The sequence below is a fragment of the Tursiops truncatus genome, chromosome 13 (genome assembly GCF_011762595.2).
Source record: "Tursiops truncatus isolate mTurTru1 chromosome 13, mTurTru1.mat.Y, whole genome shotgun sequence".
NCBI classification, from domain to species: Eukaryota; Metazoa; Chordata; class Mammalia; order Artiodactyla; family Delphinidae; genus Tursiops; species Tursiops truncatus.
In genome coordinates, this window is record NC_047046.1 from 46,533,679 (window position 1) to 46,675,499 (window position 141,821).

Below are 141,821 nucleotides of genomic sequence, written 5' to 3' on the forward strand. Positions count from 1 at the left end.
GCAGTTGCATTTTAATGGAGTCTTCTGGAACTCAGCCCTAAGGGTATGAAGCTTTAATGGAACAATTTCACTTGATTCGGGGTGCACAAACCTCAAAATACTCAACACTCTAAGTAGCCGACTTATAAGGTAATTCCTATTAGGATGTATTTCCTTAGCCGTGTGATAAATGGACCCCGTTCCTTTCTGCTCCTACAAGACCCCACTGCAAGGTCTCAAGTGCCTTGCCTGTCACCAGGGCTCTGATCTACCAGATGTCTTGTACTTTTACAGTCAGGATGACTTTCTTTGTTTAGAGTGATTGCAGCTCACCCTTAAGCCCTGTCCTCTTATTTCCTTTCCACAGGGTCTTTCTGGATTCCGGTCTTCCCCACCTGCATCCACTCTGTACAAAGGCTTGACATAGATGCTTGACATAGCCAGCTGGAATTTAAGGCTAAATTTTCCATGTGCAGATAATTTGAAGTTAATATTGTCTAGTTATGCTAAACACACGAGCTAGGTGTGGTTTCACTTGCTCTTGTTGATTTGTATACTTATTTGGAGAATGAGTGGAAAGATTTAGATTTAGGCAGATTATCCTAGAGTCACCTGAAGTAAACTCTCTGGTTTTATTTGTCTGAAAATGTCTTTCACTTTCATTCTGAAAGGTATCCTTGCCATTTAGAATTTGGGCTTAGCAGTTAGTAGGGCATCTTCAAAGGGTTGAAAGAAACTATCTTCTGGCTTCCATTATTTTTGTTGAGAAGTCTGCCATCAGTTGAATTACTGCTACCACTCAAGTAAGTTTTGCCTTCTGTACTCAAGACTGTTTCTCCCTTTGTCTCTGATTTCTAGCAGTTCCACTATGATGCATCTGTATATAGGTTCCTTTACATTTACGTTGTTTGGAATTTACTGAACTACTTGAATCTGTAACTTGTTGTCCATCTTGGAAAATTCTCAGATTCTATACTGCTTCTGCCCTATCCTCTCCCCTTTCTAGGACTCCAAATAAATACGTAAGACTTTCTCACTGAATCCAGGTTTCTTACCTTTATTTGGCCTATTTTCCATCCTTTTCTTCTCTTTGCTTCAGTTTTAATTATTTCTCCTAACCTATACTTCTTGTCTCAAAATAAGTCAAACATACGCTCTGCCTCCCAGCTGCTTCTTCCTAAGTGGGCAAACCTCCCAAGGCAAAGTAGGCCCAAATATCCTCTCTCTAGACTTTCTTCTACTGGATTTTGGTCCTCTAATAACGGACTATATTGATAACACTTTGTTGTTAGTAAAACATTTTCTTCTATTTTGTTCTGACTTTTTACTTTTCTCCAGCAGGAGGGCTAAATTACCTAGTCTGCCATAACCAGCATAAGAGTCTGCAATGTGGTTATTTACAGTAGGGTCAATAAGCATAGATCTTCCTTTCTCCCAGGATATAAAAAGGTTATCCAAAATTGTAACTGGGTATCAGACATGAAACATTTAAAGACAAAATTCATTTGTTCATGTATAACACGGCCACCAAGGACTATAGGAACAAAGATTGTCATTCACTTTTAGAAACAAAGATAACGCTTTCTCAGGAAATTGATCTGGCACCTGCTATAATAATATGGTTGGCATTCTTTTTTTTTAAAATATCCACCTACCCATCTATTTATTCGACTGCATTGGGTCCTAGTTGTGACGTGCGGGATCCTTAGCTGCAGTGTGTGGGATCCCCAGCTGCGGCACGCGGGACCTTCTAGTTGCAGCATGCAGGAACTTTAGCTGCGGCAGGTGAACTCCTAGTTGTCGCACGTGAGATTCAGCTTCTGACCTGGGATCGAACCCAGGCCCCCTGTGCTGGGTGCACGGAGCCCCAGCCACTGGACCACCAGGGAAGTCTTGGATGACATTCATTTTCAATAATATGTTAAGTTCTCAGAATTTTTTAAAAAAGGCATCTAATAAATCTATACAGTGAATAGCATGTCTTTATTCTATTTACAGTACATTTGTTATAAATATAATACATTTTTGAAAAGCTGATTTTTAATTAACTTGAGTAGATTTATATTTTAAACAGATCATCTCAATTGTTAAAGTTACATAATAAAGAATATGATAATTTAAATGACAAAAATCTCATATTGTGAAATAGTGCACTGTATGCTGAGATGAATGGGGGGGAGTCAAACTCTTTCCAAAACTATAATCAAAGCATCAGAAAAAAAAGTTCTTCTTTTTACAAAGTTATGTATAAGCCATAGGAACAACCAGATACTGAAGTATGAAGACCCTATAACCAACGTTCAAAACTGATTTTAGAGAACTGTGTGAAGCAAGACAGCAAAGTCTGTATTTAACACTCTATAGAACTTCACAGTAAAGCTGGAATTTATAGACTAATGGCTTAACAGGAATATTGCCAACAAGGCCTTTTCTTCCTCAAAATCTTCTCCTAATGTTCATATACCATTGATAAGTTGTAACAGCAGACTTAGACACCGGTTTTAAGTGGGGCTTAATAAGGTGCATGGATATGCTGAAATTCTGTATTATGAGCATGTAAATTATTACCAGGGGTTAAAGAAATACAAAAAAAGAATTTAAGTACTCTCAGTCCAACGTGCTTTGCATCATCAACAAATTGACAAATCAAAAGTATTTTACAATGATCTAACACCAACCTCCCAAACAAGTTAGGTATTTCAAATACTGCTGTAAAAACCATTCAGTAAAATAAAACTGATTCCTGTGGATTTCAGTACAAATTTGTAAGTTATCACACATTATTGATGATGATCAGGGCAGGCATGGAGCTCTGCTGACTTGTTTCAAACACTGTAACTTGGTCCGATAACTTGGCAAATACCCTAGGAGTTCCAAGGTTATAAACACCTGTATGGACAAAGCATGCTTTCAGCTGCAAACTGTGAAGCTCCTGGCTTTTAAGATGAAGTTTATATTGTGTTTGTCCAAGCCATGTAAATGATCCATGGATTTCCAATGCTTCTGGGCTAAGGGAGGAGGCAAGTAGTAAGTTGGAGAATTTTTTTCTTCATAAATTTTTTCCCAAAGTCCCAATAACACATCCCTTTCATCTAGCAATTCTATTTCTAGAAATTATTTTATGACACCAACTGTATTAATAACAATAACGGCAATAGCTAACATTACAATTTCTATAATAGCTAAAATTTATTAACACTTACTATGTTCCAGGCACAATGTTAAGAATGAATTATCTCACTTAACACTCGCAACAGCAGCTAGTAAATAATGGAACCTGATTTCAAACCTGAGCTTTTAACCACTTGGTTATCCATACATAAAAATAAATGTGCATATAAGAATGCTTATAATATTGAAATTGTTTATAATACTGAAAAATGGAAAGCAACCAAGGGTCTACCAATAAGGCATTAGCAAATTAATTTATGATACACATAATCATACACAAAATGTTTAGATTTCACACAGCTAACCCAGATCCTGTTTGGAGTGTTATACAATAATAATCAGTATACGCTTCACACTGCTTTTCTAAAAACCCCAAAATTTCTGAATTCTGAAAAGCATCTAGATCTTGGAGTGCCAGTATGGACCAGCATTTTCGTTGTTGTTGTTGTTGTTAAGCATTATTTTATAAATCAGAAAACAAGACAAAAAAAACTTCTATTCTGAACTTGCTGATTTTCAATTTTAGAGTTCTTTATCACCAACAAACTTTTATAAAAATTGTTGTCTTTGGTCAAAATAATTTGCTGCTTTTGGAAATTGCTTTCCATTTGCCACTATTGAAATTCTAAGACAATCTTCGTTAAGTCTTCTCTAACACTTCTTAATACTAAACAAAAAAATAAAGGCATGCCTGAGTAAACTTTCTCTATGTTAGGTAATTATTTGCATAATTTCAAAATATTAAATTGCTTTCAAATCAATCTTTAACTGCAAAATAAACTTGCCCTGAATAAATCTTTACCTTGTTGTTTTATGCCTAAGATCAACTATTACATCGACGTCGGCCTTTGAACAATTGGAAAGTAAAAGAGTCACTGGTACTAAACAAAGGCTGTGGAAAAAAAATAAATAAAAAAGGTTAGCGGGATATTAAAAAACAACAACAAAAAAAACCCACTTTCTTGAAAATAAAACTTAAGAGTACCTAATAGCATAAGCTCCTCAAAAACAATTAGATTCAAGTTAGGAAAAAAACTGAATTCTAAAATCACTCAAGCCAAATTATTTGCATAAACAAGAAGTAAAACATATTAATACAATGCCTGAATACTAAATACCAGAATATATACATCTACAAAACCATTTTATTTATATTTATTAAAGCTAATCTGAAAAAATAACCAAAATGTTTCTAGGTGGTTATTTCCCAAAATGCAAAACAGAATAATCGCAACTAAGAAAGATCAATGGAGATAAAAAATCATGAAAATGCCAACAACTAATCCTGTTCTCTATGCTTCGTGAAAATTACTTAATTTTGAGAACTGACATTTGCTCTTCTATCAAATTTGCATAAAAGCCATCACGTTCGGGAGAATATGATAATTATTTCTGTACAGCAAGTTATGAGGAGAGCCCTTTCAAGTAGACACATTTGGTCAGTTAACCTAATTTCTGATCTCACTTTATAATTAGTAAATCACTAAAGCATAGGAGAAAGGACATGGAGTGATAGAAGAGGACCTAATGAACAGACTGGTGCAGATTTAAAATCAAGAACATAATAAATGAACGTATCTATGCACAAATGGTTACATACTATTATTGAAAATAGTTTACTCTATTAACACAAAGAACAAAGGGATAGTAAAAAAGAAAAAAGTAATTCTATAAGCTCCCACAAAATTAACTTTAAAATTCTGCTCAGATAATATATTTTATGCTTTCAGAAATTTTATATCCTCTTACTAAGAAATACTTTCTGAACCATACTGCAAATAACAGATTTCCCTAAACAAAAACTAAGATAATTTCAAAGACTTATTCTTAGATTGTACCGGTGCTATGCCCTTACCTCCTCCACAAACTTCTAACAAGGAAAAGAGGACAGCAAAGACTACCGAATAGGTTTCCAGTCTAGAGCACCCCATTAAGTTAAATTCCAATCGCATAATTTGTAACCCAAAGCAAAACCTCAGAAACTTTGCTATTCTGTTACCATTTGGGCCTCAAATTCTCCATGCTTTATCTAAATGCTTCTAGTAAAAGAAGAAATCAGAACATCTGGATGTTTCTTAGCCCCAAAATCATTACCTTCATTCCTCTTCTTCCTCCATTCACTGCTTCAGTGAATAGCACCCCCATCTCCCCAGCAAACCTTAGGCATCATACTAAGTGTTAATAAGTGGGAATGGGGGCTACTGCCTCACTAGCCCCCATTCCCAATTTTCTACTATTCTTCACAAATTCCTGTCAATTTATTTGATTCATATCTTTGTTATCTCTGGTCACCTGCTGTTTCTCATATTCTCATTCCTCTGCTGCCCTGTGTTCCACTGCTATGACCAAACCTCTTCCCTGTCCCATCCCTCCCACATTTCTATATCATGAACAACACTCCTCTAGATCCTCAGTCTCCTCTCTTTATATGTCTACATCTTACTTTAACTGAAATTTGGCTGAGTACACAGCTTCCTCTGCAGTCCTCTCAATAACACATGCTGTTCTTCTTCCAATATCTTCCATATCTCTAGCCAGAATGTCTCATTAATATAGTTAATACCACTTCTTGAGTTCTTCCTCCTACCTCTCCTATAAAAACACCTCATTTTTTTGGTCATAAACTACTCCAAGGTTTTTATTCTTTTTTTTCTGTCCCCATACTGACAAACTAATACCAGTGACAGTAACTCAGTACAGCAGAGATTCTTTGGGGGAGGGGGATGGGATGAGTCTTTCGAAATATCTGCTTCACCCTCTTCCCCCCACCCCAAATTCATCTAGTATATCTGTCAAGCAGAGGCCTACCATCTAGACAGGAAACATTGCTCAAGATTTTTCTTCCATATCATCTTATTGGCTTCATTTATTAAAAGCTTCTGGATGAGTTTGCTTTCTTCTTTTCAATCCTGAATTTTGTCATCTTTTTGGAGAACTTTACTGTCAAGGTAGACAACTCACTCAACTCCTTCTCAAACCCTTGATCTGTCACCTCCATGACCACCAATACTATTCAAAACTCAGCCATCTAACTTCCATGACCATACTGTGAATTTGTTTTAGTCACCTAAAATAACTGCCTCTGAAATACTACTGAGATTCTCCACTCTCTGACCACTATCTCCAGCTCTCTCACTCAATTACACTTCTGATCTTTAGTTTCACAAGGATGCCCAATCACTTGACCCTCTACTTCACTGATTCGCAATCCTGGTTACTGTGATAATAATGGTAATTATTGTTTAGCAGTTATTCATTCCCCTCACCTCCCACTGTGCAACAGTGGAGCATCCTTGTTGATTGTGAAGGAGAGGCTATTTGGCAATGGAAGATTAATGACTCTGATGCAAACAGAAGCCTTAAACATGCTACTGCAATGTGGCTCACTTTTTGTACTCCAGAGATATGCCATGAGAAGAACATAACCCAGCTGGCTGCTGCCCATTTGGACTGACCCCAAATGTATGTGACACAAACATGAACCCAACCAACCCGCAGCCTGAAGCAGAGCTTCAGCCAAACTGTCATTGGCCTGCAGACCCATGAGCGTGGGAATAAATGCCTTGTAAACTACTGAATTCTGTAGTGGGTTCTTACGAAGCATTATTTAGCAATAGAAACTGATACAGATTCACTCTGGTATCATCTGAGGATTTATTTAAAATATATAGACACATAGGTCCTACTCCCAGAGATTGTGATTTAACTGGCCTAAGTATCAAGATTTTCAAAAATTCTTCAGGTGATTCTAATGTGGAGCCAAAGTTGGAAGAAACTGCCATATCTTATCCTTCTCAAATCTGCCTTGTTTTCACATACTTCCGTGCACAGTTTTAATTCTATGATGCTTTATTTTAGCCCACTGCTCTCCTTTTAGTTTGATCAAAACTGTCCTGTTTCACACACTTCCCTGAACTGCCTAGAGTCTATGATGCTTTTTACCCTAATAGAAGCACATGGAGAAGTCCTACATATCCCAGCCTCTAAGGCATTGCCAGGGTTTCAACCACTAAGCAGCACCATGGCATCTAAGATATTCAGGAAGTACGTGAAGCAGGACAGGTTTGATAAACAGGGACAAAGTAGAACGGTGGGTTAAAATGAAACATTATGGAATCAAAACTGTCTATGGAAGAGTGGGAAGATAGGTTCACTAGGGATAAAACAAGAAATTTTTTCTCAGCTTTGGCTGTACATTAGAATCACCTGGAGAACTTTAGGTAATCTAGATGTCCAGCCCCCAACCTTCAGCCAATCGAATCAGAATCTCTGGGAGTAGGACCAAAGCATCTGTATTTCTTAAATTTCCCCAAGTGACCCCAGTGTGCCTCTGTCAGTCAAAGGCATACAGAATGACTACTGAGCAATTAAGACCTAGACAAAGATTTAAGACCAAAAGTATTTAAAAATAACTTAAATGGCTAAAATATTTAAAAGTGTGACAACAGAAAGTGTTGCTGAAGGTTATGAGCAGAGGGAACTCCCAAACACTACTAGTGCGATATACGAATTAGTAAAACTACTTTGAAAAAATTCCTAGATAAATGTGGGAAAAAAAGAGGGGAGCAAACACACATGCACCAGGAGATATATACAAGAATATTCAAGAGCATAAAGTTGAAATTTGAAAATAATCCAAAAGTTCATCAACAATAGAGTAGATAAACTAATTCTAGTATGTTCAAACATATTCATTTGGCAATGAAAATTCCACAGCTTCGTCAATGGCTGATGAATAACATAATATTAAGTGAAAGAAACTGGACGTAACAAGAATATACTCTGTATAATTCCATTCATAAATAAAGTTCAAAAAAACCCACAGGACTTCCCTGGTGGTGCAGTGGTTGAGAATCCACCTGCCAATGCGGGCGACACGGGTTCGAGCCCTGGTCCAGGAAGATCCAACATGCCATGGAGCAACTAAGCCCATGCGCCACAACTACCAAGCCTGCCCTCTAGAGCCCGCGACCCACAACTACTGAAGCCCACAGGCCTAGAGCCCGTGCTCCACAACAAGAGAAGCCAGCACAATGAGAAGCCCGCGCACCGCAATGGAGAGTAGCCCTTGCTCGCCGCAACTAGAGAAAGCCCACGCAGAGCAACGAAGACCCAACACAGCCAATAAATAAATTAATTAATTATATATATTTTTAAAAACCATGACAATCAAAATACAGATATGTAACACTTGGTTGGAAAATTATAAAGAGGAGCAAAGAAATGACTGTTAATACTGGGGATGGACAGGGGAGGGACTGGAAGGGAGTACACAGGGGGCTTCTGAGATTGCTAGCAATATTCTAATTTCTTCCCTAGATGTGATTATTTGGGTATTACTTTTGTGAAAAATAATCACTATGGCCACAAGTTTTCATTTTTGAGCACTTTTCTGTGTGTTATATCTCACGATAAAAGGGTTTAAAAATGGTTAGCACCATTTAAGCTACTTTTTAAATATTTCCGATGCTAAGTCAACATCTTAATTTTGCCCAGCACTCCTTCTGTGTGTCCTTGGCCAGCTCCTCATTCCTCTCAGTAGCTGTTCTCAAATTTCACTTTTAAAAATTCTCTACCCTTTATTCTCTTATTTCCTAGATTACTTTGAGTACTTAACCGTGCTTCTATAAACTTCCGAAAAGTGAAGGCACTCCAATAATGTGTAAACTTGTTAAAATTTCTCCCTACTTTCATCTTTCCCCGTTTCCATAGTAAGGAGGTCCGTTCTTCAGTCCAAAGCTAATCCTGCCACTCTTTGGTGTATCTTTCCATCTATTAAGGATTCTGTTGCCCTTCCTGTATCCCATCATTTCCTTCAAGACCATAAATACATCCATATCTTACCTAGTAAAACAATAATATTGCATGGCTATTCCCTGATCCCCGTTCATAGCCCAGCTTCTTGAAAGGGTGGTCTACACGAGTATCTTTACTTACTTCCTCCCATTTCTCCTCAACCTACTATATCATGCTTCCACCCCTACTATATAATAACATTCTTCTCAAAAGCATGAGCAATTTCTTTACTGTCAGAGCCAATGAATGACTTTTCTGCAGCATTTAAAACTGTTAACTGCTCTCCCTCCTTGAACTGTTCTCACTCCACCACTGTGATGCCACTTTCTCCTCATTGGTCTTTTCTTCCTAATTGTTTGATTGCTACTTCCCAATCAGTCTTCTTCGTGGACTTTTTCCTTAGCTCATCTCTCAAACACCACTGTTCTATAGGTCACCATTCTCTTTTGTTCTATCCCACCCCATCCCTACCTCTATCCAAGGTGACTTCACCAAAATTTATACCTTCAGTTATAATTCACAGACTGGCTCTAACAGACTTCTCTCCATCTTCTTTTATATCTGTAAACCAGCCACTTTTTGAAGTGTCATCTGACTTAGCACTTTTTATTTTAGAACCTTAAGTTTATATGATCAGGCTATTTACCAAAGTTATAAATACATCAATCCCCCAAAAGTTTAATACTTAATAAATCTTAAGTAAATGATGCTATCTAAATTTAAACTGTTTGATGAGTCTATACTATAGTCATGTCTTAGATTTAATTTCTGTACTTAAAACAAAAACAAAATGACGGTATTTTTTCCTTCTTCTTGACTTAATGATAAACCTGCTCATCAAAAGAAAACTTTTTTTGGCGGTATGCAGGCCTCTCACTGTTGTGGCCTCTCCCGTTGCGGAGCACAGGCTCCAGACGCGCAGGCTCAGCGGCCATGGCTCACGGGCCCAGCCGCTCCGCGGCATGTGGGATCTTCCCGGACCAGGGCACGAACCTGTGTCCCCTGCATCGGCAGGCGGACTCTCAACCACTGTGCCACCAGGGAAGCCCCAAAAGAAAACTTTTGACAACTAACTGGCTGAGGAAATACCCATCTTTTAATTACAGCAGCAACATATGGTAATCATAGTAAAGGGTAAATTACTTAAGGGCAATTTCTACAGACTCAATAGTATTCTAAATTGTTTCTTCAATATCTGGGTTAATGCTATTAATAAATGTGTGTATGTCTGTGTGTGCATGCACACACAGGTGTGTATATTGTAGAAAAATGTTAACAAAAATACATCTCAAACCTTTTTTGATGAAAAGGATGACTAAATGATTCTGGATAGTGAAGACTCGTTCTAATGAGATTAGAAAGCTGCTCTACTGATGGTCTTGAGGAAACTGTAGTGTTTTCTGGTCTGAAAAATTTTAATAGTTCCATTTCTGGTGGCTCCTGAGAAAAGAAAAAATATATGACAATAAAAACACTGCCTTGTTAAAATAAAGTATAGCACACACAAACTAAAGAAGTTAAAACCAGTAGAGATAAAGTAAAGCATGAACAATACTTTTTCTGCTGTAAAAACTAACAAACTAACAGTTGAAATCATATGCAATACATACAACCTAGGATAAAAAAACTAGGATCTGTAATCATTTATTCATTCTCTATTTATTATGTGCTGGGGTTAGACTTGAAATCCAGCAACCTCACATATTAGCTCTGTGATCCTGGATAAGTTATTTAATACTTTAAGACAATTTCCTCATATGTAAAAAAGGGGTTTAGAATAATAATAATTTCAAAAGTTGCTGTGGTTCTCATCTAATAAAATTGCTGAGTACTTAGGCTATAGATATTCAATTGTATAGCATCTGTTTTAATAGTTGAAAAACTAAAATTGCCTTAAAGAGTCATTTTTGAAAATAGCTTCCTGAGTTTTTACAGATTATAGTGCCTCAACTATATTAACTGAAGGTTAACATACATGTAAAAGTCTCAATATAGCTAGTGTGAGTGACTAGAGGTTTACTCTGGAGGAGGGAAGACTTGTGCCTGGAAGCGAGCAGGAGCAAAACTTCTGGGTTCGGGTCATGTTCTCTTTCTTGACCTGGGTCCTCCTTATACTGAAGTGTTCTTCAATTTGTGAAGAGTCAATGACCTAGTCACTATTCTGCATTTACGTTACACTTTAATAAAAAGTCCAAAAAATGTACTATTATTATAATCTAATCATCTAAGAAAAATAAGCTGTTATTTGAGACTTCTAAATTATACTAAATGAATCTCTACATACTACTTACCAGGAGGAATACAAACGAACAACGGCCAGAAAAGGATACCAAAAACCTGAAGCTAATTTACTGAGGGAACATTTAGAAAAGCTTCCCTCTCTTCTACCTTAAAAGCAACAACAGGTATTTTTGCAATGAGTGCTGGACAATTTGTACAGTAGTTTTATAATAAGGGTTTGATTCAACCTTATGACAGACAGTCCCATCACAAGAGAGGCAAGGTATAAAGTACTATTACCCGTTTTATATGTAAGCTAAAAGTTTATCAAATTATGCGAGTAACTTGCACTAGGCCATCAATCTGAAAGTCTCTGGGCTCCAAATATATTATTCTTAGTATGATGAACATGCTGCATCTCCCAACTCAGTTAATCATATAAAGAGAATATAAAGTATTTCAAAGGTGAAATACAGAGGAAAAACAGGATATGCCCTACACAGTATTTTAGTAAAATGGGACTATAACTTGAGTGAATTTTATAGAAATCACTTTGTTTCATTTTCTAAGTGAAAAACCTTGCCTTGAGATGTTCGAAATTATCAAAATATGACAATTTGCAATTAAAACTTGGGACTTTTTTAACTAATCAAATCAATTTGAGAAAAACAATTTTCTTAAAGTAAGAAACAGATTTGGGTTTAAATATTTACACATACTATGAGAACTTTTGGTAAGATTAAACAGTATTTTAGGAAAAGTAAGTAAATACTTCTGCACAACTCCAGAGGCCATCCTTTACACTGTATGATAGGCCCCATAGAGTTCTGCAATGGTATGGGCCTGTTAAACAACAAACAAGATAATATAGAGAATATGGTTCCCTTCCTCTCAAGCTAACTGTTGAGTTCTAGATTCAATAAAGAATATATCTTAGGAAACCCCAAGATCACAAATGCATCTCAATACTCTTATGAAGTGCTAGTGAATTTTAAAATCAATTTATGTTCATTTCTAATTTTAATCAGCTTTCTGCCACCAAGCCCCAACTCAAATTCCAATATAAAAGCTTGCACAAACCAGATACCTTCAAAAACACAAAAAACAACCAAACAAAAAACCCCACAAGTTCACAGGAAGGCCCCAAAGCAAACTCTGTCATTACCTGTTTCTGAGGATATGAAAAAGCTTCTTTTCCTATAGTGCGAAGAACAACATGGTGCTGACCTTCCAAAATAAGCTGCTTACTGTCTTCCACTACGTATGCCTAAGAAGTACAAAGCACAAAAATGTTAGCCTGCTTGGCAGTAACCTCAAAAGTAACCAATGCAATATCTGATGGAAAGCAGAGGTATTATGGCTAATATCTATCAATTACCAACACTCATGGCTGTGTCAACCTTTCTACTTTTGTTCATTCATTCAATCAATTAAGTATCTGTCAAAATCTGCTCTGCCTCAATATAAAACAGTTGGCCTGGATACGTGAGAGACACTTCTTGAAATCTTTTCCAATTTTCTCTAGAGCGCTTAAGAAACTAGTCCAAAAGAACAGTGCCATACCATAACACAAGTTTTCTTCTTTACTGGGCTGCCAATATACAGGCAAAAGGCTTTTTCTTTTTTTTCTTTTTTAAAAATATATTTATTTATTTTTGGCTGCGTTGGGTCTTCATTGCTATGTGCAGGCTTTCTCTAGTTGTGGCAAGTGGGGCCTACTCTTCGTTGCGGTGCATGGGCTTCTCACTGCAGTGGCTTCTCTTGTTGCGGAGCACAGGCTCTAGGTGCACGGGCTTCAACAGTTGTGGCTCACAGGCTTCAGTAGTTGTGGCTCGTGGGCTCTAGAGCGCAGGCTCAGTAGTTGTGGCGCGTGGGCTTAGTTGCTCCACGGCATGTGGGATCTTCCCAGACCAGGGCTCAAACCCATGTCCCCTACACTGGCAGGCGGATTCTCAACCACTGAGCCACCAGGGAATTCCCAAGGCTTTTTCTTATCGTCTTGCTTCTGAAATGTACCAGGGTTTATCATATAATGCAGCAGAATCAGTGAGTACAATCATAAATCCTAGAAGTGGAAATGCCATGTCCTTGGAGATCTTAAATTTAAGTATTGATACATATGCTTAAAAGAGAAAAAAAAAAGTTTTTTTTCTTCCTATACAATGAACTGATCTCATCTAAATTAAAACACTTACTCCAGCACGTAACTTTTCTTCTTGAACTTCTTCTGTGTTGGAGAACATAAAATCTGTACATGGCTCTGATATACTGGTACTGTCACACTATGCAAATACAGATGCTTAATTTTTTTTTTTGATAAGCCCAATTTCTTTTACTATTAGATTCAACAGATTCAAAATTACTCAGTCAGAATGCTATAAACACTCCTAAATGTTTATATTCAATTTCTATACTTATCATGAGTGACAATTTGCCATCCATGGATCACACTTGGAGAACTGCTGCACTAAGGCAGAGGCAGGCCCAGGACCTGCTCAGCACCCATCCATGCACAACCCAGAAATGCAGGAGGAGTTAAATACTCGATGGAGTGACCTTTCATCAAGAGAGGATGACAACTGATAGATAACATCCTGAGACAGGTCACACATCTTTTCCAATGGTCTCAGGGACCAAACAGAAGTCACCCATAGCCATGTATAACCCTATAATGCATTCTCTTTCCTGCACAAAGTCTTAGTTTTTCAAAACAAACCTTTATTTTTGGTTAAGATTGGTTATAAGTTATACTATACCCCCTTACCAACTAAATTTTTTTACAAAAACGTTGTCCAAGGTCTTAGTTTTCTCCTGAATCATAATTTTTTAGAGTACTATGTTCCCTATGCATCAACTCCACAACTTAAATGACTTGTCAAGTTTTCTTCCGTTCAAGGGGGTCCTTTGTGCACTATCTAGAGTCTTCACTAAAGAAAATCTACTAGTCACTTCCTCAAATGAATTGAATAATAAACTTATCATAGCTACTAGCCCCTACCAAATTTAATATTCCATCCTGTAATCTATTCAAACTTCCATTTTCTAACTAAGGAGTATCATAATCTTGGGTAGTGTTCTTCTTCTTCAATGATAATCAGCAATACTAGTAATTGGTTTTTATTCAGGGTGATTTTTTGAAAGATAACCCCTGGCCGCCCCGCCCCCACCAAGGTTACTGTGGGCTCAACGATGAGTACAGAATTCAGCACACATAACTCAAAATCTTGTCTCACGAATATTACAAATTGTTACATGGCAGGAATCTGTGGAGTGACAGCTACAAATGCTAAAGGTCTACCATACATTTAATGGATGGGTGGTTTACATTAAGGGGCAATGCTACTGAGCCTGAAAACAGGATTCTCTTTTTTTTTTTTTTTTTTTTTTTTTGCGGTACGTGGGCCTCTCACTGCTGTGGCCTCTCCCGTTGCAGAGCACAGGCTCCGGACGCGCAGGCTCAGCGGCCATGGCTCACGTGCCCAGCTGCTCCGCGGCATGTGGGATCCTCCCGGACCGGGGCACGAACCCGTGTCCCCTGCATCGGCAGGCGGACTCTCAACCACTGCGCCACCAGGGAAGCCCAGGATTCTCTTGATTCTAAGCTCCAAGAACATTTGATTTCAAACTAATAACGTGTAACTTATCTTTTTAACATTAAACACCTTCACCTTCTATAGTCAACAAAAGTATCAATTTGCTTAAGCAGTTTTACTGGAATTCATGTAAAGCCAGCTTGGTTTCAAGAAAGTTTACTTAAAAGTGTACAGTTTAGTAAAAAGAACACTTTAGAACATCTGAATCAATTTAAAGTAACATCTTCTAATCATCTACTATGAGCATGTCTCCATGTTAGGCCTTATATCAGACAGTACAAAATCAAACTTCCTCACATAGTTCAGGTGAATATCCCTGGGCAAGATCCTAAATTTCACTGTAGAATCATTTCTACAGTGGAAAAAAAAAAGATACATACTTAAGATACAAAAGGGTGTACTGTGAAAAATAAACCTCTTCTGCATTACAGTTAACTTTAGGGAAGACCAATGCCTAAACAACCTCATTCTGGTCTGCCATGTGTATGTGCAAATCTTAGCTGAATCTGATTTTTTTTAATTAAAATATTTTCAAATAATCTGAAAAATTTCAACACAGACCAACAATTAGATAATTGTAAAGAATTACTGTTAATTTGGGTGAGATAGTAATATGGTGGGGTTATATTAAACAAGAAAGTCCTTATCTGCTAGAAGTACACATAAAAGCAGATGAAATATGTCATTAAAAAATATATACTGCAGCTAAAAAATAAAGGAAGGTAAAAATAAAACAAAGTAAAGGAATAGGTGAAAACGAACAGCAGCAAATTAGTGGCTGTTGGAGCCTAAGTAATGGGTACTTAGAGGTTCATAGTGCTATTTTTCCTTTTTCAGAGTTTGAAAATGCTCACAATAAAGAGTTTAATAACAGCATTTTTGCTTTCATGGAGCTTATCATGTCTACAATATTCTCAGTACCTCTTACAAGTAATAAGTAACACAGAATAAAGTCATCTAATTTGAATGAATTCTTCCCTTTAGGCAAAAAAAAAAGTTATTTTGGAACTGTTGAAAAACTTATAAAACTATTTCAATATTCAAATTGGAAAATTTAAGCAGAGAAAATATAAAGAGCAGCTTACATTTACTCTTCAGCTTAAGAATCAAGTATAAGTGAGGCTTGCTGAAATAATTTAACAACACATACCTTCCACAATACAACAATATTCAAATCCACCTCATTGCACTTCTGAATTAATCTCATAGTGTCCTCTATTGACTGCTTTTCTGTATGCAGAGAAGACTGGGCTTGTGGTTTCTTCAATTCAGAGGATAAACTTCGATAAAAGAAGTCTGCACAGGGGCTTGCTGAACTTACTATCTGTTAAAAGAAAATCGTTTGTCTGTATGTGTTTTCAATTAGATATACCCTGCCAAAATTTAAATTTCTACAACTTACATATACCCAAAAGGCTTATTCAGTAATTTCTTATCAATTTGGTTGAATACAAGGAGGCCACCCTAAGACTTGAATACCTAAAATATTTGGCACAAATTACCCCGAATCTTAAAGTTTGAAGCTCAAATTCATAAATCTACACTTCCATGGCACTGGCTTTAACCTTCTAAGTATCCAGGGAGGGTAAATGGGTATCTCTAAGAAAATGAATAAAAAGTGAATTGTTGAGAATCTGACAAACAACATATATATGTATAACTGAATCATTTTACTGTACACTTGAAACCAATACAACATCGTAAAATAACTATACTTCAATTTTTTAAAAAGTAAATTGTTAAAAGGAAATTATGATTTTTTTTAACTATTAAAAATAACAAATATTTCCCATTCAAATACTTGGAAGACTAAGTGATATCCAATGAAACAGAACGAATGAAGCCACTGGCATTAACCTGGCTTTTATACTTGAAGGGAGAGAACAAGAGAAAAGATTTTTAAACAGACTCAGAACTACAGAATTTCCCTTAATTAATGACTACTGTGTTTCATAGTAAAATCTCTACACTTAACAATTTCCTGCATTATAAACTATATTATATAGCTCTTAAGCTTCAAGTTAATTATTAAATATTAATAAATACATATATTTTCCCCCTTAGACATGAACTTTTTCTGGTAAACCATTGTCCACATAGTTATCTCATCAACGTGTAGTGCCTGGTGAGTTCTATTTACTCAGATTCATCAAAATGGAAAATGTCTTTGTTTATGCCATCTGCAGTGCTCCTATACAAAATTATTAACAATAAATATAATAAAAATTACAACCTTAATATAATTTAAGGGTCCTGATGATATTTCTAGGGAATGTTTTTAAAAAGACACAAACAAAACAAACAACTTAAGTCCAAAAAGCTAAAATTCAACCATTCAGGAAGCAAGGAAGCACAGTGTCCAGAAGTCATACTCATTCTGGAATTATTGGACTTTTGGTGCTCTGGGATATTTCTAAATAGCCGCTTCCTCAAATGGCCAAAAGATAGTACAAAGAGTGGGTCAGATGAAGGCAAATGATAAGCACAATACAAAAGTCTAAGTATGTTTGGAATTATCAAGGAGAAGAACACAAAGAAATAATACTAGTAACAGCACAAAACGACAGGGAATTTGGCCCATATTTTTCAAAGCAGATCCCCAAATCACCTCTTCAGATTATCTGCAGAGCTGGATGAAAATGTGTATTCCCAAACTCTACCCAAAGTATGAGCCAGAGCTTTAGAGGTGGGACGGCAAAGCTTTCATTTTTATAAAAATTCTCTAGATAAAAAATAGTGTGCAGAGCTTCCCTGGTGGCGCAGTGGTTAAGAATCCACCTGCCAATGCAGGGGATATGGGTTGGAACCCTGGTCCAGGAAGATCCCACTTGCTGCGGAGCAACTAAGCCTACACGCCACAACTACTGAGCCTGTGCTCTAGAGCCCACGCACCTAGAGCCCGTGCCCCGCAACAAGAGAAGCCACTGCAATAAGAAGCCCCACACACCACAACAAAGAGTAGCCCCCACTCGCCACAACTAGAGAAAGCCCGTGCGCAGCAACGAAGACCCAACACAGCCAAAAATAAAATAAATAAATTAAAAAAAAATAGAGGGTGCAGACTGATAACCTCAAGATCACCTACCTCAAAGCTTTAGCAATTCAGAGCCCCAGGTCTCATCCAGTCCCACTGACTGAGAATTTGCATTTTAACAAGATCCCCAGGTGACTTACATGAACATTATTTCAAAGTTTGAAAACCACTCTCAAGGTGGTTCTAACATATAATTATTGGGAGTATCAGTGCCCTAGTCAATAATACATTTAAAATTACAAAACAGCTTATTATTTGGGTCATAGAACCATATGATATTCCCAAATCCAGAGGGTTATCATCTATTTGTTCCACTGTGACCACGTTCCCAAATAAACAGGTTCCTTCATATAATCCTGTTTCTTTAATCCCAAGGACTAAACTTATTTCATGAGTATCTTACACTCTAAAAGAAAGTTAAATTTAAATAACTAATTAAAATGCTATATTCCATATAGCATTTTTGTTTGCTTTGGGGCATGAAGACAAGTTGCAAAACCCAACAAAGCTGACATGTTCATCCACCAAAGAATTTGGGGATTACTAAAGCAATAGTTTTACCAAAATAGTCAAGATACTCCAGACTGTGACTTTTTATTAAAATCAAACGTTATTGTGCTTATTCGCATACCTGTTCATTTCCAAAGATGATATCTGCAAAGGTATATTTTTCTGAGGACTGTGTAGCAACTAAAAAACAGGAGAGAACAAACTAATCATATCATTGGCATGAAATATAAAATAACCATTTAAGAAAGTGTGACAGTAAAATGAATTTACCTTCTTCCTCCTTACATCGTATTGCCTTGAAGCAAAATTTTCCCTTCTCCCTATTCGCAAGTTTGGCATCTAGGAAGAGAAAAGAGAAAATTTCAAGTATCTTTCTCAGTTTATAACATGGTAAAACCTAATTCATTACTCAGACTTCTTCAGTCACAATGGAAAATATTTCATAATTATAAATAGTGTTTAATGAAAAGCATCTTTGCTTTCCTCTCAATAAAGCAAATCTCATTCAGCTCCTTAAAAAGGTAAGATTAAATTTTCTTGAAATGCATGTTCATATGCACATATATATTCAGATATGTATGACATTATAGATAAACAGAAAATTTGAAAAATTAGAACTTGGGAGCCAGGGAGTCCACAATTCCCCCACTCTATCATTTCTGCATTTCCTATCAATATTTTTTTTCATATGGATGATTTATACCAATATTACTATATGCACATATTTGCTATGATGCATTTCCCCACTATTGTGACGTATTTTAAAAACTTATATATTTTAATGACCACAAAATAATCTGAGTTGTAGCTTAATTCACATTAAAGCTCCATTTGATTTTTCTCTATTGAACATAATCTTAATAAATACACTGCTCTGAATATATGGATCTTCTTATATTTTGAATTAATTCCTCTGTATAAATTCCAAAAATAAGAATTACTATGAGGCTAGATAAGGGTTTAAACATTTTTTTTTAATCTTTTAAAATACATTGTACAATTCTTTCCAGAAACAGTAAATATTTTGCCAGCTTCGATCTACTCTTACAAGCACTAAGCACTTTCATACTACTAGCAGGATGATAAAATGATGGAAATATTTTGGAAAACAATTTGACAGTATGTATCACAAGTGTGCATATTCTTTTGTTTCAAGTTATATGGGTATGCAAATACACAGAAAAGCCACTCAACACACAAGTTTGATTACACACAGAAAAACCAACTTTCCAATAGTAAAGGAAACAAAGAGAAACTTACAATTCTAGTCTATATGTTTCTGTACTGTTCGAAATTTTGATAGTGACCATGTATTCAGGCACTGATTTTACAACTGAATTTTTTAAAAAAGAAAAAATATATACAAATAGAAAAGATGTGGAATAAAAAGATGGGAAAGAATCGATTAACACAGTAATTTCACTTACAGTCATGTAAAGTAATGAAAGCACAATTTAATGCTTACAAAAGTTAATTATAAGAAAGTCCTCAACCACCTAAACAAGCTCCAAAGATGGGTGCAAGCTGTGGCTATCAGCACAGACCCCTGAGAGGGGCATGAGACGCTAAGGCTGCTGCTGTAGCCACCAAGAAGCCTGTGTGCAAGCACAGGTCACTATCCATACCACCCCTGCTAGGAGCCTGTGCAGCTCGCCACTGCCAGGGTCCCATGATCCAGGGACAACTTCCCCAGGAGAACATGGTGCGCCTCAGGCTGTTGCAACGTCAAGTCACGCTGTCCTCTGCCGCTGCAGGCTCGCCTCACATTCCATACCCCTCCCTCCCTCCCCCCAGCCTGAGTGAGCCAGAGCCCCCTAATCAGCTGCTACTTTAACCCCATCCTGCCTGGCAAACAGACGCCCTCAGGCAACGTACACACACAGGCGGAGCCAAATCCAAAGCTGAGCCCCAGGAGCTGTGCGAACAAAGAAGAAAAAGGGAAATCTCTCCCAGCAGCCTCAGGAGCAGAGGATTAAATCTCCACAATCAACTTGATGTACCCTGCATCTGTGGAATACCTGAATACACAACGAATCATCCCAAAATTGAAGCGATGGACTTTGGGAGCAACTGTGTTTGCTTTCTGTGTCTAATTTGTTTCTGGTTTTATGTTTATCGTAGTTTAGTTTTTAGAGCTTATTATCATTGGTAGATTTGTTTATTGATTTGGTTGCTCTCTTCCTTTTTTTATTTTACATATATATATATGAGGGGTTTTTTTCCTTTTTCTCTTTTTGTGTGTGTATGTGTATGCTTCTTTGTGTGATTTTGTCTGTATAGCTTTGCTTTTGCCATTTGTCCTAGGGTTCTGATTGTCCTTTTTTTTTTTTTTTTTGGTATACTTTTTAGCACTTCTTATCAATGGGGGATTTGCTTTTTCGTTTGGTTGCTCTCTTCTTTCTTTCTCGCTCTCTTTTTAAATTACTTTCTTGTTTTTTTATTTTTAATAATTTTTTTCTATTTTAATAACTATTTTATTTTATTTATTCATTTTTTTTCTTTCTTTCTCTCCCTTTTCCTCTGAGCCGTGTGGATGAAAGGCTCTTGGTGCTCCAGCCAGGCATCAGGGCTATGCCTCTGACGTGGGAGAGCCAAGTTCAGGACACTGGTCTACCAGAGGCCTCCCGTCTCCACGTAATATCAAACGGCGAAAGCTCTCACAGAGACCTCCATCTCAACGCTAAGACCCAGCTCCACTCAACGACCAGCAAGCTATAGTGCTAGACACTGTATGCCAAACAACTAGCAAGACAGGAACACAAATCCACCCACCAGCAGAGAGGCTGCCTAAAATCATAATAAGTTCACCGACACCCCAAAACACACCACCAGACATGATCCTGCCCACCAGAAAGACAACATGCAGCCTCATCCACAAGAACATAGGTACCAGTCCCCTCCACCAGGAAGCCTACACAACCCACTGAACGAACCTTACCCACTGGGAGCAGACACCAAAAACAACAGGAACTACGAACCTGCAGCCTGCAAAACGTATACCCCAAACACAGTAAGTTAAGCAAAATGATAAGACAGAGAAATACACAGCAAATGCAGAAACAAGGTAACAACCCACAGACCAAACAAATGAAGAGGAAATAGGCAGTCTACCTGAAAAAGAATTTAGAGTAATGAGAGTAAAGATGATCCAAAATCTTGGAAATAGAATGGGGAAAACACAAGAAACGTTTAACAAGGACCTAGAAGAACTAAAGAGCAAACAAACCAGGATGAACAACACAATAAATGAAATTAAAAATTCTCTAGAAAGAATCAACAGCAGAATAACTTAGGCAGAAGAACAGATAAGTGACCTAGAAAATAAAATAGTGGCAATAACTACCACAGACCAGAATACACAAAAAAGAATGAAAAGAACTGAGGACAATCTCAGAGACCTCTGGGACAACATTAAATGCACCAACATTCAAATTATAGGGGTCCCAGAAGAAGAGAATAAAAAAGGGACTGAGAAAATATTTGATGAGATTACAGTTGAAAACTTCCCTAATATGGGGAAGAAAATAGTCAATCAAGTCCAGGAAGCACAGAGAGTCCCACACAGGATAAATCCAATGAGAAACATGCCAAGACACGCATTAATCAAACTATCAAAAATTAAATACAAAGAAAAAATATTCAAAGCAGCAAGGGAAAAGCAACAATTAACATACAAGGGAATCCCCATAAGATTAACAGCTGATCTTCTAGCAGAAACTCTGCAAGCCAGAAAGGAGTAGCAGGACATATTTAAAGTGATGAAAGGGAAAAACTTACAACCAAGATTAATCTACCCAGCAAGGATCTCATTCAGATTCGATGGAGAAATTAAAACCTTTACAGATAAGTGAAAGCTAAGAGAATTCAGCATCACCAAACCAGCTCTACAACAAATGCTAAAGGAACTTCTCTAGGCAGGAAACAGAGAAGGAAAAGACAAACAAATGCAAAACATTAAGAAAATGGGAACAGGAACATACATATTGATAACTACCCTATATGTAAATGGATTAAATGCTCCAACCAAAAGACACAGACTGGCTGAATGGATAAAAAACAAAACCCATACATATAGTGTCTACAAGAGACCCACTACAGACCCAGTGACACATACAGACTCAAAGTGAGGGGATGGAAAAAGATGTTCCATGCAAATGGAAATCAAAAGAAAGCTGGAGTAGCAATTCTTGTATCAGACAAAATAGACTTTAAAATAAAGACTATTACAAGAGACAAAGAAGGACACTACATAATGATCAAGGGATCAATCCAAGAAGAAGATATAACAATTGTAAATATTTATGCACCCAATATAGGAGCACCTCAATACATAAGGCAAATGCTAACAGCCATAAAAGGGGAAATTGACAGTAAAAGAATCATAGTAGGGAACTTTAACACCCCACTTTCACCAATGGACAGATCATCCAAAATGAAAATAAATAAGGAGGCAGAAGCTTTAAATGATACATTAAACAAGATGGACTTAATTGACATTTATAGGACATTCCATCCAAAAACAGCAGATTACACATTCTTCTCAAGTGCTCATGGAACATTCTCCAGGATAGATTATATCTTGGGTCACAAATCAAGCCTTGGTAAATTTAAGAAAACTAAAATTGTATCGAGTATCTTTTCCAGCCACAACACTATGAGACCAGATATCAATTACAGGAAAAAAATCTGGAAAAAATACAAACACATACAAAATACAAACACAGGGTAAACAATACACTACTAAACAACCAAGAGAACACTGAAGAAATCAAAGAGGAAATCAGAAAATACCTAGAAACAAATGACAATGAAAACACGATGACCCAAAACCTACGGCATGCAGCAAAAGCAGTTCTAAGAGGAAAGTTTATAGCAATACAATCCTACCTCAAGAAACACCTCAAATAAATAACTTAACCTTATACCTAAAGCAATTACAGAAAGAAGAACAAAAAAATCCCAAAGTTAGCAGAAGGAAAGATATCATTAAGATCAGATCAGAAATAAATGAAAAAGAAATGAAGGAAACAATAGCAAAGATCAATAAAACTAAAAGCTGGTTCTTTGAGAAGATAAACAAAATTGATAAACCACTAGCCAGACTCATCAAGAAAAACAGGAAGAAGAATTAGAAATGAAAAAGGAGAAGTAACAACTGACACTGCAGAAATACAAAGGATAATGGGAGATTACTACAAGCAACTCTATGACAAAAATATGGACAACCTGGAAGAAATGGACAACTTCTTAGAAAAGCACAACCTTCCGAGACTGAACCAGGAAGAAATAAAAAATATAAAACAGGCCAATCACAAGCACTGAAATTGAAACTGTGATTAAAAATCTTCCAACAAACAAAAGCCCAGGACCAGATGGCTTCACAGGCAAATTCTATCAAACATTTAGAGAAGAGCTAAAACCTATCCTTCTCAAGCTCTTCCAACCTATAGCAGAGGTAGGAACACTCCCAAACTCATTCTACGAGTCCACCATCACTCTGATACCAAAAACAGGCAAAACTGTCACAAAAAAAGAATACTACAGGCCAATATCACTGATGAATACAGATGCAAAAATCCTCAAGAAAATACTAGCAAACAGAATCCAACAGCACATTTAAAACATCATATACCATGATCAAGTGGGGTTTATCCCAGGAATGCAAGGATTCTTCAATATACACAAATCAATCAATGTGATAAACCATATTAACAAACTGAAGGAAGGAAAACATATGATCATTTCAATAGATGCAGAAAAAGCTTCTGACAAAATTTAACATCCATTTATGATAAAAACCCTCCAGAAGTAGGCATAGAGGGAACTGACCTCAACATAATAAAGGCCATATATGACAAACTCACAGCCAACATTGTTCTCAATGGTGAAAAAGTGAAACCATTTCCACTAAGATCAGGAACAAGACAAGGTTGCCCACGCTCACCACTATTATTCAACATAGTTTTGGAAGTTTTAGCCATAGCAATCAGAGAAGAAAAAGAAATAAAAGGAATCTAAATTGGAAAAGAAGTAAAACTGTCACTGTTTGCAGATGACACGATACTATACATACAGGATCCCAAAGATACTACCAGAAAACTACTTGAGCTAATCAATGAATTTGGTAAAGTTGCAGGATACAAAATTAATGCACAGAAATCTCTTGCATTCCTATACACTAATGATGAAAAATCTGAAAGAGAAATTAGGAAACACTCCCATTTACCACTGCAACAAAAAGAATAAAATACCTTGGAATAAATCTACCTAAGGAGACAAAAGACCTGTATGCAGAAAACTGTAAGACACTGATGAAAGAAATTAAAGATGATACAAACAGATGGAGAGATATTCCATGTTTTTGGATTGGAAGAATCAAACACTGTGAAAATGACTCTACTACCCAAAGCAATCTACAGATTCAATGCAATCCCTATCAAACTATCAATGGCATTTTAACAAAACTAGAACAAAAAATTTCACAATTTGTGTGGAAACACAAAAGACCCCCAATAGTCAAAGCAATCTTGAGAAAGAAAAAGGGAGCAGGAGCAATCAGGCTCCTGGACTTCAGACTATAACACAAAGCTACAGTAATCAAGACAGTATGGTACTGGCACAAAAACAGAAATATAGATCAATGGAACAGGATAGAAAGCCCAGAGATAAACCCAGGCACATATGGTCACGTTATCTTTGATAAAGGAGGCAAGAATATACAACGGAAAAAAGACAGCCTCTTCAATAAGTGGTGCTGGGAACACTGGACAGCTACATGTAAAAGAATGAAATTAGAACACTCCCTAACACCATACACAAAATAAACTCAAAATGGATTAAAGACCTATATGTAAAGCCAGACACTATAAAAGTCTTAGAGGAAAACATAGGCAGAACACTCTATGACATAAATCACAGCAAGATCCTTTTTGTCCAACCTCGTAGAGAAATGGAAATAAAAACAAAAATAAACAAATGGAACCTAATGAAACTTAAAAGCTTTTGCACAGCAAACAAAACCATAAACAAGACCAAAAGACAACCCTCAGAATGGGAGAAAATATTTGCAAATGAAGCCAACTGACAAAGGATTAATCTCCAAAATATACAAGTAGCTCATGCAGCTCAGTATCAAAACAACAAACAACCCACCCAATCCAAAAATGGGCAGAAGACCTAAATAGACATTTCTCCAAAGAAGATATACAGATTGCCAACAAACACATGAAAGGATGCTCAACATCACTAATCATTAGAGAAATGCAAATCAAAACTACAATGAGGTATCACCTCACACCAGTCAGCATGGCCATCATAAAAATATCTACAAACAATAAATGCTGGAGAGGGCGTGGAGAAAAGGGAACACTCTTACACTGCTGGTGGGAATGTAAATTGATACAGCCACTGTGGAGAACAGTATGGAAGTTCCTTAAAAAACTAAAAATAGAACTACCATATGACCCAGCAATCCCACTACTGGGCATATACCCTGAGAAAACCATAAAAAGCCATGTACCACAATGTTCATTGCAGCTCTATTTACAATAGCCAGGACATGGAAGCAACCTAAGTGTCCATCGACAGATGAATGGATAAGGACGGTGTGGCAATATATACAATGGAATATTACTCAGCCATAAAAAGAAACGAAATTGAGTTATTTGTAGTGAGGTGGATGGACCTAGAGACTCTCATACAGAGTGAAGTAAATCAGAAAGAGAAAAACAAATAACATATGTTAATACATATATATGGAATCTTAAAAAAACCAAATAAATGGTTGTGAAGAACCTAGGGGCAGAACAGGATTAAAGATGCAGACATAGAGAATGGACTTGAGGACACGGGGATAGGGAAGGGTAAGCTGGGATGAAGTGAGAGAGTGGCATGGACATAGATACACTACCAAATGTAAAACAGATAGCTAGTGGGAAGCAGCCGCATAGCACAGGGAGATCAGCTCGGTGCTTTGTGACCACCTGGAGGGGTGGGATAAGGAGGGTGGGAGGGAGACGCAAGAGGGAGGAGATATGGCGATATACGTATACGTATAGCAGATTCACTTTGTTATACAGCAGAAACTAACACACCGTTGTAAAGCAATTATACTCCAATAAAGATGTTAAAAAAAAGGACTCTGATATAATGTAATATATGATATAATTATAGCAAAGTATATACAGATATTTAAATGAGTTAAAAAAAAGAAAGGCACCAATAATCTTATGACATTCTGGTACTGTTCTGAAAAAAATAAAATCAACGAAGGAAGATATCAGAATTTATTATGAAGAGGGAAAAAGGCACAAACCTTTGTTTTCAGAGAGATTTACAGATTTCTGTAACTTCCAGTGTTTGCTACTACTTGATACTTGTACTATATGGAATTCCTTAACACCTGCTTCACTCTATCAAAAGGAAATAAAAGAGTCATTCAAGATTTAGGAGCACTAACGTAGAATACTCTAATGAGAATGACACTGCTACCAAAGTCAGTATCAATTAACATAAGATGAAATTTTTATTTTGAAATAAATTAACAATACATTTCAGAAATGTAAATTATTTAAATCCCTCTATAAACATTCTTAAAACACGTAAGTCATCATCTTATTCACAAAATAGATTTAATTATAATATACTCCCAGTGGCAAAGTTTTAAATATTGAAAGGCATTCAGTTATTAGAATCTATTATAATGAGTTATTTAATATATCAAAAATTATTTGCTGCCAATTTTTAATCAAAACCATAGCACTTTTATTTCTTCTGATCTTTCTCTCACATTCCTGTTAAGGCAAAAAGCAACAAAGAACAGAATACCAATATACAGTCAATGTACATAAAATTATTTAAATTGCATATATTTTTTATTCTCCTGAATAGGAGCTAATTTGAAATTATTCAAATGTTCTTACTCTTACAAATATTGGTTTTTTGGGAAGATCACCGAAGTATCAGCACATTGACCTTAAATGTCCTAAAATGAAGTGACCATACAAATTTATGAAGCTAAAAGACATGACAGAAATAATAAGTAACATTTCAAACAGGTATCTAAACTGAATCAATATGAAGCTAAGATTCTACTTTAATAAGATCACAGTTCCTTCTTGAAGAATATTCATTTTGATATTTAGAGTACATAAACAGGAAAGATAAAATGTTTAAAATGCTTTATATAAAGGAAATGGTACTGCTGGAAATGTATAAGTAAGGGGTTATCAAGTTAATACTGAATGTGAAATCCTAACAGAACTTTGTAAATTTAAGCACATCAAAACACATCCTCGTCATTTTCCTACATTGGGCTGGTAGGCTTCCGTTATCATACAGGTGACTTCCCTTCATCCCATGTTTTTAATACTTTTACACCTGGAGATCTTCACCTTTCTCTAAGCTCTTCTACCTAGATTCTTAAGCCTGGACTTTTCCTACCATCTATCTAGCTCTTTGGTTTTCTCCCTCTCCTTCAATTCAACAACATGAGTGTGGACCCAGCTTGTCCCCAAAGCCTGCGTGGCCCCAAAGCATCCAATTCTAGGGAATCTTCACCAATGCCTGAGATTTACGGGCCTGAAGAAAATTATGTCCTTGCAAATGTCATCTGCTGAGACCCACGATATGGAGACTGTCTCTCCTCTTCCTTCCTTCTCCATGGATCTGCTTATTCAGGACAGTCCTGATTCTCCCACAAGCCCCAGAGTAAAACTAATAGCCACGGCTGCAGACAAGAGCACAGAGAAGAAGGAAGAGAAGGTCCTGGTCAAGAAGCAGAAGACCAGAACCGTGTTCTCTCAGTCGCAGCTGTGTGTGCTCAATGACAGATTTCAGAGGCAGAAATACCTCAGCCTCCAGCAAATGCAAGAACTTTCCAACATCCTGAACCTTAGCTACAAACAGGTTAAGACCTGGTTCCAGAACCAGAGAATGAAATGTAAGAGGTGGCAGAAAACAACTGGCTGAGGAATAGCAACATTGTGACTCAGGGCCCAGCAACTACAGAATACCCAGGCTTCTATTCCTACCACCAAGGATGCCTGGTGAACTCTTCCGGAAACCTGCCCACGTGGGGTAACCAGACCTGGGATAACCCAACTTGGAGCAACCAGAGCTGGAATAGTCAGTCCTGGAGCAACCAGAGCTGGAACAGTCAGACCTGGTGCCCCCAAGCTTGGAATAACCAGACTTGGAACAATCAATTCAACAACTATGTTGAGGAATTCCTGCAGCCCCAGATCCAGTTCTAGCAAAATTCTCCTGTCAGTGATTTGGAGGCCACCTTGGAAACTGCCAGGGAAAGCTATAAATACTGCAAACTGCTAAGTATTTCAATTCCCAACAGCAAATCATGGATTTATTCCCAAATTACTCCCTGAACACACAGCCTGAAGATTTCTAACGATGGCTGTATTATTCAATCTTAATTTCAGCTATGACTGTTATTACTTCCCTAGAATTTTTCTTTTACAATTACGTATCTCTCTGCCTTGACAAGCTGCTTTTCATTGTACCTTTTGTGTCAATTTGGGGGTGTATGACTGGTGTCTACTCAAAGAGGTTTCACAAGCATTTGCTTCTACGGACATTATGATAAAAGATGACAGGCGGCTATAGATAACTAGGTTATAATACTATTTTTTGGATATCTTTAGGATCTAGAACCTAACCTCAAAAATAGGGAGCAAAAGTACAAAGATGTGTAATGAAGGATTATTCATATTTTCTGGGATGGGGAGGCTTTACTTGTTAAGAACCTCAGTTGTTAAGGTGAAGGGTTAAGCTACAATGTGCTTCACTGATTTCCTCTACCCCTTTTTGCTACTTTACTACAACCCCTAATTTTTTCCACCAGTCTAGTATTTGTAGAAAGATGTTTTAATTTGTCCACATCATAATACTACCAGTTGGCTGGTTCGTTTATAAGTACCAATAAACAAAAAAATTACCCATTTAAAAAAAAAACACATCCTCAATGGTGAGACTAGAAAGCACTTTATGAGATCTTTTTTGGGTTGAATTACTGGTATACGGCCATATACCATATGATTATGTATCATATTAATACCACTAATACCACTAGATCCTTTCTTTTTTTTTTTTTTTTTTTTTTTTTGCGTTATGCGGGCCTCTCACTGTTGTGGCCTCTCCCGTTGCAGAGCACAGGCTCTGGACGCGCAGGCTCAGCGGCCATGGCTCACGAGCCCAGCCGCTCCGCGGCATGTGGGATCCTCCCGGACCGGGGCACGAACCCATGTCCCCTGCATCGGCAGGGGGACTCTCAACCACAGCGCCACCAGGGAAGCCCAATACCACTAGATCCTTTTATTTGAAGTACTGAGGGATAAAATTACGAAGCAAATTGAGAATTAACATGTTTTTACATTCCATTCTATATGAACATCCCTAAATTCCTAGCTTATGCTGTCTTGTGAAGGAAAAAAAAATCATTACGAAAAACAAAGGATACACTTAAAATATAATTAAAGACAAAATTTAGTTTTAAACCAGCTTACGGTATTGGTATTTTCCACATCCACAAAGACTAGCATATTGCCTCCTCTGCCCTCCTCATCTTCAAGAGAATTACTTCTGCAGACAGTGGCTCGCACATTCAAAGATCGACTGGTACAAATGACTGCCGTGTGTCTTAATATTCTGTGACTAAAGAAGTAAAAATCACAAATTTAATCTAAGACTCTCTCCCAATGTTATGATTCTCTAATTCCAAATAAAGCTTTTTAAAACCTATTCACCCTCAGGACAATTTATACTCTAAAAAAACCAAGACAGATACAATAAGGTAAAATTATCTAGTTAGCCTAACATTAGTTCAATTCTTTATTCTCAGTTTGGAAGAAAACTATTAGTCTCCTTTTTTCCCTGCTCATCAAACTCAGCCACAGTATAGTACATGAAAATAATCATCATATAGTCATGTCTTGATTATACCTCTTCTGATAGTAGTTCCAAAGTTAATGACTGAATGCCTACCAAGTAAATGCCAAACTTTCACCTGGCATTTAAGGCTCTCCACAATAGAGCTTTACAATTCCACCTTTATTCCCCCTTTATACATTTTATACTGTAGCCAAACTAACTATATGCAGTTCATATTTCCCAAGTTGGAAATTTTCATTCATATATACAGTTACTTCCGGGAATACCCACTACTCTCTTGCCTATCCCCTTTGATCCAAATTCTGAAATCTTTACTTTCTTTGGAAGCTCATTTTACCACTACTACATTCTACAAAGTCTTAATGGATTGCTTTGGCCAGAGAACTCTCTATCATCTTCTTAAGGGGAATTAACATTTACCGAGGACCTAAAATGTACCTGTCCTTACAAATATTATATCTTTTGGTTCTCATAGTAAGCCTTACAAGATATTTTATTAAATTTTAAAATGTAGCACAATTATTCCCGGTTAATTTTGTAAAAATGACAATGGCATTATCATAAAATACTCTACTGCGCTACAGGCTACAGATCCTTGTATAAGCCAGCTAGGTTTGATTTCTTCAGTGATGCCCATAACACCACCTAAATCATGTGCTCTGCAAATACATACATTTTGGGAGGCAGGGGAGGGCACTAGGGAAAAGGAAAAGGAAAACAGAGTAATCTTCTTTAAAAAGGATGACTGTAGGCAAGTTGTCTTCATATACAAATGACACCCTGTTTTAATACATGATACCTGTGAATTTCATTATTATGTGATAACGTTGGCCATAGTACTTAGTTGTATCGAAGAATCATGAAGTTTATAGAAAGAAGCATGAAAAAGATTAATGTAGCTTAATTTTTTCCACTTTTGGCTGCTTAGAACTTACAATTAGATTAGGGACAACCTCAGATACAAACTTCATGCATAATTTGGAAGGGAGTAATTTCTTAGTAAACTATGACATATGTTAACAAATATCAAAATGTTTATTTGAATGGGTGCATATATATCTATATATATTAGACGCAGAGGTTAAACCTAAAAAGTTTTATAATACTCACCGTATTTTAGGCTGCTTTTTAACACTTTCATAGTAAAACAAAAAGTTAATTTCATGGACACCTTCTTCATCTGGCCCACGTAACCACATTGGTAGCTGAACTGAAGCTCCAGGTAGAAGAACAGTGTCAGGAAGGGGAACAGGAATCACCTCTGGCTGACTTCCTATGCCAATGCCAAAGTCTACAGAAGAAGCTGATGATATGAGTGCTGTACACACAGAGGTAGAATCTGTCACAACAGTCTTGTAAGCACTACAGTTCTCAGAAGCTGAGGGACTTAGTGGTGTTAGAACAGCTGTGTTACCACCAAAAGTAAAGAACTCTGGACGTTTAGAAACAACCTTCAATCCAGTAAGAGGACATTTGCTGACATTGACAAATTCTACATATGCTTTTCGGATTTCTCCACAGAGAAGCCCTGTAGGAAAATGTATAAAGAACACCTGCATTGGAGGGAAAAAATATTATTATATTGTCTGTTAAAAATTCTGAACCTCTAATTAATAACACTTTAAGATGCTGTATTTCTTTACTACAGGTTTACAAGTATTTTATTAATTCTCTTTGATATCTCCCTGGGTATGTGGTATTAAGAACTCCATTTTAAAAAAGAGGATGAGACAGAGACCAGTGTTACTCAGTAGCAGATTTCAGAGTTATGAATTAAAGGTACAGTGTCAATAACTACAGGGCCACCGGCAAAACTTTCACAACTGTGTAGATTATGGACAAGAGAAGCTATAAGTAATTTAGCATGGTCACATGAACAATTATCAGCTGAAAAACCCTTAACATTGTCAACTTAAAAAGTAGCTCAACTATCTATTTATACATCATTAAAATGAAAAGAGGCACAATAAGTCTTAAAAGGGAAAAGCATATAGATGCGTGATTCCATATGTATAATTTAAAAAGCCGGTATCTTCGAATATCCTCAGGCTTTCAGTAAGCTGTGTGGAAGCAAAACCTGATCTGACAAATGGAGGTTCTTTATAGCCTTTTCCATTTAGTGTGATATTCATGTGGTTCACTCAAGCCACATTAATGTGCTTGATTACCAGGTGCTGCCACAAACCCAACAGGGGTCACATAACGCTTTAGATAAAAACACACATGTATATGCACAATTTCTAAAAATTAAAAAAAAAAAAATTGACTTCCAACACATGCCTGGCCTCAGGATTTCAGATAAGAGATGGAAATACGGGCTAACAAAATCATCCAGTAAGTCATCTGCATTTAAAAGATCCAGAAGAATAAATGTCAGAAGTACTCTGACAGCATCTAAGAAAGGAAGAATATAAAGGTAACAGTATGAGGATTAAAGTTACAGCTGGCTGTCCCAAAGGAGTTATGAAAGTCCGGTGGAGGCTTCCCTGGTGGTGCAGTGGTTGAGAGTCCGCCTGCTGATGTAGGGGACACGGGTTCGTGCCCCAGTCCGGGAAGATCCCACATGCCGCGGAGCAGCTAGGCCCGTGAGCCATGGCTGCTGAGCCTGCGCGTCCGGAGCCTGTGCTCCGCAACGGGAGAGGCCACATCAGTGAGAGGCCCGTGTACCGCAAACAAACAAACAAACAAACAAAAAACAAAGTCCAGTGGAAGTATCTGTCTTTTAATCTTAGTTTGAATAGGACTTCATTATGGCCATATTCTTAAGGAATCAGATAAAATTTGGGGAAATCAGAAGCTTTAAAAATGGACATGAGAAAATAAGGGATTAAGGCAGAAATCCAAAACACAGATTAAGAAGATGGGAAAAAATAAACCAAGTATACCATTATACTGAAGACACTGATGATGTACTAATTAGCTAGTATCAAATAAGCTTAGTCAAATAAGCTAAAATTTGTGAGGGAATATCAATTTTGAGTTGTTATATCAAAAACAACTGCATGAGTAACAAGTGAAACAGAGTACTGTAAAGACACACTAAAACACACACAGATACCCAGATACCATCAATAAGGCTACAGCACTGGTAGAATGGGAAGGGTGATGGAATAAGACCAGTGATACACCACTTGTAGGATACTGTGTAATATACCTTCAGAATAAAGGTTTTACTAAATACACTATGTTGACTCTAAGGAGAACCAGTGTATCTAGCCTTTACTTCAAATGCACTGTTGCTGAAAGTCCTTTATTTTATTTATTTTTTGGGCGGGGGCAGCTAGATTGGGTCTTAATTTTGGCACGCAGGATCTTTTCATTGCAGCATGTGGACTCTTGGCTGCGGCGCACAGGCTCAGTAGTTGGGGTGCGCGGGTTTAGCTGCCCCATGGCATGTGGGAATCTTAGTTCCCCAACCAGGGATTGAACCCACGTCCCCTGCACTGCAAGGCAGATTCTTAACCACTGGACCACCAGGGAAGTCCCTAAAAGTCCTTTTAAACAGGTGGTGTTTTGGACAGCTTCAAATTTTAATGGAAAATAAGACCAAGAACCAGGAGTGTGACTTCTACTAATTTATCCTAAAGATATATGTGTGATATGCATATACATAATGTATAAAACTGATATGCATAAGGTTATTTATTGTGGTTTTATCTGTAACAGCAAGTGATTGGACACAAGTGACAGACAAGTCTGGTTGAATAAACTACATGTACACAACTTACTGCCTATGCAGTGAGAACCTGAAGGGGCCTGCTCTTCTTTCTGCTATTCTATGTTAAAATTTATCCTAACAAAATGTTAAAAATTAGTAAGTGAAGAAAAAGTTTTGGAATGATACCATTTTTTCTCCAACAGAACTTAAATACAAAATATTTCTAAGTAGATACAGCTCATAGTTCACTGTTTGCTTTCAGTATGCTATACACATTAGAGTTAACACATGACACTTTAACTATATTTTCTCAACGAGTTTCTCTAATTTTCACCCTCAATCTTGTTTTGATAAATATATACTGTTAGAGACTATTTCATCAGATGCCGCAGATTGATTACTTCTTTCACTACTCCCTTAAACACTTCAAACTCTACAAAATATTTCTGACATAAGATATTAGGAATGGGAATATTCTATGATTTTTACTAATATTAATGTATACTACTGTTCATCCAAGTATAATATAAGGTCTCTTAACTGACTTCCATCATACCATGTCTGTTGGATTAACCAAATTCTCTAGTATTTCAATAGAAAATACTAAGTGATGTTTATGGAACTGAACATTAGTAGCTTTTGGTTTTCTACAAAACCCACCCTCTTTTATACCTTAAAGTACAACTTTTATCTGCAGATAAAATCTAGACATATACTGTACTTAGATTACTTGACAATTTCCTTTAGCTTCTCACTCTGAAGAAACCAAAACTGGACACTTAAAATGTCAACTTATGGATGTGGAAGAATGCATGAAAGATGAAATGAAACTCATATTAGGAAACCCATACCAACACAAAGAACTCATAGAAAAGGTCTCTAACCTAAACACACACCCCCAAAATAGTAAATAAATGGATATTCGTATGTTTTCAATTAAGGTAAAATGTTTAGGGTATGGATTTATTATGGTTTTTCTGGTTATTCACTTTACAAGCTTTTTTGTTTAATCAACCAAACACCAGTTGCTGTATTATGTAGAACAAGAGGTCCTCTGCTCTAAAACACCCTCTTCAGGGAGAACTGCATCTATAACAATAAAATTTTAAAAACAAAACAAAAACACTATGGTATGCAAGAGGCAAAGTTAAGGACAGAACCAGCAATATCGAAAACAAGATGAATGTAAATTTAAAGACTGTTGAGTTAAACAGAACTTAAGTCAAACATCAACTGGTTCAACTTCCCTCATTTTATAAGTGAAGAAACTTTCCAAGATCATATAATTAGAGATGGGCTTAGACAGAAGCTGAAAAGCTAAGCTCTATCCTTAACAATGTGTGCCTGAAAATCACGGCACTTAAAAACCATTGGCACATTTAACAGTCTTAATAATTGAAGAACATTTAACTAATGTGGTATAATAAAAACCATAAGCTAGGAGAATCTATAAAAACTGAGTATTTTGGTATTCTCTACTGATTTATCTCAAAACTTAAACCAGAGAGGTCAGAATCTCCCCTTTTGCAAGTAAGCTCTAGCAAATTCTTACATATACAATCCTAAGCAAAATGTTTATTAGTTAGTAACTTCTAAACTACAATGGTATTGAATAGCCCTAAAATAACATTTGGATCCCAACTCATTTCATCTTCAGTCTCAAAACTCCTAGCTATAGCAATGCAATTGTAATAAAAATGCCAATTTTCATTATTGTATTATTGTGGGAACTTGACAAACTTGGACAAAAGTGGCACAAGTGTAAGAAAAAAATTATTATGAGCAGGCCTCGGCTTGCCAAATTAAAAAAAGATGATAAAGCAAGAGTATGGAAATGACACAAAAACAGAAGAAGAAATGTCAAGGAGAATAGGTATCATCTGCATAACATACTTTCAGGATATAAGTATATCAGGAAGATGCCATAATAAGTTGCCAATATTCAATTAATGGTAATTGGGACTAGAAACAAAGTTTGATCCCTATCCCCTGACATTCAGAGAGTATATTCCCTTGGATTTCAAAGCAAAGACACTAAACAATAAAACTATAAAAGTTTTGACTAGGGAAGTCTCTGTAAGTAAATATAAAACTTAGAAGCAACCAAGTAAAGGACTATCAGTTAAGAATGATTTAATAGAAGTTAAAAATCTTTAAGTGATGAAAGACACCAAATCAAAGTTAAAGTATGTGCAAATATTTATCAACCAGAAACTGGCACTGCCATCAGTCTTTAATGAGTCTTTTATTTGCCCTACACAACTCTTTAAATGCAACATAATTAAGCAAGTGTAAAATCTGGGCAGAATACATGCAGCTCAACAATACCTTTCCCTTAACACACACACATCACCGTTTCCATGAGCATGTTACCTACCCCACCACTACAGGATTAGTACCCATAAAATCATCCAATGAGAAAAAGGAATTGACCCAATTAAATGGTATCATATGGACTTACAGAAGAAACAAATCATACAGACCAAAAAAATGAAGATTGACTAACCTATCAGTTATCAAAGAAATGCCATTTTGATTTGCAGAAGTTAAAAAAAAAAAAAACCTGATAGTATCCATTATGGCACAGACATGAAGCAACGGGCACTCTCATTCTGAAGGAAAAGTGTCAATTCCTACAGCCTTGCTGAAGGTAATTTTATAGTATATTGCATGATTGACCCAACAATTCCATTTCTAAAAGCCTAGTCTAATCTAGAACATGAACAAAATATGTATATAATAATAATGTTTACTGCAGAACTGTCAGTAATGATGAAAAACTAGAACCACACCCATCAATACATAAATGATTAAAGTACATTATAATGTATCTGAATAAAGGAACACCTTATCTAGCTGTTAAAAAAGAATTTTACTGATTGTGAACAAAGACCAAGTTTTGTTGTTAAAGACAAAAAGCAAGTCACAGGATAAAATGTGCAGTATGATTATTAAAAATATATATAAGTGTAAAACGAAAGGTCTGAAAAGAGAAACATCTGTTTGGAATCACTGGCGCTTTCTGAAGGTGAATGACTAAGCTTCTAACTCCCCTACTAGGGAAACATGAGGATGCAGGAGGAAGGCCCTCTTTCCAGTGTTCACACTTATACTTCATGGCTGTGCCACTGGCCTGCCTTTCAGGTAAACACCTGACTCAAGGTGGGCCATAGTTCTTTCCTAGATTTGTAATGAAGTGGCACAAAGACCAGAAGTTGTAAGACTGAAGTCATATCAAAAGTAATGCTTTCTAAAGGCTTTACGAATTCCCTGGAGCTGCTGAGTCCTTATTCTTCCTTGAGACCTACTGTTCTGTGATACTTTAGTTTCCATGAGATATTCCAAAATCCTTCAAACTAAATAATATTGGTGGGGGGAGGCGGGTTATGCTACCCAGCATCAGTTTCTATCTTTTGCAACTAAAAGATGGCATGAAAGTATGACAGGGTGGGATACAAAGAAAGTGAAGGGAATATTGGTTTTATTCATATAAAAATTATCTATATTGCTTAAATTTTTTACAAGAATTAACTCCTGTTATTTTTATATCCTACCCAGAAAGAGCCATTGATTTAAATAACAACCAAAGTGTTCTTTCAGAAGGTTTTTCTCAACTTCCATTAGTATTTTGAGGATTGTATCTTACAACCTGGCTGTGACTTAATGCTAATTTGCATGATTATCTTATCTTTGTAAATTACATCTGTTCAGCATCAGCTTTTTTTTGGCTGCACCACACAGCACACGGGATCCCAGCTCCCAGACCAGGGACCGAACCCACACCCCCCACAACCCCACAGTGGAAGCGCAGAGTCTCAACCACTGGACCGCCAGGGAAGTCCCCAAGAATTTAAAAGTGCATTTCAATTTATCAATAATACCAAAGTCTAAAATTAACCTACCCAAAATATCATCCTCACCTTACAGATAAATTATTAAGTGTATGCAATTTTAAAAAGTGAAATACCTCCAACAGTGGCATTTCCTCAGTGATTATGGGATCTAGACGTCGATCAGGACCATATTTAATAGATGTTTTCTCTTCTTTTGTGTTGTTAAGTCGAGGACCTTGAATTTCTAAATCCTGTCTCCCTCGGACTGACATACTCAAGGAATGCTTTCCTGAAATAAAAAACAATCAATGCCCTAAAATAATTTGGTATGTTAACTGACATCAATTTAGCTTGAATATATGAATACTGTATGTTTCAGATTATTTCTAGAAAAATTCTAGACAATTACTAATTATCATGGTTAATCAAAGAATTAAGCACATTTTATTTCCATGCTTAACAACACCTATTGTATGCTGCTTAATTTCTCATTTTATTAGGATTTACTTACTTTACAGAAGGACTACTAAATAGGAAGTTTTTGAAACCTACATTTAACCATAATGGCTATTAACCAAAAAGATCTATCTGACAGAACAGCTACTCATATTCAGTATATATATACTAATTTGAATTATTTCTGGATTATAAATAACTACATCTTCTTAATAGAATGCACAAAGAAAATTAAAGATAGTATAGGTAGCTTTCTCAAAATTAAACTCACTTAATAATCATGTGAGATTTTCCTCAAAAGCTTCCACACATTGCATGTAGGTGTGAAAAAAGCCAGGGTGTACAACTTTATTTCCTGCAGGAATACTTAGAGTCTTTAATGTGCTGAAGATCAGTGTGATACTCCCAGACCAGACACACAATGTAGCATTTCCCATACCTCATCTGACCCAGATCCCTATTAGCATTTTACATAGTAAATAGAACTACACTAAAACTTCATAAAAATTCTGCTATAAGATGCAATTTAATAGTTAATTCAGGTTCTCCTCCCACTGTCATAAAATATTTATTAATGCATATATTCGGTACCTTAAATGAAGCAATTAGCTATAATTTATTGACAACCGTAACTTTGTGGTACTCGATTAAAATCCTAGGTAGGTACAGTGGGAAAGGAAAGAAGCTTCAAAAAGTTTTTAACACTCAGTTTACTTACTTAAAATATTCAAAAATTAGCAAGATTATTTATAAAAGAATCTTGTCTGGTGCTTTTCAACCAAGAATTACACATATAGTACTAAAATGCATAAACGCCATACTCAACTTTAGTGTCAATTACACAAATAGTACTAAAATGCATAAACACCATACTCAACTTTAGTATCAATTTTTTCCTTATAATTTTTGAATTCTTACAGATTCATTCCACTTCTGTATACTTTTTTAAAAAATGTTTTATTGAATTATCCTAGATATGCAGGCAAGTAGAAATATCCAACTGAAGGTTAAAAGCACCAACAAATTTTCCAAGTGTTCCCAAAGGATTTCCCAATATAATCAGCTTTTGTAAATGCTAAATTCAAGTCTGCCAATGACCATAATTTGTTAAAAAAAATAATAAGGGGCTTCCCTGGTGGCGCAGTGGTTGGGAGTCCGCCTGCCGATGCGGGGGACGCGGGTTCGTGCCCCGGTCCGGGAGGATCTCACGTGCCACGGAGCGGCTGGGCCCGTGGGCCATGGCCGCTGGGCCTGTGCGTCCGGAGCCTGTGCTCCGCAGCGGGAGAGGCCACAGCAGTGAGAGGCCCGCGTACCGCAAAAAAAAAAAAAAGACTTAGCTACTAAAATTAAGAGATAGAAGTGATAGATTTTATAGTAAACTCTCTCTCTAGCATCTTGTCAACTTAAACTCAAATAACAATTACAAGGTAATATAAGAAGGGTTCCCTGAAAATTAAAGGGCAAAAAAAAGGCAAACCACGTTAAACATATATATCTAGTAGTTTTACTCTTCAAAACTTTGTAAAACTTATCATCTGGGACACCAAGAATATCAGCTTAACTCTAAATCCTACTCTTTTTACAGAACAGATGACAGAATTTAAGGTGTTTCACATCCAATGATATGAAAACACTGGTCTTTAGTTTTCATATTCAAAAAATAGAATATATTAAGACAATGTTTTTTTGTACTGGCAGCAGATATCTCAACCAATGGTTAGAATATATTTAGTTAGAATTTACTAAATTTGGATCAATAACAAAAAAGAAAAATACATAGGGTAGAACCAAAGGATTATCAAAAATACGTCAGAAGGGAATAAAGTTGTTTTATTTTTGAAGCAATGGCAGAGTTAAAAACAATCCAAATTATCCATTCTTTCATTTGATTAAATGCCTTATTAAATGTACATTAAACTTATTTTTAAAATACCTCATTTTTCATTTTATTCTATGGAGATTTAATTATTAGTTTCTATAGCTTTACCTGTGTGACATCCAGGAAGAGCACCAATGCCATCTACTGTCATGGAGCCCTGAATAGTGCCAAGATTATAAACAACTCCCAGAATATGCAGCTCCCCTATGTGATGGGGAAAGAGCTTTAGCCTTGCCTGTGGAGATATTTAAGTCACTCTTATTATCTGTTTTCATAGTCTCTTAAATAGTGCAATACCTAAATTCTGTAATGTTGCAGAATTTATATTTAATATCAATATAATATCAATATAAACTCATGACCTAAACTTAACTATCAATTGATTTCTCTTACTAGAACGCATTTTCTTCAAAAGAAATTTTCTAAATTCAAAAGTTATAGGCCTGGATCCTCATCAATACTTTTAATAAAAGCCAAAATATTCTGGTCAACCAAATATCATATGAAATTACAATACTCATCCCAAAAAGAAAGCAAAAACTTTTTTCACCAGGCTTCTTAGGAAATTAACAAACTAAAGACCACTGCAAACCTACTTTCCCAATCTCCCCCCGTGCAATTCCACTTTCCTAATATTCCAAATTTTAGTTTTTAAGAAAACTGGAATATAAAACAAACTGAATAAATGGATTTTTAAAATTTGTTTTCATCTTACTTTTAAAGACTTGACAGAAAAATAATGAAACAATTACCACTTTAGATTCTTCACTATTAATTAAGAATTCTGAAACAACTTCAGTTCCAATCATTTCAGGTTCACCTTTTACCTGAAAAGTAAATTATGTAAAATATACATTCTAAGGAATAAAGTAGCAGATTATTAACATTTCTATGTATCAATATTTAAGAACAATAACAATAGTTATAGTTAGCATTTATTAGCTTTTCACCATGTGCTAAGCAATATGCAAAGTCCTTTGATTTCACACCGGCAGTAAAGTCATGCAGTAGTAGGCACTTGATTTATTTTATTTTCATTTCATTCAGTCCAATTCAACTGCAGAAGATAAGTGATCTACTCAAAGACACAGCCACCAAGAAGATAAAACCTCAAGAGATACAAGTTCAGTTGCTCATCGTAAAAAAAATGGCCAAAATGGCCATTTAATTTAATCTTGCAATAAGAGCAAATTTTTTCTTCTTTTACTCCGACCAGCCTCTTTTTCCAAATTGGCCAATTACACATGGAAAAAGTAATAACAGCTTAAGTAGGATACATAAGATTCGTGGACAATAAGGGCAGTGCGGAAGAGCAAAAAAGTCCTGTCTCTTCCAAAAGCAGGGCTAAAGTTGGCTCACACTGGGGTAAACTTAATCCTCATAAACCCTGTTTAACTTTTACCATGAAATTAGTTAATTGACACAAGAAATAAAAATTTCATTTCCCTAAATTCCAGTTCAGCATCTTAGTCCATCACCAGTAGCAGCTCATGAAGAAACCCAAAGAGTTTGAAATTTACAGAATAAAGTGCAACTTCATTATACACAATGACAATTTTCACTTAACTTTAATAAACCTCCTTTAAAACCTAACATCTTGAATGGACTAACATACATCAAAAACTAATAGATCTTTTAAAAAAACTTTTCCAAGAGTGAACAATTTATACTCTTCTAATTTGTATTCCAGGCATCCAAAAAACATTAGAAAAATTACCGAGGTTGCTAAAATTCAAGTCAGAATAGAGCCCGGGAAACCTCAATCTTTCAAAACTATTCACAATAAGTGTAAATAATCACAAAATGTCTTCAATGAATTTAAGCAGCAAGACTTAAGACTTAATAAAGCAATCTTTAAAAAAATGAAAACACTTCAAGAGAAATAGTTTAAAGTTAGTATAACAGACATCTTCTTTTAAGTTCTCCCTTCATAAATCAGCACCAAAATATTGGGATATTTCTCAATTTAAAAATAATTTTTACCACATTATTAAAGCATATAGCAAGGTAGTATAAAGAAGTATAAGTAACATAATAGATATTGGTGAATAAACAAATAAATAACTAAGTAAAAAAATGTACTTGCCCAAGTTATTTCTGTTACAATCAGCTGGGTAACAAAATTTCCTGCCTCAAAAATAACTATCTTAAATATATAAAGAAATTATACAGACATACATAAGAAAAAAGATAAATGTAAATGAAAGTTATGACAATTCACAAGAGAAGAAATACAAAAACAAGAACTTCAACTTCACTAGAAATCAATGAAATGGAAAATAAAATAGTAAGACAGCATTTTTCTTAACCTATAAAATCGAGATTTTTTTAAATAAATAAGAATACTTAATCTTGCAAAGATGAGATACCCAACCCCATATACTGCTGGTGCAAAGCTTGTTGGTATGACCTTTTGGGAAACCAAGAGTATTAAAATATTTATTCCCTAAAATATTCTAACTTCATGCCTAGGAATTTTTCCTACAGAAGTAATCAGGATAAGAAACTATGTACTCAAATTTTCACCAATGAATTATTATAATAGTAAACAAATGAAAACTTCCAAAACTACTACCAATGGAGAGAGTAGAATAGCTTACAGACCATTCGTGTTATGGAATATTATACAAAAATGAAATATTAATATATTTAATACCAAAATATGCATATAAATACAGAATTAAAAAAGCAACATACATAATGAGAATCCCACATATGAGGAAAAAACATACAAATGCAAATGATTAGAAAGGCATACAAAAGTGTTAAAGTAGTTATTTCTAAATACTGATAAGACAATGATATCTAAGAAGCAAAACAAATGAACAAACATAACAAAACAAAAAGTCATAGATACAGAGAACAAACTGGTAATTGCCAGGGGGTGGGGTGGGAGGAAATAGGTGAGGGAGATTAAGAGGTACAAACTTCCAGTTGCAAAGTAAATGAGTCACAAGAAATGTACAATGTGGGGAATACAGTCAATAACTCTGTAACATCTTTGTATGGTGACAGATGACAACTAGACTTATTATGGTGATCATTTTAAAATGTACAGAAATAGCAAATCACTATGTTGTGTATCAGGAACTAACATAGCATTGTAGGTCAATTATACCTCAAAAACAAAAAAACAAATGAACAAACTCATAGAAAAAGAGATCTGATTTGTGGTTATCAGAGGCAGGGAGTGGGGAGAGGGGGAACTGGATGAAAGAAGTCAAAAGATACAAAATTCCAGTTGTAAGATAAGATACTAGAAACGTAATGTACAGCATAATAAATATAACTAACACTGTTGTACGTTATATAAGAAAGTTAAGAGAAAATCCTAAGCATTCTCATCACAAGGAAAAATATTTTTTTCTATTTCTTTAATTTTGTATCTATATAAGATGATGGATGCTAGTAAACTTACTATGATAACCATTTCTTGAGGTATGTTAAGTCAAATCATTATGCTGTACACCTTAAACTTACACAATGCTGTATGTCAGTTATATCTCAATAAAACTGGAAGAAATAAATGCTGAGAAGACAAAACAGTTTTACTTCTATCCTTATCTTCTTCTGTACTCTCAATTTTCAATAAGCATATCTCATACTTTTTGTAACTAGAGAAAATAAGCATAAAAGAAGAGTAACTTCAGGGCTTCCCTGGTGGCGCAGTGGTTGAGAGTCCGCCTGCCGATGCAGGGGACACAGGTTCGTGCCCCGGTCTGGGAAGATCCCACATGCCGCGGAGCGGCTAGACCCATGAGCCATGGCCGCTGAGCCTGCGCGTCCGGAGCCTGTGCTCCGCAACAGGAGAGGCCGCAACAGTGAGAGGCCCGCGTACCGCAAAAACAAAGAACAAAACAAACAAACAAAAAAGAGTAACTTCAGCTCACTGAACAGAAGAAGTTGAAATGCTATTACAGCATCTGTTAAGACTGTTACTGAAACATGCTTATTACAAATACCTTTTAACAACTTACTAGTTCTTTAACTTCATTTTCCTTTCCACTGACATCTTTAGGTTGAAACTTCCAGAGCAATGACAAATCAGTCAACAAAAGTGGAACTTTCAAAGGGTTTCTAAAAGCCACTTCCACTGTTATTGGCTCTATAAAAGAAAGGCCTAAATTAATAACTTGAATAAACCCCATACATCACCCTATGCTTCAATTCTCTGAACACACCTTGCTTTCACAGCTCTGCATTTCTGCCTATCACCTTGTAAATGTCCATTTATTCAGGATTCAGTTTAAATTACCTTCTCAAGAAGATTTCCCCAATGTCATTCTGTCTTCTATATTCCAAAAGCACATTGCATATTCCTGTATTAAAGCCCCCACTGCATGGTTTTATAAATGCAGCTCACTACATTATGAGTACTCAATTTACTTTTGCATCCCCAACTTCTAGTCATATTTGGCATGCAGAACATTATCTTGAGGGCTTCCCTGGTGGTGCAGTGGTTAAGAATCCACCTGCCAATGCAGGTGACACAGGTTCGAGCCCTGGTCCGGGAAGATCCTACATGCCACGGAGCAACTAAGCCCGTGCGCCACAACTACTAAGCCTGTGCTCTAGAGCCCGCGACCCACAACTACTGAGCCCACGTACCACAGCTACTGAAGCCCGTGTGCCTAGAGCCCGTGCTCCGCAACAAGAGAAGCCACCGCAATGAGAAGCTCACGCACGGCAATGAAGAGTAGCTCCTGCTCGCCACAATTAGAGAAAGCCCACGTGTGGCAACAAAGACCCGACACAGCCCAAATAAATAAATTAGTTAATTACATTAAAAGAAAAAAAACCAAAAAAACCCACATTATCCTGAATACACTGTAAACAAAATAAAAGCTGATTCACGTTGTTGTACAGCAGAAACTAACACAACATTGTAAAGCATTTATACTCCAATAAAGATGTCAGGGGGAAAAAAAAACATGAATAGAAATTCAAGGGACTTCCCTGGTTGTCCAGTGGGTAAGACTCCACGCTCCCAATGCAGGGGGTCCAGGTTGGATCCCTGGTTGGGGAACTAGATCCCGCATGCATGCCACAACTAAGAAGTCCGCATGCTACAACTAAGAAGATCCCGCATGCTGCAACTAAAGATCCTGTGTGCCACAACTAAAACCCAGCACAGCCAAAATAAATAAATAAAAATAAATAATTAAATAAATAAATATTTTTTAAAAAGAAATTCAAGTATATCACCTTCTACAACTGTGAGCGGAAATCTTGAGTTATCTGAGTAACTGTTCAAACAGTACTCTGTGGGGTGGAAGTTGGATGGAAGTACTCCTCTGTTGACCACAGCCACAACGTGTTCCTCAAGTTCTCGCCACTGCTGAGAGGATTCAGAGTCATATTCTTGATCAAGACTTATATGAGTAGCTGCTTGCTTTTCACCTTAAAAAAAAAGAAAAGTGTCACTATTAAATACGCATATTTATTAACACCTGCCCTCAAATGAAATATATTTAAAATAAAGGTCTAAAGTATCCAAATAAACACATATACCATTCTTGCCTATTTCCAATTATCTGAGAGAAAAATAACCTCTTACTAATTCTAGCCTGACTGGAACTTAACTTATAATATTGATGCTTTTTTCCTTCTGACTCTGAAAGAATACATCTTCCTAGTTGTCTACAATTTTATATGAAATATTTCAAACATACGAACAAAGCATGGAGAATAATATAACAAATACTTGTATATCAAAATTTAACAAATGTTAACTTTGTTATATGATCCCAAATTTTATTTAAAAATAAAATAAATGTTACAGATAGAGTTGATGTCCTCTATGTCACCCTCCCCAATCCTGTCACTCTCCTTCATCTCCTCCACTGGTACCACTTCTTCCCAGAGCTACTCTGAAGCATAACATTCACACTCATATTTTTTATTTTTTTTACCTTACCAAATGAGTGTATACATAAACAATTCATAGAGTTGGTTTATATTTTTGAAATTTATATACATGGAATTACATTTCAGCCATCATTCTGCAACTTTTTTCACTCAGCTTTATGCTGGGGGTATTATCCATGAAACCATTATATGAATGTACCAAAATTTATCAATTCATTCCCTGCTGTTTTACTTTTCTTGCTACTAAAAACAATGCTGCTATAAGCATCCTGATAAATATTTTTAAATAAATTACTAAATTAGCTCTTAAAAAGAAACATATTAAGCTCCAATTAAGAAGGCTTAAAATTACAAAGTTTACTTTAACATGCATGAAGACCCTTGATATATTTATACTTTTGGCCCAGGACTGCCATTCTACAGCTCAACGCTAAGGAAATAATCCTATGTTTTAAAAAAGTCTTACAATAAGAACAGCATAATATTGGCAACTGTTCACTGCATCTGTATACATTTGAAATTTTCCATAATAAAATGTTAAGACAAGTTTTATCCACAAAAATGTGTATTACAACTTAGATTTTATATAAGCAAAAAGATGGAAACTATAAAACAAGCAAATGTTACAATACTTTATATGCACTGAATGGAATATTTTACAGCCATTAAAAATGTTTATCAAGATTATGTAATAACATGAGAATTCTTTATATTATATAAGAAAAGTCATTATAAGTACGGCTATTTTGTTGTTATTGTTTTTAGTTTTTAAAGCTGGAAGGAAAACCCCAAAGTAGTAGCTCAGGTAGCAGGGTAACTGATGATATGGTATTGCTGTTTATTTTCAAATATTCTTTAACAACTACACATTATTTTTTAAATGGAAAAAGATGAAAAAACTTAAACAAAAAAAGTCAAGAGGTAACAAAGCCAAATTAAACTTTACTAACCATCTGCTGGTCGTCTGTCATGGCCAAAGAAAACCCGTGTTGCTGAACTGTTAATATATGGTAAAGGAAGCTGCGGTAAAGGACCATCTGGTGATAGCTGACTTACATTCTAGGAAAAATACCAAAGAAAAGAACAATTTTTGAGAAAACTTCATTATCTTCAAAATGTGCTTCCTCATTTTTTAATACACAAGATATTAAAAACATGTTAAACAAGAATATTAATTACTAGTTTTACTTAATATTTTAGAGTCATAAAATTTTATAACTGGGAAGAACTTTAGATATCATTGATTGTGGTCCAGGAGAATCTCCCTAAGGTTACTCCGCTAGTTAGTTCTCTCTGGATGTTATACCTCCAAATATTATTATTATTATTTTTATTTTTAATCACACCACCACCCCTCCCCCACCCCACCGCTTCCCCCCTTGGTGTCCATACATTTGTTCTCTACATCTGTGTCTCTATTTCTGCCCTGCAAACTGGTTCATCTGTACCATTTTTCTAGGTTCCACATATATGCATTAATATACAGTATTTGTTTTTCTCTTTCTGACTTAACTTCACTCTGTATGACACTCTCTAGATCCATCCACGTCTCTATAAATGACCCAATTTCATTCCTTTTTATGGCTGAGTAATATTCCATTGTATATATGTAACACATCTTTATTTTTGTATGTTTTTTACCTGGACTCATTATAGCATCCTCTCTGCCAAAATTCTTACCCATATGATTTCAAATTAATAAAGTATAAAAGGGTAATTATATTTTGCAGGACAGATAAAATATTTACTATTCATGGACCCTGAGGAAAAAATTACAACTTTCCATTTCTCCACAAAACAATGCTTTAAAGTTACTATCCTCCTGTCTCAGTGAAATATTTTTTCTTCCTATTAATTCTACTGCATTACATCAAATTAATCTACCTCCCACAGATCCGTATCTCCTTATCTTTCATAGGAAAAAGAGAGGAATGTACTTTCCAAATGGGGAGATAACCCAATATACTGTAAAACCAGTTATAATTCAAAAATACATATTGAAGAAACAGTCCAGAAAGCTCATGGCATCTTTTTTTAAAGATTCCAAGTACAGATACAAATGTTTACTGGAATATTAAAATTCTCTTTTATGAGAACTGTGGAAAGGCAGCACAACTCAGATCTATGACCAAAAAGCCTAGCCTGCCATATTAAGACAGATAATTGCATATATTCTAATAAAAACACTTATAAGACTCCTACTAGCTAGTACTGAATGTGCTTTTTGCTGAAAATAATGACAAATATAATTTTAATATACACTCTTGAAAATAAGTGTTCACCTTGTAAACATAAAGATATTCTCTGAGGAAGGCCCCTTGTTGAGCAGCAGATTGTTTACTTTCATTGATTAAAATATGCCTAAAAGCAGACACAGCATTGTCCAGTTGCCTAAGAGTATAGGACTGACGTCCAATGGTGAAGTTAATGTGATCCTCTGCAAGAGACCAGCCTTTTCCTTTGTAAACTTGCATGGCTTGACAATAGCAGCGTAAAGCATGTTTCTTCTGTAAGAAAATATACAAAACAAAGTATTACAATCCAAATTTCTCTTGGACTGGAAAAAATAACACACACACACACACACACACACACACGAAATCAAGTAACTGGTAATTAGTTCTTCCTCTAATAGACACTGGGATGATGAGGAAAATGAAACTAACATTTATGAAAACCCCTTTGTAATTACTGCTAAAAACCAAGTGGTCCTGAAGCAAACAAGTAACTGCTCTGTCCAAGGGCAAGAAGTCTAAGAAGTCAGGGCTAATAATGACTTCATGAAAAACCATCTGGGAGTTTCCAGAGCAGTAGCACATGGAGTCATGGATCAGTTAGAGACTTGCCGTCGTTAGCTTCTAGCTGAGAACTATCTTGTAAAGTCTAAATTTTGTTATGGTCAGCTCTCTGTACCACCGCACTGGGCTGAACAGTGATGTGCATTCTAATACTGCATATATGAGTATATGGTATAAGTATGTACTTATATTTATTGGTCTTGTTTGTTTGGTAGTGATAGAGTTTGGCATCCTTTTCTTCTGCCCACCGCTGCATCCTGCCACACCCATGAGCAGATATTTGGCTTTAATTATATATCACTGCCACCCTCTGAACTCAGACAAGCTCCATTCTAAAACTGGGATTTGGTACCAAGAAAAAGGCTTCTCTCCACCTAACCTTTTGCTTCAGACTAAATTCTTGTAACCACTCCCCTCTCCAGGGCAGATTTACAAATTCTGTACCATGTTTAACCAGAATTGTTCATTGTTTTAGGAAATGTTTTCTTGAAAAGAGATAAGGAAAGCAAATCAAAATCATCTGCCACTTGATAGCATGCAATAAGAACAGTCTCTCTTTTGTGATATCCTTACAAAGATACCCGACTTGAATCTCAGGATGAGGAAACATCAGATAAGCCTAAACTGAGGGACATTCTACAAAATAACCGGCCTATAATCGTTAAAAGTGTCAATATCATAAATGTCAAAGTATCCTTCTGAACAGGATCCTTCACTATAAAGGACATTTGGGGGCAACTATCAAAACCTGAATGGCATCTAAGGATTAGATAGTAGTACTGTATTAGTACTAAGTTCTTGATTTTCATTGTTGTTTTATGGTAATACAGGAGAAAAAAAATTGTTTCTAAGAAACAGGAAATATGTCCTAAAGTACTGGGGCACCAGGCACACAACTCTCAAATGGCTCAAGTAAACAAAAGTTTCTGAACTGTGCTTGTAACTTTTTTATAAGTTTGAGATTATTTCAAAATAATTTTTAAGTGATGTTTCTTTAAAAAACAAAAAACCCAATCTCTGTACTGCATTTAGTAAAGGAACACAGTTACTGAATCTTACAAACTGAGAGATAAAGAGAAACAAAGGTGTCTAGAAGTGTCACGTTCAAGTGCATTTTTTAGGATCTCTTGAAAAAGCATCTAAAGAGATTTAAGAGGTAACAAGGATTTAAAGTCTGCCTTTTGAAGTAAAAAATAGAAAGATTGTCCAGGGTATTCTGGGCACAAACACCTTCTCCAGCACTTTCTTAATTTTTTTTTTTTAACTGTAAAAGTCTCTTATAATGTCAGTTCTCTAACTTTAAATACCTTATACGTGTTCATATTCTTAATGAAAAAATTGAATTATAAAAAATTTCTGGGGACAAGTAATTCAACATGAACTCACAGAGAGGACTGAGAAATGACATTACTATATATATATAAAATATCCTCTATGCTCCTCACTCATCCTTCCCAATACACACACCTGTTTTTAATGGAAATGTTATAAAAAGTTGGTGCTTCTCAGAAACAACCTGGCCTCAGTCAGAATTACGTGCCCTATGCGTGCCCTATCTTCCAAGGAAGATACTGTTCTTGACAAACTTCAAAGGGACATATATTTGCTTTTCCAATAGGTCTTCATTACCAGTTATATTTTCAAGTTTCTACTACTTGAGAAAGCAATTCCCTGGGTTCAAGGTATACAGAGTGGTCACAAAACAGCAACCTACCTTGGAATCATTAACTCCATGAGATAACTACAGTTAAAGATGATTATTAGGCCAGATAGCAAATGTATGTCAACCTACCACAATGTAGTCATTTTTAACTTGCTATGCATTTCCTAGAAACAATATGCCCTGTACTTTTAGAAGGTAAATACAAGATCCAATGACATCATAACCACAAATGAAACCATTCACAAAAGTGGACAAAGATGTGGAAAAAGGATAACTTACTTTTAATAAGAGACACAATCATTCCTAATGGGGCATATAATTACTCTTCTAAGGAAAGGAAACCACATGCTTAACACATTTTGTAGATTTTTGAATAACACTTTTTAAGCAAAGATAAACAATGGAATAGCACGTTTCAGATGCATTTTATACTTACTATGGAAAAAAGCTGTGAAAAATCAGAGCTTTTTTACCCCCACTTCAGAGCCTGAGAAATTCTAATACATGAAGTACATCAAATTATTATAAAGACTTTTAATTTTATAAATTTTTTACAGTTTTGTATTTAATATAAAGCAAGGTCACATATTTTCTAACTTGCCAGTTTCCAAAAATAGAGGGAGGAACCCAAATTTTGAAAAGTTGGTTTTTAAAAATCACGGCATTCTTACATGAAATTGAGAATAATTTTAGAACATCTTTATTTCTTTGTATCTTTGAAATAATATGTAATTTACAACACTGGCATGTTCTGGTTATCGCAGACTTTGAAAAATGTATGTTCATAAAAATTCTTATTAACTAAATTCAAAAAAATCCTCACACTCCCTGACTAGATTAAAAAATTCCTTAAGAGACAAGACATGTTAGTTTTACGGGTGTAAGCTCAGCTCCTAGCAAAGTCCCTGGAATACAGAGATGATTACTCAACCCACACTTCTATCTGTATTTACAGTAAACCACCATATCTCAACTGCTGTTACCACTCTAGAAAGTGGTAACTGCCTCTAAAAAGGTCCCTCCAGCTAACGCTTAAAAGGACAACTGGGGCCAGAGAATCTCTCTAAATTAATAAAGATCTTTTCCAACCCAACTGCTCCCAGGGACAAGAGACAGAAGATTTCTACCCATTAAATATTTAGTAAATACCATTAAGAGACATTCTGAGAGAAAATAGAAGACCAGAGTTGAAATAGGGAGGGTTTAATCACCTTTAAGAAGAATTAAAATTACTTAAGTGCAGTATATCTGGCCTTCACATATATGATTTAGTTTAACCTCACAAAAATTGGGGCAAAATTACAAATTTTATAAATTAAAAAAAAAAACGGAGGCTCAAAGACATAACTTTAAGAAGTCAAGTTGTGAGTAGATCAAGATTTAAACTCAGATTTGTCTAAATCCAAATCTCATGTCCTTATCAATATAACACATTACCTCAGAACAAAATTTAATTCCATCTTTAGAACTTTAAATCAAAAAATTGACAAATAACATACCTCTATAAACAAATTATAACAAATAAAAATTAAAATAAATAAATAATTTTCTTTTTAAAGCAAATGCACTCACCTGCCCTGCTTTACTAAACCGGTGGCCTGCCAGTATCATATGAAATGCGTATTTTCTAACCATGGGACTCTTCATGTTTATAAAGCAATGTGCCGCCTGTTCCAAAAGAAGTGCACTTCGAAGATCAGAATCCTATTGAATGTTAAAGAAAAAGAAGGTTAACGTCACAAAATTAAAAGTAAAGAAGTAATTAGTGAAAAAACATTTACTTTCTTAAAATATATATAGCATACGCAATATTTAACTTAGGAGTATCTGAGGGCAGTGATCAAGAGACAATCCAGTCTTGATGATTCTTTCTTCCAATAAGCCAAATTTAAAAAAAGTCCAAAAAAGTCTCTATCATGAAATATTTTCTTTTGCTTTTCATAGAGCCAAATGTCTGGTTATGATATGCCCCATGTAATAAATCTGTGAAGAAATGCAATCTCTTTTCAAATGGCAAAAAAGAATATAAACTGGGAATTTAATACATGTATACTGATTTAAAGATAAACCAGAAAATGGAGTACAGAAAAAAATAGATTCACACTAATCTAATTTCTTCTGGAAACTGATCTGTGACATACAATAGCATACTTCCATCCATCCAAGAAAAAAGGAAAGATAGAATGTGTGTAGATCATGACATTATCTAATTTACTACTCTGTCCTCTATCAGGTTTTACTGTACTTAAAAGGAATTCTCAGTTTTTGCTCTAGTTCAAGAGGGTCAAAATGACTGATTTGCATTAAAAAGTCCAGAAGGCTTCCCCTTCAAAGATTATCACCTACTGTTAGCATATTAGTTAGTAAATGGTATAACTCAAATTAGTTTCCACTTCAACTGACTTACAACTGAGTCTACAAAGACCACATACTACATTTATAGCCTCACCCGTAAGGACAACCTTTCAAATGACAGAGCCATCGTCACTTTACAAATAACTGAGAAAGTACTGAAGGTTGCTGATCAAGCATCAACAACATTTTCACCGAACTTTCTCTAGTTTTTCAGCTGTTCTCAAGCTGAACTTACCATGCCCTTCCATGTGTTCTGCTGCCATTATTTTCCCCAGGGAAAGTTGAAAACAGAAAACATTGACTTTAAATGCAATAATTTCAACAAATTATAGTTACATCAAAAAGTGTTCATAGACCATTGATTACTGTAACTATCTCTGTAGCAATCATAAAATTATATTAGAGTGGAAAAAGACCTGAGGAGACACTCCAGAAAGCATTCAGTAAATGGTAGATATTATTAATCTATTTCAACCCCCTCATAACAAAAACTAAATGATCAGATGATTTTCTTAGTTAACTAAATCCAAAAGCTAGTGAGTGGGAAAATTAGGAATATACAATTAACAAGCAGTTCTTAACCAAGGGTTTAACCAAGGGCATCGGAATTACCTGGGGAAGCTAGGGAGCTTACTTCTTTATTTTTTTAGGAAAATGCTTTCTTCTTAAAAAATTATTAAATACAGCCTCTTTTTTTCCTTAAAGAATAAATGTTTGAAGAAAAAAAGTGAGTATCTTTCTTTCCCACCTCATTCCTCATCCAATTTGCCAGAGGTAACTACTATTACCAACATGGTGCTCGTTTGTGTCGTTTCTCTCCCTCCCTCCCTGTACTTATATGTTAAATACAACAGTTTAATACTCATACTTCCTTATACATTAATCGTATTATACAGAGTATTATCTTGCATTTTAACTTAATATCATGGACTTCTTTCCAAAACATCTACATCTCTCATTTCTTTTAAAGCCACATTGTATTCCATTATATAAATGTACCATAATTTATTAATACAGTCTCCAACTGATTGATTTAATACTGCCACATACTTTAATTACTACAAAAAATGCTTCAATAAACATCTTTACAAAAACTTTTTGAGTAACTATACAAATATTTTTATTAAACAAGTTTTTGGATGTAGAAGTGCTGAGTTAATGAAAGCTATGCATATACTTCAAATTCCAATTAATATAGCCAAACTGGTAAAAAAAAAAAAAAAAAAAGCCATACCAGTAAAAGTTCCCATAAGAGAATAAGAGTTCATTTTCCACTCAGCCAAAAATCATTTTTTTTAATTTTATCACTTTCATAAAAAATAACACTTTGTTTCTCAACATACATTTCTTTAATAGTAAGGCTATTCATCTTCCATATGTTTATGTGTCTTTGTATTTTTTCTGTGAATTGCCTGTTTATGCCCATTTGTGAATGGGTTTTTGTGATTATCTGGTTTGTAAGAGCCCTTTGTACACTTAATTAATATTAGGCCTCTGTCATATATTTGCAAATAGTATTTCCCAGTTTTGACATGAAAGAGTCTATTCTTTAGTAGTCAAACATACTATATCTTCGCTTCTATGGCTTCAAAATACTGTATCAAACTAAGAAAGAATGTTATCATTCCTAGATTTTAAAAAATGTTCTCCCATATATTCTTCCAAGTTGTTCATTTTTTCATATTATAACTTAATCAAGCTATAATTATCATGTAATGAATAAGATAGGAATCAGCTAGTTTGATGTCACAACACCATTCAGTGAATAACCTAACATTTCCCACTAATATGACAAAATGACAGCTACTTATATGTAGTATTTAAATTCTCATTCTATTCCATTACTCTGTCTATTCTTATCATTGTAAACAGTTTTAACTTCTAAAGCCTTATAATACATTTTAATATCTAGAACAGGTAGATTCCCTCTAATTACTTCTTCTATTTTTGAATTTTATTTAGGTTTCTCAATAGAGTCAGTTTAAGTCCTATAAATTTCTTAAGTTTATTCTTAGCATGCACATGCACCCACACACACACACACACATACATGCACACACACAGCATAAAAACATTTTTTTAATTGCCTACAAAGCTTCATTAACCTGCAAAACCCAGATGGGCTGCAATCCTGGACATTCTGAATAAAATAAGGAATATACCCTAGATATCTTTGATGGTGTGTAAATGATTCTAATGTACAATTCAATTGAGAACCAGCACAGTAAACCCTCAGCATTCTGAACTTTAATTTGACTGACCAATTCAAGAGAGACCCGGAAGTCCACAGCATATATTAATTTAACTGAAGCAAAATTTGCCTCCTGCATCCAGTGAAACTGTTTGCTGAGAAAGAACTGATTTGCAGAGCTAAACACCCTGCACTCATATCTCACTGCAGCCTTTGTTCTTCGTTTAGGTCCTGTCTTACAGTGACACCTAAAGTAGAAAAAAAACACTGCTTTGAAACCAAAAAATGGCCCTGAAAAGAATGGTAACTGCCATCTGTGTTGATGGAAGAAAAATGGAAGAATTTCACAACGTGATAATTTTATCCAGAAAGCAGAGGCTTTCTTTGAATGAGCTGAAGAATAAAATTTTATTTTAGTGTTAGTTCACATCCACGCTATGACAAGTCTATCATATATGCTCTATAAGGAACTAAGGAAAAAACCCCATGATACCACTGCAACAAGAACTCCAGCCTGTGAACTTTGCCCACAGCCAAGATATAATTTTAACAAAAGCTGAAAAGGCAACACTAACTTAAAATATGAAGATAAATATAAGGGAAAAAATCATTTGAGGTAGAGGTTTCCATAAACACTTCCATTAAAAAAAGGCACCCGCTGCACAAACTTAACTGAATCAAATCTCAAGGATGGCATGGCACTAAGATTTTTTTTCTTTGCATAATTGTGAAATTAACAGGAAAGGTGCTAGCAGCTGAACAACTTACCACAGGAACAGTTCCTCCCAAGCTTGAGAAACTTATAAAAAACTGGTGCTATCACTATATCCTTGATAAGGTGATTTATTGTATTTAAATGGAGTAACAGACAAAAAGGGTTATATGACCAGAATAAATGTTCAACACAGAAACACAGACACAAGGAAGGGGAAAGCACCATGTTTTAAGCACCAAATTTAAACACTACCTATGTGCTACTAAATGTGACATGTTTCATCATTAAACTGGGTTTGCTCTGCCATGCTGAAAATCCCAGGGCATAACACAACAATAAGACCCACTTGCCCATAAACTTACAGTGCAAAAAATAAAGTCAAAGCACAACTCTTTTCATCACAGCTATCTTTTGCTATAATGGGATTAACAAAAATCTAGGAAAAACAATTCATGAATGTCAAGACTATGTAACTCAGTTCCCTACCCTCAGGATGAGTACATTTTTCATTTTAAACAGCCTTTCTAGTTAACAAAATTACAATAAATACAAATTATTAGTTAAAATTTAATAACCTTAGACATATTATGCCTAACAGTCTTTACTTTCAAGTTATCTCAAAGAAATATCTGACAGGTATAGTAGAAAAGGCCTGTGAAAATCACAATTTCTGGGGAAATATATCACATTCACCCCCATCTGTCACCCCAAAGCAGTAAATGACAATGATAAATTTCCTAGAATTTCATGACAAAATAAATCATCCAGGTTTGAAAAAGAAAGGTAAAAACAAAGAGTTGGAAAGAAAAAGAATAATGAAAGAAAATAATAACGCTACAATGCAGATAGAAGAATTTGCTCTAAAGAAATTTTACTCCAAGCTCCTAAACCATAAATTCCTTTTACATTCACTGATAACCCCTAGGTTGAAAAACTCAGCAACATATTCAAACCCAAGTTAAGATTATTTATTATAATACAGAATATCAACACACTCAAGAACCTATATTCAGCTCTAACAAATAGTTTCTGACAACTGTTGATACTGGTCAGTGTCCATGCAGTATCAATTATTAAATATTTTTAAAATCATCCCTTAGCCTACTTAGTTATAACTGACAGAAACCTTTTTAGAATAATTAATGGTTCAGTTCAACAAACATCTGTAAATGATATACCATGTGTCAAGCCCAGTGTTAGGCACTAGGGATAAAAATGTAGAAAGCAACCCAGTTCCCTATCCTCAAGAAGTTAACAGCTTAAATATAATTTCCAATATAATATGACAAGTCAGGTCTCACAGCATATATGAAAGGACAGGACAGAGACACTTAGAACAACCTGGGTACTACATACAAATATCTGAAGGATATGACTGATAATCAGGACTACTAAATTAAGGTGAGGAAAAGGGCCAAAGTCCAAGAGAAGGACATTAAGGACATGAACCAGGACAGTAATAGGAGGGATTTTAAAAAGAGAAAGAGAGATAAGTAAAATATGTGAAGATATAAAAACATGTTTAAGAAGTTTAAAAACAAAAAATCCCCTGGGACTTCCCTGGTGGTCCAGTGGTTAAGAATCTGCCTTCCAATGCAGGGGACATGGGTTCGATCCCTGGTCAGGGAACTAAGATCTCACATGCCATGGGGCAACTAAGCCCACGTGCCACAACTACTGAACCTGCGCACTCTAGAGCCCATACACCACAACTAGAGAGAAGCTTGCACACTGCAACAAAAGATCCACATGCCACAACGAAGATCCTGCATGCCACAACTAAGACCCGATGCAGCCTAATTAATTAATTGATAGATTAAAAATCCCCTAATTGTGTCACTGACAGTATAGAAGAATATAGGTACATCTCAAGTAGTTTTTGCCTTGAGCAAATAAGGAGCTGGCTGGTTATAATTTAAGATCAAGATCTATAAGGTAAGAAAGTAGAAGTTTAGTTATTGCTATGTTGACTCAAAGGTGCATTGGGAACACTCAAGTAGGTTAAGTCTAAAAGGCAGTTGGCCTTTCAAATCTAAAGCTCAAGGAGACATCAGGGCTGGAGACAGATTTGAGAGTGAAAATCATAACTGTAAATAGATTACCTAAAACATGTATGAAGTAAAAAAGTACAACGGTCCAAGGATTAAAACCCTAGGGAACATGAATATAAACACAAAGGTGTTTGATTTTGTTTTTTCTGTTCTTGAGCATTCATCTAAGAAACATGTCTTTAACCATACTGACAAAGAATTACTGCCATTCTTTACAAGCCTATAGTCAATACAACTTAATGTCTGTTGGAAACCTTCAACAGCAACTATTTACGTGAATTTCTTTTTCTCCCTTTTGAAATATTCATAATATAGATTTTAAAAATGCGTAAGATGATTTTTTAACAAGTTCATAGGAATGAAAACAAAATTAAAAATTCCTGAGTAATTACTTTTTAAAGTATCAATTTTATATTAGGAAAGATGTATATGCATGTTGCCTTAAATATTGTTATCCATAAGTCAAAACTTAATTCATAGAAGACATACAGTGCATGTCTGTGGTTAATAATCATGCAGGCTTAAAATGTGTAAATAAAATAAATTCAGTTTACAAAATACTGCATTTAAAATTAATTCAACAAATTACTAAAGTAGCCAGGTTATAAATTCCCAAAGAGAGATACCCCTCTAATTTTGTTTTGCATACTCTCTCAAGAAAAAAGAAACACTTAAAAAAATATATGAAACAATACTAATTAGAACAAATACTACACAGTTTTAGTACCTCACTGGTCAACCGTATTAGGAGAGCTGCAGCCTCTGAATATTTGCTTTGGCTTTTTAAGATTTCAGCACTAAGCAATACACATCTTTCAGCCAATACCATATTCCTAGAGAAAAAAAGGCAAGAAAAATATAATTAGCACTACAATAATATTTTAGTACATCATAGTAACCATGTGTTCAACAAAAGTTTCCAATTCTAGTTTTTAAGTAAAAAGAAATACATGTCTTTGTTCTCTACTTACCAAAAAAGGTTAAAAAAAAAAACTTCAAAGAATTCTCGTAACTCATCAAACCTTTTTAGCATTGTATAATTTTGTAGTAAGACTACAATACAAAGTCACATTTCCTGTATGAAAAAAGCTAGAACCCAACTCATATCTCTGAATCAGCAGTTAGTTAACAAAACTTGCTTTCAGACATAAAGGAATATAAACATTTCACCCAGATTTCTTTTTCCTTCCTTACTGCAAACTCTGGTAATGTGTGTTTCATTTTACTGACTACTTTTAGGAATAATTAGGCATTTTCTCTCTGGTTAGTACTATTGAAATGTTTCACTTGGAGATAGCATGGAGCCAGTGTTGCCTGACTGTTACTGAGAAAAATCTTCTTTGTAAAAACACAAAATCAGTTGATTTTTCTTGTGGACAACTATCATCAAAAATCTAGAGTTAGATTATTTATTCTTGAAAATAATAAAAATAAATGAAAATATTTTTTACTGTGTAATTACAAGATGGAATCCTTTTGTTGAGAAATACTGAATCTTTGGTTGAGAATACTGTTCAGTTGATCACTGAACAGTGCAGTCAAAAATATGCAGTTGGCCCTCAGTATCCACAGTTCCACATCCATGGATTCAACCAACTGTGGATTATGTAGTACTGTAGTATATATTTCTTGAAAAAAATTCATGTGTAAGTGGACCCGCAGGACTTCCCTGGCGGTCCAGTGGTTACGACTCCACGTTTCCACTGCAGGGGGAACAGGTTCAATCCCTGGTTTGGGAACTAAGATCCCGCATGCTGCACATCATGGCCAAAAAAAGAAATGGACCGACACAGTCCAAACCTATCCTGTTCAAGGGTCAACTGTAGCAGCAAAGTTTTTCTCATTTTACTTTCTAATTCTTATACAAAAATATACCACTTGACCTTAAAATTACAACCAAAGACTACTAACTTGAAGGTCATTCTGAACAGTGATATTTTAAAAATACATTTCACTACTTTCAAAATTACTGTAGTGACCTGCCATAAACTTTCTACAAATCATGATTTTTTTTAGAGGGTTGGTATTTATGAATATCTGAGAATGTTTTAATGAACACAAAAGACTAACTCCTCCTTACCAGTACCTACTCACATACTACAATATGCTCAAATATGCTCAGTTCTTAAATCTTCTTAAGTAAACTTTACAAATCTTAACACAATTGTTTTATTTTTATCCTCAGATATTTCCCCTTGTGATCAGCTATGAAGTCACAAGGCTACCAAGTTCAGGACTTTATATTAATTTGTTTATTAAAGCAAGATTTTAAAAAGTCATTTGTGTCAGGCAGTGGAATTACTAAAGATTCAAGTGTTTCTATGACACAATCCCCATCTAAACGCAGAAACTGACATAAAACAGATAATGAACAGGGTACCATTGATTTTTATTATGATTTGGGGAGATAAAGGAGGGAAGGGAAAGCTTCAAAAAAGAAATGTATAAATAGGATTGCATCAGTTAAAAAGTAGAGCCTGGCATTATAAGGGCATTGCAAAAGTAATATTGTATATCCTGTACTTAAGAAAATTTATTTACGTTTTAATATTTCTGAGACCAGGGAGTTTCTTAAAATTGATATGTATAACTAATGTAGTATTTTCTAATTTATCCCAAAATATCTATTAAATTGTTGATAAACCTTACCAATTATGGTAACTTAGAAAAAAGATTTTAAGTTAAACGGATGTCAGTTAAGTATGTATTTAGAAAAAGCATATAGTCTGCTATGAACAGGAAGACAAAACTGGATTGCCACAGCTTATTTGGCTATCTGGGTCAACTGGTATTTTCACTTTTCTTTTGCACCACTCCACGTGCATCTCTCCAAAAGCTCTGTGCTTCATGAAGACAAGGAAAATCTTTTCAGAGAAAGGACTTTACTGCTCTGGCTTCCTTAATGCCTCATTCTCATAGTTCTTCTACCTTTTGAATCTCACTTTTTCGGAATCCTTCAAAGGTTCCTCGTTCACAGGAGGCTGTTTCTCCTGTCAGAAACTCCAAATATATTCTCAAACAGATTATACAAAGTATTCTATACAAAGGGCAGGATTTGATACTGGCTCCACCATTTATTAACTGCATACCCTTGGGCAAGTTAAACTCTTTAAGTTTCAATCTCCTTGTCTATCAAATGGTATCCACCATTTCACAGGCTTGTTGTAAAGATTAAATGAGCATGTAAATTACCTTGGCATAGTGGTAAATGCTGAGCACTAAATAAATGTTAATCATTATTACTAGTGTTGTGTTGTAAACACATTGCTATGACTACTACTTCTACTTCAACATTATAGGACACAAAACTGCCTTTGTGTCTCTGACTGTAACCCATCCATTCTATATAGAAAAGTCATATTAATCTTTCTGAAAAATAACTTTTATTATCAAGGCTCTACTCAAATATTCAGTAACTCCCCCATTTACTACTATACAAATCTTAACTACAGCTTAAAAATAATAATAAATGAGAGTTAATGCTTCCCCACGCTGATTTCTCTCAAAACACCTTTCCATATATACAAACCCTCTAACCTAGCCAGGGCTCTATTCCTTTTCAGCAGTAATGCTGTATCCAAAACATTGTTCCTGCCAATCACAATTACTAAAATGTCTTTGTGGCTATCAACTACCAACCAACCTTTCTTTCAAGGTCTATTCCTCAAACATACCGTGACACCTTCTCTGGACCAGTTCATAGTCTCCTTTACAGGTGGTGAGTTCTAACTCCCATAGAGTTTCAACAGAACTCACTATGTGTACAAAACACTTCTCATTTTCTTCCCTGGACCATTATTTAACTCTCTGTGTTTGCCTATTTAACAAGGAAAGTTCAAACTAACTAACTCCTGGCTTAACAGTGGCTAAAGTTAGAGATGTCCCCAAAATATAAATCACCCTCAACAGAACAAATAACCTCAACATTACATATAACAAATTCCTAACCACATATCCAAACAAAATTGGAAAGGAAAGGAAAATGTAGTAAAACCCTAGTTTTAAAAGATCATCTCACCTTATCTATGTCTATATTAACTTGATTTGGGAGCTTATTTAAGTTTAAAGCATAAAAAACAAAGAACCATTTATATCTAATAACCATATAAATGTCAAATTTACCTCTAAATGGATAGAACATAAATATTCTAGTCACCTACTTGCAGATATCCCTGTATGTCTGGATTGCTGTATCCATATAATGTGCAGGGTATGGCCTGGGTGCTCCTGGCTGAAGGAACGCTGACACTGCTGCCATTTCCTAGAGGAAAAGACATTATTTATAGTATTTCAAAAGGAAAATATTATTGTAGTTTAGCATTCAGGAAGTCTAAAAACTGGAATGAAGTTTGCTGAGTTTTTTTATGTATCCACATATATAAATCTGATAGCCTAATGCAGACTTGGAAAATATATGTATATGCTTTTAGTTTCAAAATTCTCCAGTCAAATTCCAAAGTCTGTCATTCAGTATTTAAATGAGTTTTTTCAAGAAGACCTAGTAAACAACTTCAGTCATGGTATATATATAACTACACTTTCAGTCATGGTATATGTAACTACCAAGTGAGCCTAGCTTAAGATTTCTGCTACCACCTCCTCCTCGTTATTCCCTATTCCTTAATGACTAAAGAACAGACCAATGACAGAACCATATAGAAAGAAACAAAATAAAGTGCGTCTCCTTCCAATGTACTGGCTTCAAAATTTGAAAACAGAGCTCATAACAGCTTGCACTATGCATCTTTTCAGCTACTTATACACTCTATAGTTTATATCCTATATCATACAGAAGGTACAGACACCATTTCTGAGACCTATACTACTGTCAATTTTCTAGGACTTCTTATTTCATTTTAAAAACCCATTCCATTGTTAATACTTCAAATAATATACAATAGTGCTGAAGAATTTTGAAATGAAGATGAGAATGAAGGTTTTGGCTTCTTAGTAAAATATTCTATTATGACCATACTTGTGGTCTCATATAGACCAAGTTTTAATAATTTAATTAGAAATAAATGAAACTTTCATACACTGGGGAAAAACTTGTTAATGCCAATCCACTCTTAGGACGAATAAACATTTTTCTGCAACAGTTTTTAAAATAGAAAAAAAATACAGAAATAATTTAATTATCTAAAAAAAAAGAATTATCTAAAAACTGAGATGATTAAAGCCTTTAACCTGACAGACTATATAAGTTCCAAGACAGTATGAACCATATCTGTTTCAGAATACCTCTGTATCCTTAGTACCCAGCAGTGTGCTGCTTTACTGAAGAAACTGAATGAAAATATATGATTTTCACATGAAAAAATTTTCTACAGCTCTGAAACATGTTTTCTTAACTAGTTTATATCTTAACTAATATACATAATGATATACATAGAGGTCTATATTATACCAAAAAATCTAGTATATATTATATATGGTATATTATATAAAAATACATTATATTTGCTATATATGAACTATATATACTGCATATATATACATCAATAAGTATACTAAGAAAAAATCCTTTAAGAAAAATATGCCCCAATTCTAAGTTATTTTCTAATTTCATTCTACAAGAAATTACAAATCAGTATACACACAAACCGACAATTTCTAAGGATACAGTGAGAACATTCAGAATGATCACCCCAAGTTACTGCACGATCTTCAATAATCAACCATTAAACCATTTCTTATAGTCTACAATAATGGATTAATACATTTCACAAAGACATTCATCAAGAACTGGAGTGATCTACTTACCCTTCAGCTAGTTATGACAAATTTAACTACAGAAAAACCATATTTCTCCAAGAATTCCTATTATTGGTTTCACCATGATACATCTTTTAACTTTATAGTTAAATAACTAAGTATCTTCTTAATTACCATCGAAAAAGCCAGGCAATATAGTCTGTTATCAATTAGCTACTATGTGACTGGTAAATAGGAAAGAGATATTAGCTCAAATGAAATTTTTATTCATTCAAAAATAGTTTTTCTTAGGCAACAGGATCAAATATAGCAAATATAGAATTATAACCTACAGCAGGAAGGGAAAAAGCTCTGAGCTTAGCTGTTGCTCAAGCAGGAACTTTTTTTAATCTGTATTTTAAGAAAATATAAAACGAATGACTACACTTCGTATCTGTGTGTGGTTGGGGGTGCTGGAGGGGCCCTCTCTAGAGACTTATGCTCCCAGCCTTGCACAGTTCTTGGTTTAAGGCAGGCTGCGCTTCCTTCCACGCTCACCTTCATGGCAATTACACTGGTTACAAGTTCCTCTTCCCCACCCCAGTGTTCACATATTGTTTTTGCATACTTTTTTTATTCCTTGAGATAAGCTCCTGCCATGCTAACCTGCCTCACACAAACATTTTATGCTCTGGTTACAAACATACATAGGTTTTATGAGACTCTCCCAGCCCTATTTTTCTCTAAGGCCTATTATTTCTAGGGCAGCTATTCTAGACTACAAAGATTTTTAGGTATGCATATATTATGCTACAGCAGCTATGCCTTTATTTTCCAGTGTTAAACTACCTTCTCTCATATAGCTGCTACTAATATGCCTCCATCTAAATGATTTAAATGCAGTATTTATCAGATGCAGATAGAAATGAAAAAGTTTAAGTACCATAAAATCATAGAAAGTTTTTGTCATACTTTCCTAAGATTTTACCAAACTTTCAATTTGCAGATGCATTGTGTACAATTTTGAAATTATAAACTTATAAATGATGAAATAACATTTAAGTGTTTGTGATTTTATATTAGCTCATACTAGATGACTATAAGACCAGAGACTGCCTAACCAAGGACAATTCACATAATTTTTCAAACACTCTTATTCATAAAGGTAACATATTTTCAGTTCCTGAAGATTTCTTAGAAGTTAGCTGACTTTTTAAAATTAAAAATACTAAGAAATAAGGCTTCCCTGGTGGCGCAGTGGTTGAGAATCTGCCTGCCAATGCAGGGAACACGGGTTCGAGCCCTGGTCTGGGAGGATCCCACATGCCGCGGAGCAACTAGGCCCGTGAGCCACAACTACTGAGCCTGCGCGTCTGAAGCCTGTGCGTCTGGAGCCTGTGCTGCGCAACGAGAGAGGCCGCGACAGTGTGAGGCCCGCACACCGCGATTAAGAGTGGCCCCCGCTTGCCACAACTAGAGATAGCCCTCGCACAGAAACGAAGACCCAACACAGCAAAAGTACATAAATAAATTTAAAAACTCCTACCCCCAACAACAACAACAAAATACTAAGAAATAAAAAATAGTAATGTAATTTTGCTATTTTAGTTTTACAGTTTAAAATCACCTATTTTATTTTTATAGACATAGTATTAAAATAAATGCAAAAGAGATGGCAGTTATTAAACAAGTATCTACATGCTAATTATCAAAGAAGTAGAGCTCTTATGTATTTTTATTCTTTCCACTTTTGTTTATAGCTTGCTTGTCTTTAAAAAGATTATGTAGGGGGGCTTCCCTGGTGGCACAGTGGTTGAGAGTCCGCCTGCCGATGCAGGGGACACGGCTTCGTGCCCTGGTCCGGGAAGATCCCACATGCCACGGAGCGGCTGGGCCCGTGAGCCATGGCCGCTGAGCCTGCGCGTCCGGAGCCTGTGCTCCGCAACGGGAGACGCCACATCAGTGAGAGGCCCGCGTACCGCAAAAAAAAAAAAAAAAAAAAAAAAAAAAAATTACGTAGGCACGCAGCGTGTGGGGGAGAGAGCTCACGAGGGGCGCGGGCCCTCTCCCTCCTCCAGGGCTGCCGCTCCGACTTCTGCACTGCTTGTGTGCCCGTACAGGGCAGACCTCGTTTGTGAAAAGACAGCTGAGGAGACTCCAGCGCTCGCCATGGCCAACGAAAGCGGAAGGAAGGAGTCAAGACTAAGAACGATCATATAAATTTGAGGGTGGTGGGGCAGGATGGTTCTGAGGTGCAGTTTAAGAGGCATACACCGCTTAGTAAACTAATGAAAGCCTATTATGAACAACAGGGGTTGTCAATGAGGCAGATCAGATTCTGATTTGACGGGCAGCCAATCAATGAAACAGACACACCTGCACAGTTGGAAATGGAGGCTGAAGATACAATTGATGTGTTTCAGCAGCAGACAGGAGGTATCTACTAAAAAGGGAACCTGCTACTTTACTTCAGAATTCTGTTCCTCCAGACCAAGACTTTCTCAATTAGAAAACTGCAACTTGGTTCCACCACATCCTGACTACCACAATACAGTTTCTCTACTCTTTCATTTTCCCCTTCCCTATTCCTTTACTGTACATAAAGTAACTGGTGTATGTGCAAAAGCATATTGCATTTTTTTAAACTAAATGGCCAATGGTATGTTTTGATCGACATCAAATGGAGATGGGATAGCATACTCAGCAAGTTATTTTGCTCTCACTGTTCAACAACAACAAAACCCCATAAAAATCCTTGCATACCTTGTTGCAAGGAGAATTTTAATATTTTTCATTTATCATTGTAAAACCAAGGACAATTTTATACCTTTTTTGTACATAGCTATTATATGTAGGGCAATCTGTCTTTAAATAGGGATAAATTACTCTAAAAGAAATGAATCCTATAGTTTTTCCTTCAACTTAAGCATCTTGTTTAAATAAACTTCTTGTTTAATTAAATAACTATGTAGAAAGTAACAGTGCTAGTTTACTCTTTTCTAAGCACAGAAAGATTATAAATATATTTATGACAACTTTTCAATTACATTAAAAGGTTATAAGGCAACAAACACAGAATATTCTTTCTGAAACACCCAGGTTTTATACTGATTACAAAAACTAACATAGCCAATGCTTACTGACAGCTTATTATATATATTAGATAGTGTGCTAGGCACCTTACAAACCTTATAGCTTATCTAACCCTATGCCATTAGGATTCCCATTTTACAGATGAGAAAACTAAGGCTTAGAGATGTTCAATAACTTGCCTAAGATGAATTTTATTTGCACTGATATCTCTTTCCTATTTACCAGTCACATAGTAGCTAATTAATAACAGACTATATTGCCTGGCTTTTTCGATGATAATTAAGAAGATACTTATTTTAACTATAAAATTAAAAGATATATCATGGTGAAACCAGTAATAGGAATTCTTGGAGAAATATGGATTTTCTGTAGTTAAATTTGTCATAACTAGCTGAAGGGTAAGTAGATCACTCCAGTTCTTGATGAAATTCTTTGTGAAATGTATTAATCTATTACTGTAGACTCTAAGAAATGATTTAATGGTTGATTACTGAAGATTGTGCAGTAACCTGGGGTGATCATTCTGAATGTTCTCACTGTATCCTTAGAAATTCTCGGTTTGTGTGTATACTGATTTGTAATTTCTTGTAGAATGAAATTAGAAAATAATTTAGAATTGGGGCCTATTTTTCTTACAGGAATTTTTCTTAGTACACTTTTATTGATGTATACATATGCAGTATATATAGTTCACATATAGCAAATATAATGTATTTTTATATAATATTATACCATATATATAATATATATTAGATTTTTTGGTATAATATAGACCCCTATGTATATCATTATGTATATTAGTTAAAATGTAAACTAGTTAAGAAAACATGATGTTTCAGAGCTGCAGAGAATTTTTTCACGTGAAAATCACATATTTTCATTCAGTTTCTTCAATAAATTTTTTTTTTTTTTTTTTGTGGTACGCGGGCCTCTCACTGTTGTGGCCCCTCCCGTTGCGGAGCACAGGCTCTGGAGGCGCAGGCTCAGCGGCCACGGCTCACGGGCCCAGCCGCTCCGGGGCATGTGGGATCCTCCCGGACCGGGGCACAAACCTGTGTCCCCTGCATCAGCAGGCGGACTCTCAACCACTGCGCCACCGGGGAAGCCCTCTTCAATAAATTTTTGAGCAGACACTGGTGGGTGCTGAGGATACAGAGGTATTCTGAAACAGATATGGTTCATACTGTCATGGAACTTATATAGTCTGTCAGGTTAAAGGCTTTAATCATATCTCAGTTTTTAGATAATTAATTTTTTTTAGATAATTATTTCTGTATTTTATTTTCTATTTTAAAAACTGTTGCAGAAAAATGTTTATTCATCCTAAAAGTGGATTTAACAAGTTTTTCCCCAATGTATGAAAGTCTGTCTCACACCAAAGTACATGTTCTTAACCAATATATAGGCTTAGATCAGAAAAAAACATTTCAAACAATTTTAAATTATTGTAAGAGATCAAAAAGCATCTTCTAAAAAAAAGTTATTATACTGTGAATACAGTGAAAACTGTAATTCAAATTAAATAGAAAGTACTAATCAAATCTAAGAAACCAACCCTCACATATGACCATGTTTCAATGCACTAGTTTAAGAAAAATTCATCAAGTTATCATAAATGAATTCAAAACCTATAAAGCATTGTATGCTATTTGAGTACAACTTATCCCTAGGTAGTTTGCTTGCCATTTCATAAATAAAAATTTCTAAGTCATTTATGGTAGCAGAAACAAGAAATTATAATACTACAGAATACCAACCAAGGCACCAGCTGCATAAAGCATTGCTTGATCATTAAGAAAATCTTTCTTTGCAGTATGATAGCAACTGTAAGCCAAATCATAATGCTGCACCAAAAAACATAAGTCAGCCATTTTTCTGATTTGAAGTTCTGGAGCTTCTGGTGGATACCTGTAAATACAAATTAAGTTAAGAAAGGAATTTACAATTTATGACCTTTAAACCATTAAATATTATAAAATGTCTAAAAAGATGCCCAACTGTCCAAAACATGAGAAAAACTGATCCTGTATGGTAAGAATTCTACCTCCAAGGAGAGAGCGTCATTTCTCAAAGATATTTGGAAACAGATAGTTACATCCTTATTTATATAATTTATATCCCTATACTGAGAACTTCTCAGCAGGAGGCAAGCATTTTCTCTATTGTCAAATTATGAAGTAAATAAATGATCAATTCCATGTGACTCACCTTTATGTACAGCAGAAAAAAAAAGAAAATCTAAAATGGATTTTATTTTCCCCTAAAACAGGATTTTATATTAAACAAAATTTCTAAATATATGCCATGTCTTAGAATTATTAGACCTCAATACTTTAATATAGTTATTAATGAATACTTAATCTAACTCCATCTTTTTACAAATAGGAAAATAGACCTAAAATAAAGTGACCCTCCTTATTGTTTATTTTTAGATATCCAATTACTTATAGTTTTTTAATTTAATATAATTTACTTATGGTCACTATTCTTATCTACCCCAGCTTTGACCTATATGAAACTAAGAAACTAAAGAGACAGTCATTTTTTGCAGAACATCATATAGTCAAACACTAATCAGAGTTAAATACAGAAAAACTAAAAACAATAATATTTTACTCACAGCAATCCAGATGTATTTTTTAGCTCATTAATGCTCTTTTCTGGAACTTTACTGCCACTAAACCATTTTTTAGTTGCAGAAAATAAAGATCGACTCAAACCTTTTCTTGATATTAGCTAAGAGAAAAGATTAAACATATTGACAAATATAACAATTTAATATTTTTCTTTTACATACAAAAGAAAAAACTCTAAATAACTAAAGTTTTAAGAGTGAGCAAATGTGCATTTTAACATTGATTTAAAGAAAACTGTCCAAAATGCTGACAAAATCCCTAGTGAAAATAAATAAGCCTCTTCTAGGATTTAACAGAATTTCATCACTGATAGTAATGTTAATAAACCCTAATATTGGTCTATTTTTCAAACAAAAACTTCAATTCTTTAAATAACTTATACTACTATATTCTCAACTTTACTATTTACTGAAATTTTTTAAAATACTAGTGCAAATAATTAAATCTTACCTGATCATTTAATTGCCGAATTGTTTTCTCTATATGTGGCAAGAGGCCCCGAAATGTGAACTCTTGTATAAACTGTCGAATTCTATCATGATCAGTAAGGGTTAAACATGCACCATGAATAATTCCAGCATTTGCTTTCTTTGTTTCATGTAATGATGAAGCAGATTTTACATGATCTGGGCCATCAATGCTGTTAGAAGAGTCACCAGATGGGTCCAATTGAAGCGGGTGAGTTCTAAAGTTGTTTGGTAAGCCATCTACTGAAAAACAGATCTTTCTTTTACTCTCAGAAAACAACAGAAAATTGTGATATTACTACTATATTACTAAAGAAAAGAAAGAATGTTGGAACTGTTTATCTTCCTGTATTTCTTAAGAAATCTAAAACAATAACATTAAAGTGTTCCCCCTAAAATTTTAGGACCTGGGTTAATACCTGTTACATGTAATAGAAATTTTTTAATTCATGTAAAGAAATGAAGAAAAATAATGTTAAAATATAAAGAATTATTTTTAAATAGCATAACTAACCAATAAGAAAATTTATAACAAAAAATTTTTAAAGCTATCACTGTCTAAACTGTAATTTAAAATACAAAAATAAAGCTCTCAAAATCATGTGAATTGGGGGAATTAATGCTACACATAATATCTTCCCTTGCTTTCTACCCAAAAAATTTTTTATGAAGCCTGATATATTACTCTTAAAAAACAAATTTTTAAATGTCAAAAAACATCAAACTCAAGTAACTCAATAAAATCTTCAGAGGAAAAGCTAACCTGTCCATTATCTTTTTTCATCATGAAAATTCCCCCATCTTTTACGTATAAAGATTTAACAACAGTGCATATTTTCAATCAAAAGAGAAACTTAGAGAAAGTATATCAAGACCTTTGACTTCGTTATCTAATCCATCCAATGAAAGCAAGTTACTATCAGAATTCTTATTTGAAGTTATAGTACAAGGGCCATCTTCATATGATTCCTATCAAAATAAAATTTAAACAGCATTAATGGTTATATTTAATCATGTTTAAGATACCATCAAATTCATCAACAACTATGGTAAATCTCATTTTTTTTTGCTACAGCAACTCTTTTCTTCCAATCCTCCAAATTCTTAACTTCTTCCATGTATCATATTCTATCACTTCAATCCACACCTACTATATTCTTAAATTCTGTTTCACATGCAATCTACTATCCTAATTCTTCTGAATTCGAGTTACTTCTATCTCAGTTTTTCTGTTTATATGTGATATGCACATGCTTATATGAAACCTCTATATATATCTATGTAAGGAATAATGGCAAGACAGATGGACTACTAGAGTCAAGCGGGGTAAAAAAAGGATGGTATGGAATCTGCTGGATCACAGATGCAGCGTTAATAGTTTGGAGTGCATTCTGAATACACAGAAGTGTTTTGGAGAAATATCCAATGCAAAAAAAAAAAAAGAAAGAAAAATATCCAACGCAACGTTTACTTGTAAAAAGGGCACTGATTTCAGCCAACAAAAAAAACTTTAAAAATACCCAGACTACTCCATAAGACCACTAATACTATGAGGTATTATTCTGAGTGCCAAATTTTGGGAAAAATATGTAAACTAGAACTTAATAAGAGGAACGTGATCAGGACAAGAAACAGTCTAAAAACAACATTTAAGAAAGAGTTGAAAAAACAGTATATTTAGCCTAGAAAAATATTTTAAAAGACATGAAAGCTATCTTGTATAATTTGAAAGTTGTCTTAATGGAAAACTGATATGGTCCCTATAGGATTGAGTACAAGCAAAGGGAGAAAAATTCTGGTTGATCCTCAAGCTGCTCAGACATGGAACAGGTCACCTGAGAAGACAATGAGTACTTTTACTAGATGAGGTCATTTATAGGTTTAAAGGAAATTAAAGCATTAGAACAGGGGTTGGATTTGACAACCTTTAAACTATCCTTCAATCCTGGGCTTCTAGGATTCTAAGCTGTAGAATTTCTATAGCTCTGTCTTCTATTAAAAGTTCTCCAACTGGACAATCTTACTTATTATGTTCCCTTTCCCAACCTAAGATGGCTGGATTCTAAATTGAATATTTCAATACTATTCCTATTCTGAGTGTGGCCCTGAAACATCATTTAAAGTTCCTTCACATCCAACTGGTTCTTTTCTCTCAGACACCTTTCCCCAACATTATCTTAAAGAAGGTCAACAATTATCTCAATATTAAAGTGAATAAAACTGGATTAAAAATTCCATATATAAGAAAGAAAAGGCAAATAAACAGATTATTAAACAATATTTATATTAGAACATCAAAAACTACATGAACTTTCTAATTCATATTTCTTAAAATAATATCACATCAAGTACATAATGTAGTTTAACTGTACAAAATATAAATATATTTTCCATTTACTTAAGAAATCCTCTTTCTAAACAAAAAAAAGTCAACTCTTGATTATCTGAACTAAGCATAGGAACTTGGCATTTGACCACTACCAAGTGCCATAAAGTTCTACCTTAAAAGTTGGACAGAATGTGAAACCTTACACCCACACGCATTAGCCAACAGACAACAATTAACATTAGTCTAGAACTCTATATTAGAAGAGTTGATTAGGAAGAAACAAAACTTCCTGGAAATTCAAAAGAAAAGAAAATCAGAGGAAAGTTAGGGAAAAAAGCCCACCCACCTAAAAAGTATGAGCTCCAAAAGGTGGCCATAAGAACAGCATGTTGAAAATGAAGGAAGGCAACCCCAGAGCATGTGGATAATAAAGAATTGACTGTAAGCATTCATAATGAATTAAATGTACAAGCCAAGAATTCTATTCTCTACATGTTTGTTTAGTCAATCTAATTCAATTCTTAATGTATAATTCACTTTTCATCATTTTTTTTTCTTTTTTTTTTTTTGGCTGGGCCCCGCGTCATGCAGGATGGGATCTTAGTTCCCAGAGCAGGGATCAAACCCACGCCCCCTGCAGTGGAAGCGTGGAGTTTTAACCACTGGACTGCCAAAGAAGTCCCCACTTTTCATCTTTTAAGAAAACAATCAATTAACACTGATATTATATACCTGAAAGGTATACACATAAGGGATTACTGCAGTTGGTTAAAAACAGCTTCTGAACTACTGACTTAAGAGCTCACATACTGATGGATCAAAACTAGCCAGATTCCACAAAATAACTATTAGTAATTCTACAAATTCTACAGTGATACCATTAGCCATAAAACTGAAATACAGCTTTTGTAGTTTGCTTCATTGTTGTTTTTTACATATACCTGGTTTTGAATACTATTTTTCTGGAGATACTGACTCCAAGGATCTGGTATCTGTTCATCTGACGCTCGATTAGGTGTTCGAGAATTAATTTTAAGTAAATAGCAACCCTGAGTTCCATATTTCTGTTTCATTTCTTCATAAATTGATTCAGCTCTAAAATAAAAAATGGAAAAGTTTGTAGCCAATGGGGAGCAGACCTTAGGCAATAACAGATATTAAAATAATACAAAAACCATGAAAAATTAGTCCCCCCAAAAGAACAAAAAGTTAGAGGTAGAATAATTTAAAAAAACTAAAAGTTCATGATCCTAACTGAAATTTAGCTAGCTTGGTTATCACCTTAAAGCACAATTACCAAAGTATGCGTCATGGAATAAAATTTTGCAGGATACTCCTGTTAGTCAAACAGAAAGTTTTGGTGGTCAAGCTAGTTTGGGGAACTACAGTAAGCAAGCCAACCAGTTTCTTTTGCAGCAGACCACCTCAGAGCCTTCCATTTGCTAATATGTACTGTGAATTTCCAAAGAGTGGCTTCAAACTTATAGATCAGAAACTCTTTCAACTATGTGAACTAGTCTGCAGGAAATACAACTTTGCGAAATTCTGTCTTAGAGAACAGACATTTATCAAAAAATGTAAGTGCTAACATAAAAAAGTATAGCACCCCCCAAAAAATCACCTTTCACTGCTAGAGTTTACCCTTCCCTTAGCTGTCTCCAAAGGGACACAGTTCAGAGGAAGAAAAACGAGAAAACGCAAGAAAAGCAGCCAAAATATTTACTATATAAAAATCCTTGCAAAATTTATAATAGCTGGATCCATGAGCTAATCTCAGATACAACAAAAAGCACTTGATTTCCTTACTTTTAGTTAACTAGACTTGCTAGTTAGTGGCAGACAAGATACTTCAAATGGTAAGTCAGCCTAAGAATCAAACAGTACATTCTGATGGAAAATGAAATTTTGGTACATAGAGCTAACCTAATTTAAATAGCTTTTTTTTTTTTTAACCAAAAAGCACATGGATAATCCTATATCACATTCAAATGCAGAAGCTAATACTATACAAATAACAAGCCTAACAAATAATTAAATCATATTACACACTATAAAATGAAAGCTGGATAAATAAAATAGTTATAAATTTGTATAAACACAGATATAAGTATACGTGTATGTATATACACTCAAGTACAAAAAACTAAACATCTACTTGCTTTACCAATGACACTGCTAAGCATAAGAACCACTGATCTAATACTGCAATTATCACTTAAATATCCTAGTTATAACCATCCAATGTGGAAGATATATACCATATTCAAATGATAGAAACTAATTTCAATAGCCAGTTCAAATTATTTCTATTTATATAGTACACTTTATCCAATAGGCTACAGATTGTTTATGATGTCAAAAAAATTCTAAAGATTAGTAACCCTCAGAACAATTCTGTGGTCTTAGAGAGGAAAATTTATTTTAAAACGATGGATTGTGCTCATAACAAGGGCAAGAAATAATTATTTAATTGCATATCCTAAACAGCATTGAGATATCAGAGTAACAGTTTGAAACAACAGATTAATTTGATCCACATCTTGAACCAAAATTCGAAATAAACTGCAAAGCCACAAAAGTAAAATTGTTTTAATATTATCTTATTTTTCAAGAACTCATCTTTAAAGATATCTATTCTCTTATCCCAAAGATAAAAGGACTATGGCAAATCACTAATAATGAACATTAAAGGGAACATAAGAAAGAAGTGCTTGGATGTTTCTCAGACTGTGAAAAACATCAAGGCTAAATATATAGTGATGAGAAAGTGAAGAGTGGAAAAAGCAGTGCCTATAAGCCAGGAAGTGAAAAGTCAGAGGAAAACTGGGAAAGAGAAAAGAGAAAAAATGAGAAATAATATTATACAAAGTAAGAAATAACAGTGAAGACCTATAGGTATAAAATGGCAAGCACTTGTGGACAAAGATTACAATAATAGAGATATACATTGAAAGAAAATTTTGGGTAAGCATATGAAATCTAACATAAAATGATGTAGCTGTTGAATATAACTCCAAATAAGAGATATAGTTAAATGTTTTATTAATGAATTTTTACTTTCTTGGATGAAAAATATATCAAAAACTTAAGCCATGTCCAAATCAACATTAACTCATTTAACAGGAAATTATTTAAAATTTAAAAAATAAAAAAAGCTTACCTCTGTTCATCTCCTGCACTTACATCATGTAAAAGTACATAATATTTAAGTGTATTTGGTATAAACCACTTGGGGTAGGAATAATCATTGTTGTGCTGAATTCGATGCTGTTCTTGTGACAGCTTTGAAAACTGTTCCATAGGTTCAGCTTCACTAGACGATGTCACCAACATACCTTGTAAATCATATTAAGGTAATTATCACTTATCACTTAATAATAAATATTATCCTATTAATATAAACTTTAGGGAGATATTTTTTGAGCTAAAAAAATCTGATTTTACAGGTTTTCCTGCAAGCATAAAACATTGATAATTTCTTCAACATTTCTAAGTAATTCAAGGTTCTAAATAGTAAAGCTATTTTGTTGGTAGTTTTTTAGATCATTTATATATGTAATAAGGAAATCCATGAAAAAATGGACAATATGAAAATTGTGCAACTATCAGCATAATGAAAAATTCTGCTGAATCTTGCTTCTCTCCATTCCATCTCACTGTGATCTCATATTCTATCCCATCTCAACTTTTCACTGTAACTGCATTAAGGAAATGAAAGTCATAACTGTCAAAGTAGGTTAACAGCTATAAAACAGATTACTAAAAAAAATGGATAACTTTTTAAATATGAGCTTTTGCATAAGCGATTAATTTTGAGGCAATCAGCAAAAGCAGTTAACACCGACAGTTTACATTTTTTCTTTCTAAAATAGCTTAAAAACATATTAAGCATGAAATTTTCAAGTTGGGTGATAAAGAAAAATAACCAAGCCCTTAGTATTCTTATTTTTTAATCAAAAATTAGTTACACTAGTCTTGTATCTAGGATGCCATTTAACAAAGAAAGCAATAAAACTTGTAGCATCATCAATAAAAAATAATTTCTCCATCTCTATATCCTCTCAACAATTTTGCCTTCATATAACTCTTTCTGAGATTAATAACTTCCAAAACATTTGATTTTAAGAGAACATAAAAGTCAAAGGATACATGCTAAATAGTGGTTCAGAAATTCATGATCTGATGCTGGCATCGACTGAAGAAAGGTCTCTCTGTAAGACTCAAACCATGGAGTAGTAGCTAAAATTAACAATAAATAAACCAGTTAAAAGTCCTCAGTAGAATCAGTTTACAACAGACAAAATTTCAAGTCCATTTTCCTAAAAGATATGAAACATCATTTCTAGCAATACACAAGCATTTTTCACTTTTGCTTTAAGATGCATATGTGATGTATGTGTATAAGCCATACACACAAATATATTCATACATGGCAGTATATATATTTGCAAAAATAAAACTGACCTATTCCTAAACCTACCCAATGATCCCACAGCTTACTTATTAATGCTTTCAATATTACCTACATGAATAATCAGATTTTAGAACTAAAGTTTTGTATCCCTGCCACTAGTCATGTTGTCATAAGTAGCTCCTTTTCATAAATGGTATTATTTCCGAACAGTGGTTCTCAACCAAGAGTGATCATGACCCCCAGGAAACATTTGGCAATGTCAGGAGATACTCTGAGCTGTCACAACTAGGGATAGGGAGGGGGTGCTACTGGCATCTAGGGAAATAGGTCAGGAATGATGGAATGATGCAGTACAGCCTAGAATGAGGAGAACAAGACAGCACCCCCCGACCCCAGCAAAGAATTATTTGTTCAGAATGTCAACAGTGGTGAGGCTGCCAAACCCTACTTTATAATTTGATTACTTGAGTATGATAGCAACTAAACCTCTTCAAATGGAATTTCAAAGCATACTTACCTTATAATCAAATACAAAGACGTGTGTTTTCACTTTTTGTATACATGTATATGATGTTGATTCTTAAAATTTCAAATCTCTCTTGCTCCATGCTATGCATTTTACATTAAAACTATTCTAATGTTAAAAATTTGAATTTAGTTAAACTTAGTCATTTCATTAGGTTTAAGCAGATTATCTAAATCACAGTTTTACTAAAAGGATACTCCATTCCTATTTACTTATGCTGACTATAAAACCTTGTGTACTTTTTTGTCTTATTCTTAGAATCACTGAAAACACAGCAAGTATATTTTCTGTTTACATTATAATACTACATTAAACGACTGGGAAGGTTGAAGAAAAAAAGCTATTCATTTTGACCGAATAACATATCCAACCTGGTGCCATATATACAAAAAAACTTTAATTGCAAAAATGCCTATGAGAATAACCCACATATTGTTTAGGAGGGCTATTACAAAAATCTCATGTTCATTGCTATAGAAGAGGAAAAAGATTCCCAGAAACAGTACAATATATATGAAAAGTGGCAAAAATCAGAGAATGAATGACAAGGATTAGTCTGTTAAAACAGGAAAGCAATTTTCTTACCAACCAGTAAATATATCTTCCCGCCAAATGAATCAAAATTAGTCTCTAACTTGAAAATTAGTATTAACTTTCATTTAATCCAATGCCAAGAAAATATAAAGATTAGGTAGTGAAAATTTTGGTTAAAGAAGAAGGAATCTCCACAGATGGGGGAAATGACTTTATCAGCTTTGATTATTTTTGTTTGTTGCTTCAATGATGCAACATTAACAAATTATTAACAAATTAACAAATAACAGTAAGTTGTAGACATATGTAGACAAACAAAATGTAGACATATGAAAAGGGGTTTGTTTCACGGTGGGCTGGGGAGTTCTGAATAAACAAATTAGGTCTTCCAAAACAGCTATCCTTTGCAACACTATCTGGAATAAAAGACTAGAAAACCTACATGTCCATCGGGGGGGACATTAAATGGAGGCACTATGCAGCTTTAAGAGAAAGGGGAAAATCTCTATATATTACTATGAAGTGCTCCCAGAATACATTAAATGAAAAAAGACAACAGCAGAGAAGTATACATTTTTGTGAAAGGGAAGAAGATACAGAAAGCCACACATGTATTAGCTTATATTGTCAAAGAGGAATAACAGAAGGATAAATGCCACCAACAAATGCCATCATGTATCAGAGAAAGAAGAAAGAACAGATAAGAAAGGGGAAGGGCCTGAACAGAAGGTAGACCTCTGCAAATGTACCTTGTTTCACAGTTTTGACTTTGGAACAATATAAATGTCTACATAACTAAAATTAAAAAGAAAAATAGCAAGTACACACATGCAGGAGTTCTTAAACAGAAATAATACTTTCTAAATACTGGTGCAAGAAAACACTCGGTACTCAACAAAGAATATAAGGAGCACAGGAAAATCTTCTAAATGTATATGGCAGAAGTGGGTTTTATCCTTCAGGTAGGTCACATTCAGGTTGATGAGGTAAGTTTTTCCCTCAGCCACATGTTTCCTTGAAGGGCTAGAAGTCTCCCTTTATTTTTCTTACATGTCAATAAGTCTAGGGCATCCTTCTTTTTTGCTTTTTCTAGTGACATTTTTGAAGAAAGTGGAAAAAAATAGTTTATTAATTTTTTTAATATTAACAAAAGACTAACATTTAGTGACAATTCTCTTCCCTTAAAAATTCTCTTGTACTTATTTTGGGATGAAATCGGTATTTTGCTCATACTCCTTTCCATCTCTACATGTTCTTTGGTTGGAATTGAAACAGCAACCATGTTATCCTACCAGTTCAAGTTTCTCTATGCAGAATGTACTTTTCCCTTGGTAAGAAGGGTAAGGAAGGCAGCTAAGAGCTGAAAAACAACATAATGCTCTATATCCTCCACTCACACTCATAAAATGCAGCCCTCTCTCTCTCCCCATTTCTTCTTTGTTCCCTTCTTAGTGCCAGTAGCTTCAGACACAGTTACTAGTGTTCCAATACATACCTAACAAGGGCTGCCGGCAGTGAGCTAGACCTAGAGCAACTCTGGTCCTCTTTCTACTGAAACCAAATACTATCACTAGAAATCCCAAACCTGCCAGTGAAAAAGACTGACTACCCTAAACATAAATGTCACCTGTAAATCACATATTTTCCCTTTCTAATCATTCACAAAAGTTGAAAGTACCAGAAAACCACCATTCAGACTAAACAAAATAGCACTAAGAAATATTACAAATTCCACACAATGTTGTCACTTAAGATTATAACTTTAGATAAACAGTAGTACCAAAACTTAGTATATTTCAGAATGAAACTATTCAAGTAAGGAAAAGAAATCAGATAATCAGATGCTGTATAATTATTTAATTCTTTAAAATACAGTTTCAAGGTCAAAAATACTTGACAACACAGTGATTATCAGAATATATGGTTTAATTCAGAGTATCTTAGACTACAAAAGCACCAACAAACTAAAACCAGAACTCATATAAAATTTATGAGCATTTTGCAAATCAAATAATCTTAAATAATATGAAGAGCTAAGAAATACTAACCTTGTATTTTAACAACAACCTTGAGAACTATCCTTGAAGAGAATATTTCTAATCAAGTGTTTTCAGAAAAATCAGCAAAAATCAAAGTATTCTAAAGAGATGAGAGTCATGATTACTTATGCCCAATTATTAAATTTCTCACACACCACAGGAGAAGACTTTTTAAAACAGGTTGTCCTTTATTGAAACTATATTCCTTTTAACCCTCAGTATATCGGGAAAAATAGTCACTGCATTTACTATCTGGATCTAACTGACCCTTGATATTTTATTGTATTTTTAATTCAGTTTACAAATTATTTACAGAATTAACAGTAAAACCATAACAAACTTTTTAATAAATTTTAGTAAAGCGAACTCAAATTGTATTCCATATATTCCCCATTTTAAAGATACATGCCTCAGTCAGGCAACGTTTTTTGAATGCAACTAACTGTTCATCAACTATCATGCACAAACCTAGAACACATCCATCATGTAAATACCAATTCCAGATTCAAACACATCTCTAACAACTTCTAGTTTATCATTACTTCTGGTTCTTCTTGCACTTGCATAGTCAAGGTGCAATATTTTGGAAAAATGTGATGGCTCATATTCGCTGAAAAGAAAAAGGTCATTCTATTTGCTCCATCACTGCAAAACGTTTTCATTCTTTAGACTTCTAAACAGCAAACAGAACGATCAAGCTAATAAATTTTTTACTTCTACATCATCTAATTCTTTCAGATTACCTTCATACACATACCTGCTTTCAGCATTTGTCCACTTACAAACTGTATCAAGTAAATTTTGTTACACAAACTTATGATCATAAAAGATGAAAGAATACGGTCACATGTCCTTTAACAAAATGGGATGGTCTAGGTTATCATCTCAAAATATTGTGTGAAGTCTTTTCTGCTAAATTAGTGATTAGCTGGATGAAAATACTGTATTTTCTTTTTGTTCTTAGAAATACATTGTTCACTCATCAGTTCTTGAGCTTGAGGAAAATTGTCCTGGATATTGTCATCTGAAGACTCATAGACTGGGATTTCTGTATATGATCAATTTCACCATTGTCATCAGAGTCCAATAAAGTAGGTAGCCACTAGCCACATGTGGCTAGTGGGCACCTGAAATGTAGCTTGTCTGACTGAGGTGTGCTGTAGGTGTAAAATACACATAAGATTTCTAAGACAATATAAGAAAAAGAATAAAATTTTCCATTTATTACATTTCAAATGATAATTTTTTTGTGTGTATATATATATATATATATATAAACTGGAATTAAATTAAATATATTATTAAAATTAGTTTCACCAGTTTCTTTTTACATTTTTTTTTTTCGGCCACAATGCGCAGCTTGTGGGATCTAGTTTGCCTACCAGGGATTGAACCTGGGTGCTCGGCAGTGAAAGCACAGAGTCCTAACCACTGGACCACCAGGGAATGCCCCCTTTTTACATTCATTATTGTAGCTACAGAACACTGAAAATAATGTAAATGGCTTACATATTTCTATTAGACAGTGTTAGTCTAAAATGCTATACGTCCGGCTTCCCAGATGGCGCAGTGGTTAAGAATCCACCTGACAATGCAGGGGACACGGGTTCGAGCCCTGGTCTGGGAAGATCCCACATGCCGCGGAGCAACTAAGCCCGTGCACCACAACTACTAAGCCTGCACTCTAGAGCCTGCGAACCACAACTACTGAGCCAGCGCACCACAACTACTGAAGCCCACGCACCTAGAGCCCGTGCTCCACAACAAGAGAAGCCACCGCAATAAGAAGCCCACACACTGCAACAAAGAGTAACCCCCGCTCGCCGCAACTAGAGAAAGCCCAAACGCAGCAACAAAGACTCAACACAGCCAAATATAAATAAATAAATAAGCAAATTTATATCTAAAAAAAAAAGAGTAAACACAATAGGGACTTCCCTAGTGGTCCAGTGGATAAGAATCCGCCTTCCAATGCAGGGGATGCAGGTTCCATCCCTGGTTGTGGAACTAAGATACCACATGTCGTGGGGCAACTAAGCCCACGCAGCGCAACTACTGAGCCTGCACACCACAACAAAAGATCCTGCATGCTGCAACGAAGATCCCACGTGCTGCAACTAAGACCCAACGCAGCCAAATAATAAAATTTAAAAAAAAATTTTTCATTGCCTTAAAAAAAAAGTAAACACAATAGACAGTAGGTGATAGGATAGATAAAATTATCTCCGTTTTAGAAAAATGAGACAGAAATGCTAAAAACAGCAGTAGCTGAATGGAAAAAAAGATAATAGGCAAGGAGTGGAGTGTAAACAATCTGGAACAGACCACCACAGGAAATAACTGTATATAATGAAGATTCTTTCAATTCCATTGTTGTGTCTTTCCAATTACTGTACTAAGGAACACTAGCTTTAATTGACCAATCTGATGAAGAAAACGTGGCACTGTTAAGCCAAGCTTATGAGGTAAATATCTAACGTGTATTTCATAAATAGAATGCATGAAAAGTATGATGACTCACATTAATGGTAAAAACTAGAAGCGTATTTCTAGACAAACAGAGAATTAATCTTATTTACAATGGATAAAACCACTCTCATATCTCCAAAGAGAAGTATTCTGTTATAACAATCTTATTAAAATGAATTCAGTCCTTCATATCACATTCCCAGGCTTCAAGACCAACATAAAAATAAAGCTAAAGGGAGGTGCGTTAAGTAGCAGGGAAAGAACTTGAACAAACTGTTTTCTTCTGTAGTTTGTCCTAACCACTTGGAATTCTTTTTTAAAATCTGCCTAAGGAGTTCAGCTATAGTAATGCCTCCACCCACTTTTAAAAGCAAATGGCACTGAATCTTTCCTTATGTGGAGATGTTGGCAGGGACCTGAGAATGTAAGTAATATAATTAGATAAAATTTCTCACAACTAAATCATGACCACATTGTTCCTATAAACTATCTATACCAAACAACTTTAATAAACTATAAAAAAATAAATATGCCAATCCCTAATATACAGCCAACCAGACATCGGATTTGAGAATCTTTCTCTAAAGATAATTAAATGACCCCAAATAATTCATAGTGAGAAGGGACTTCCTTGGTGGTCCAGTGGTTAAGACTTCGAGCTTCCAATGCAGGGGGAGTGGGTTCAATCCCTGGTCACGGAACTGAGATTCCGCACTCTGCGCAGTGCGGCCAAAAAAAAAAAAGAACTGTGAGTAATAAAAACTGGGCAACTCTCAAGCCTATTCACAGCCTTACCACCCAATAAAGAAGTCCACAAGATGACAAACTTTTTTATGCCCAATCAGGGTTATAATACCTCAATTTGAAATAGAAAATAATGCCAAAGGCTCACCAGACATTTAAGGAAAGTTTCCAACATGAAAAAGAGAACAAAACAAACTGAAAAATAATACAAATGAAAGAAAAAGCATAGGATAGAAGAAAACTTAAAGACTTAAAAGAAGCCAACAACAATTTACTAATATCCTTTTCAGACATTCATTCCTCAAAAATTTTACCTTTCACACAACTTTTCTCAGGAAACCGCTGGAGATCCTTCACCAAATCAACAAAATACACCAAAAAAGATATGAATGAGAGGCTACAGAAAAGGGAAAGAAATCTCCAGAAAGGCAGCAGTGGAGCAGGCCTTGGAAAGCAACCAGACCACGACTGAGTAGAACAGTGTTTTGAAACTTTTATTTCATTATCTCCCCCCATGAGCCTTTTTAGACATTTTTCTAATTGATCATTCTCCCCAAAGAATACTTAAAAATATTGTTAGATACTTAGATATACTGTGTATCCATTTACAGACTGCGGTCCTTTGGAGAGCCACAAACCATTATAATATCTAATATTTTTGTTCCCCAAGTACCAAATTTTCACCCCATTGAGGGATGGTATCATTCCCCATAGAGAATGCCTGGAGTAGAAAGAGAGAAGACTTCAGGAAGGAGATCTTAATAAATGGATTATCTCATAAATTAATCTGTCAAGGGGAAAATCTTACTGAGTGAGAGGCTATTAGAAGTCTGAGGGACTAGTAAAAAATAGAAAGAACTCTGGGCAAGTTGTTTTTAAAAAGGCAATTACTAAATACTGAAAAAAAAAAAAAAAACAAGAGCTGTATAAGAATGAACTGAAAGCCCAACATTCGGCTCAGCAGTGAAGAAGTGAATACTCAGTCACAGTACTGTAAACAGTGAGTATTAATCAAAAATTATAAAAACTGCATTAGGGAGATGGAGGAAGGGGAGTAATTAAGCTAAATCTTCATCAATTATAATGAGAAATCAATAAATAAAAATTTTAATTAAGCCATAAATAGCCATATAAAAATATTACTTAGAAACACGAAATGAATACCAGAGAAAAGAGTTGGTGGGGCAGGGGTGCAGAGAGCAGATCAACTGTTGCTTGTTCCTCTCAAGTCTTTTTAGCATTATGTCTCTGTGTATATATCATTCTGATAAATTAAATTTTTTTTATGTTATAGGTATATAAACTTTGGAGGTTAGGAAAATATTTTCAGTATAGAAAAAGATAATTTTTTAAAAATATGATAGTTAATCCTTCTCTGTGTGCCCCTCAGCACTTTGGCATATTGGATATGCCATATCTCTATTACAACATATTGTCATCTTAAGATACCATAAATTCGAATGTATTATAATTATTGACCAGATATATGACTAATATATGAAGTTATATATAGCATCTCATTCATCTCTGATCTCAATGCAAAGCATACAGTAGGAAATCAATAAATATTTGTTGCATGTATAATAAAAATGTTAAAGTCCCTATAAAATAGAATCACAGGATTAAAGGTCTAGAAGAGGCCTTAAGACGTAATCTAGCCAATTCCTCTTGTTTTCAAAGAATAAAACTGATTCTGAATAAGTGACTTATTCAAGTTATCCAATTAACTACTGGATAACTCTGGCCCTTGATTCATTGCCCTTCACATCTCAACATGAATTTTCCATTGATGACAGAAATAGTTCAAATTCCACTGCTTTCTCCCAGAAATCTGCAAATTTTGCCTCATGTTGAAAACATGTTATGCCAGGAACTGCTTAAAATATGTATCCTGAAAATGGATTCTTTTGATTTACAAAGATAACCATAATCTTCTAAACTTAGTCTTATTAAGTTAACTTGCCTTGCTGGAATTAAAATGACAGAGAAAGAAGAAAAATTATAAACATTTAAACAAAATAAATCTACAAATACTTCTAAGCATACAAGTGCAACCAACTAACTTCAGGATTTAAAACACGCCACTTAATTTCTCTTTGTATGTTTGGAAAAATCTTTAAATATGCAATTAGGAGGTGTTAAAGTAATAGATTATGAGTTATACTGATCTAAGATTATTTTATTAGGCTGCTAAAATATCCTAATTAGATGATGTACTTCTCTTTTTTTTTTTTGGCCGCACTATGCAGCATGCAGGATCTTGGATCGAACCTGTGCTCCCCTGCAGTGGAAGCGCACTGCCCTAACCACTGAACTGCCAGGGAACTCCCAGATGATGTACTTTTAATCTTTCCCCTCTAAAAATCTATCCCATGTCTCCCCATTAAGTCTTTTTCATACTGAAAAAGAGTCACACCAACCACTGCTAACTCACTTTACAGAGTATTACATAATTTTACCTACCAAGCCTATTATGAAAACATTTATCTTTCAAATCAGATTAAGATCAAATATTTATTTATATATTATAAACATTTCCTCCACTTAGCACTAAGCAAGATAAAAAATATAATAAACTTAATGCTTTTTATGTAATCACAGTATTACTTAATGTCACAAGAGAATAGTTTTTTATCTACTGTTAGTTCTTTCATTCAAGAAATATTTATTATGCTTATGATCTAGGCATTACTTTAGATACTAGGAATAAAATAAAGAGCCAAAGTTCCTGCCCTCAAGGAGCTTGTATTAACTTTACAATTAGAACTACAAAAAAAATTTTTCATTATGAAAAAGTAAAGTGAAATCACATAATTCATAGTTATTTGAATGGCTGCCTGCTTACTTGACTGTAACCTCCTTAAAAGCAAGGGCTTTTTTTTTCAACATTGTATTTCCAGGCTCTAGCACTCAGCAAGCACTTAAGTGTTGAATGATTTCCAAGTTACAGAATTACCTTTTCTAATAAAAAGAAAACGTCATTTTAAAAATAATAATAAACCTTATTACATACCACTGATGTTGAGGTCGTAATCTCCTGCCGTAATCACATTTGCTACTAATCCTTCTGCTGGCTGACTGCCAGAAACAACATCATTCAAAAGCTTCCGAATGGCTCCAGGCTGAGGTGGTTGGGTGATAATGTTGCTTACTGCTATCTTCAAGTTTTTGATTACGTGAAGCTGATTATTGGGATCTCTCATATGAACTTAAAAAGAAAAAAGAGAAAAACTTGAAATTACTTCTGTACAAAGCATAACAGGCCAACTATTACAACAATAATAAACTGGGTTAATGGTTTATAGAGGATGCTCAATTTGGAAACCAGAAATTCCAAGTGGAACAGTCTTCGAGAATACAACCAACTTACAACATTCCATTATACACCAAAAGGGCAAGCTAAACAGTCTAACCTTCCTCTCCCACAATGCTACTGCTCACAACTACTCTACTCTAGGTCCTTTCCTTCCTCTTATGTTAGAGTTGCCAGGGACCAACTACCATCCATACCAAATGTCTAATTCTCACCTCCCCCTAAGACTGGTCCACGGCAGTGTGAGGTCTATGGTATCAACACTGAAAATAGGAAAAGGGAAGAAAGGGAATTAAATGCTGTCTGCAGGCTTCCTCTGCTTCTCCGATAGCGATGCCTCCATTCTCAGCCCCTATTCTAGTATCATAAAAATCAATGCCGCTCTGGTGCCGGATGTTGACAGTGAGGGGAGGCTGTGCGTGTGCTGCAACAGGAGGTATATGAGAACACTCTGTATTTTCTGTTCAGTCTTGCTGTGAACCTAAAACTGCTCTAACAAATAAAGTCTATGAAAAAGAAAGAAAGGAAAAAAAAAAAACAATGCCCAGATCCCTTCTCCTAACCGAATACCTCCTGCCTCCTCTCTGCCTTGGCTCAGTCTATGGGATTTATAACCAGTGGTTCAGGGCTTCAAGGCCAAGGAACAGGTTCTCAGGCAACTGTAGCAAGACAGTGTCCACGGTGCACAGAAGGAAATGTGAGCGTATTTTTTCTCATAAATATAATAAGACAAGATGATTAGTTGCCATGGTACTATAAGAAGCAGTCCACTGTATTGATTAAGGGCCCAACTTTTGGAGTCAGACTTTATTTGAAATTCCAACCCACCACTTATTAACTGGGTTACCCTAAACAACTTTTAATCTTTCCCATGCTCAATTTCTTCATCTATAACATATAAAGAAAGTAATGTACTTCACAAGGTTATTTGAAGGATTTAGGTGAGATATTCTTAGAAGACACAGTAAGTGTAAAGCACTCAGCACAAGCCTGACACATGACTGTATAGTTAAGATGGAGGCAGCACGTACAACATACTCTATTTGAAGTACATCATGGATCATATACAAATACGAGGCACTTTTTGGAAAACTGACTTTGGGTACCTACCCATTAAAAATTGACGTTATTTTCACCAATGGAAAACACTTTATACCAAACTTTTAAGCTCAAGCCCGCCTACATTTTAAATAAAGTTACATCTGTTAAAAACTGTCTTCCTAAATTTCCTGTGTGTTCTGTTGACTTCTAAATCTTTAATTAAAAGACATTAAACAAAAATCTTTTTAAAATACTACATGTAGCATGAATATGTGTACTTGTATTGCAAAACTAAATATATGTACAGAAAGTATACACGCAAATTCCATTATAATGATTACCTATGATGAAAGAAGGAAAGAAATGGGACTGAGGAAGGGTAAAAAGGTGAATTCAGCTCTATCTATAATGTTTCTTTTTAAAGGAAAGGAAAAGATACAAAGCAAATATGACAAGATTCATTGGCTCTAGGTAATGAGGACCTGGATGGTTCTTGTATTCTCTGCATCCGTCTGTAATTGTTTTCTAAATTATTTAAATAAACATATGCAGGCCTCTCTCCCTAATGAAACTTCTCAGCTGGTCTAACTATGAAACAGAGAGACCAAAAAACACAAAGATACTATGGTACATTTCTGATATTTTTCGAGTGTACTGTACAAGTAGTTTCCTTGAAGGGTTGATCCATAATTATCAAATAACATAAGTAGCCATGTATGTATTAAACCTCTTTCAAAATTTTAAATTGACTCTAGTATCCGGAAGTGTTAACACAAAAAGGTTATTCTAGTTGTGCCCTATATTCAGAACGGGTTAACCAGTTATTACATTATTAGTTATTGGGTAATCTTACTAATAATCCAGAAATTAGTTATTATGTGTGGCAGCCAGACTCTGAAATGGCACCCAATGATCCCGGTTATTTCCTGGTATATACTCTGGTGGAGTCCCCTCCCACATCCCAGGACTGGTATGTGTGACCAATGGAACACAGCAAGAACAATGGTATACTACTTTTGAGATAAGGTTGTAAGAGTTCAGGGCTCCCCTGGTGGCACAGTAGTTAAGAATCCGCCTGCCAGTGCAGGGGACACGGGTTCGAGCCCTGGTCCGGGAGGATCCCATATGCTGTGGAGCAACTAAGCCCATGCGCCACAACTACAGAGCCTGCACGCCACAACTACTGAGCCCATGTACCACAACTACTGAGCCCGCATGCCACAACTACTGAAGCCCACGTGCCTAGAGCCCGTGCTCCAGAAGAGACGCCACCGCAATGAGAAGCCCATGCACCGCAACGAAGAGTAGCCCCCACTCGACGCAACTAAAGAAAGTCCGCGTGCAGCAACGAAGACCCAACGCAGCCATAAATAAATAAATAAATTTATATATATATATATATATATTTTTTTTTTTTTTTTTTTTTTTTTTTTTGAGGTACGCGGGCCTCTCACTGCTGTGGCCTCTCCCGTTGCGGAGCACAGGCTCCGGACGCACGGGCTCAGCGGCCATGGCTCACGGGCCCAGCCGCTCCGCGGCATGTGGGATCTTCCCGGACCGGGGCACGAACCCGTGTCCCCTGCATCGGCAGGCGGACTCTCAACCACTGCGCCACCAGGGAAGCCCCAAAATTTATATTTTTAAAAAAAGGGTTCAGCCTCCATCTTGGGTTCTGATCACTCCCTCTGGGATAAGCTAATGTCATGGGGACACTCAGGGAACCTATGGAGAAGCCCACATGGCAGAGAATTGAGGTCTCAGGCCAGCATCCAGTGAGGAAGTGAGACTTGCCAACAACCATATGAGTGAGCTTGGAAGCGGATCCTCCAGCCCTAGATGACCACAGTCCCTGCTAACAGCTCCACTGTAACCTCAAGAGAGAACTGTCCAGCTAAGCCACTCCCAGATTCCTGAGAAACTGAGAGATAATAAATGCTTTTGTTTTAAGGTGCTAAGTTTGGGGGTAATTTGTTACACAACAATAGATAAGTAATATACTGGAATAGCACAAAACCATCTTAGTAAAGAGAAAGGCAAAAGCTAAGAATGACTGAGAAATGCTCTTAAATCACACACAAAAAATCCAAAGGTTCAGAATTAAATAATTATATTAAGGCTTCATTAAGATTATAATGTCACAAAAGGTGATGTTATGTATCATATAACATCTCAATTTCAGGGTGAAATTCAGCTCTATCATTACCTTACTTTTACAGACTACCATATAAATATAGTTTCTTGAATACTGTACTATGAAGCAACATTCCCCACTGTGCTGCCCATGGATTACCGGTTGCTCAAGATAGCTGTCTGAAAAATCAACTCCATGTTCAAATAAATTTGGGAAGTACTGGATTAAGTTTTTAAAAGGTCTCTTTACAGCAGGTGTTCCCAGAACTCTCCATATGCTGAATGACACTAATTCTCCCAAACACATGCTATATTAAGCAAACTTATTTGACCACAAAATGTTTCCAGGAAACATACAACTGGTGTACTACAGAACATATTTTGAAAAATAAAATAATGATATCTTTTGTTTTTATGTAGCACACACAAAACTTTACTGTACTAAAAAAAATTTTTTTTAAACTCAATTGCTTATAAACCACACCAACTCCCCCAAAACTCCATACACTTGCTTAAGAAATCTGTGAGTGCCACATATTTACCATTAGATATGAAATCAAAAATTCCTTTCCTAGAATTCAAGATCCTTCCTTATCTAGGTATTTTCCCTTACTATCCTGTACTCAATAGGGACTTCTCCCACTGTTCCCCCCAACCATTGAATCATAATTTATACCTTTGCCCATACCATTCTAACCTCATCCCTGTCTTCAACAGGGAATGCCCACCCTCTTCTTTTCCACCAACCGTCGACCTATTAAAGTCCAACTCACTATACTCCTCCCTTAAATCTTTTGCAGTCTACACAAGGAAAGCAGAGTACTGATTTCAGCCTCTATTCACTGCACTGTCCAATACAGGAGGCACCAGCCACATGTGTCTACTGAGTACTTGAAACATATCTAGTCCAAACTGAGATGTAATATAAGTGTAAAATGCACACCAAGTTTCAAAGACTTAGCAATAAAAAAAAATGCAAAATATCTCATTAAGATTTTTGTATATTTACTACATGTTGAAATGGCAACATTTTGGAAATATTGGGTTAAATAAGATATTACTTAAACTGCTTTCACCCATTTCTTTTCACCTTTTTAAATGTGACTACTAAATAAAAGTTATACATGTGATTCACATTATTTTACTACTGGACAGCACTGCTCCCTTGTGTGAATAGGTGATTCTAAATATTACCAGCAGATAAGACGACTTGATTAAGAACACCTTGTCTTGAATCAAATTGCCTGTTTTTAAATCTTTCCCACCTGTAAGACTGGACAAGTTAACATCTCTGGGCCTCAACGTCCTCAAATTTAAAATGGTATTAACGGTATCTACCTCATAGGACTCAAGGAGGACTCAAAGACAAATGCTACGTAAGTAGGTATAGGTGTTTGCATTATTATTCTTTATTAACAAAGCAGAAAAGAGCACACAGCTCAAAATCAAACGCACTGTTTTGTCTTTTAAGAATTTAAGAATGTAGCGCACTTTATTGTTTTTATTGACTTAGGACAATACTGGAGGAGGTGAGATGGATGGCTAAAGTACATGCTGAAGAAAATCCAAGAGTTCCCAATCTTTGCTTTATTGGATAGCTCTCTCTCTCTCTCCTTTAAATACACAAGTGAGGGCTTCCCTGGTGGCGCAGTGGTTAAGAATCTGCCTGCCAATGCAAGGGGCACGGGTTCAAGCCCTGGCTCGGGAAGATCCCACATGCCGCGGAGCAACTAAGTCCGTGCGCCACAACCACTCAGCCTGCGCTCTAGAGCCCGTGAGCCACAACTACTTAACCCACGAGCCACAACTACTGAAGCCCGCACGCCTAGAGCCTGTGCTCTACAAGAGAAGCCACCGCAATGAGAAGCCGGCCCACCGCAATGAGAAGCCGGCGCACCACAACAAAGAGTAGGCCCTGCTCGCCGCAACTAGAGAAGGCCCGTGCACAGCAACGAAGACCCGACACAGCCAAAAATAAATAAATAAATTTATTTAAAAAAAATAATAAATACAAAAGCAAACTTATAATGGAGATATTCTCCCAAAGAATACACGTGTGGCATGTAAATAAATAAATTTATGGCGCAGCATTTTTTTGTGTGAAGTCATAACCGAAAAACCATGGTCGTTGGCTTGACACAGCTTTATTATAGAACCTTTTTATTTTAAAGTTCTTAACACAGAACTTTCCCTATACTTTACTATGTTCTGTTTGCAAAGTACAGGTAAAGATATTGGCTAAACCACACTTGACTATTATTACACTTACTTTTCCCTAATAAAGAATCTAAAGCTGGAGAAAACAGGCAGCTCTTCTATAAAAGATATTTCTCCCGTTGATTAAACTTTTAACTGAAAAAAAAATTCAGGACTTTTCCATCCCTATAAATCATAACTCCAACTATCTCGATTAAATTAACTACAACTTGTCCTTATTTCCTCGTCCATTAGGCAAAAAAAGGCTGCTGCAAGTTTCATTAATTTTATAATTCTTTTTATTTTCTTGAGAGATTAAGTAAAATACTGGATCCCTAAGGAAATGTTTGAATTCTCAAAAGAAAAAAGTAAAATAACTGAACAGAACGCTTGAAGGGGATGCACCTCACTGCTAAAGAATATAATACTCAAAACAACTTTGAAAGCCCGGTTTAACTCCCAGGGGAAAATGATTCGTCGTCTTCCCCCTAAGACCTAGTAGTCTAACAGGGAGCATCTTCTTACCTTGCCCTACCTTGCAACTTCCTAATTCCCTCCCTGTGGCGGCTGAGAACAGTCTCAATGCCCTTCTCTGGGACTCACATTTTTAATTACCTAACAGTGTGGCTGGTCGGGGAAGTGCCTAGAAAAACTGGAGGTTAGGACCATGATGTCTTGACCACCTCACGGCCCCTCCTAAGGCCACCGGAGACACCGCGGGGGCCCAGCCCAACGCCACTCTACCGGCTCCGGGATGTAAACACCGCCCTTCTCTTCCCGGCCCGCCCCCCAACTTCCCTCTCCCGGCCCCAGCTTTGCGGGAGCTCAGTGAAAAGGGGAGACCACATACCCTCAGAAGTGAGGCGAGAGAAGGGCTTAAGCAACTCCGCGAAGCTAAGGTGATTGAGACGAGTGAGCCGCTCGGCTTCGTCGCTACACAGCGCGGCGACACAGGGGACGAAGGAGTCCGGGATGAGCTCCTGCACTGATTGTACACACTGGGCCATCACCGCGGCAGAGGCAGCAGCGGCGCCCGCCCTCCGGCCCACTCTCAGAGGCTGATCCTGCGGCTGCAGCAACTACTGCCTCCGCCCGCCGGCCTGGCCCGGCCCGGCTTGGCCGGGCGGGGCCCGACACTGAAGCCTTGAGACCAACAGAACAAACGCCGCCACCTCGGCTCCCGGGGCACCCGCCACCGACCCCTCTCCGTCACCGCCGCTCCTCAGCACTCGCCCCGGCGTCCTTGCATTCCACCCTGATAGGTGGAGACGCCAACAATCGCCAGTTAATCCTCCCGACGGCAAAGCGTTTGTCGCCGCCCGACAGGAACCGCCATGTTGGGGCCGAACCCTGACCCACCGGCGTACTTATCCCAGCAGCCCCCGCGCTCGCCCCTCACGTGACAGTGTTAAAGAAGATGGGGGCGGGGGAAGAAAGCCAGGAAGAGGGAAGTAAAAAGCGACCGAGGCCGGTCTGGAGGCTGGTGCCGGAAGTGCGACGGGTGGGCCCCCCCACTACTGGGCAGGGCTGGGGCGGGGCTACGAGCGCGGTGGGCGGAGCCAGGCGCGGAGGCACGCGGGGGTTGGCCTGGTTCTCGCGCACGTCCTTGGCAAAGCCCAGCGAAGTGTGACGTAAGGGTCGGTAGGCCGAAGCTCGTGGTCTGTGCTGTCACGGTGGTGCAGGCACCCGTTCGTCTTCCACGCCCACTCGACCCTCCTGGGAAACGGTAGGTAAACCATGTGGCTGTTCGAGCTGCCTTCTGCCCGCCCGCCCTGCCCTTCCCACGCTCCTGGTGGAGCGACTGGGGGCACCCGCTCAGCGGAGAGAGCGTGCTGCCCGCCGGGTGTTTGGATGTTTCGCTGGAGCCGGCCTAAACAGGCCACGTATCATTTAAACACAACCATGCTTTCAGAAAGCTTTTAGAAAGGACTGCCATGCATGTGAACTCAACCAGTGAGCAGAAATGTGTGCCGTTGTGGGCGCTGCAGTTAGCCCGAGTGTAGGAGAAACTACTGCGTTTTTGTTGGTCTCACGGAAAGGATGTGCCCAACCTCCGACCCGTTCATCCGCTGCCGCCTTCTTTTTACAGTCTGCTAGAGTATTTACTTTATCGTGATGGAGGTGTGGGAATCCAGTAATTACGTGCCGAATAAATAGAGGCCTGAACTTCTATTCCTAACTTTCATTTTTATAGATTTTTCCTCTAAATATGTAAAAATGAATGAAAGGAATTTTACTATAATATTATTCAGCTCCTTCTGAATTAAATGACAAAAATATAAGACAAGGAAAAAAAAATGCAACACCCATAAAGCCAACATCATGGCTTTATGGTCCTTGATTTAAAGGAGGCTTCCCCAAACAAGAGTATCTCAAATTGTCAGATTGGCACCTTGAAGTTTCTACCCTGGTAAGAATTTATTACAGGTGAGTATGCCTTTCTCCTATAAATTGAAAAATGGGAGGTAGGAAAGGACAATAGGACATAATGACATGACAACTTAGCCACAGATCAATCTAGAAAAGATAACACGTGGGAGTTGAGGATCTGGAAATTCATTTCCTTAAAACTGGCTGTGCCTGAGGACCTCTTGGAAAGCCTTCTTTTAACCCCAGGGGTATACATGTTACCTTTTGAATACCTCTAATATATCCCTTACCCTTTATAATGTAAGAATCTCACACAACAGAGCGTGACTCAAGTTATAAGATATATTTTTTGGTAACAGGGCTCCTTAATGCAAGCATACTACTTTAGTACTCAACTCAAAGTTAAAAAGGCAATTTATTTTTTACATTGAAGGTAAAACTAGCTGTATTAGGCTCTGTGAGAAGGACTTTCAAGGGTAATTTAGCCTAAATGGATTTTTGGAGATATAATTCACATACCATAAAATTCACTCCTTTAAAGTGTACAGTTCAGTGGGTTTTACTGTATTCAGAAAGTTGCACAATCATTACTGCTAATTCCAGAACATTTTCATCACCCCAAAAAGAAGCCTGGTGCCCCCTAGCAGTCAGTCTGCACCGCAACACCCCCTCTAGGCCCTGGCAATCACTAATCTACTTTCTGTCTCTATGGATTTACTTATTCTGGACATTTCATGTAAATGGAATCATACAATATATGGCCTTCTGTGTCTGATTTCTTTCACTTAGCATAACTTGCAAGTTTCATCCATATCGTAGCATGAATCAGTACGTCCTTCCTTTTTATGACTATGCCTAAATGGATTTTCGTCTTATGCATTGCCTTTACAATCTAACACCACATGCATGCACTGTTTCCAGTGAGTGACACCGCTGTAAAACACTATTTCTCTTCTAGTTTATCCTAAACTATCTAACATGTTCAACTTCTAAGGTATTGTCTTCCCCTAAAGATTAAAGCTGAGTCACTGCCACATTTGCTTTTCAGCCTACATGAATGGGGAAAAGAGAATGGAAACGTACATGACTGATGGTTTCAGATCAAATTGTAGAAATGACATTCAGCAATTTCACTCACATCCCACTGGCCCCAGTGTGTCCAAAGGAGACTGGAAAATGTAGGCTTGAGGGTTCTGTTGCTAGATGAAGAGGAGAATGAATATGGGATGACAGTCAACGGTCTCCACCCCACTTCATTAGGAATGAGGTACCTTGCAGGATGTATCGATATTTGCCTGAGGTCTAAGATATCACACGTCTTTCATTTCTCTGACTCCTCTGGACAATGACCCTTTTTGCATCACTTGTCCTCTGAACCATTTACTCTGTCCAGGAAACATGAAGTGTTATGGTTGGCCAGGCCTTGGCCATGTGCCCACCCTCAAGGCCAAGCAGACAGGGTCTATCACTTAAAGAGAGGAAACTTGCTGGACAAAATAGTAATAACACAAGCAACTAAGGACCTCTTTTCCAAGTATTGAAGATAAGGCCCAGCTTCCTACTCTCCCCAGAATCAAAGAATCCCGTAAAACGTATGCTGTGCCAATTTTGAAATAGTGTGTTATCAAACATTCATGGATTGTTTTATTTTGCATGTGTGATACTGCTAGTCTCTTCTGATGTCTGGTGTGGTCAAGAATACGGACACTGAAGTCAAAGAAGTCTGAATTCAAAACCACTCCACCACTTGTGAATAAAAATAATATCACCATTATTGTTCACCATATATCAAGCATGGCACTTTACATATATGTCTACTACATATATATTCTGCTTCTCACACAAACCCTGAGAAGCACATGTGTTGCCAGTTTTCAGATGTAGCACCTGAAGCACAGAGCAATTAATTAACTTGGCCAAAGATAGCACTGGAGCAGAACCAGCTCGGTTCTTAATCCTAGAGACTTGATCACTAGGATAAATTGTTTTTCCATATGTTTCCTCGCTTTGAAAGCATCTACAGAAATTTTAGCTTGCAATAGCTTGTAATACAGTTTTAGCAAGAAATCTGTGACTTTTAACAAGTTACTTGTCTTGTGAACCTCACATTCTTTATCTGTAAGCTTATGAAATTGGGACTAGAAGATTTCTTGTATTCATTCCAGTATGAAGATACGAGAATCTATTATTCTTTCCACTATTATTAAATTTCACTGTGTTAACAGTAGATGGTGCTATTGAGTATTAGCTTCAAAAGCCAATAAAAAACCGGTTCTGATTCCTGAGTACATGGATCTCACATAGGAGCTACCTACCTGTACATCAGAGCATTGGAGGTCAGGGGTTGCTGAGAAAATTTGTACATTAAAAGTTTCTTAAGCTTCTGTGGAATCTAAAAAATGTAAATGTATATACAAAACAGAAAAAGACTCACAGACATAGAAAACAAACATGGCTATCAGAGAGGGCGGGACAAATTAGGGTATGGGACTAACAGGTACAAACTACTATGCGTAAAACAGATAAGCAACAAGGATTTACTGTATAGCATAGGGAGTTATACCCAATATCTTGTAACAACCTATAATGGAATATAATCTGCAAAAATCCTGAATGGGTATGCTGTACACCTGAAACTAATACACTATTATAAATCAACTATACTTCACTTTTTTAAAAAGTTTTGTAAGCTCAAAGATTTTTATGCTATGCTACTTTAAAACACTAAAAAAAGAAAGGTTTAAATATATAATACACATATTGGCTCACACTTTTTATTCTATTTACTGTACTGGATTTTTTTTTGTTGTTTGCATTGGGTCTTCATTGCTGCTGCAGACAGGCTTTCTCTAGTTGCAGTGAGCGGGAGCTACTCTTCCTTGTGCGCGGGCTTCTCATTGCAGTGGCTTCTCTTGTTGCAGAGCACGGGCTCTAGGCGCTCAGGCTTCAGTAGTTGTGGCACGTGGGCTCAGTTGTTGTGGCTCGCAGGCTCAGTAGTTGTGGCGCATTGGCTTAGTTGCTCCGCGGCATGTGGGATCTTCCCGCACCAGGGCTGGAACCTGTGTCCCCTGCAGTGACAGGAGGATTCTTAACCACTAGGCCACCAGGGAAGCCCCTGTACTGGATGTTTTAAGTATACTTATTATCATTAAAATTCTGACTAAAACAGATGGCATCCATTTCCTGGTTATTTCAAGGATGAATCATAGCCACAATTTTGCTCATAATTCTATTTTATACTTATTATAGGTATTTAAGCCCCATATAAATCCTCCTCTAATTTAATCTGCAGCAAGTAAAAATCTTTTATACATATTTTCTCTTTTATGCTTCTAAGATAGGGAATAATATTAGTGCTTGGTTTAAAATCATATGTAAATACTTCCAAAAACAACTGGATTTGGATAAGAAAAATGTAGATGGGGGAACGGTGGGTGAGAATGTTGAAGATCTAAACTCTAAACAATTCTATAAACATTAATCCTCAAGATTTAGGCTAAAAATAAGTGCACATTTGCATGCCATATTTAGATTGGCTGCATAAACCCATGACTTTCCGTTTAGGAAAAATTATAATATCATTTTAAATGTGAGGAACAGTCCTAGAGAGATAAAGTAATTTCCCCAAGGTTATATGCCTAGTTAGGTGCAGAGCTAGAAAACGCTTCCGTTTCCTGACTTTTAGTTTCAGGCACTTTTCATTATACTTCCTCGGTTAACATATTAACTGAAATGTTTTTACTTATTTGTCCCTCCTATTTCAGAAATTATTTAATGCAATGGATATTGTTTTAATACATACTTCTTTATAAATGCTTTTAATGTCAACACATTAATAATGATTTTTATCTCTATAAAAATAAAAGGAATACTTACAGCTGCTAAGCAGTCCCCAAAAGTCATGTACTTTTTTAGCTAACTTGCTATGCAACTTAAAAAAATATTTGCAGTTTGAAAGAAATTAAAGACCTGAACACATGAAATGACATCTCATGTTCATGGATCAGAAGACTTAATAAGATGTCAACACTCCCCAAATTGTTCTACAGATTGATATCAAATTACCAACTGGCTTCTTTTTAGAAACTGGCAAGCTGATAGTAAAGTATATGTCAAAATTCAAGGGATCCAGAATAGCCAAAACAATCTTTTAAAAAAAAAAAAATACCCAAAAAACAAAGTTGGAGGACTCAAACCAGCTAATTACAAACTTATTACAAAGCTACAGTAACCAAGAGAGTGTGATACAGGCAGAATAAAGCCTCGCATTTAAGGGCAATTGAATTTTTTAAAGGGTACCAAGACAATTAGAGGAAAATAAAATAGTCTTTTCAACAAAAGGTGCTAGGTCAACTGGTTATCTACATGCAAACGAATGAAGTTGGACCCCTACCTCACACCATATACACAAAACTTAACTCACATTTAAAGACCTAAATGTAAGATCTAAAACTATAAAACTGTTAGAGAAAAACATAGGCATGCATCTTGATAACCTGGAATTAGGCAATGGTTTCTTAGATACAACAGCAAAAGCAAAAGCAACAACAACAATGACAACAAAAAGAGAGAAACTGAACACCACTAAATTTTAAAACCTGTGCTTCAAAGGACACTGTTAAGAAAGTGAAAAGACAGCCCACAGAATGGGAGATATTTTTTGCAAATCACATATCTAATATGATTTGATGAAAAACTGATAAATTGAAATACTGCCAAAAACTGGTTTTGGATACCAAAAGTGCAGAAGTACAAGGGAAAAAAATCTAGTATATGTAAAGAACTATTATAACTCAATAATCAGAAAGATGAATTATCCAATCAAAAATGTGCAACATCTAGTTAACATCCATCACCATAGATAGTTACAAAAATTGTTTTTTCTTGTGATGAGAACTTTTCAGACCTACTCTCGTAGCAACTTTTTGGTGACCATTTCACAATATATACAAATACTGAATCATTACCTTATACACCTGGAAGTAGTATACCATTATGTCAATTATAGCTTAATAAAAATGAAAGGAAACTCCTAAACAGATAAAGGTTATGTAGCAAAGATTCATAATATTATACCTAATGGTTAAATGTAAGAAAGAATTATTTCCTTTAAAATCAGAATGAGGGACTTCCCTGGTGGCACAGTGGTTAAGAATCTGCTTTCCAATGCAGGGGGCACAGGTTCGAGGAAAATCCCACGTGCCTCAGAGCAACTAGGCCCAGGCACCACAACTACTGAGCCTGCGCTCTAGAGCCTGCGAGCCACAACTACTGAAGCCCAAGTGCCTAGAGCCTGTGCTCTGCAAGAAAGAGAAGCCACCGCAATGAGAAGCCCACGTGCCACAGGGAAGAGTAGCCCCCACCCGCCTGCAACTAGAGAAAGCCCACATGCAGCAACAAAGACCCAACGCAGCCAAAAATAAATAAGTAAATAAATTTATTAAAAAAATTATATAGTGGGATAAATATATAGCACACCTTCATCATATTTATGTAGCTGTCCATCTCTCCTCCCAAAAGTAGGAGGCAGGACTCATATTTTCAGCTTCTCTTATAGCTAAGACATAATCATTTGACTTTAGTTTTGTCAGCTAGACATCTATGTGCAAGAATCCTGTCTGAAAGTGAATTATATGAGGAAACATATTTTGGGAGAGCTTTCATTTATGCTCTCATTGGTAGTGAGAGACACCATAAAGCTGTCAGTTCCACTAAAATTAATCCAGAGGTTCAGTGCAATTCAAATCAAAATACCCACAGAGATTTTATGGAATTTGACAAAGTAATCCTCAAATTCATACTTAAGAGCAAAGATCTAAGAATAGTTAAGATAATTTGGGGGACTTTGCTGGTGGTCCGGTGGTTAAGACTCCACACTCCCAATGCATGGGGCCTGGGTTCGATCCCTGGTTAGGGAGCTGGGTCCCACATGCCTCAACTAAAGATCCCACATGCCTCAACTAAAGATCCCACATGCCGTAATTAATACCCAGTGCAGCCAAATAAATAAATAAATAAATAATTTTTTTAAAAAAAGATAATTTTGAAGTTAAATAAAAAGATAGAGGAATTTGCCCGACCAGCAAGCAAGATATATTAAAGTTATAATACGGTTATCAAGAGACAGGAGTAGACAAATAGGCCAATGGAATAGAATGGAGAGCTGTGGGACAGACCAACTTGAAACATAAAGTGATGTAGAACAGATTATTTGATAAACAGTGCTTCAATAATTGGTTATCTCTATGGAACAAAAACCTGATTAGTTTTCTATGTCATGGCATACAAAAAAAATCAGGTCAGGTAGAATAAAGATGCAGACAGTAATAACACTTACTTGTTGCTTATATCCCGATTCATTTAGTCCTCATAACAACCCTGTGAGTAGGTACTATTAATATCATTCCCATTTTATAGATGAGGAAACTGAGGCAAAAGAGATTAACTAAATTGTCCCAGGCCACAGTACCACAAAGTAAAACAGCTGTGATTTGTACTCAGGTAATCTGCCTCTTGAGTACCCATTTTAAACCACTACACTAACACTGCCTCCCTTTCATGAAGGAAACAGGGACAGATTTCTTTTTTTTTTTTTTTTTTTTTTTGCGGTACACGGGCCTCTCACTGTTGTGGCCTCTCCCATTGCGGGGCACAGGCTCCGGACGCGCAGGCTCAGCGGCCATGGCTCACGGGCCCAGCCGCTCCACGGCATGTGGGATCTTCCCGGACCGGGGCACGAACCCGTGTCCCCTGCATCGGCAGGCGGACTCTCAACCGCTGCGCCACCAGGGAAGCCCAGGGACAGATTTCTTAAACAAGATTCAAAAAGTGCAAACCGTAGCAGAAAAGATTGATAATCGAACTACATTAAATTTAAGATCTTTTTATCAGAAGATCACAAAGTAGTGAAAATTCAAGCTACAAATGTGCAAAGACATATATCTACCATAAAGAACTCCTATAATTAATAAGAAAAAAGGCAATCTGTATACAATTGATACTGTATAAGTACCAGAACACAACACAATATGATACAAGTGACAAAGTCCCAAAAGAGGAAACCTGAATGACCAATATATATTTAAGTATTCTCAAAGTTTTAAAAAATGAGCAAAGGATATAGACAGTTCTCCAAAAAAAAAGATGTACAAATAGGCAATACACACATGAAAAGGAGTTCACCATAATTAACCATTATGGAAATGAAAACCAAAACCATAATAAAATACCACTTCACACCCACAGGATAGCTATAATCCAAAAGACAATAGCAAATGTGACAAAAATGTGGAGAAATTTGAACCTTCATATACTGCTGGTGGGAAAGTAAAGTGTTGCAGCTGGTTTGGAAAACAAGCTGTTTTCCAAACTGTTAAAACATAGAGTTACCATATGATCCAGCAATTTGCCTCCTAAGAGAAATAAAAACATATGTCAACACAAAAACTTGTACCTGAATGTTCATAACAGTGTATTAGTAACAGCCAAAAAGTAGAAACAATCCAAATATTCATTAACTGATAAATGAATAAGTAAAATGTGGTATAGCCATGCAATAGAATATTATTTAGCAATAATAAGAAATGAAGTACTGAGACTTCCCTCGTGGTCCAGCAGCTAAAACTCTGCACTCCCAATGCAGGGAGCCTGGGTTCAATCCCAGGTTGGGAACTAGATCCCACATGCCACAACTAAGAGTTCACATGCTGCAACTAAAGATTCCACATGCCACAGCTAAAGGATCCCACATGCCGCAACAAAGATCCCATACGTGGCAACAAAGATCCCGTGTGCTGCAGCTAAGACCTGGCATAGCCAAATAAATAGATAAATATTTTTAAAAGGAAATGAAATACTGATACATGCTACAACATGGATCAACCTTGTAAACAGGCTAAGTGAAACAAGCCAGTCACAAAGGACCACATATGAATCCATTTATACAAAACATTTAGAATATGTACATCTACAGAGATAGAAAATAGATTAGTGCTTGCCTAGGCCTGGTGGTAAAGATGGAGATGGGAAGAGTAGGAGAGTTTGGAGGTTATGGCTAAGGGGTGCCAGGTTTCTTTTTGAAGTAGTGAAAATATTCTAGTAATGATTGTGATGATGATGCATAACTCAGTGTATGTGCTAAAAGCAATTGAACTGTATCATTTAAATGGGTGAATTGTATGGTATGAGAGTTATATCTCAATAAAGCTTTTTCCAAAAAAGGTACAAGTGCAATGTTTTGCAATTTTTAAAAAATCAGAGATGAGGAAAACTATTACAATTTTTCTTGTAAGTTTTGGTAACAGCAAAACCATAAATGAAATGAAATTCTAGTCATGGTTCTTCCACTGCCCACTTTTAAGACCTTGGAACTAGTCACTTAACCTTTCTGATCTCAAGAATCATCACCTGTAGACTAAAGATTGTATGATTGCTAATAACTCATGATTCTAAGCAGTGGTTCTTAATGTTTAGAATAACAGATCTCTTTGAGAAGTTGATAAACATCAGAAGCATTCTGATGAAAATCAGAAACAAGGCACTATTAATTACTATTAGTATTTAATGTTCTGAAAATTTGGGTTAATGAAATAAATATAAGTATAAATATTGGAAAAGAAAAGCAAATTATTACATACTCAGAAAGCTCAGATAAATTTGCTGAAAAAAATCGTGAGAATTAATAAAAGTATTCAATAAAGAATTCTAAATTCATAAAGTCAATAGCAATGAATAAGAATAATTCAATTAGAAAAAAATTTTTTTAAAAAGATACCACATTCAAATCCATACTCCTAAATTAGAATGTTATCTCAACCAATGAAAATTTCAGCACCATATATGACAAAAACAAAACAAAACAAACAAAACTTAAATGTTCCTGTAAAAATGCTACAGTAGGGCTTCCCTGGTGGCGTAGTGGTTGAGAGTCCACCTGCCGATGCAGGGGACACGGGTTCGTGCCCCAATCCGGGAAGATCCCACGTGCCGCGGAGCGGCTGGGCCCATGAGCCATGGCCGCTGAGCCTGCGCGTCCAGAGCCTGTGCTCCGCAACGGGAGAGACCATGACAGTGAGAGGCCTGCGTACCGCAAAAAAAAAAAAAAAAAAGCTACAGTAACAGATAAGATCACAGTTACAGTTAATGGTCAGTTAAATTACAAATAAGCACTACTTTAGATGCATTCCACAAAATTTGATATGTTTGTTTTTCATTTTCGTTTGGTTCAAAATACTTTCCAAATTCCCTTTGCTATTTCTTTTTGTACCCATGGATTATTTAAGAGTATATTATTTATTTCTCAAATATTTGGGATTTTTCAAATGTTTCTATTATTGATTTATAACTTAATTCCATTGTTATCAGAAGGTACTTGGTATGATTGAATTATTTTAAATTTATTGAGAGTGCGTTTAAGGTTCAGAATATGGTCTATCTTGATAAATGTTCTTTGCACATTTGAAAAAAAGATGGATTCTATAGTTGTTAGAAGGATGTTCTCTAAATGTTAATTATGTAATATTGTATTCTTCAAGTCTTCTATATCTTTGTCTTGTATTTTTATGTTTACCTGTACTAGTTTCTTAGGGCTGCTCTAACAAATTGCCACAGACTGAGAAGCCTAAAACAAGAGAAATTTCTTTTCTCGTAGTTTTGGATTCTAGAAGCCCAAAATCAAAATGTCAGCAGGGCCATGCTCCCTTAGAAGGCTCTAAGGAAGAATCTTCTTCCCTCTTAGAGCCTGTGATGGATACTGACAATTCTTGGCATTCCGTGGCTGGTGGCAGCTCCAGTCTCTGCTTGCTGTCACTTGGCCTGCTTCCCTATGTCTCTGTATCTTCAAACCTCTTTCTCCTTATAAGGGCCAATCCTTGGACTTAGGGCCCACTATAATCCAGTATGACCTCATCTTAACTTGATTACATCTGCAAAGACCGTATTTTCAAGTAAGGTCACATTCATAGGCATAGGGATTAGCAATTCAACATATCTTTTTGAGGGATGCAGTTCAACCTACAATACTATTCTTTTTTTTTTTTGTCTGTGTCTCGTGGCTTGCGAGATCTCAGTTCTCTGACCAGGGATTGAACCCAGGCCACAGCAGTGAAAGCCCGGAATCCTAACCACTAAGCCACCAGGGAACTCCCCTACAATACTATTCTTGTATCTAGTCTTATATCCTTATATTTATCCTCATAGAAGGATATATCCTTCTATATCTTTAGACTAAAATTTTGACTAAGAGTTTTGGTGTACTACTATTAATTATTGAGAGAGAAGTATAGAAATATCTGGTTATAATTGTGGATTTGTCTTATTTCTCATTTCAGTTCTTATCAGTTTTTGCTTCATGTAATTTGAGGTTCTTTATTAGGTACATTAACATTTAGTAGTGCTAACTTCTCTTGATGAATTAACTCCTTTACTTAACAATATCTATTACTACTCCTATTCAGCATCACACTGGAGGCCCTAGCTAGCATAATAAGGCAAAAAAAAAAAAAAAAAAAAAAAGAAATATATGGTTTATGGATCAGAAAGAAAAATACATAAATCTTTCATTATTTGGCAGAATAATATATTCTACATAGAAAATTTATTTTAGTATCATAGAAAAATTATTTATAACAGAAAAAGAATTCTGCAAGTTTGCTAGATAAAAGATCAATATACAAAAAAAATCGATTGTGCTATTACATATCAGCACAATTAGAAATTTGAAAATAGATGTTTTAAGAGGTACATTTTTCAATAACAAATATTTGAGACTACTGACAAAATATACATAGTAATACATATAATTATTTTTAAAACTTGGAGGTATTTTGTGAAGAAAACTACAAAACTTTATTGAAAAACTCAGGAATTTAAAAGAATGCTTAAATAGACAGAGAGATATACTTTGTTCATGAGCTCAGTACAATAAAGATGGCAGATCTTCCCCAATTAATATGTGACTTCAATTCTAAGGTTAAGAATATTAAAATCACAATAGAAGAAATGGGTAAATTTTACTACTTCAAAACTTAAAAACTATTTTTTTTTTTTTTTTTTGGCCATGCTGCGTGGCATGTGGGATCTTAGTTCCCTAGCCAGGGATAGAACCCGTGTCCCCCTGCAGTGGAAGCGTGGCATCTTAACCACTGGACCACCAGGGAAGTCCCTAAAACTATTATTTGATCAAAAAAAGTAATAAATTTTGGGAAAACTAAAACACAGGAGGAAAAATTTATCATACATACATATTTGTAACAAAAAGCAAATATGTTTTCCATATAAAGGGTTTCTAATAAAGCCTTTTTATGAGAAACATGTTTTCTTTTTGTTATATTTATGATAAATCTTTCCTTCTATGTTTTTGTTCTTATACATCTCTCAAATCAGTCCCATTTCTTCTTTCCATCCTCAGTTATTGTCTCACTTTAGCGCTTCATTATACCTCACCTCAATTTTTCAATGGCCAATTAATTGCTCTTTCAATTTCCAGTCTTGCCCAGTTCCAGTTTTATTCACCAAAGTGAACCCTACAAAAATGCATATGTAAATATGTTACTCACTTCCATAAAAATTTTCAGTGACTCCCTATAGCCCAAATCCCTGGCACATATTAGGATATACCTTGACATGGTCCTTGTCCTCCCCCCAGTCTTTTGCTCCTCAAATGCAAAATTTTAACAATATTTGAAACACTTGATGGGACTTTCCTGGTGGTCCAGTGGTTAAGACTCTGTACTTCCACTGCAGGGGTCATGGGTTCAATCCCTGGTCGGGGAACTAAGATCCCGCATGCTGTGGGGCCAAAAGAAAACAAACAAAAGAAAACCTTAAATTTTCTTAAATCTATCAACTCTCTTTAACTATAATAGAATTTTAATAGAAGTTCCTTAAGCCTTTAATTACAGAAAAACTGAGACTCACTCAAATTAACTCACATACAATGCAAAGTAAAGTAAATTGTTACAATATAGACTTTTCATTAAATCCACGGACAAGAAGTGAAATATAACAGGGATTGATGCAAACAGAAATAGAAATGCTAGAGCCAAAGCTCCTTCCTCAGTCAGGGTTCTTAATGTCCTTTTCATCTCAGCCTCTTTTCTGTTATGGAGTCTATGCTTTCTCTAAGCCCCTCTCTTTCCTCTTCTTCATTCTCTTCTTCCTTTTCTTCTTTCCCTCCTCTTTCTCATCCTCTTCCTCCCCCTTGTCCTCCTCCTCCACCCTCTTCCTCTCCTTTTCATTTCTTTTTATTCCTCCTCCTCCTCCTGCTCCTCCTCCTTTTCCTCTTCCTCCTTCCTCTATTTCTTACACATGCACACACACACACAGAAACACACCTTTTTCTCTTTACTCATTTTACACGATACTTAATATAGTTGTCCAAATCCCAATTCTATATGATGTAATAAAGTATTTCCTCTGCTTCCCTGTTCAATTTATTAAAACAGATAAAATGGTTAGTTGTTTTTAGGTGTCCATCCTTGCTTTAATTAGCCATGGTCAGTGACAAGCAGTCATGAATTATAAAAAGTATTATGAGAAGGGCAGGCAATGAAAACTTCCCTTTAATCCTACTACCACTTCTTCATCATTCTCTTTTAATGTGATTAATTCTTATTCTTTCAACATTAAGTTCAAATTTCACCTTCTCATGAGATAGAATTCTCTGACCTTCAGATCTAACCATAAGCTGTCCCTCTATGTGTCTCATAGCATACCTTAATATAGACTGTATCTCGTAAAATAATCATTTGTTTTCTCATCTGTTCTCTTATTTAAATTTTGAGCTTTTAGCAAGCAAGTACACATTAGGCACTCATTTCATCCCCCACATAAGATAAATGAAAGTTATAAAGAGAGAAATCTTAGAAGTTTTACTTGGTGGCTTTGTAAATTGACATCCCACTTTTGAAAAGCAATTTGAAGAGTATCAAGAGCTATGAAAATGTTAATAGTCCTGCACAAATTTGATTTCACTATGGAGAATTCATTTCATTTCATTCAATAAATATTTATTGACTACTTTTTATAGATTACACACTGCTGTAAACTAAGATTTAGAACAAGGCCAACAAAGACCTGCCATAATCATATCATGACCATTAGAAGTTTTAACCATGAACACTGCCCTCCATGGTTCTGAACAGTACTTGCTATTCAGGACACAAGTCTAGTTCACTAATATCTCCTGTGTAATCTTACACCAGAGTTGTGAAGCAGAGTGGGGGAAGAGAGAATAATAAGAGAAAAATGTAGAAGACAGAGGAAGAGAGATCATTACAAAGGCATAGCCACTTAGAGAGTCTTGATCAACCACTAGGATAAATAAGCGAATTTAGTAAGGTCACTGGATATAAAATAAGTATATTTAGATGGGGCGTTAGCTCAAGATAGCAGAGTAGAGGACGTGTGCTCACCCCTTCTTGTGAGAGCACAGGAATCACAACTGCTGAGCAGCCATCAACGGAAAAAAGCTGGAACCTACCAAAAAGGATACCCTACACAAAAAGACAAAAAAGAGAGGCCACAGTGAGACAGTAGGAGGGGTGCAATTACGATAGAATCAAACCCCATACTTGCCAGGTGGGTGACCCACAAACTGGAAAACAATTATACCACAGAAGTTCTCCAGCTGGATTGAAGGTTCTGAGCGCCATGTCATGCTTCCCAGCCTGGGGGTCTGGCAACAGGAGGAGTACCCAGAGAGTCTGGCTTTGAAGGCCAGTGGGATTTGATTGCAGGACTTCCACAGGACCAGGGGAAGCAGAGACTCCTCTCTTGGAGGGCACATGCAAAGCCTTGGGAACAAAAGGACCCAGGGAAAAAAATCAGTGACACCATAAGAGACTGGGCCAGACCTACCTGCTAGAATTGGAGGGTCTCCTGCAGAGGTGGGGGCAGGTGTGGCTCACTACAGGGACAAAGACACTGGCAGCAGCAGTTTGGAGAAGTACTCATTGGCATGAGCCCTCCCAGAGGCCACCATTAACCCCACCAAAGAACCTGTAGGCTCCAGGACTGGGTTGCCTCAGGTGAGCAAACAACAGGGAGGGAACAGAGGCTCACTATCAGTAGACAAGTGGATTAAAGTTTTGCTGAGCATGGCCCTGACCACCAGAGGGACAAGAACCAGCTCTACCCACCACCAGTCTCTCCCATCAGGAAGCTTGCACAAGCCTCTTAGATAGCCTCACTCACCAGAGGACAGACAGCAGAAGCAAGGACTACTGTCCTGCAGCCTGTGGAATGAAAACCACAATCACAGAAAGTTAGACAAAATAAAACAGCAGAAGATTATGTCCCAGATGAAGAAACAAGATAAAACCCCAGAAAAACAACTGAGTGAAGTGGAGATAGTCCAGAAAAAGAATTCAGAATAATAATAATGAAGATGATCCAGGATATTGGAGAAAGAATGGAGGCAAGGATTGGAAAGATGCAAGAAATGTTCAACAAAGACCTAGAAGAACTAAAGAACAAACAGAGATGAACAAAACAATAACTAAAATGAAAAATACAGTAGAAGGAATAAATAGCAGAATAACTGAGGCAGAAGAATGGATAAGTGACCTGGAAGACAGAACGGTGGAAATCACTGCCATGGAACAGAATAAAGAAAAAAGAATGAAAAGAAATGAAGACAGTCTAAGAGACCTCTGGGACAACATTAAATAAAATAACATTCACTCTGTAGGGGCCCCAGAAGGAGAAGAGAGAGAGAAAGGACCTGAGAAAATATTTGAAGAGATGATAACAGTTGAAACTTCCCTAACATGGGAGAGGAAACAGTCACCCAAGACCAGGAATCACAGAGAGTCCCAGGAAGGGTAAACCCAAGGAGGAGCATGCCAAGACACATACTAATCAAACTGAAAAAAATTGAAGACAAAGAAAAAATATTAAAAGCAACAAGGGAAAAATGACAAATAACATGCAAGGGAACCCCCATAAGGTTATCAGCTGATTTCTTAGCAGAAACTCTGCTGGCCAGAAGGGAGTGGCATGATATATTTAAAGTGATAGAAGGGAAGAACCTACAACCAAGAATACTCTACCCAACAAGGCTGTCATTCAGATTTGACAGAGAAATGAAAAGCTTTACAGACAAGTGAAAGCTAAGAGAATTCAGCACCACCAGATCAGCTTTGCAACAAATGCTAAAGGAACTCCTCTAGACGAGGAAGAGACAAGCAACTTAAAACAACTTTGTACATATGTAGACTGCTATATCAAAACCTCATGGGAACAAGAAACCCAAAAACTACAGTAGATACACACAAAAAAAAGAAAAAGCAAACCAAACACAACACTAAAGATCGTCATCAAATGACAGAGAAGAGAACAAAGAGGAAGAGAAGAAAAAAGACCTACAAAAACAAACCCAAAACAAGAAAAGGGTAATAGGAACATAAATATTGATAATTACCTTAAATGTAAGCAGATTAAAAGCTCCAAGGAAAAGACATAGACTGGCTGAATGGATACAAAAACAAGACCCGTATATATGCTGTCTAGAAGAAACCCACATTAGACCTAGGGACACATACAGACTGAAAGTGAGAGGATGGAAGAAAGTATTCCATGCAAATGGAAAACAGAGGAAAGCTGGAGTAGTGGTACTCATATCAGACAAAATAGACTTTAAAATAAAGACTGTTATAAGAGACAAAGACACTACATAATGATCAAGGGATCAAGCCAAGAATATATATCAATTGTAAATATATATACATCCAACACAGGAGCACCTCAACATATAAGGCAAATACTAACAGCCATAAAGGGAGAAATCAACAGTAACACAATAATAATGGGGGACTTTAACACCCTGCATTCATCAATGGACAGATCATCTAGACAGAAAATCAATAAGGAAACACAGGCCTTAAATGACACATTAGCCCAGATGGACTTAATTGATATTTACAGAGCATTCCATCCAAAAGCAGCAGAATACACATTCTTCTCAAGTGCACATGGAACATTCTCCAGGATTGACCACATGCTGGGCCACAAAGCAAGCCTCAGTAAATTTAAGGAAACTGAAATCATATCAAGCATCTTTTCTGACCACAATGCTATGAGATCAGAAATAAACTACAGGAAAAAAACCCTGTAAAACACACAAACACGTGGAGGCTAAACAGTATGCTATGAAACAACAAATGGATCACTGAAGAAATCAAAGAGGAAATCAAAACATACCTAGAGACAAATGAAAATGAAAACACAACAATCCAAAACGTATGGGATGCAGCAAAAGCAGTTCTAAGAGGGACGTTTATAGCAATACAATCTTACCTCAGGAAACAATAAAAGTTTCAAATAAACAATGTAACCTTACACCTAAAGCAACTAGAGAAGGAAGAACAAATAAAACCTAAAGTTAACAGAAGGAAAGAAATCATAAAGACCAGAGCAGAAACAAATGAAATAGATACTAAGAAAACAATAGCAAAGATCAATGGAACTAAAAGCTGGTTCTCTGAAAAGATAAACAAAATTGATAAACCTTTAGACAGACTCATCAAGAAAGAAAGGGAGAGGACTCAATAAAATTAGAAGTGAAAAAGGAGAAGTTACAACTGAAACCGCAGAAATACAAAGGCTCATAAGAGACTTCTACAAACAACTGTATGCCAATAAAATGGACAACCTGGAAGAAGTGGACAAATTCTTAGAAAGGTACAATTTCCCAAGAGTGAACCAGGAAGAAATAGAAAATATGAACAGACCAATCACAAGCACTGAAATTGAAACTGTGATTTAAAAACTTCCAACCAAAAAGTCAAGGACCTGATGGCTTCACAGGCGAATTCTATCAAACGTTTAGAGAAGAGCTAACACCTGTCCTCCTGAAACTGTTCCAAAAAATAGCAGAGGAAGGAAAACACCCACACTCACTCTATGAGGCCACCATCACCCTGATACCAAAACCAGACAAAGATACCACAAAAATATAAAATTACAGGCCAACAACACACTAAAAGAATCATACACCTTGATCAAGTGGGATCTATCCCAGGGTTGCAAGGATTTTTCAATATCCACAAATCAAACAGTGTGATACACCACACCAACAAATTGAAGAATAAGAACCATCTGGTCATCTCAATAGATGCAGAAAAAGCTTTTGACAAAATTCAACACCCATTTATGATAAAAACTGTCCAGAAAGTGGGCATAGAGGGAACATATCTCAACATAATAAAGGCCATATACAACAAACTTACAGCTAACATCATACTCAATGGTGAAAAGCTGAAAGCATTTCCTCTAAGATCAGGAACAAGACAAGGATGTCCACTCTCACCACTTTTATTCAACATAGTTTTGGAAGTCATAGCTATGGCAATCAGAGAAGAAAGAGAAATAAAAGGAATACAAATTGGAAGAGAAGAAGTAAAACTCACTGTTTGCAAATAACATGATACACATAGAAAATCCTAAAGACACTACCATAAAACTACTAGAGCTCATCAATGAATTTGGTAAAGTTGCAGGTTATATAATTAATACACAGAAATCTGTTGCATTTCTCTACACTAACAATGAAAGATCAGAAAGAGAAATTCAAGAAACAACACCATTTATCCATATCAAAAAGAATAAAATACTTTGGAACAAAGCTACCTAAGGAGACAAAAACCTGTATTCCAAAAACTATAAGATGCTGATGAAAGTAATTGAAGATGACACAAACAGATGGAAAGATATACCATGCTTTTGTATTGGAAGAATCAATATTGTCAAAATGACTATACTACCCAAGGCAGTCTACAGAGTCAATGCAATCCCTACCGAATTACCAATGGCATTTTTCACAGAACTAGAACAAAAAAATCTTAACATTTGTATGGAGACAGAAAAGACCCCAAATAGCCAAAGCAATCTTGAGAAAGAAAAATGAAGCTGGAGGAATCAGGCTCCCTGACTTTAGACTATACTACAAAGCTACAGTCATCAAAACGATGTGGTACTGGCACAAAAACAGACATATAAATCAATAGAACAGGATAGAAAACCCAGAAATAAACCCATGCACCTACGGTCAATTAATCTATGACAAAGGAGGCAAGACTATATAATGGTGGAAAGACAATGTCTCCAACAAGTGGTGCTGGGAAAACTGGACAGCTACATGTAAAAAAATGAAATTAGAACATTCTGTAACACCTTACACAAAAATAAGCTCAAAATGGATTAAAGACCCAAATGTGAGATGGGACACTATAAAACTCTTAGAGGAAAACATAGAACACTTTCTGACATAAATCACAGCAATATTTTGTTTTAATTTGTCTCCCAGAGTAATAGAAAGAAAAACAAAAATAAACAAATGGGACCTAATGAAACTTAAAAGCTTTTGTACAGCAAAGGAAACCATAAACAAAATGAAAAGACAACCCCCAGACTGGGAGAAAATATTTGCAGATGATATGACCGACAAGGGATTAGTCTCCAAAATTTACCAACAGCTCATGAGGCTTAGTATCATCAAAACAAACAACCCAATCAAAACATGGGCAGAAGACCTAAATAGAAATTTCTCCAAAGAAGACATACAGATGGCCAAGAGGCACATGAAAAGATGCTCAGCATCACTAATTATTAGAGAAATGCAAATCAAAACTACAATGAGGTATCACCTAACACCAGTCAAAATGGCTATCATCAAAAAAGTCCACAAACGATAAATGCTGGAGAGGGTGTGGAGAGAAGGGAACCCTCCTACACTGTTGGTGGGAATGTAAACTGATACAGCCACTATGTAGAACAGTATGGAGGTTCCTTAAGAAACTAAAAATAGAGCTACCATATGACCCTGAAATACCACTCCTGGGCATATATCTGGAGAAAAACATGGTCCTAAAGGGTACATGCACCCCAGTATTCATTGCAGCACTGTTCACAATAGCCAAGACATGGAAGCAACCAAAATATCCATTGACAGAGGAGTGAATAAAGAAGATGTGGCATATATATATATACAATGGAATATTACTCAGCCATTAAAAAGAATGAAATAATACCATTTGCAGCAACATGGATGGACCTAAAGATTGTCATACTGTGTGAAGTAAGTCAGAGAGAGAAGGAGAAATATTGTATGATATTGCTTTTAAGCAGAATCTAAAAAGAAATGATACAAATGAACTTACAAAACGGAAACAGACTCACAGACTTAGAGAACAAACTTATGGTTACCGGGGGGAAGGAGGGAGGGAAGGGGTAGTTAGGGAGTTTGGGATTCACATGTACACACTGCTGTATTTAAAATGGACAACCAACAAGGACCTACTGTTAAGCGCAGGGAATTCTGCTCAATATTATGTAACAACCTAAATGGGAAAAGAATTTGAAAAAGAATAGATACGTGTATATGTATAACTGAATCACTTTGCAGTATACCTGAAACTATCACAACATTGTTAATTTACCCCAATATAAAATAAAAGGTTAAAAAAAATCCAAAAATAAAATAAAATCAGTATATTAAAAATCACTTGTGTTTCCATATACTAGAAAAAATAGATAATAAAATGTTAAAACAATATAACTTTTAATAGCATTAAAAAACATCTAATACATAAGGAAAAAATTAATGAAAGATATGCAAGACCTATATTCAGAAAGCAAAAATATGTCATTGAGAATAATTAGAGAAGACCCAAGTAAATCAAGGTGTATGCCTTCTTCATGGATTTGAGGATTCAGTGTTTTAAAGATGATGATTCTTCCCATATTGAAGAAACTTTGTGGAAATTGAGAATTTAGTGAAACTGATTCTAAAATTTATGTCAAAATGTAAAGGAATAAGAATAAATTCAATATTGAAGAAAAAGGACAAATTTACACTATCAGATTCCAAAACATTTCTAAATAAGGTATAAAAAGTGTATTATTGTTTCAAGTGCAGACAAATGGATCAGTGGAACAGAATACAAATTTCAAAAACAGACACCAAAATTCTATGCCAGGTGTCATAGACTTCAGTGTGAAATAAAAAAAAAAAAACTTTAAAAATATAACATAGGAGAATATGCCCAAGACTTTAGGATATGCAGATATTTTCTAAACATAACACAAGACACATAATGAAAGAGACTGCTGAATTGGACTTGATTAAAATTTAAATTTCTATTTAACAAATGGAAAAGCAAGTCACAGAATAGGAGATGATATTTGCAATATACATATATGACCAAAAAATTGTATCCAGAATATATTTGTAACTTCTACAAATCAATAAGAAAAAGACAGACTGTGCGATTTTTAAATAGGCAAATTATGTGTAGTCCTACTTCACAAAAGGGGACGTCCAAATGCCCAATAAGCATATGAAAGCTTGCTCCACATCGTTTGTCCCCCACCATAATGGCTAAATTTATGTCATTGCTGATACTCAGTGTTGGCAAAAATGTGGAGCAACTGGAACTGTCATATTCTGCTGGTGGGAGTTTAAGTTGATTCAGTCCCATTGGCTTCAGCTGCTCTTCACACTTAGAATCCTGGGAACTACATAAATCCATTACTGGCTTGCTTACCTACACCAGGACCCTCTCAGAAACACAAATAAGTCAGTTATATAATGAAGGTAAACATACTTTTATGGACCCAGCAATTCCACTCAAATACATATTTAACACATATGCATAAATATGCCCCAAAAGATTTGTACAAGAAAGTTCATAGCAGTTTATTGACAATAGCTCTAAACTGGAAAAACTCAAAATATCTATTGACAATAGAATGGATAAATTGGGGTGTATTTGTATAATAGAAACTATGCAAAAAGAATAAACAAATGCTACATGTGCAAACATAATACTATACGATTCCATGTAACAAAATAAAACAAGCAAAGCTAAGCTATAATGACATGTCAGAATAATAGTTAACTTTGGTGGAGGAATACTGACTGGAAGGGAGCATGAGATAGGCTTCTGTGGTGTTGGTAATGCTCTAGATCTTGGGAGTGGTTGCATAGATGTATTCATTTATAAAAGTTCAGTGATCTGTAAATTTAAATTTGTACTCTTTCCTTGATATTTTATACTTTAATATGTTAAATTTGCCTCCCAAAAAACTTCAAGGTGACATAGACTTTTTCCCTGTGTTTTTCTCTAGAAGTTTTATAGTTTTACCTTTAATACTTAGACTTATGATCCATTTGAAGTTAATTTTGTAAGTGGTTTGAGACAGAGTGACATTGATTTTTTTCATACAGATATCAAGTTGTTATAGCATCATTTGTTAAAAGGACTTTCATTCCCATTGAATTGCCTTGGCACCTTTGTAGAAAATCAATTTACCATATACCTGAAGGTCTATTTCTGAATTCTTTACTCTGTTTCATTGATCTATGTCTATCCTTGTGCCAGTACTATACCATCGTGATTACTATAGCTTTATAGTAAGTCTTGAAATCAGATCAAGTCCTCCAAGTTTGTTTTTCTTGTTTTAAAATTACTTTGTCTTATATCGCCTACCAATAAATATTTCTTGAGTGAACAACTTTTTAAAAATTGGTTGGCTGGGCTTCCCTGGTGGCACAGTGATTAAGAATCCGCCTGCCATTGCAGGGGACATGGGTTCAAGCCCTGCTCAAGGAGGGCTTGAGCAACTAAGCCCTGTGTGCAACTAACTTAGTTGCCGTGGAGCAACTAAGCCCGTTTTGATGATACTAAGCCTCATGAGCTGTTGCCATGGAGCAACTTAGTTGCCGTGGAGCAACTAAGCCCGTGTGCTACAACTACTGAGTCTGTGCTCTAGAGCCCACGAGCCACAGCTACTGAGCCCGTGTGCTACAACTACTGAAGCCCTCGTGCCTAGCACCCATGCTTCACAACAAGGGAAGCCACCGCAATGAGAAACCCGCGCACTTCAAGGAAGAGTAGCCCCCGCTCACCACAACTAGAGAAAGCCCACATGCAGCAACGAAGACCCAATGCAGCCAAAATAAATAAATAAATTTATTTATTTTTAAAATATTGCTTAGCTAATCTAGGTCACATTTTAAAATAAACTTTAGAATCAGCTCAACTTCTACAAAAATAACCCCACTAGAACGATGATTGGGATTGTGTTGCATCTATAGATCAATTAGAGGAGAATCGAGATAATAATATTGAATGTTCTAATTGATGAACACAGTGTATTTCACCATTTATTTAGGCCTTTCATTTCTCTCAGAAATGTTCTGCACTTTTCAGAAAAGAGGTCTGTATATATTTTGTTAAATTTATTCCTAGGTATTTCACATTTTGTAGTAATATTGTAAATGGAATCTTTTTTTTTTTATTTCCAACTGTTTGCTACCAGCACGTAAAAATATAATTGACTTTTGTATGTTGACCTTGTACCTCTTGATCTTGCTAAATTCATTATTTCTAGGAGTTGTTTTCTAGCATTTTATAATCATTTATAGCATTTTTATATCATCTGCAAATAGAGATGCATTACTCCTTTCTGATTTTTATGCTTTGCATTTATTTTTCTTTTTTTATTGCAATGACCAAGACCTCCATTTCAAGGTTGAATAGGATATCCTTACACAACAAGGACCTACTGTATAGGACAGGGAACTATATTCAATATCTTGTAGTAACTTATTGTGGAAAAGAACCTGAAAAAATATATATATATATATGTATAACTGAATCACTTTGCTGTACACCTGAAAATAACACAACATTGTAAATCAACTATACTTCAAAAAGTTTTTGAAACGTATATTTTACTTGGTCCTGAACTTTAGAAGGAAAACATTTAACATTTCACCATCGATTACGTTCATGATTCAGATGTTAACTGAATCATGAATTGGTATTTAGATTTGTCTAACACTTTTTCTGCATCTATTAAAATGACATGTTATTTTTATTTTCTATTCCATTACTATGGTGAATACTGATTGATTTTCAAATGTTATATCAACTTTGCATTCCAGGGTAAAACCCTACTTTATCATGATATATTATCCTTTTTACATATTGTTGGATTTGATTTACTAATATTTTATTAAGAATTTTTGAGTCTATGCTCATGAAGTATACTAGTCTATACTTTTATTTTTTATAATACATTTTTCTGGTTTGTGGTTACATTGGTCACATAAAACAAACTGGTAATTTCCTTTTCTCCTCTATTTCTGAAAGAATTTATGCAAGATTGGCATTATTTCTTCCTAAAATATTTGATTATTTACCATTGAAATTGGGGTTTTCTTCATCAAAATGTTTCTAGTTTAAAAATCAATTTCTTTAATAGATACAGGGCTATTCAGGTATTGTCTCATCTTTGCCAATTTTAGTGTTTAGTGTTTCCAGGAACTTTTTTCCATTTCATATAATTTATCAAATTTACTGGCAAAACGTTTTAATAATATCTTTTATTATTATTTTACTGTTTGTAGGATCTGTGGTGGTAACTCCTGTATCATTTTTATTATTGGTAATACGTTATTTCTTTCCATTGATTAGTTCTTCTAAGGTTTGACTAACTGTCCTAATCTTTTCAGCATGATTAGTAAATAATGTAAAAATCAGCTTTTACATTTATTAATTTTCCCTAGTGTTTGGTGTTTTCTATTACATTGATTTCTGCTCTTAGCTTTATTTCCTGGCTTCTACACTTTTGGGGTTTACTTTGCTCTTTTTTAAAGCTTATTAAGGTGGAATCTCAGATAATTGATCTTAAAACTTTCTTCTATTTAATATAAGAATTTAAAGCTATAAATTTTTTATCTGAACACTACCATAGTTGCATCCGTCCTAAAATGGATATCTTGTATTTTCATTGTCATTCAGTTTGAAATATTTTTCCAATTTCTTACTTAACCCATAGTAAGACCTATGGATTACTTAGAAGTTTTTTCTTTAACTTCTAAATATTTGAGGTTTTTCAACTGTTATGAACTGAACGTTTGTGTCCCCCCAAAATTCATATGATGAAGACCTAACATGCCAGTGTAGTTGTATTTGAAGATGGAGCCTCTAAGGTGGTAATTAAGGTTAAATAAGATCATAAGGGTCTTATGGGAATTAATGTCCTTATAAGAGGAAACATCAGAGTTCCCTCTCTCTCTCTCTTTCTCTCCCTCTCCCTCTCTCTTCCCCTACTCATAAACCCACCAAGGAAAGACCATGTGAAAGCATAGCAAGAAAGTGGCTGTCTACAAGCCAGGAAGAAGTCACTCACCAGAAACCAAATTTGGGTGCCTTGATCTTAGACTTCCAGCCTCCAGAACTGTGAGACAATTAACTTATGTTCTTCAGGCTACCTATGCTGTGGTATTTTTATTTCAAAGTTACAATAATGCTAGTTTTTATAACTGCTCATATACTTTCCTTTACCAAATATCTTTATTTCTTCATACAGCTTTAAGTTACTGTTTAGTTTCCTTTCATTTCAACTTGAAAGATTTCTTGCATGACAGGTACAGTGGTAATAAACTCCCTTAGCTTTTGGTTTTCTAAGACTATATCAATTTTTCCCTCATTTTTGAAGGACAGTTTTGCCAGATATAGGATTTTAGATTGATAGTTATTTCCCCCTTCAGCACTTTGAATATATACGCTGTGGTATTTTGTTGTAGCAGCCTGAGCAGCCTAATACACCAAGATGCCTGTTTCATGGTTCCTAATTTAATCCTGTTGTACTCAAATAACATATTCTACATGATTATGATTTTTCATTAGATTTTTTAAAAAATTAGTCAACAGGCTTCCCTGGTGGCTCAGTGGTTGAGAGTCCACCTGCCGATGCAAGGGACACGGGTTCGTGCCCCAGTCCAGGAAGTTCCCACATGCCGCGGAGCAGCTGGGCCTGTGAGCCATGGCTGCTGAGCCTGCGCGTCCAGAACCTGTGCTCTGCAATGGGAGAGGCCACAACAGTGAGAGGCCCGCATACCACAAAAAAAAAAAAAAAAAAAAAATTAGTCAACATCTTTGAGTCAATATTCATTATTCAACATGAATTTGAAAAGAAATTTGAAAATTTTAGAAGTACAATTGAAGAGCACAAATCTGTTAGGTGTTGTGTTCTGTCAATATCAATTAAAATAGTTGATGGTTTAGTTCACATCAACTATGGTGACAAATGCTTTTAAGAAGTTTCTAATATTTTAGGTAGTGACAAAAAATAATTGATTTTGCTCTAGTTATTTCATGTGTGTGTATAAGAACTCAGTTTCATATTGACTGCCAATTCTTAGGTTGACATGTTAGACTGAATCCAAGTCACGCATTGGAAAATTGAATCCTCTCGCATCTCATGTCTGAGCACTTTTTCTCTTCCTCGACAAGCATTTAGAAATCAATGTGGATTGGAACCAAGATGGCGGAAGAAGGACATGCTCTCACTCCCTCTTGTAAGAACACCAGAATCACAACTAGCTGCTGGACAGTCATTGACAGGAAGACACAGGAACTCACCAAAAAAGATACCCCACATCCAAAGACAAAGGAGAAGCCACAATGAGATGGTAGGAGTGGCTCAATCACAGCAAAATCAAATCCCATAACTGCTGGGTGGGTGAATCACAGACTGGATAATACTTATACCACAGAAGTCCACCCCCTGGAGTGAAGGTTCTGAGTCTGACATCACGCTTCCCAACCTGGATTGGGAAGGCTAGTGGGATTTGATTGCAGGACTTCGACAGAACTGGGGGAAACAGAGACTCCACTCTTGGAGGGCAGACACAAAGTAGTGTGCGCGTTGGGACCCAGGGGAAGGAGCAGTGACCCCATAGGAGACTGAACCAGACCTACCTGCTAGTGTTGGAGGGTCTCCTGCAGAGGCGGGGCGTGGCTGTGGCTCACCGTGGGGACGGGAAAACTGGCAGTGGAAGTTTTGGGAGGTACTCCTTGGTGTGAGCCCTCCCAGAGTCTGCCATGAGCCCCACCAAAGAGCCCAGGTAGGCTCCAGTGTTGGGTTGCCTCAGGCCAAACAAACAACAGGGAGGGAACCCAGCCCCACACATCAGCAGTCAAGCAGACTAAAGTTTTACTGAGCTCTGCCCACCAGAGCAACACCCAGCTCTACCCACCACTACTCGCTCCAATCAGGAAACCTGCACAAGCCTCTTAGATAGCGTCATCCACCAGAGGGCAGACAGCAGAAGCAAGAAGAGCTACAATCCTGCAGCCTGTGGAACAAAAACCACATTCACAGAAAGATAGACAAGATGAAAAGGCAGAGGGCTATGTAACAATGAAGGAACAAGATAAAACCCCAGAAAAACAATGAAATGAAGTGGAGATAGGCAACCTTCCAGAAAAAGAATTCAGAATAATGAGAGTGAAGAGGATCCAGGACCTCGGAAAAACAATGGAGGCAAAGATCAAGAAGATGCAAGAAATGTTTAACAAAGACCTAGAAGAATTAAAGAACAAACAAACAGATGAGCAATACAATAACTGAAATGAAAACTACACTAGAAGGAATCAAGAACAGAATAACTGAGGCAGAAGAACAGATAAGTGACCTGGAAGACAGAATGGTGGAATTCGCTGCTGCAGAACAGAATAAAGAAAAAAGAATGAAAAGAAATGAAGACATCCTAAGAGACCTCTGGGACAACATTAAACGTAACAACATTAGCATTACAGGGGTCCCAGAAGAAGAGAGAGAGAAAGGACCCGAGAAAATATTTGAAGAGATTATAATCAAAAACTTCCCTATCATGGGAAAGGAAATAGCCACCCAAGTCCAGGAAGCACAGAGGGTCCCATACAGGATAAACCCAAAGAGAAACACGCCAAGACACATAGTAATCAAATTGGCAAAAATTAAAGACAAAGAAAAATTATTGAAAGCAGCAAGGGAAAAACGACAAGTAACGTACAAGGGAACTCCCATAAGGTTAACAGCTGATTTCTCAGCAGAAACTCTACAAGCCAGAAGGGAGTGGCATGATATATTTAAAGTGACGAAAGGGAAGCACCTACAACCAAGATTACTCTACCCAGCAAGGATCTCATTCAGATTCAATGGGGAAATCAAAAGCTTAACAGACAAGCAAAAGCTAAGAGAATTCAGCACAACCAAACCAGCTCTACAACAAATGCTAAAGGAACTTCTCTTAGTGGGAGACACAAGAGAAGAAAAGGACCTACAAAAATAAACCCAAAGCAATTAAGAAAATTGTCATAGGAACATACATATCGATAATTACCTTAAACGTGAACGGATTAAATGCTCCAACCAAAAGACACAGGCTTGCTGAATGGATACAAAAACAAGACCCATATATATGCTGTCTTCAAGAGACCCACTTCAAACCTAGGGACACATACAGACTGAGAGTGAGGGGATGGAAAAAGATAGTCCATGCAGAGGGAAATCAAAAGAAAGTTGGAGTAGCAATACTCATACCAGATAAAATAGACTTTAAAAAAAAGAAGGTTACAAGAGAGAAGGAAGGACACTACATAATGATCAAGGGATCAATCCAAGAAGAACATATAACAATTATAAATATATATGCACACAACAAAGGAGAACCTCAATACATAAGGCAACTGCTAACAGATATAAAAGAGGAAGTCAACAGTAAGACAATAATAGTGGGGGACTTTAACACCTCACTTACACCAATGGACAGATCATCCAAAATGAAAATAAATAAGGAAACAGAAGCTTTAAATGACACAATAGACCAGATAGATTTAATTGATATTTATAGGACATTCCATCCAAAAACTGCAGATTACGCTTTCTTATCAAGTGCGCACATAACATTCTGCAGGATAGATCACATCTTGGGTCACGAATCAAGCCTCAGTAAATTTAAGAAAAGTGAAATCATATCAAGCACCTTTTCTGACCATAATGCTATGAGATTAGAAATGAATTACAGGGGAAAAAACGTATAAAACACAAACACGTGGATCCTAAACACGGCATTACTAACTAACCAAGAGATCACTGAAGAAATAAAAAAATACCTAGAGACAAATGACAATGAAAACACGACAATCCAAAACCTATGGGATGCAGCAAAAGCAGTTCTAAGAGGGAAGTTTATAGCTATACAAGCCTACCTCAAGAAATAAGAAAAATCTCAAATAAATAATCTAACCTTACACCTAAAGGAACTAGAGAAAGAAGAACAAACAAAACCCAAAGTTAGCAGAAGGAAAGAAATCATAAAGATCAGAGTGGAAATAAATGAAATAGAAACAAAGAAAACAATAGCAAAGATCAATGAAACTAAAAGTTCTTTGAGAAGATAAGCAAAATTGATAAACCATTAGCCAGACTCATCAAGAAAAAGAGGGAGAGGACTCAAATCAATAAAATTAGAAATGAAAAAGGAGAACTTACAACAGACACCACAGAAATACGAAGCATCCTAAGAGACTACTACAAGCAACTCTATGCCAATAAAATGGACAACGTGGAAGAAATGGACAAATTCTTAGAAAGGTATAACCTTCCAAGACTGATCCTGGAAGAAATAGAAAATATGAACAGACCAATCACAAGCACTGAAATTGAAACTGTGATTAAAAATCTTCAACAAACAAAAGTTCAGGACCAGATCGCTTCACAGGTGAATTCTATCAAACATTTAGAGAAGAGCTAACACCCAGGCTTCTCAAACTATTCCAAAAAAATGCAGAGGAAGGAACACTCCCAAACTCATTGTATGAGGCCACTATCACCCTGATACCAAAACCAGACAAATATACTACAAAAAAAGAAAATTACAGACCAATATCACCGATGAATATAGATGCAAAAATCCTCAACAAAATACTAGCAAACAGAATCTAACAACACATTAAAAGGATCATACACCATGATCAAGTGGGATTTATCCCAGGGATGCAAGGATTCTTCAATATTTGGAAATCAATCAATGTGATACACATATTAACAAATTGGAGAATAAAAACCACATGATCAGGCTTCCCTGGTGGTGCAGTGGTTGAGAGTCCGCCTGCCGATGCAGGGGACATGGGTTCGTGCCCTGGTCCGGGAAGATCCCACATGCCGCAGAGCGGCTGGGCCCATGAGCCATGGCCGCTGAGCCTGCGCGTCTGGAGCCTGTGCTCCGCAACAGGAGAGGCCACAACAGTGAGAGGCCCGCGTACAGAAAAAAAAAAAAAAACCACATGATCATCTCAAAAGATGCAGAAAAAGCTTTTGACAAAATTCAACACCCATTTATGATAAAAACTCTCCAGAAAGTGGGCATAGAGGGAAACTACCTCAACATAATAAAGGCCATATACGACAAACCCACAGTAAACATCATTCTCAATGGTGAAAAACTGAAACCATTTCCTCTAAGATCAGGAACAAGACAAGGATGTCCACTCTCACCACTATTATTCACCATAGTTTTGGAAGTCCTAGTTTCAGCAATCAGAGAAGAAAAAGAAGTAAAAGGAATACAAATTGGAAGAGAAGAAGTAAAGCTGTCACTGTTTGCAGATGACATGATACTATACATAGAGAATCCTAAAGATGCCACCAGAAAACTACTAGAGCTAATCAATGAATTTGGTAAAGTTGCAGGATACAAAATTAATGCACAGAAATCTCTTGCATTCCTATACACTAATGATGAAAAATCTGAAATAGAAATTAAGGAAACACTCCCATTTACCACTGCAACAAAAAGAATAAAATATCTAGGAATAAGCCTACCTAGGGAGACAAAAGACCTGTATGCAGAAAACTATAAGACACTGATGAAAGAAATTAAAGATGATACCAACAGATGGAGACATATACCATGTTCTTGGATTGGAAGAATCAATACTGTGAAAATGACTCTACTACCCAAAGCAATCTACAGATTCAATGCAATCCCTATCAAATTACCAATGGCATTTTTTACAGAACTAGAACAAAAAATCTTAAAATTTGTATGGAGACACAAAAGACCCCGTATAGCCAAAGCAGTCTTGAGGGAAAAAAATGGAGCTGGAGGATTCAGACTCCCTGACTATACTACAAAGCTACAGTAATCAAGACAGTATGGTACTGGCACAAAAACAGAAACATAGATCAATGGAACAACATAGAAAGCCCAGAGATAAACTCACACACCTATGGTCAACTAACCTATGACAAAGGAGGCAAGGATATACAGTGGCGAAAAGACAGCCTCTTCTCTAAGTGGTGCTGGGAAAACTGGACAGCTACATGTAAAAGAATGAAATTAGAATACTCCCTAACACCATACAGAAAAGTAAACTCAAAATGGATTGGAGACCTAAATTTAAGACCGGACACTCTAAAACTCTTAGAGGAAAATATAGGAAGAACACTCTTTGACATAAATCACAGCAATATCCTTTTTGATGCACCTCCTAGAGTAATGGAAATAAAAACAAACATAAACAAATGGGACCTAATGAAACTTAAAAGCTTTTGCACAGCAAAGGAAACCATAAACAAGACGAAAAGACAACCCTCAGAATGGTAGAAAATACTTGCAAATGAATCAACGGACAAAGGATTAATCTCCAAAATATATAAACAGCTCATGCAGCTCAATATTAAAAGAACAAACAACCCAATCCAAAAATGGACAGAAGACCTAAATAGACATTTCTCCAAAGAAGACATACAGGTGGCCAAGCAGCACATGAAAAGCTGCTCAACATCACTAATTATTAGAGAAATGTAAATCAAAACTACAATGAGGTATCACCTCACACCAGTTAGAATGGGCTTCATCAGAAAATCTAGAAACAACGAATGTTGGAGAGGGTGTGGAGAAAGGGGAACCCTCTTGCACTGTTGGTGGGAATGGAAACTGATACAGCCACTATGGAGAACAGTATGGAGGTTCCTTAAAAAGTAAAAATGTAATTACCATATGATCCAGCAATCCCACTACTGGGCATATACCCAGAGAAAACCACAATTCAAAAAGACACATGCACCCCAATGTTCATTGCAGCACTCTTTAGAATAGCCAGGTCATGGAAGCAACCTAAATGCCCATCAACAGACAAGTGGATAATGAAGATGTGGTACATATATACAGTGGAATATTAGCCATAAAAAGGAACGAAATTGGGTCATTTGTTGAGACGTGGATGGATCTAGAGACTGTCATACAGAGTGAAGTAAGTCAGAAAGAGAAAAACAAATATTGTATATTAACACATGTATGTGGAACCTAGAAGAATGGTACAGATGAACCAGTTTGCAGAGCAGAAATTGAGACACAGATGTAGAGAACAAACGTATGGACACCAAGGGGGGAAAGCCGCGAGGGTGTGTGTGTGATGAATTGAGAGATTGGGATTGACATGTATACACTGATGTGTTTAAAATTGATAACTATTAAGAACCTGCTGTATATAAAAAAAATACAAAAAAAAAGAAATCAATGTGCTAGCTTTGCTTTCTGCTGACAGGCAGTAGTGACACTGCAAGTATAGATTTTGGCTGATAGCAGCTTAAAATCAACATCTTAATAATGACAATACTTTAAAACATAAAGTTTAAATAGAAGTTATGCTACAACAGTGAAATGACAGAAGCTAGTATTCCTTTTTTGGGGCAAAACACTTCCACAGCATTTTCTATTTATTTTAAGGGTCAACACTGACTGTCCCTGGGTAGAAAATTGAGACAATTGTTTGGATAAGTTAGTTCTTCCTTCATCCACTTTTCCTGCTGATCCCCCAGTTTCCAAAATAAAACAAACAAAATAAAACAAAGAACAACCAATTTAGTCATAGTTATTCAGAAAGTTCAGACCAAAGGGCGTCATTTGGTTTGAATTATATGGTTTGCTTTCCCCAGATAATCATTCTACCTTGCCTATGTATAGATACTCTCTTAAGGTTGCTGTCATGGAAAAGCAATTGAGTACATTTTGCAGAAGCTAAGATGACTCAACTCACTTACTTAAAGTCACATTGGACTTTAGCTCATCTTGCATTTAAAGCCACGTTTATAAAAATACCAGTGGGTACAAAAGTGCTAATAACATCTGTGATCCAAAGTTGGGTCTGGGTATTTATTTACTTTTGCTTGCAGATTATGGTTTACATACTTATGCAGTGCTCTAGAGGTTATCGGAAGACAGAATCCCTGATATAGGCTTCGTATTTCACATCTTGGGCAAGGCCCTTAATCTAATACATATACCTAAATTCTCTCATTTTTACACATACTTAAATTCTCTCACTTTTTTAAATGAAATTATTTCACTTTACATATCTAAACATTATTATATTTACACTTGTCCACTGATTTGAAATTCTGAAACTGTAAGAAGTGTAATTTCTAAAAAGATCTAAGGTATAAAATTCTTTCACTATGCTTCAAAACATATGGAAAAGTTAAGGAGACTTTTGCTTGAATTCTTAAACTCCAAGTAGAAATCCTAGAATGATGATAGCTACCACTTACAGAGCATTTACCAAGGCTAGGTCCTGTTCAGACTGTTCTACATGTATTAATTCGTTGAAAATTCACAATTCTAAGAAGTAGGTCTTATTATTATGCCCAGTGCACAACTGAGGGAAACAAGGCACAGAGAAATTAATTGACTCACCCAAGAAATCTCATGTAGTAAGTGGTAGAGTTAAAATTTAAACTCTGACAGTCAGACTGTGACTCCATACTCTTATCTATTATATGCTATACCCCTTCTGTTGCCATGACTCTTTATAATGACATAACTTGTGTTTTGACTTTCTCCTCAATAAATACTTGATACATGAATCTGAATAGAATCCTTAATATTGTATTTGAGAAAAAATAGAGTTGTGTTTTCTGAGAATAACCACAAGGTATGAAGAATATTGATTTGAAAAATAATACTTAATATTTCTGCCTTTTTTTTTTTTTTTTGGTGATACGTGGGCCTCTCACTGTTGTGGCCTCTTCCGTTGCGGAGCGCAGACTCCGGACGCGCAGGCTCAGTGGCCATGGCTCACGGGACCAGCCGCTCCGCGGCATGTGGGATCTTCCCGGGCCGGGGCACGAAACCGTGTCCCCTGCGTCGGCAGGCGGGCTCTCAACCACTGCACCACCAGGGAAGCCCAACATTTCTGCTTTAGTTTGAGGAATCACTGGCACCAGTCTTAAAACCATATGACCATAAGGTTTATCAGAATAAGCCAGAACAAACTTATAAAATGCATCCTGGACCTCCTGCACATGTTTTTAAGCAATCAAGTCAATTTCCTGGCCAAATTTCCTTCTGGACAATATTTTGCACCACAAAACTAGCTCTAACTTCCAAACTACGCAGTGGACCAGAACATGAAGTTGGAGACATGGTCTTTGTATTAGTTACTGAAAAAATAAAATGCTGAGGTCATCCCTGATACCTGCTAAATTCACTGGCCCTACAAAGACATTGGACACGCTCAATTTGGCAGCCATTACACAGGTTTGGGAGGCCAAAAATTGCAAGAATATTTTAAAGTCTCTACAGTGTTATATTTGGTCCCATAAAATGTGAAAGAACTTTGAAAAACATAATATTCAAATATAAAATAGTATTTTTACCATCATCAGAATCTGTAGGCTTCTCTATTCTCCAACACCAATGGATTAAAATCTGAGAGTATACAATTCTGCTTTCATCCATCTAAATGCTCTTCCGGAAAGGAAAGGCAACTCAATCTTTCCACAGTCTCCTTGCAGGCATCTGTGCATAATCTCAGCTGCTCTGCTGAAGGCTGTAACCACTGCTTGCAGTGGCACTGCTAGTCCTTCTCCCCTTCTGCGGAGCTCCACCCTCCCATCATGTCCCTCTCCACACCTCCTCCTCACCCCACTTGTATTCATTGACTTTGTCTTGTCACTCACGCCCCCAGCCCTCACTCAGAGCAGTGCATCCATGACTGACGATTTATAGAGGCACTCGGCCCACACGCAGGATGTGATGCCCGCGGGATGTGATCTTCATCCTACTTCTGAAAGTCAGCACTTCCTGGGATGATTCTCTGAAAATTGATAACAGGTTTTCTTCTAGAAAATTGCAGGGCAAGTTGAGCTCAATCTATTTCAAGAAAATGCCCTTGAAGTTTCAATTTTTAAAAAGCTGAAAGTTTACATTTCTGGCACTGCAAGTTATACATATCTTCAAAACTATGTCCTTGAGGTCATAATATGAGATATTTTATACTACTTATGCTTGGAAATATACATCAGGAATATGAATGAGATCAGGCACAACTTTGCAATTAGTTTAGAGCTATGAGAAACATGGTTCCACAGAAAACCTAGGTTCTGTATCAGATTGTACCAGGTAACCTTTTCAAATGTAATATAGAATTGTACTATGTGGCCTAATTCCTTCATCAGATTCTGGGTTTCACACTGACCAAAGGGAAAGAAGGAACATAAAATCTAATATTCAAAACAGAATTAAAAGCTACAATATTCCAGCCAGGTGATAGTCTAGCCTCTGTTTGGTTACCTCTAATGATCAAATACCAAAGCAAAAATCTAATCTACATCTTAGGTTAAGCTAAAATATGCCTCCTCTGATGGCTACCCTTTGTCTGTGTTTTGCTTTCCAGAGCAATGTATAAGAATGCTACCTCCTTTTACATATTTGAAGACAGCTAGCTAGCTATTGTGTGCCCTTATCATCTGCTCTTCTCTGGTCCAAAAATACACACCCTTTTTAGCAATTCCATTTACCAATGATTTTAAGTTCCTTCACATCTCTGAGAATATTTTCATTTGTCTGTGTTTCTCTAAAAATGCAGTGCTTAGAGTTGAACACAGTGTCCCACATGTGATCTGACCAGTACAAAGTACAATGCAGCTATTATCTTCCATCATCTAGAGTATACTTTTTTTAAGGTCATATAACAATTAGGAATTTAAAAAAAGAAAGTTTTACAGTGACTACCATGTATGTAGCGGCATTCCAAAAGTATGTCTGAATGTTCTTAACGAAAAGCCAGCATGTTTTGCTTGTTTGGTTTTTTCTTTGTTTTGTTTTGGTTTGGTTTGGTTTTTTTGGCCACGCCACAGAGCTTGCGGGCTCTTAGTTCCCCATTAGTTCCCTGACCAGGGATCGAACCTGGGCCCTCCCTTGGCAGTGAAAGCGTCGAATCCTAACCACTGGACCACCAGGGTATGCCCTTCTTTGCTAGTTGTTTTGTGTGTGTTTTTAAGAAAACTTGCAGAATAGACTTGAAGGTTTATGAGACATTTAATTTTGTATCCACCTTCTCAGTACATTCGATATTTAGGTGTAACATAGATATTCTACCCTTTTAAAGGAATAGTTGTATTAGCATCAGTAACCACTTTCATTTAACTCAATTTTAACTTTTTTTTTTTGGCCACGCCCCGCAGCATTTGGGATCTTAGTTCCCCCCACCAGGGATCGAACCTGTGCCCCCTGCAGTGGAAGCTCGGAGTCTTAACCACTAGACCACCAGGGAAGTCCCTAACTCAATTTAAAATCAGTCTGTCAGCCTCTCAGAAGTGAGTCTTGCCTGAACAGAGTTCCACTGGCTAGGACTTAGATCATGAATATAGTACTTGGCCAGCTGATGCTGTAAGGTGGCAGCACTTACTGATATCATTGTTCTTCTCCAAGGGAACAAAGCAGGGTGTTCTTTGAGGAAGCCTCCCAAACAGGAAGCTGGCATGATCTATTTTCTAATGTAACTATGAGTCACGTATTTATTTGTTTTAGCAGAGTAGACGTTTCTGTGAAATGAAGAAAATGTTTTCTGCAGTAATGATAGTGACCAGACAGAGTTAGGAATCACCATTTTGTCCAAGCAGGTGATTGCTGGGAACAGGATATAAAAATTACTCACCATCATGTTAACCATCCTATCTCCAGCCATTGATACAATGTTTAGCGAAAGGCAGACTCCAAAACACTTGGAAATTAAGTCAAAAAAAGAGGAAGGGAGGAAAATGCTGGAGGGAAGAAGTTTCAGGATTACTGTAAAGGTCAAAACCACCAGATTAAACCCCAAATATTGGTGCAGGATGAGACCTCTGAGATCAGTGTCCAACCTCCTTATATTATATATGGCAACTGGAGACACAGAAGAGTTAAGTAACTTGCCCAGGTTTACAATATCTCAGTCCAGTTAGTTACTGAGTCACTTGTAAGTCTTAATTCAGACCTTATGTAATAGCAGTAGAGCTGCAGAAGGAATTATCAAGGGAAGGCCCTGGGATCTCCCACTCTGGCTCCAGATTAGTTCCCTAAGCATGCCTGGATTGCAGGAAGCTTAGGAAGAGGTCTTAGCCACAGACCTGGAAGAAACCCTGGGATTTAAATGAGTAGTCAAAAGCAAGACATGGTAGAGCAGTTTGATTCTGAGTACCAGAATGAGACTGAGCAAATCGACATATGCTGTTACTTCCTTACTGCCAGTGGCCTACACTTCTCTCCACGCACACACCACAGTCCCCTCTTTGTGATAACTTGGGTTAGACTGAAGTAGATCAAACTCGGACAGGAGTTAGCGCTCTCAGAGATGACAACTTGCCAGTAGAAATCAGAGACCATGACAGCACAGATGAAAGCTTGCTTCTCCCAACACCAGGGCTGAAAGATGTTAATAGATGTTATCCCTGAAATACAAAAAAAAAAAAGTTCTGCAGCCAATCTTTAGAAAATGTTTAGTTAAACATTTCTTCACTGAAAGACTTACAGGGCTTGTGATATGCTAATATGAGTTTTGAATCTCCAAAAGGCAAATTGGAGATTTGGCAAACTTATTTGACCATTGTTAAATTAATTAAACATGGAGGCCCTTAGACAGGTGGCTCTATGCCCTGTCTGCCTACTAAGCAAACTGAAATCTAAACCTGTAAATACCTCAAAGTTAGGAAATTGAAACTTAAGGACAACCATTTACAAACAGCCACCTAGGCTTTAAGCTATAGACAATCAAATAATTTCCTTTCTTTGCTTCTGCACTTTCGCTATATAAGTCTTCCCCTGGCTCCTGTTGGCTGTGCACTCTTAACCATTTCCGGTTTGGGGCTGCCCTGTCCCAATCAATTTTTGCTCAAATAAACTCTTCAAATTTTTAATATGCTTCAGTTTATCTTTTAACACCACAAACCTCTTACATTTTCTTCCGATTTAAAGGATTTATTTTTCCAAGGAGTATGCTTGAGGACAAAGGTTTTCAAATTTATTTTTACTGTGACTTCAGCTAGGGATATATTTCATATCAGAAACCACTACACACATACTTGTAAATGTAAACCTGAAACGTTTCATAAAACAATACCTACCTTTTTTATATGGGCTGCACATCTTTTCTATTCTACTTTTCTTTCTAATATATGCTGGATTTTTAAACTCACTAAAGTGATTTCACAATCTATCCACGGGTCACAACCTGAAGTTGAAAAAAAACATTGCTTTAGCAAATACCGGGGTATGATTTAGCAATTTCTCCTCCTCTGTACCCTGTAGTCTTCCTTTTACCTGTGAGCTGTGCAATATTATTGATTGAACCTATGATCTACCTAGGATGAATCCAAATAATAGGGGTTAAGTAATCCTCAGTTATTTCACTGCAGTTATATTGGAGCATACCTTGAAGGGAGCATAGTGGAAAAAGCCTGGAAGCAGAGTGATCACGGTCATCAAAGAGATCTCAGTATTTTTGCAAGATCTCAGTATCTTTGCAAGTGTCTTTGCAAGAGATCTCAGTATCTTTGCAAGATCTCAGTATCTTTGCAAGTGTCTTTGCAAGAGATCTCAGTATCTTTGCAAGATCTCAGTATCTTTGCAAGTGTCTTTGCAAGACACTTTTTGACCCGTGTAGTGAAAGAAGGGGAACCACAACTACATTATATTTTAACATAGTGGATATGCTGTTGACAAGCATGAGGTACTGATTTGCAACAATCAATAAGACGTTTTGTTCAATGAATTAAGCAAGGTGTACAATGTTGTATACAATACGCTTTTATTTGTGTAAAAAAGGGGGGTTATATATTTATATGGTTGGTATGTATAGAGTATCTCTGGAGGATAAACTGACCACAGTGGTATGTCATTTGCTGGGGTTACTGTAGGAAGGACTGTTTTTTTTCACTGCATTTCCTTTTATATTGTTTTAATATGTATTACTTTTGCAAAAATAATAATATATTATTAGGTGGATAAATAAGCATATTTCATGAGAGCTGGGAAAATCTGAAAAATGAAAGGACTTCCAGTGTTTGCTTTTGTAAGTCACTGCTAGCAATGATATCTCTGAGAAATAAAAGGAAAGCTCTAGGTCCAAGTCTTGAAGACGTATGTATGTACTATAGTGACTGTTAGACATTCTGCTTCATTCACTGTACTCTTGACCTTATTAATAAGAACAATCTCTGTTTAGGGTGTGTGTTCTTTATTCCAGCTTTTCCCCAATATACAGAGATTTTTAAATACAGGAAAAGGGGTCCAAATATGTTTTCTCAGGATGGTGCAGGTTCTTCTGCTTTACCTGCAGAGGGGTAGAAGCTCCAGAGGCAGAGGAAAAAAAAGAAGAAACTGAACAAGAGTAATATCCTGGGAGGGGCAGGTCTCCAAGAGGAGAAAGCTAAAGGGAGCTACCAGTACTTTGGGTAATTCAAGAGGGATAGCAGCAGTGGTTTTCAAACTTTAACATCCACAAAAATCACTAGGGATGCTCATTAAAAATTTAGTCTCCTGGAACTTCCCTGGTGGTCCAGTGGTTAAGAATCCGCCTTCCAATGCAAGGGACGTGGGTTAGATCCCTGGTCGGGGAACTAAGATCCCACATGCCTTGGGGCAGCTAAGCCCGCACCGCAACTACTGAGCCCACGCACCGCAACGAAAGATCCTGCATGCCACAACTAAGACCCGACGCAGCCAAAAAAAAAAAATTTATCCTCCTGAGTCCCGCTCCCAGAGATTCTGGTACAGGGGTGGTCTTAGGAGTCTTGGAATGGATAAATTCCCTTTTCTGAAGCTTCTGTGATAAGGCTTGCATAAAGTGAAATGTGAAAATCCTGTGAGAAAGAAACACAGGCACGTAAAACAAGACAAAACAAAAATCAAAGATCATTTATGCTATGTATATCACCGACACAAGGACTGCTTATATAAGAAAAATATCTGTTTTTAATCTCTAAAGCAGATTTTCTTAAGATAGGCATATGTACACGTAAAGAACGATGCCTGACACTGGATATGAGTTTCAGGTATAAGCTATTATTATGATCTTTTTTAAGGATATGTAAAAGATCATATGTACAGTTATGTAGATGAACCAACTCTATAGGTGATGCAGGGATGGGTTGACAGATCTCATATTATGAGAAATATTTCTCTATAACTTAGAGTTCTGGGTCTGAGAATGTTAGTTTTCTAGACAATGAGTCACGTAAATGCTTGAGGGTCTATACAGTATCCAAACAGTGTTTGAAAGTAATGATGGAGTCTGTCCAATTGGTTTAAAATTTGTATATAAATTGTCATCAATGGCACATTGCGAGCAACAACATTATTAAAAGTACAACGTCACAAACATGTAAATATACCTTTGAGTCTTTTCCTTACTTCATCTCACCAGATTGTTTTCAATTTTATTTTGTTTTCCTTTGCAAAGTTGGTGAATACCCAAGCACTGGTCCCAGTGTGGGTTTAAACTTTGTTCTAAATGCTTGAATAATGTCCCAGATTCTGTCTCCTTTTTTAAAGCAACAGCCTTTCAGCCTAACGTGAGTCACTCCTCCAGATGTGAGTTTTCCTGTTAGCAGAAGCCGTTAACCTGATCTGCAATCCGAGTGTTAACTCCTCCTTGGAAGTTTCCAAACCTGGGTAATCACGTAGATAACATCATGTCTTATCAAGTTCCCTCCACTCCCAAGAGAACGGGGTTCATTCAATAAATATTCCATACTTGGTATCTTAGAGGCCAGCAAAAAAGAAGACCTTTAAAACATTCAGTGCCATTCAACTGGCCCAGCATCTTTCAAGGGTCCCTCCTTTTCTTGAATCTGGGCCATAAATGCCTTGTGAAAACATATAGACATCTTTACCTTTACAGCCCCACTTTCTAGAGGTTGTCTAGCTTTGGCTTTGTTTAAGGCTTGTAAAGAACTCGCCATCTGTCAAGGCAGCCCATTCTATTTTCAAGAAACTTGATAATTAGAAGGCTTTTGCTTCTGTTCCTTCTAAATATGCCCAGTGGTGTTTACCCAAATTCATGTGCCCTTTGAAAGAAAGTGGAATGACTTCATCTCTCATGCAAGTGGCGGCTTTTCGGCTTTATCAAAACATCTGTGATAGTCTCTCCTGCTCTCTTTGTCTTTTGTCTGGCTCCTGAAAGAGGTGGGAGGGAATTATGCATTTGGATTTACTATAAATGCGAATCTAGTTGTATTTAAGCTTACTTTATACATAGAGACTCGACAACCAAAAAAATCTCTAGAAGACATAGGGATTAGAATGCACTTGAAACCTAGCAGGAGATTCTCCCTGAAAGACGCATGTATAGTTTATTCTTTTTCAGTAGGTATGCTTGGGTGGTGGATCATCTTTAGTGTGATTCTCTTGCTTTTCTAACAATGTGTGTGTATATAAGCTATATAACTTTGAAATGAAATAAAAACACGTAGGGGCTAAAATTTTGACTGCGCGGGAGCCGATAACACGTTCTGTGAATAGGGAATATGGAATTCTTTCCCGAGTTTCTTGAAGGCCAGGACTCTCTTGCTCTTCTTGATATCACCAGTGCCTAGTGTAATAGCATGCACAAAGTTGACCTCAATAAATACTTGTTGAATTGAATTTACCTGAATTTCCAGAAGTGGAGAGATCACCAAAGAGAGATACAGACCAGTAAAAGGGGACTGAAATTACTTCAAGGAAGATTTTTTTAACTGGACTTTTATAATCTTGTCCTTTTACTCCCAAAAACACCCTCAAGGAGATAAAATTATACTGATAACTCTTTGGCAAATTGTGTGTAGAGACGCCCTCCCCACCTTAAAAGCTTTGTCTTTTGAAGTATCAGTATGCTTTTTTATTTTTTAATATTTATTAATTTATTTATTTTGGCTGCACCAGGTCTTAGTTGCGGCACGCGGGATCTTCGCTGTGGCATGTGGGATCTTTTAGTTGCGGCAGGTGGACTTCTTAGTTGCGACATGCGAACTCCTAGTTGCAGCATGCATGTGGGATCTAGTTCCCTGACCAGGGATCGAACACCCTGCATTGGGAGCACAGAGTCTTACCCACTGCACCACCAGGGAAGTCCCCTCTCTTTTTTTATTTTTATTTTTATTGGAGTATAGTTACTTTACAATGCTGTGTTCATTTCTGCTGTACAGCAAAGTGAATCAGATATACCTATACATGTATCCACTCTTTTTTAGATTTCCTTCCCGTTTAGGTCACCACAGAGCATTGAGTAGAGTTCCCTGTGCTATACAGTAAGTTCTCATTAATTATCTATTTTATACATAGTAGTGTATATCTGTCAATCCCAATCTCCCAGTTCATCCCACCCCCTCCCCTTGGTAACCATAAGTTTGTTCTCTACATCTGTGACTCTGTTTCTGCTTTGCAAATAAGTTCATCTGTACCATTTTTCTAGATTCCACATATAAGCAATATTATATGATATTTGTTTTTCTCTTTCTGACTTACTTCACTCTGTATGACAATCTTTAGGTCCATCCACGTCTCTGCAAATGGCACAATTTTGTTCCTTTCTTTGGCTGAGTAATATTCCATTGTATATATGTACCACATCTTCTTTATCCATTCCTCTGTCGATGGACATTTAGGTTGCTTCCATGTCCTGGCTATTGTAAATAGAGCTGCAATGAACATCGGGGTGCATGCATTATTTTGAATTCTGGTTTCCTCCAGATATATGCCTAGGAGTAGAATTCCTGGGTCATATGGTAGCTCTATTTTTAGTTTTTTAAGGAACCTCCATTCTGTTCTCCATAGTGGCTGTACCAGTTTACATTCCCACCAAAAGTGTAGGAGGGTTCCCTTTTCTCCACACCCTCTCCAGCATTTATTGTTTGTAGATATTTTGATGAAGGCCATTCTATCCACCGTGAGGTGATACCTCATTGTAGTTTTGATTTACATTTCTCTAATAATTAGTGATGTTGAGCATCTTTTCATGTGTTTGTTGGCCATCTGTATGTTGAAATATCAGTATTCTAATAACCCCAAAGCAATGTGTCATATTTGGCATTCTTTCCCCTCAAGTCAATGTGCATTTTTAACATGGCTTTCCAAGGAAAATGCTTCTGATTAAAGGAGAAATTAAAGTGATAGACAGAGGTGTCTTAGGAAGTATTTTAGTGTCAAGTGGTGCCTAAAACTACGAGTCAGAGAAACCCAAGTCTGTGACTTGGCAGAGAGAAGGAGAGACCCCCAGGAGAAAAGCTGGGGTGGAGGGAATCTGCTTGGGAGTCACAGCCAAGGTGACACTGTGGTCTGCTGGAACTCCCCAAAGCATTCTGACCCAATGACCTACTTTAGGAGGGCTGGGAGTGCTGTAGATTCCAGCACAAGTGGAATTGGCAGCGGCCTGTCAGTGCAAAGCTGCCTGTCCCTTATTTGAGGACAGTTTGTACTTTAACCAGATAACTGGATTAACAGCAACACTTGCCCAATCACAGGAAGCGCAGCTCTTTTCTCACCGTGAAACAGGCATTAATCTTGGGACTTGGCCAAACTCACTCCCCTAGGAAGAGGGTGGGAGGGTCTGACTCAGCTAACAACAGTATTCCAGCCAGGAGGGCAAAGGACAGTGTCCTCAGGTTAAGGCAATCTGTGTCTGGGAGATCTGTTGCTGGGTTTCAGGGACAGGCTCTTGGTCCTCAAGGAGAGGACAGGGAAATGCAAGGTAGAGATCCGGTACCAGGAGAAGTATGGATAACTGGCCTGGACAGTGCTGAGTGATGCCTGTTGTCTTGACATAAGTATAAATAGCATCCCCTTGCATCCTCGGCAAGGTCCTGCTTAGGACTCATGATCATGTCATTCTTGGTATGGGATGCTTGGAATACCAGGAAAGCAACTTTTGAACCAGGAATCAAGGCAGAAGCCGTCTTTATAAATGAGGGCAACAGGGGCTTGAAATAGGAACTGTGACCCAGGACCACTTGCGGGAGGAGGACGGTAAGCAAGCTGCCCCTGCAGTTACTGGGAATCTCAGAGTGAGCACAGCCACATCCACATCAGAATGTCAAGAAAGGTCTGTGCCTTAGTCACAATGACTCCTGCAATCCTTCCAGATGCAGGAGGATATAGTCTTCCTCTGTCCCGTTTCTGTTGTCAGCTTCCTGTTGAGAATGACTGCTATTTACTGAGCATACTAAAGTGGTGTGAAGTATGCCTGAAGAAGAGAAGGTTCTGTACTGGGTATTCTTTCCAAGTACTTGGGAAAGACACTGTGCTATATAATGCAGAGACTGCAAGTTGCTTATAATCTAATTGGAAAGTTAAATAGTTGTGAGTTTTAAATAGTAATCCAAGACAGCACCAGAAGAGTTATCACAACATAGGCCTGGTTAATCGTGAAACCAGTTGTGTTAGCTGTGATTTTTATGACAGTTCAGAGAAAGAGTAACCAGGTTAGGTTGGGAAGAGGAAAGAAAATTCATGAAGTTCTGGTCCTGAAGGATTTCACATTTATTAAGTACGTGTTACTTGTCAGGCATTTGCACATGCAGATTCTGATCTCTCAGAATAAACCTATGAAATAATTATTAGTATCCATGGTCCTCTAAGGAGGAGACAGGGGTTCAGAAGGTTTTAGCAACTTGTTTTAAGTCACTCAACCAGGAAATAGCAAAAGGGCTTAAACCGAAATGGTTCTGTAAAGGAAAAAACATACTCCCTTTTTGCGTCTCCCCTCCTCTCAATACTCTATGACAATACTACCTCATTTCTGACACCAGATGGGCGGGTTTTCTGCACACCAATGGATTCTGAGACACCCGCTGGGTGTCCTACAGTTTAACCCAATTCTGACACTATGTACCTGGAGATAGCACCAGATCCCACAAGTTAAGCGCTGTCAAATGACGAAACAATTTAGTAACGAGGAGGATGTCCTTTATTCAAGGGAAAACAATTCATGGATGAGAGTACACTGCCTCACAAGCAGTGGAACACTCTTCCCGAGGGGTTTATGGGCAAGAGCGAGCTTTATAGAATGTTAGAAGAGGCAACATGGAAACAGGGCATGATTGGCTAGGAACTTGGGGATTTCCTTTTAAGGCTAGCAGGTCAATCAGGGAATAAGGAAAAAGTATTTGGCTTAAACTGATTGGCTGAGATTGCATATCTGACTTTATTTAGAACAATGAAATCATTACGGATTCTTGGCAGTTGGAGATTGGCTGGCTGGATATACTGCAATCCTGATCAAGCGGAACATTTACAGGGACACGAAAGTTATCTAACTTCTGCTGATGTGGTACCTTGGGCAGGAGCGGCTCCATCTTGGTCCTAGAAATTTATTTCAACAGGGCTCAGTCCCACAAGACTGCCCCACCGCTGCATGCACCAATGGGGAGTCCAGGTTGTCATCTGTGTTGCTAACTGACCGGCTGTAAATTGGAGGTTCCCACAACCCTCTCCTCAGGTTTGATTAATTTGCCAGAGTGGCTCATAGAACTCAGGAAAACCCTTTACCCATTAAACTACCAGTTTATCATAAAAGGATATAACTCAGGAACAGCCAGATGGAAGAGATGCATGAGGCAAGGTATGTGGGAAGGGGCTCCATGTTTCCATGCCCATTTTGGGTGTGTCACTCTCCCAGCAACTCCACATGTTGACTAACCCGGAAGCTCTCTGAACCCCATCATCTTGGGGTTTTGTGGAGACTTCATTACGTAGGCACGGTTGATTAAATCATTTCCAGTTGGTGATTGACCCAGCCTCCAGCCCCTCTCCCCTTCCTAAAGGTTGGGGGAATGAGACTGTAAGTTCCAACCCTCTAATAATGGTCGGTTCCCCTGGCAACCAGCCCTCATCCTGAGAGGCTTTCCGAAAGCAATAAATTCAGGTGTGGTTGAAAGGGACTAGTTATGAATAATAAGACACTCCTTTCACCTTTATGGCTCTGGAGCTATTTCAGGAACCAAAGATAAAAGACCAGATTCTATAACAGAAGATGCTGCTAGTGTTCTTATCACTTAGGAAATTCCGAGAGTTTTTGGAGCTCTGTGAAACAGAAACAGGAATAAAGTCCAAATATATATTTCTTATTATAAATCACAGTGTTTTACTTCAAAGTTTCTATTTTTTCCACCAGGAGAGTCACGAAATCCAATCAGAGGCCTCCAGTCAGTTTGAACAGCATGAACAAGTGCAGGGAAATCTAATAATGGAAGGTCTGTTTAGAGTTCTGCAAGCAGCTGGATTTGACAGGAGTGGAGATTTCAGGAAGTGGAAGGGTGCCATTCTACCAAAGAAGTAAGGAGTAAAGTAAGGCTTTTTAAAGACCTTTTAAAAGTAAGGACTTTGTAAAAAGGCCTTAAGTCAAAGTCCAAAGAGCAGTGGGGAACTATTTAATTTTGGGCCTGACCCTCCATGCCTGGAAGCCAAGATGGGGCACGGCACTCGGGGCCCTGGATTGTCCACGCAGGCTGCAAGGGCCAGGGCAAGGTATCTGCTCTCAAAAGAGAAAACACTCTAAAACTAGAAGGGACAGATAAGCTGCAAGCTAGAAAAGCAAACAAGTGACACATCATGTAGTGTAAAGCACAAGGGCTTTGGCATCAGCTGAGCTTAAATCTCGGCTCTCCAGATGCAAAACACCACATAATACATGATTCCACTTATATGAAATTTTCAGAAATTGTAAGCTTGTAGAGACCAAAAGCAAATCAGTGGTTGCCTAGGACTGGAGGTGGGAGTGAGGATTGACTGCATGTGAGCTCAAGGGAACTTTTCGCAGTGATGGAAATGTAACGGTTGCACAACTGTATAAATTTGCTAAAAAACCCATTGTACTGTATACTTTATTTTTTTTATAGATTGTCTTTTTTCTTTAATTAATTAATAAATGTATTTATTTATTTAGGCTGCGTCCGGTCTTAGTTGCGGCGCGTGGGGCACGTGACTTAGTTGAGGCATGCGGGATCTTTTCGTTGCGGCGCGGGCTCTTCGTTGTGGCGCTTGGGCTTCTCTCTAGTTGTGGCACATGGGCTCCAGGGCATGTGGGCTCTGTAGTTTGCGGCACATGTGGCGCAGGGTCCAGAGCCCGTGGGCTCTGTAGTTTGCGGCACGAGGCCTCTCTCTTTGAGACCCTCAAGCTTAGTAGTTGCGGCGAGGGCTTAGTTGCCCCATGGCATGTGGTATCTTAGTCCCCCAACCAGGGATCGAACCCTCATCCCCTGCATTGGAAGGTGGATTCTTTACCACTGGACCACCAGGGAAGTCCCTGAACTGTATACTTTAAAATGGTGAATTCTATGGTATGTAAATTATACCTACAAATAGCTGTTTGAATCTTGGTTCTCCCACTCATTATGTGCATGACCTTGGCTGCTCACTTAACATCTTTCAGATAGTCTTCTGATTTGTGAAATGTACCTACTTAACCATAGGCTCTGTGGTTGACTCCCCCACATTCTTTTCACCTCAGCTGATCCATCTAAGCTAATCACGAGAATCTCATTCTCAATGCAAATGATTGCACCAGGATGGCTAAGGAGATATGAAGAAGGACACTGTGGACTGAATTGCGTTCCCACAAAATTCATATGTTGAAGCCCTCAATGCTATGGTGTTTGTATTTGTATTTGGAGGTGGGGCCTTTGGAAGGTAATTAGGGTTAGATGAGGTCCATGAGGGTTGGACTTCAAGATGGAATTAGTGCTTTTATTAGAAGAAACACCAGACAGCTAGCACTCTTGCACACTCTCTCTCTCTGTCATTTTCTCTCTCTTTCAGTGCCATGTGAGGGCACAGAGAGAAGCTAGCAGTCTATAAGCCAGAAAGAAAGTACTCACCAGAACCTGACTATGGTGGCCCTCTGATCTTAGACTTCCAGCCTCCGGACTGTAAGAAAATAAATTTCTTTTCTTTAAGCTACTCAGTCTATGATATTTAGTTATGGGAGCCCACTCTGACTAATACAAAGGAATTAATGGAGGCTTCTGGGAAAGGTTTTCCTTGCTCTGCTAGTGGAAGAACAGGAAATCTCTTTCTCATTCCATACATCAAAAAGGACACAAGTAGCCCCAAATGCTACCAGCACCCATTCCACACCACCAGGGAAATCAGCTTCAGAACACAGCTGACATATAGAATTGAACAGAATTGTAAGAAAATAGAGCCAGAATCCTGGAGAAACCTTGCCTGAAGCCAACACTATGTTTGCTCTTCCTGTTCTGTAAGCCAGTACAAGTTCTTACTGTTTAAGCAGTCTTGAGTCCAGTTTCTGTTCCCTGCAGATTGCAGCAACCTAGGGTTGTTGGAGAATAAAATCAAATAATGAAAGTAATGACCTTACTCCAGTCTGTGGTACATATAAATGATAGCTATTATTATTTCAGGCAGGCAACTGATTTGTAAGTCACTCAATACAGTGGTCATGACTGGGTGATCTATCTGGATATAGAGAGATTTCCTGTCAGTGAGTAAGGGTTATGATGAGCAGAACCAGTCTCTGAGAAAGAAAGACTCGAATAAGATGTACAGAATTGACCTGGGATTTGCCCCTGGCAAACCAGCTTTATATTCTGGTTGACAGTGAAGAAACCAGCAGAAGAAATAAAACAGAACTGATCTAAATGTTGAGAACTGCAGTCTCCTTCCTAATTTCCATCTTTCAGCTAGGAATTTTCCTATGGTCCTAGCTTATCAGCCAGCCAGCTCTGCTTTAGAGACTTCCTTAAGTCCTTTCCTTGCCCTCATTTGAGCTCCCATTATTAATTTGTCTGGAATGTGCTCTTACATAAGCTCTACTTCTGCTGTTTAAATGCTTATACTACTTAAACAGGTAAAAAATCGTAAAATTAAACGAGCTCATTTAGTTCTCATTTTGCTGGACTCTTCTTTGGATTCAAATAACTTAATTACATATTTAAAGAAAAACAATAAAAATGTCTGCAAAATTATTCCAAAACCACATGTTTACTTGATGGTGAGCAGTTTCTAAACAAAACCAACGTAGCCAGGAAGATAGTTGCTCTAGGCCAGTGAACAGCTC

General features: G+C 36.5%; 1 protein-coding gene and 2 pseudogenes across 9 annotated transcripts; 2 read left to right on the top strand and 1 right to left on the bottom strand.

Moving 5' to 3' along the window:
• Positions 1-1,943: 1,943 nt before the first annotated feature.
• TRAPPC8 (trafficking protein particle complex subunit 8) lies at positions 1,944-92,644 on the bottom strand. 9 transcript variants are annotated; one of them, XM_019930440.3, is made up of 30 exons: positions 85,633-85,766; positions 79,416-79,506; positions 78,264-78,456; positions 76,043-76,132; positions 75,054-75,228; positions 72,835-72,988; positions 70,440-70,533; positions 69,548-69,807; positions 69,082-69,197; positions 68,219-68,369; positions 61,835-61,935; positions 58,402-58,507; positions 51,935-52,066; positions 48,184-48,408; positions 46,852-46,960; positions 45,239-45,433; positions 44,011-44,138; positions 40,786-40,860; positions 40,142-40,268; positions 37,833-37,987; positions 31,318-31,760; positions 29,823-29,970; positions 26,618-26,714; positions 18,574-18,642; positions 18,425-18,483; positions 15,910-16,083; positions 12,332-12,433; positions 10,241-10,386; positions 3,953-4,042; positions 1,944-2,987 (listed from the first exon to the last, which is right to left on the bottom strand). In XM_019930440.3, exons 4-30 carry the CDS (start codon positions 76,083-76,085, stop codon positions 2,753-2,755), a joined length of 3,909 nt encoding a protein of 1,302 aa, XP_019785999.1. In that variant the 5' UTR covers positions 76,086-76,132; positions 78,264-78,456; positions 79,416-79,506; positions 85,633-85,766; the 3' UTR covers positions 1,944-2,752. The 9 variants fall into 9 exon arrangements, with proteins under 9 accessions (XP_019785999.1, XP_073646739.1, XP_019785997.1 ...); XM_073790638.1 differs by lacking the exons at positions 78,264-78,456; positions 79,416-79,506 and adding an exon at positions 92,533-92,644 and having other exon boundaries at positions 85,633-85,827; XM_019930438.3 differs by lacking the exons at positions 78,264-78,456; positions 79,416-79,506 and adding an exon at positions 92,500-92,635 and having other exon boundaries at positions 85,633-85,827.
• Positions 27,792-28,708, top strand: LOC109549196 (homeobox protein NANOG pseudogene; annotated as a pseudogene).
• On the top strand, positions 62,221-65,936 carry LOC109549181 (small ubiquitin-related modifier 3 pseudogene; annotated as a pseudogene).
• Positions 92,645-141,821: the final 49,177 nt, after the last annotated feature.

Excerpts from the sequence above, each read along its gene's own strand:
- TRAPPC8 (XM_019930434.3), bottom strand. The coding sequence starts at position 92,306 with ATGGCCCAGTGTGTACAATCAGTGCAGGAGCTCATCCCGGACTCCTTC. Across the intron at positions 48,409-51,934 it reads GGTTTAGTAAAGCAGGGCAG|AAGAAACATGCTTTACGCTG; the intron begins GTGAGTGCATTT and ends ATTTTCTTACAG. Across the intron at positions 44,139-45,238 it reads TCCGCTCACAGTTGTAGAAG|AGCCAATAACAGTGGAAGTG; the intron begins GTGATATACTTG and ends TTTCTTTTATAG.